The sequence below is a fragment of the Mirounga angustirostris genome, unplaced genomic scaffold (genome assembly GCF_029215605.1).
Source record: "Mirounga angustirostris isolate CCGP_5_RB_7025 unplaced genomic scaffold, mMirAng1.0.hap1 SCAF_6, whole genome shotgun sequence".
Classification (NCBI taxonomy): Eukaryota; Metazoa; Chordata; class Mammalia; order Carnivora; family Phocidae; genus Mirounga; species Mirounga angustirostris.
In genome coordinates this window covers 98,853,029-98,994,793 of record NW_026991714.1, presented here as the reverse complement: position 1 = coordinate 98,994,793, position 141,765 = coordinate 98,853,029, and the positions used below count along the sequence as shown (strand labels likewise).

The 141,765-nt window shown below is 40.7% G+C and overlaps 4 protein-coding genes and 1 long non-coding RNA gene across 11 annotated transcripts; 1 reads left to right on the top strand and 4 right to left on the bottom strand.

Annotated features, from left to right (window-relative positions):
* Nucleotides 1-12,758: 12,758 nt before the first annotated feature.
* Nucleotides 12,759-40,609, bottom strand: SUPV3L1 (Suv3 like RNA helicase). The gene is made up of 15 exons (XM_045877970.3): nt 40,265-40,609; nt 33,651-33,728; nt 33,150-33,257; nt 32,209-32,323; nt 30,476-30,644; nt 28,783-28,894; nt 24,826-24,903; nt 23,619-23,710; nt 22,238-22,418; nt 21,282-21,375; nt 19,922-20,141; nt 18,139-18,219; nt 17,585-17,761; nt 13,893-14,041; nt 12,759-13,236 (listed from the first exon to the last, which is right to left on the bottom strand). Exons 1-15 carry the CDS (start codon nt 40,542-40,544, stop codon nt 12,801-12,803), a joined length of 2,370 nt encoding a protein of 789 aa, XP_045733926.1. The 5' UTR covers nt 40,545-40,609; the 3' UTR covers nt 12,759-12,800.
* A 16,472-nt stretch (nt 40,610-57,081) lies between these two features.
* On the bottom strand, nt 57,082-115,914 carry VPS26A (VPS26 retromer complex component A). Of its 7 annotated transcripts, none has more exons than XM_064594734.1 (9): nt 115,778-115,914; nt 84,641-84,790; nt 71,713-71,788; nt 70,436-70,592; nt 69,429-69,593; nt 66,855-66,961; nt 64,245-64,313; nt 61,327-61,469; nt 57,082-58,961 (listed from the first exon to the last, which is right to left on the bottom strand). In XM_064594734.1, the coding sequence occupies exons 2-9, from the start codon at nt 84,716-84,718 to the stop codon at nt 58,848-58,850; spliced, it is 909 nt and encodes a 302-aa protein (XP_064450804.1). In that variant the 5' UTR covers nt 84,719-84,790; nt 115,778-115,914; the 3' UTR covers nt 57,082-58,847. The 7 variants fall into 7 exon arrangements, with proteins under 7 accessions (XP_064450804.1, XP_064450802.1, XP_045733925.1 ...); XM_064594732.1 differs by lacking the exon at nt 115,778-115,914 and adding an exon at nt 109,112-109,821; XM_045877969.3 differs by lacking the exon at nt 115,778-115,914 and adding an exon at nt 91,179-91,320.
* LOC123845472 (cytochrome c oxidase assembly protein COX16 homolog, mitochondrial) lies at nt 94,219-94,689 on the top strand. The gene has a single exon (XM_045876219.3). It carries the CDS (start codon nt 94,326-94,328, stop codon nt 94,644-94,646), a length of 321 nt encoding a protein of 106 aa, XP_045732175.1. The 5' UTR covers nt 94,219-94,325; the 3' UTR covers nt 94,647-94,689.
* Nucleotides 111,463-123,200, bottom strand: SRGN (serglycin). The gene is made up of 3 exons (XM_045877967.3): nt 123,045-123,200; nt 115,778-115,925; nt 111,463-112,354 (listed from the first exon to the last, which is right to left on the bottom strand). Exons 1-3 carry the CDS (start codon nt 123,118-123,120, stop codon nt 112,111-112,113), a joined length of 468 nt encoding a protein of 155 aa, XP_045733923.1. The 5' UTR covers nt 123,121-123,200; the 3' UTR covers nt 111,463-112,110.
* Nucleotides 123,201-133,722: 10,522 nt separating this feature from the next.
* Nucleotides 133,723-141,374, bottom strand: LOC123846498 (uncharacterized). Its single transcript, XR_010412461.1, has 5 exons — nt 139,949-141,374; nt 139,347-139,674; nt 136,210-136,512; nt 135,103-135,299; nt 133,723-134,547 (listed from the first exon to the last, which is right to left on the bottom strand). It is a non-coding gene; the product is annotated as an uncharacterized LOC123846498 (long non-coding RNA).
* Nucleotides 141,375-141,765: the final 391 nt, after the last annotated feature.

Genomic DNA, 141,765 nt, shown 5'->3' with positions numbered 1-141,765 from the left:
GGGCCCAGCTCTTAACCGATATATAATATTGCCTCTCTTCTTCCTCTGTGCAATAGATAATCAACTGACAATTACTAATAGCAGCAGCCTTCTGTTGGGGACTGTCAAGAATTCCAATTACTTGGATAGCTAAATACAGAGATACCATTCCAAGAGGGTCCTCCCAGTGAGGGGAAATAACAAATGAAGGCATCCCTGATCATAACTTCCCAAATATTAATCAACTGCTCCTAAAATTAGCAACTGACCAGATGTGAATGCAGGTCTGCTGGGCACCCCAATGTTTCTCGCTCCTTCATAGCACCTGTTCCTCAATACAAGGGAAGAAACGTGTGTTCCCCGCTGGCTTAGCAGCCTCAGCTTTGTTTGCTTCTCTACTACACAATCTCGTGAATCCAGTGATTACCAAGCACTTGCCTCGTCAGAGAACCTTCAACTGCAGCCTCTTCGGAAGCCACTGATTCTCCAGTCAGCGCCCTTTCCCCATCCACCATATGTATGAGGCACCGCAAGTCTAGCATAAGCACTGTGTTCGATTAAAATTACTCCAGATACTTCCCTCAGACTGCTATAAAACTGTCTCCCAGATTGAGAAACCCTATCCTTTCCAATCTGTTTACCCCTCAGACTATGAACTCTCTTTTAGCTCCTTTACTTTGTCTATTATACAAGCAAACAAAGGTTAACCTTCAGTTGCTAAAACTGTTCAGTTCCCCAAACCATGTGGAATTGTTGGTATCCTGAAACAGACGAGCTCTGCCCGTGTCCGTACAGGCTGCGGATAACATCCAGGGGCAGGTCACCTGCCCATAGGTGATAACAAGACCTGTCTTAATTCCTCCTTTTAAAAAGTAACCTCTGCAGTGCAGTGTGGCACCAACTGCCATTGACTTATTCACACTTGGGACAAGAGGGTACAATGGCCAGGGGACGAAAAGACCCAGAGCCATGACCAAAGGTCTCCACAATGTCATGGCCACTTGTGCACACCAGAGAGGCAGCCTTGGGAATCTTAATCAGGCAGAGGATACCAGAGGATGTTCATCTGTTACATCATTCCGTTTCTGATGTCAGCACATCAGCATCTCCGTTCCAGGTCTGAGGGAGCCAACAAGACTGAGAAGCTTCACAATATAAGGATCACATACATTTGGAGTCATCTGGCTCAGATTTCTAAAGACAAAATAATTTGCTTATTTTACCATTCCTCATCTGATTATTCCAGTCCAACCCTTGGAATTTTTCACTCTTATTAAATTTCTATGTAGCCATTCAAGGACATCTGGGTGCGAGTCTTATAAGCACTTAGATTTTATTTAAGAATACTCATTTGAGGGTTGGCACTGCTGAGTGAGATTTTGGTTAAAGGACAGTACCAGTCTGACTCAAATCTTCCATGGAAGAAGGCAAACTCTCTATACACACCTGTTTCCCTAGAACTCTCCCTTATGGCAAGGCCTAAAGATATTATCTGCTTTCTTTAAAGTACTGAGCATGGTAGGAGGACTAGAAGTATAATAGAATTTATCCACTTATTTAGTAAACACCTGTGTAATATATACTAAGTGTCTTCAATATTAATTTTCCCAGAGCAACTATCATTTCATTCTCTCCAATTTACAGATGGAGAAACTGAGGCATGAGGCCCAACTGGTACATGGTGGAATAAATATTTGAGTGCAGGTAGTATGGCTTCAGAGTCCACGTGTTATACTGGCTCTCACTAACCTGGAAGGAAAGTACAAGGGAACGTGGGACCTAAGCTGGGAAAAGCAGCCCAAAGCCCCAGGCAACACAGTGGAGAGTGCCCATGCCCTGGGATCCCACTTTGGCTCTGCCCTCACTGAAGACAAATGCTCCAGGCTCTTATATGTAAAGGGTTCATAGCTACCCCAGCGGTCATTTTGAGAATAAAAGTAAGTGAGATCACGTAAGAGAATCTATGTGGCCCACAGTGGGCGCATTAAAAGCATTTCTTTAATCTAAGCCTTCGCCTGGGGGGGATCCCTTCTTAAAATTGCTCTTTCATCTCATCCCATTTGGTCCCTTCAAATAAGAAAATGTATGCAGCCCTTTCAGTACATTCAGTAAAACAACTGCAAACCATTAGAAGGTACCAGTTCCATTTACTGGAATTACTGGAATAATTAGGAATTTTATAAATATTCTATTACTGTTACTAAAGAAAATAATCTTGAATTCTGTTCCATATTCTTTTTCATGATAAATCCAAAACTAAGTTGTCCAAAATATAAATCAGTCTAACCTGCTGGCATTCCGCTTGCTGCGAAAGAGTAAGAGAGTGTGTAAGAGAGCAAACTTCCATACAAGAAAGTCAATGTAGAAACTTCCAAACCCTGCCAACAGTTACAGTTACTATGGTGTCTCTATGGGAGCAACCACAAATGAAGCAGAAATGTTAACTTCAGCAAGTTTCAAAAGAATGCTACTGATCATTTTTTATATGTTTATTCCTGACCAAGAGAGGACTGGGAATGCTCATGAAGAAATTAATTGCACACAATTATTTTTATCACAGCTACATTAAGAGCTGTATTTGCAAAATACATATCAAGGAGAAACAAGTCATACAAAGAAATGCAATTCATGTGGCTTTAACATTTTTCACAGTAGTTACAATCTCAATTGCACAAAATAGCAAACTTCTAAAAGCAAACAGGACTCTAGTTAAACATGGGGTAAACCCCAAGGCAAAGAGAAATGAAACAGTGAGTAATAAGAGATCTTAACATAATTTTGGAAGACAGAAAGCTGACAGAGACTAGCTTAGCAGAGGAAACACTGAAACACTGCAGAGAGTGATTTTGCTGAGAAATGAGCAATGACATTTTTAACTTTAGAAATGCTCAGGAATGGGAGGCCCTGGTTCCTTGGAAGAGCAAGAGGCAAGACACAGAACCAAAAATGGGAGATTGGCCACAAGTGTATATAAAAAAAGCAGACACCAGGTGTGCTACTCCACCTAGAGTAATGGGTGACCGACCAACCACCAGCCTTACCAGAGAGCTGGGGCTTTTATTCTCTGGAGAGATTGAACCCCAAAGCCTCTGGACTTGGGACCACCAGGCACCATGAGCAGTGGGAGTGAGGCACAAGACTGAAAATATGGCCACCAAATGAAACCCTCAAACTGAGCAAGGAGACCCCAAACCACTTTTTTTTCTGTCCAGTTTCTGCCAGCAGACATCTATCTGTAAACATCCCTTTCTCCCTCACTGGGAGGAGTCGGGGGATTCAGCTTTTCCTCTGGTAACACTAAATGGCCTTAGATGTGGAAAAGGCAAAATTATAAAGACAGTGAGCAGATCAGTGGTTGTCAGGGGGTTGAAGAAGAGGATTAAGTAAGTGAAGCACAGGGGAGTTTTTAGGGCAAGGAAACTGTTCTGCATGATGCTGTAACAGTAAATACATAACACAAGATGTCTGCCAAAACCCACAGAACTTTATAGCACAAAGAATGAATTTAATGTATGTGAATTTAAGAAAATACTTAGGAGATCATGGGTGCAATGTAGACTGACAAAAGACTCTAACTGTATTAGAAAGGTGTGAGATAGCCTTACTGAAGGGAATGGGGAGAAAAGATGCTGACCTGACCAACAGCAAAAGGAACTATACCCAAGGAACTGGAGCCTGGGAAGAGTGAGATGTACTACACACACGGGAACTAAACTTGCTCCTTTTTTTACTCCAGGGCTCCTGAGACCTGCCCCTGAACCTATTGCTCATATTTGCTCAGCCCCAGAGGACAGAGAACTTCTCCAGCATCCCCAGTGTCATCCCTCCCGTAGAAGGATGGTTTTGAGGCCCTGCTCGGGTCATTTGCCAGGTACAGTTTAAGAGAGTCATTCAGAACTTTGGGTTCCTGCTCCTGCTGTTTCACTAAGTTAAAGTCATGACAGAAAGAATGTCTACCTAGCAAGTTTCTTGTTTATTCTCCGTACCTCCCACAGGCCCTAGTACAGTAGCTAGAGAAGTAAGGGTGCTGTGCTCTGGTTGCTAAAGCTGTTTCCCCTGGGAGCACGGCTGAACTATTCTGAAGCCACTATACATGGACACTGGAATCGGATCATTAAATGGAGGCAGGCTGGCAGGAGGTGGTTTTCTTACTGTTGTAGTGGGAGGTTACTGACAAGCAAGGGAGAAGGCTACTGTGATCCATGTTACTGGAGTACAATTGAAGAAATCAGTATAAACTCGTGATTAGCTTAATATAGATACATATGGATATATACATATGTGGATGTATAAGTAATTATAAATATATGTACCTGGGTTAGTGTACTCATCTGTTTCCTTGCTCTGTCAGCTGAAAGACCCTAGAAGCAATGATACTCAGTAGCAACAAGCACATCTGGTACCCAGATCTTAGTTTCTAATATCATTCTACACACACACACACAGGAACCTGGGATCCTTGGGAAAATGTCTGGTTCTAGAGCTGGGGCAAGGTATACACAAAATGAGCCTAGAGCATCTTGTGCCAGAAAATAAGTAAATGCTTAAAAAAAAAAGTTAGGGACATGTCAAAGGGATAAAGGACCAACTAAAAGACCTCAAAATAACCAAAGCTAGGACAATTTGAGCAATAAAAGTATTATTGGATTATAACTCAAAGTGTAAAATAAATATCCATGAATCCATACTGATACAGAGAATTGAATAAATAAATAAATGGGGGAGAAAAGACAAATCTCCCATGCAGAAGAATTCCAAATAATTTATGTAGATAATTCCCCCTCAAGGAAGTGGAGCATAACACCCCCCTTCCTAAGTGTGGGCTACGACACAGTGACTTCCTTCCAAAGAATACAATATGAAAGGGGGAGAGAAGGGACTAACTTTGCAAGAGAATCTGCTAAAACTCTACCGGTCAGATAATCAAGGTCAACATCATCAGGGATGTCATGTTGATAGTATGTACCTTTGATATGATATGATTAGAATAGCACTTTACCTTCACTTTACCCTCAAACAGCAAAACTCCAGTCTAATCATAAGAAAAATATCAGACAAATCCCAAATGAGAGACATTCTATAGAATATGTGACTAGTCCAGTTCAAAGCTGTTGAGGTCATCAAAAGCAAGAAAAGTCTGAGAAACTATCATGGCCAAGAGGAGCCCAAGGACACATGATAGCTAAATGTGAAAATGTATCCTGGATGGGATCCTGGTACAGAAAAAGGACATTAGGTTAAGAACTAAGGAACTCTAAACAATTTGTGGACTTTAGTTAATTACAACAAACGTAGCACACTGATGTAAGATGTTAACGACAGGCGGAACTGGGTATAGGCTATATGAGAGCTCTGTACGATCTCTGCAACTTCCTGCACATCTAAAACTATTCTAAATGTTTTAAGTTTATTTTTTTAAAACCCTATAAATCCTGATATTTGGGGAATACACTAAAAAAGCCAGCTAATAACCCAGTGGCCAAAGTAATCCTGAGAAAGAACAGGTATCATATCTGATTTCAAGCTATGTAACAAAGCTATACTCGGGTGCCTGGGTGGCTCAGTCAGTTAAGCGTCTGCCTTCGGCTCAGGTCATGATCCCAGGGTCCTGGTTTCAAGTCCTGCATTGGGTGCCCTGCTCCGTGGGGAGTCTGCTTCTCCCTCTACCCTTCCCCCCCTGCTCATGATCATTCTCTCTCTCAAATAAATAAATAAAATCTGAAAAAAAAAAGTATACTAAGCCAACTGTGGTATGGGCATTAAAAACAGGCTGACAGATCAGTAGAACAGTAGAGAGCCCACACATAAACCCCCACATATATAGTTAACTAATTTTTGACAAGGGTGCCAAGAACACACAATGGGAAAAGGATGGTCTCTTTTTAATAAATGGTGCTGGGAAAACTGGATGTCCACAAGCAGAAGAATAAAACTGGACCCTTAACCTTACACCCCTCACAAAAGTAACTCAAAAATGATCAAAGATTAAATGTAAGACCTGAAATCATAAAACTCCTAGAAGAAAACATAGGAAAAACAACCTTTGACATTTGTCTAGGCAATGACTTCTTAGATAAGTCATCAAAAGCACTGGCAACAGAAACAAAAATAAACAAGTGGGACTACATTAAACTAAAGAGCTTCTGCACAGCAAAGGAAACAATCAATAAGAGACAATCTACAGAATAGTAGAAAATATTTGCAAACCACGTCTGCTAAGGGACTAATATTTAAAATATATAAAGAACTCATATAATAGCAAAAAAGAAAACAATCCAATTTAAAAATGAATGAAGGACCTGAATAGACATTTTTCCAAAGAAGACATACAAATGGCCAAGAATATGAAAAGGTGTTCAACATCACTAATCATCAGGGAAATGCAAATCAAAACCACAATGAGATATCACCTCCCACCTGTTCGGATGGCTTTTATCAAAAAGACAAGAGATAGCAAATGTTGGCAAGAATGTGGAGAAAAGGGGACGCCTGGGTGGCTCAGTTGGTTAGGCGTCTGCCCTCAGCTCAGGTCATGATCCCAGGGTTCTGGGATCAAGCCCCACATCGGGCTCGCTGCTAGGCGGGATGCCTGCTTCTCCCACTCCCACTCCCCCTGCTTGTGTTCTTGCTCTCACTATCTCTGTCAAATAAATAAAATCTTTAAAAAAAAAAAAAGAATGTGGAGAAAAGGGAACCCCGATATACTGTTGGTGAGGGTGTAAATTGGTAGTTATTATGGAAAATAGTACGGCAGTTCCTCAAAAAATTAAAAACTGAACCACATGTTGCAGAAATCCCACTCCTGGGTATATATCCAAAGGAACTGAAATCAATATCACGAAGGGATATCTGCACACATATTTTCACTGCAGCACTATTCACAAATAACCAAAATATGGAAATAATCTGAGTGCCTGTCAATGGATGAATGGATAAAGAAGGAATATTGGGGTGCCAGTCAGTTAAGTATCTGACTCTTGATCTCAGGTCAGGTCTTTTTTTTTTAAGATTTTATTTATTTGACAGAGAGAGACACAGCAAGAGAGGGAACACAAGCAGGGGGAGTGGGAGAGGGAGAAGCAGGCTTCCCGCTGAGCAGGGAGCCTGACACGGGGCTCGATCTCAGGCCCTTGGGATCATGACCTGAGCCAAAAGCAGATGCCTAACGACTGAGCCACCCAGGCGCCCCTCAGGTCAGGTCTTGATCTCAGGGTCATGAGTTCAGGCCCCACATTGGACTCCACCCTGGGCATGGAGCCTACTTAAAAAAAAAAATTGGGGGGCGCCTGGGTGGCTCAGTTGGTTAAGCGACTGCCTTTGGCTCAGGACGTGATCCTGGAGTCCCGGGATCGAGTCCCGCATCGGGCTCCCTGCTCGGCAGGGAGTCTGCTTCTCCCTCTGACCCTCCCCCCTCTCATGCTCTATCTCATTCTCTCTCTCAAATAAATAAATAAAATCTTTAAAAAAAAAAAAAATTTTTTTTTAATTAACTTTGGGGCACCTGGGTGGCTCAGTCAGTTGGACATCCAACTCTTGATTTCAGCTCAGGTTATGGTCTCAGGGTCCTGAGATCAAGCCTTGTGTCAGGCTCCACACTCTACAGGGAGTCTCCTTGAGATTCTCTCTCTCCCTCTCCCTTTGCCCCTTCCCCCCATCTCACACACTCACTCTCTCTAAAATAAATACATAAATCTTAAAAAAGAAGATGGAATATCATTCAGCCATGAGAAACAAGGAAATCCTGCCATTTGTGACAACATAGTTGGGCTCTGAATACATTATGCTAAGTGAGATAAGTCAGACAGAAAAGAACAAATATTGTATGGTATCACTTATAGGTGGAATCTAAAAAGAAATTGAATTTGTAAAAACAGAAAGTAGAATGGCAGTTACCAGGGACTAGGGAATAAGGAATTTGGGGATATGTTGTTTAAGGGTGCAAACTTACAACAAGTAGATAAATAAGTTCTAGAGATCTCAGGTAGAACAAAGTGATTATAGTCAACAGTACTATATTATAAGCTTCAAAGTTACTAAGAGATGAAATCTCAACTGTTCTCAATACAAAAAAGAAATGATAAATATGTGACATGATAACGTATGTTAGCTAATGCTACTGTAGTAATCATAGTGCAATATATAAATGTATCAAACCAACACCTTGTACAGCTTAAACTTATACAATGTTATACGTCAATTATTTCTTAATTAAAAAAAAAAGCCAGCTTATGATCCAATCAACCTACATCAAAACCCTGAAGTTAATAAGCCCTATCCATGTCAACAGAGCTTAGCTTAATTCCTCACTTTTAAATATGAACATAGCGAAAGATTACTAGACACTCAAGAAAAGTTACCAAAAGTAAAGGCAGAAATCAAACCAGGGGCACCTGGGTGTCTCAGTCAGTTACGCATCTGACTTTTGGTTTCAGCTCAGGTCATGATCTTGCAGTCGTGGGACCAAACCCCACATCAGGCTCTGTGCTCAGTGTGGAGTCTGCTTCAGATTCTCTCTCCCTCTCCCCTTCCCTCCCCTCTCTCTCTCTCTCAAATAAATAAAACCTTTAAAAAAAAAGTCAAACCAAACAAGAAAAAAATATACGTATATAGAAAACAGAAGAAAAGTTTTAAAAAAAACCTGAAGTATCTTTAGGGAAACAAGATATTGCATCCATGAAAGAAGAATAAGGTTAACTAAAAAGAATGGAACTGAAGGGAGGGGGTGGAAGAGCTTTATGACACTCAAAAAAAATTCAGTACTTTCTTCCTAGCAGAAGTTTTAAGTTCAAAAAGAGAAATTTAACTTTGCGCTAATTAGGAAAAGTCATAATTGATAAAAAGCTTATATGAATCTCTAAGGAATTTCCTAATAAGACTTTCTGGGAGGGCGCCTGGGTGGCTCAGTTGGTTAAGCAACTGCCTTCAGCTCAGGTCATGATCCCAGGGTCCTGGGATCGAGTCCCACATCGGGCTCCCAGCTCAGTGGGGAGCCTGCTTCTCCCTCTGACCCTCTCCTCTCTCATGCTGTTTCTCGCTCGCTCGCTCTCTAATAAATAAATAAATAAAATCTTAAAAAAAAAAAAAAAAAAGACTTTCTGGGAATGATTTAAAGGTGTACTTTCTGACACATTTTCCAATATTTTTTATTTTGATAGTATTAAATGTTTATATTCTCTGATTACATTTTACTTTTTTTTTTTTAAGATTTTATTTATCTGACAGAGAGAGACACAGTGAGAGGGAACACAAGCAGGGGGAGTGGGAGAGGGAGAAACAGGCTTCCAGTGGTGCAGGGAGCCCGATGTGGGGCTCGATCCCAGGACCCCGGGATCATGACCTAAGCTGAAAGCAGACGCTTGACTGAGCCACCCAGGCGCCCCACATTTTACAACATTCTTTATTAGCTTCAGGCAGTTTAAATTCAGCTAAGAAGATGACCGCCTCTAAGAAATACTGTACCAGGACTGTCAGTAAATGAAGTAATGTATGCATATACATTGTAAACTTTGCTATAACAATACAAGATATGATGTATTACATTAGTAAGGGAAGAAGAGCATTAGCCTAGGAAAAGGGGCAAGATAAGCTTTAAGATCAGGGCAAGATTTAGTCAAAAAAACGTGAAAATACATGAATTCTAAAATTACTAAAAATTAAATAACAGCAGGCAGAATTGGTAATTCAGCTGGAAATCATTTATATGAATTTGTATAGATATCTGAGTAAAGTCACGGTATATGGACCAGGTGGTGATGAGATTAAATCACTGTGCAGAATTTAGAAGACCGAAGTCATGGGAAGTATTTCTTCCATCATCTCTCAAGGTAGAGATTCCTCTTCTAATGGACAAAAGTCTCCATAAGAAGCCCAGCACTGAACGCATCTATTTTCTTAGAGCTGGGGACTGTCAGCTATTAGAATGCCAATATTCTCGTGTGAAGCAACGAAACCCTTACCTTTTTTTTTTTTTTAAAGATTTTATTTATTTATTTGAGAGAGAGACTGAGATAGAGAGAGCATGAGAGGGGGGAGGGTCAGAGGGAGAAGCAGACTCCCCGCCGAGCAGGGAGCCCGATGTGGGACTCGATCCCAGGACTCCAGGATCATGACCCGAGCCGAAGGCAGTCGCCCAACCGAGCCACCCAGGCGCCCAAAACCCTTACCTTTTTTATCCCTCAACGCCATACTCCCCTTTATTCTTCTGAATGCCATGATTCAGATGTGTATCTAAATCTTTCTTTTCAAATGTATATCTAAAATCTTTTTTTTCTCAAGACATAGACATTATATTGTTACTCTTACTCTCAAAAGGAAAAAAGGAACTATCAAATAATAATAAAGAGCTCTAAGAAACACTATGATAAACTAAGATTTTAATAGGTTAGAAAATGAAGTTAGAGAAATGACCTATGAAGTAGTACAAAAGTCATAAGCATAATTTCTAAATACTGATTTAACAACCCCAAAAAAGTAAAAAAACAAAAAAAGGAGTAACAGCTGTATCAAAAGGGAAATGGAGGGGCACCTGGGTCAGTTGGTTAAGCATCTGCCTTGGGCTCAGGTCATGATCTCAGGGTCCTGGGATCGAGCCCCACGTCGGGCTCTCTACTCAGCAGGGAGTCTGCTTCTCCCTCTCCCTCTGCCCCTCCCCCTGCTCATGTGCACTCTCTCTCAAGTAACTAAATCTTTAAAAAAAAAAAGGGGGGGGGCGCCTGGGTGGCTCAGTTGGTTAAGCGACTGCCTTCGGCTCAGGTCATGATCCTGGAGTCCCAGGATCGAGTTCCGCATCAGGCTCCCTGCTCGGCGGGGAGTCTGCTTCTCCCTCTGACCCTCCTCCCTCTCATGCTCTCTGTCTCTCATTCTCTCTGTCTCAAATAAATAAATAAAATCTTTAAAAAAAAATTTTTTTTAATTAATTAATTATTTTTAAAAAAGGGTTAATGGAGAGAATGAGTAATTTAAGATTTAAGAAGCTAAAATCCTCACCTGATAGTAACAGGAAATCAGTAGCTAATGTCTTAACTCAGGAAATAGTAGGAGATGCATATTATGTAGCATCAATAAGGTAAATACTAAAGAGTCAAAAAGTCTTGTCTCTGGTTTTTAAGCTGTGTATACATTCCTTTGACAAAAAAAAAAAATTTTAATAGCTTAAGCTTATTTGGCTTATGTATACAGATTAGAGCTAAGTTAAAGTACAGAAGTGTGGCTTAGGGGAAAGTTCTTATTTCCAAGTAAGCTTTGTTTTGAATTTATATCATGAATTTGTTTTGAATTTATTATACTTCAAATACTTATATGCAAAGGGAATTTTATAGATACAATGTGATCAACATCCATCCATCAGGTTTGTTTTTTTGTTTTGGCTTTTGTTTTTGACAGAGAGAGAGAGCAAGGTGGGGTACAGAGGGAGAGGGAGGAATCTTAAGCAGATTCTGTGCTGAGCATGGAGCCCCACGGTGGGGCTCGATCTCACAACCCTGTGATCGTGACCTTAGCCAAAAATCAAGAGTCAAATGTTTAAAGGACTGAGCCACCTAGGTGCCCCTATTTACCAGTTTTAAAAGGATAACAATAAGTGATATACATGTTAAGAAAATGAAAATGTAGCTGTTAAGAGAAACAAGGAAATTTGTGAACATTACAAATTAAATTTAAAAATATATATGTACACACACACACACATACATACATACATACATGTCTCAGCCTGATTACAGGGACTTGAGAAAGACTTTCCGGCAGAGATTATCAATTTCACTGCAAATTATAGGTGTGTCAATTGGCAGTTCAAAGCAGTTACTAGACTTTCCCAAGCTTCTATAAGCACCAGGGACTTTTCAAAGGGCATTAAGTGGATAGCAAGCACATGATATCAAATTTTAGGGTAGACTATCAAAGTGTAGCCTTGAAGGCCCAAGTTCAAGAACACCTCCTCTACCCAAATTTACCAAAAGTAGCTTCTTGAATTGTCTTCTAAGCCCAATACTATTTCAAAAGTTTTTTGTTCTTCTCTGGCATTTTTGCCCATAAAGACAACTGTTATTTATCATCTCTGTCTGAAATTGTCCCCCTATGTTAAGTGACAGGCTTTTAGGTAACAGTGATTAACTCTGAAGTCTGTTTATAAACATTGCTATCTCTGCTCAAGTTTATGTACTTTATACGGCTTTGAAATAGAGGAGGGAAATAGCCTGATTCATTTATCCATTTGCTTGTCTCTTAACAAACCCTAACTTTTCATTATATGCTAATAGGTCTGAGTCGGACACACCTAGAATGACTGCATGGTAATTACAGACTCCTGGTTCTAAGCTGTATGAAACTTTGGTGTTTTATGATTGTTTTGTATGTTTGTGATTCACAGTTAAGTCATTTTTTCAAAGGACCCAATTCCATTCTGTAGATTTACACTAGTCCACAAACACAATGTACAAAGCATTACAAGCCACTGGTTATTATTCCTAACCAGTTATGTACTGTCCACATTTTATTAAATTACCTAGCTCTGGTCTGCTGGAACTGAGGTGGACATCTAAGCCTCATGTTGATGTACAGCTGAATCCACAATAATCCAAGGAGGGCTTTCAAGCAAGTACTTCAAAACCTGCTAGAAAACTGCAAGGGAAGACAAAACAGTTGTGTTTTAGAACATGACCTGAGTGGAAGGAAGACCAGGCTATTTTATTGGTGACAAATAAGCACTTGTTTAAAAAAAAACAAAACAGTAAGTGATAGCCACAATACCATAGCAGAGAGTAAACACATATGAGAAAAAAAAGGGTTTTAAAATATTTTTATTTGCAAAAATAAAAATAAAACTAATCTGAATCAGGTTCCTTCTTCTTCCTTCTTGTCCCTTTTGAGTGAGTCCCAGGCTCTGTTCTGTCTTTGTCATGCTCCATTTGTTGTGTCAACCATTCTTTTTCTAGCTGTTTCAGCATGTCTGCAGTGAGGAGGCCTTGCTGCACCAATCTGGAAGCAAGGGATTTCTCTCCCGCACTGGGGCTGGGTGGCTCGGCAGCTTTACTCCCTAACGTTTTGGTGCCACGCACCCTTCTAGCTTGGCCCTTTAAAGTTCCTGATGATCGCGGCTGGCTCTCTGCTGACGAGCTCTCCAAATTCAACAGCTTATGCGTCTCTGAAATTTTAATCAGTTTGGTGATGTTGTGTACACCGTCTTGGATAATGCCATCTAGGTCTTTCTGGAGGTCTCGAACAAGGCTGGCATCTGGAAACATATCTATAAACCGGTAGCTGGGAAAGAGACATATTATGTTATAACAACAGCTCTTCTCACAGTATTGGACTTATCTCACTGACATAACTCCATCTTGACACTGATGGGTCCCAAATACTCTGTTGTTGCAAATTCTGTCCAGTGCATTTGCTCAACCTTTATTTCAGCACCAGCACACCTGAGAAATATTGTCATTATGAGGGTAGGTCATCACGCATATCTTAAGTGATTCTGATATGCTCCCCGGTGGTACATGCCCAACCTTTGAAAATCACTGACCTAGCACAGTACTTTTCAAATATTAATATACAAGTGAGTCACCTGGATATTTTGTTAAAATGCAGTTTGATTAAGTCTGGGGTGGGCCTGATATTCTCTAGTTCTAACAAGCTCCCGGGTGATGCCAATGCTTTTGGTCCACGGACCACCATTTGTGTAGCAAGGATCTAGTAAACCTTCTCACCTACCTATCTTAACTAGAATCGTAAGTCCCTCAGTCATTTTTAGAATGGGTATAAACAAGGCTCAACAGCCAAAATGGACAACAAACATAACATAGAACAACACCCTGCAAAAATGTTTCTAACTTGAGATCAAAAGACCATATTCATAAAATCTTTGATTTCCTCTATTACTTAGAAAAACGAGAGTACATAAAGGAAAAATTTGATACCTTAGCCAGAGGTAAAGATCCAAGACATCATGGACAGCTTCTAGATCCATGAGGTCTTTAATATTCTTAGGTGAAAGTAATGGCCACTTAATATATCTGCGTAACCATGAGAAGGTCAGTGGTTGATTCCTGCTATACTGCCTGGCAAACTGAAAGAGAAGAAAAGAGTTTGGTAAAAGAATCAAAATTCACTTAAGTCTGCAATTAGAAAAAGAAAACACAACAAAACATTAACTGTGGTTATGTTTCAATAAGCAGGCTGGTATCTTTCCTTCTTTATACTTTTCTATATTTTTTAGAACATGTAATATTTTATAAAGATACTTTTAAGGAAAAAAAGGGGGAGAGGGTTTCCTTCACTTTCCAAAACCAGGGCAATAATATGTGCATCAGAAGTTGTACAAGAACGAACTTTCCAGAGCCTAAGTCTGTTAACTTTTATGAACATTAATGTTCTAAGTTCTGGATAGACATCGAAGACTCTCATTTCTATCCCTTCATCCAATAGTCCTGTAACTACAAATATGAGCTGTATCTTGTTAATGTCCTCTCTTATCATAAAGAAACCCTTTGGGGTGGCTTGGTGCAAGGCTGCATATGAGTCGAACTGGTAAAGAGACTCCGCCTCTTCACTCAGCTGTATTGTTTTGGCCAAGCCACCACTCTGTGCTTCAGTTTCCTCATCAATATCATAAGACCACCACACCTCCTTCTGGAACCACAGGACACTGTTGGAGAATGTGCTTGGAAAACCAGGCTGCTCCCACTCCCCAACAATGCTAGGCAGGATTATGCATCAGACCACAACCAAATATGGTCTGTCTATAGAAGACAGACCACAACCATATGAGACCTCTAGAACAAGAGTTTAAAATCTTTAGCTTCAAGAATAAGCTGATTTCAAATGGTTCATTTCATGGTTAGGGAAAATTCTCTCTAAATGTTTAACCTAAGCAAGGTCAATACTTCAGAGAGGCAAGGGAGTTTTAGAACAATTGTGGTTAAATAATGTTATGATTTGGGGCGCCTGGGTGGCTCAGTCGATTAAGCGTCTGCCTTCGGCTCAGGTCATGATCCCAGAGTCCTGGGATCGAGCCCCATGTCGGGCTCTCTGCTGAGCGGGAAGCCTGCTTCTCCCCCTCCCTCTCCCTCTGCCTGCCGTTCCACCTGCCTGTGCTCTCATTCTCTCTCTGTCAAATAAATAAATAAAATCTTAGAAAAAAATAATGTTATGATTTTATTAAATTCAGTTGTGCATTCTGCTAAGCTTAATAAATGCCAAACAGGATAGCCACAAAGGATGGAAATCTGACCATACTAACCTGCTAAAGCAGGAAAGCCAAACTCAATTTCTCTTACAAAGACAGTGGCTTTAATATTTGTGGCCACAAACTAGTGGAAACCCAGTATGTCAAAGAGCTAAGTATGGAGCTGCCCAGAGAAGAGAAGGGAGAGACACCTATCAGATACCTCCATCCAACAGCCAGCCCTAAAGGAGCTCCCCAGAACACTGATTCCAAACAACTATCCCGGGGGGCATCAGAGGCCATCAATGGGATTGAGCTATAGTTCAGTAATAATGGTGATCAAGAAAAAAGGAGGGGCGCCTGGGTGGCTCAGTTCATTTAAGCGACTGCCTTCGGCTCAGGTCATGATCCCAGGGTCCTGGGATCAAGTCCTACATAGGGCTCCCTGCTCCGAGGGAAGCCTGCTTCTCCCTCTCCCACTCCCCCTGCTTGTGTTCCCTTTCTCACTGTCTCTCTCTGTCAATTAAATATTTAAAAAAAAAAAAGAAAAAAGGAAAAATCTCTAAATTTCACATGCTAACCAATAACAGAACATATAAGCAACTGTTGGCCTGTACCGTTCCAGACTTCTTACTCCTTAGTAAAATGCTGCTGCTTCATTAGAATAGCTGTTTGAAGGATGGTATAAATGGGGTCAGGGCCATGAACTCGCGCTCCATCCAGGTCAGTTTATAGCATTTGAGACTTTGTTCCATAAACTTCAACTATGCTAACTAACTCTCCCATAAATGTCAGCTCTAAGAAACGTATTTTCTAGGTAAATACCTGGACTTGCAATACCTCTAAGACATATTAATGGGAAAAGAAAAAGGCTAGCTGCAGAATAATTCATCATAACATTTATGGGAAAACACACCCACGCAACAAAACTAGAATTTCTGTATGTACACATATGTAGGCAAACACAACGGAAGAGGTCTGCAGTGACACAAACTGTTAACTATAGCTCTGTCAAAGACTGGGATTGGGGGTGGTAACCCAATTTAACCTATCTATAGTGTTTTAATTTGTGCAGCGAGAAAGCATTTATGTATTATTTATGTGATTTCAAAGTAATTTAGAACATAATTTAGAAACAGATTTGGTAGGAACACAGCTAGTACGCAGAATGCTGAGTTCTATAGAGAAGACAGTGGTGAGACTATAAGTCCGAGGAGGATTCAGAGAGGAGGCCTGTGGGGGTTTAGTGGGATGGAACTCCAGGCAGAGGCAATAGGGGGAGAGGCAAGGGCACTGCAAGGTGAGAGGACATGGCAGGGGGCTAGAAGTTCAGCTTCCACTGCCCTTCCCTGCCCACCCTTGTCTGGGTGCATCCTGTGCTCCTCAGAAGGCAGAGGTTTGCAACCCTATGCAAATGAATGAAAAAAAAAGGGGCTGAAGCTTGGCACCAAACTCATAAAAGACAGCAATCCTTGGCTCAGTGCCTTATAATTAGGAAAACTGAATACTATTGCCACAGCTCACCCCTACTCCCCTTCTCCTTCCAAAAAATATTAACCAATGCCATTAAGAAAGAAGTGTATCAGAGCGCCTGGCTGGTTCAGTTGATAGAGCATGTGACTTTTTTTTTTTTTTTAAGATTTTATTTATTTATTTGTCACAAAGAGAGAGACAGAGAGCACACGAGAGCACGCGCACAAGTAGGGGGAGCAGCAGGCAGAAGGAGAAGCAAGCTCCCCACTGAGCAAGGAGCCCAATACGGGACTCAATCCCAGGACCCTGGGACCGTGACCTGAGCCAAAGGCAGGTACCCAACTGAGCCACCCAGACATCCCAGAGCATGTGACTCTTGATCTCAGGGCTGTGAGTTCACATCCCACGTTGGGCATGGAGTCTACTTAAAATAAATAAATAAACGAACAAATATTAAAAAGCAGACCAAAAAAAAAAAAGTGTATCATTAGGCAAAGAACCCCCCTTGAAAAAAAATTACAGTTGTTTTTGTTTTAGCTTCTTCACAAAGGCTACCATACAAACCCAAATACAAAGCAACAATTCCCCATTACCCCAAAAAATTGCCTGTAAGAAAAAAAGAGCCACTTTGTATTTAACTTCTTATATAGTATCCCATATCGAAAGATACTCTCCAGGGGCGCCTGGGTGGCTCAGTTACGGTTAAATGACTGCCTTCGGCCCAGGTCATGATCCCAGAGTCCCAGGATCGAGTCCTGCATCAGGCTCCCTGCTCAGCAAGGAGCCTGCTTCTCCCTCTGACCCTCACCCCCTTCATGGTCTCTCTCACTCTCTCTCTCAAATAAATAAGATCTTCAAAAAAAAAAGAAAGAAAGAAAGATACTCTCCAATTGTTTTAATTTGAATAACAAAATATTGTTTGGGGAAATGCACGGACTTGAAACAACTCAAAATATAAAGACAAAGGCTTACTTGTAACAGTGAAGAACAGACAAAGGGCTGCTTCTTGTTGATAGGAGCTGTGCAGAAAACATACCTCACTCGTAGACTTAATGGAATATGTTGGATCAACTCTGCAGAAAATTTAAAATCATCCATATTGCAGACAAAATACTGCCCATCAACTTGTGAAAAATCTACAAAAATATCCTGGGGGGGGGGGGAAATAAATTACTGGACTGCCTAAGCGGGCATGAATAAAGAACTCAAGTCTACAAACGACAATCTCTTTAAATCTGTAACTGTTTTCTAGAAAGGCCTGCTTAATCTGCCTTCCCAAGCTAAAAGACCTCCCCCATAGCCTTCCCAACCTGAAATACTCAGAAAATTCCTCAGGACAAAAGTCCCAGAGGATTTTCTGAGAACATTTTTTTCACTTTCAAGATAAACTTCACAAGTAGCAATGTCACAAAAACAGACTATCCACTGATGCCCAGGAGAATAACTAATAATTGTCTGACATATCAACATTTTTAGAAAAGAAATTTTAGATTTTAGAAGAGATTTAAAAATGAGTTCTTACTTACAATGAGATTAGAAAGTGTTGTATCAGGGAGATGGTAGGCAAACATCTCAATCTGCTCAGCAGTTGGATGAAGACCGGCTGCCTTTAGTAAAAAAAAAAAAAAAAAAAACATGGAACACTTCATCTAAAACTAATGATGTAATGTATGGGGATTAACATAAGAATAAAATTAAAAAAAAAACTGTAAGTTTTCTTCTTTTTATTTTTTAAGATGTTATTTATTTGACAGAGAGAGCCAGCAAGAGAGGGAACAGAAGCAGAGGGAGGAGTTGGAGAGGGAGAAGCAGGCTCCCCGCTGAACAGGGACCCTGATGCGGGGCTCGATCGACCCTGGGATCATGACCTGAGTCGAAGGCAGACACTTAATGACTGAGCCACCCAGGCATCCCAAGTTTTCTTCTTTTTAAAGGACAACTTTTCTTTAAGTTATTTCAAAATAAAGTCCTATATTCAGGCTAAGCTCTCGCCAAATGAGTTAAATGCCAAGAATTTGAGTAAAAAAGAAAAAAACAACATCACTTTCCCATCTATTACCAATTAAGAAAACTGATGAGATAAAACTAACCAATTATACCCAACTGAGTAATTAGTCAATCTTTCACATACATCTTAGTTACACGCCTAAAATCTATGATGATCTGATAGAGTACCAAAACTGCTTTCCACGGTCTCAATTATCTTCACTGAACAAAAATGAACAAGGAAAACCCAATTGCTTTAGCCAAGGCAATAAAACTGACAGACAAATCCAGGAAAGAATGTCTAAACTGGAGGCCAGTGATCTCTTCAACTGTATTCCAGTATTAATAAATGCCTACAGGTAAGTATATGCAGAGAGAAAGGGAATGGGAAAGAAAAAGAGCAAAGGATGAATGGAGGAAAGAAGAGATGAGTCACAGGAGGGAGAAAGAATAGGAGCACAGGAAATGAGGTGCACAGGAGAAAAGTGGGAGTGTGTCATTATCAACTGCACTTTTAACAAAAGCTGCAAGGCACCTGGGTGGCTCAGTTGGTTAAGCGACTGCTTTCGGCTCAGGTCATGATCCTGGAGTCCCTGGATGGAGTCCCGCATCGGGCTCCCTGCTCGGCAGGGAGCCTGCTTCTCCCTCTGACCCTCCCCCCTCTCATGTGCTCTCTCTCTCATTCTCTCTATCTCAAATAAATAAATAAAATCTTTAAAAAAAAAAAAAGTTGCAGAAATTAGTTCAACCACAGCTTTCCTCCAGGAATGTTTCCTTGCATCATTTCATTTCTATGCCCCTTCAGCAGAGCCACTGAAAAATGCGAAGAGCCACGTTAATTTGTAAGCGAATTTTCCAAGCAACTTAAATTGTAACAGTTTGTTTAAAATACATATGCTGCTGCCTCATTAACTGCACAAAACTGAATCTTGTCCTTACTGGCTCAAAGTTGTATTGCTTAGTACTGTTTTTGCCCCACACTCAAGGGTTTCTTCTACATTCAAGCTTCTTATAATTTTTCAGTCTGCTGACATAGCTGTGTGTCCACCTAAAGCAACTATACCCCCACCCCACCCATCATTAGACTATAGGAAGAACTAAAGGAAAATCAGGTTCATTAAACTTGTTCCATCTGGATCTTTCACTTGCACACCATTCTCTGATGAAGGGGTCCCTATACCACTCCAAAGCAGTAAAGTCGGGCTTCCTTAACATGATTTTCATGGCACAAAACTTTCTTTTGCTTATATTAGAGTCTAGAAGATAGGTGAAGAAAGGAATGACTGTCCTCCACAGAGAAGTAATTAACATGTTACACCGTACCTTTATAGGCTCCACATGCCTATTCAAAATTTCCTTTAATAAACTGAGGTCTTCTCGATTCATTGTTGTCACTTCTCCTTCTTTATATTTTGAACTGAACCTACCAGCTCTGCCAGCAATCTGCAAAGCCTGAGAGGTGGTAATTGGTTCTATTTCTTTCTCTCCCTTTTCATTGATAGTGGGCTTTATAAGGGAGTAAAAAATAATTCTTCTTATGCTCCTGAAATAGAAATAAAAGTACTCGCTCAGACTGCTGAATAAAAGACTCTCCATCATTTTGGGTCATTGTAGAAATGCTCACTGCAATTCTAGTTTAGGCCTGCTTACAATCTTGTCCACTGTTTACAAAATAAGGAAAAGAGGTTTGTTAGTAATTCTTTTTCTTCCCATTAAATAGTTATTTTTTAACAAATGTGTAAATTTACTAAAAATCATTAAGTTGTACATTTACAAGGGGTAAACTGTGGAGGATGTAAATTATCCTTCAATAAGGTACAGAAATAATTTTCTTTTTTAAGATTGATTGATTGATGTATGTTATGTATGTATGAGAGAGCAAGAGCACGAGCAGGGGGAGGAGCAGAGGGAGAGGCCAAGCAGATTCCATTCTGAGTACAGAGCCTGACTCAGGGCTCCATCCCAGGACCCTGAGATCATGACCTGAGTTGAAATCAAGAGTCAGACACCACCGACTGAGCCACCCAGGCGCCCTGAAAATAACTTTTTTTTTTTTAAACAAATAAACCACATAAAGTGCTCTCAGACTGCTTTTAAAAGTTGGCTGCTATCCCTGGGTGGCTCAGTGGGTTAAGTGTCAGACTCTTTGATTTCAGCTCAGGTCATGATCTCAGGGTTGTGAGATCGAGCCCCATGGAGATCTCTGTGCTCAGCAGAGAGTCAGCTTGAGAGTCTCTCTCCTTCTCCCTCTACCCCTCCCCTCTCACATGGTCTAACAAAAAAACAAAACAAAAACAAAAGTTGGCTGCTATTAATAGCTTTGAATAGTTCTTTAATTCATAAAGGTATAATTGCCTTGATTACCCAGAGAAGAATATTTAGGCATAAAACCTAATGCCTAGTTCCACATTCATAATGGGCACTCACACACTTGCTGAGAAACTGAAAATACAGTAAAATAACATAACGGGTTAGTGGTAGGGAGTTCACTCAAAACTCCTAGTACTGTGTGCTATTTTCTTTTTATTCCCTCAAAAGATGTAAACAAGATAAAACTCAGATCTGTATTATAATACCCATTCTCCTAAACCTAAATGTTTGGCCATTCTATTGCCAATTAGAAAATATTTAACTGCCATCAAACCCATTGAATATCCATGATTATTTAAAACAAATTACTTACAAATTAAGTCCCATGCCAATTGCATCTGTAGCAACCAGGATTTTGCATGGATCATCAGGATCATTAAACTTTTTTGCTTGAGCAAGTTTGGTCCCTAAAATAAGAAGAGTTTATGTTAGTTCAGCATTCTCAATCTGCCACATCACACCAAGTATATCTCACCCCTCACCTCTTACTCTCCAATCTGCCACATCACACCAAGTATATCTCACCCCTCACCTCTTACTCTCCATTTTTATCAATAAAACTCATTGTTTCTGGGTGCCTGGGTGGCTCAGTTAAGCGTCCAACTCTTGATTTCAACTCAGGTCATGATCTCAGGGTCCTGGGATCGAGCCCGCATTGGGCTCCACACTGAGCTTAGAGCCTGCTTGGGATTCTCTCTCTCCCTCTCCCTCTGCCCCCCCCACCCCACTCACACTTGCTCTCTCTCCCCCTAGGGAAAAAAAAGAGAGAGAGAGATTTCAGGACTACAACTTCAACATAATTACCAAGCTCATATTTCACATTTTAATATTTTTGTTTTGTTTTGTTTTTAGAGAGAGAGCCAGGAAGGGCAGAAGGAGAGGGAGAGAAAGAATCCTAAGCAGGCTCCACGCCCAGCACAGAGCCCAACATGGGGCTCGATCTCACAACCCTGAGATCATGACCTGAGCCAAAATCAAGTGCCAGATGCCTAACTGACTGAGACACCCAGGTGCCCCTTTAATGACTTTCTGTAAGAAAATCATCAACTCAACATTTAAAATACAGTCCAACAATAGCAGCAAGAACTATGAATTTAAAAACTTCTATCCCTACCAAGATGAACCAGAGAAATTTTATACAACCCACAATAAATTATTAATGTATCAAGTTAATTCAGTATCTTTTACTGCATCTTCTATACACAGCTCGACATAAATGGCAAAAATAAGAGACTTCATATCCCTGTCATGATGAAAGCCAATAATTACCAGGTGGGAGACTGCCATATATAACAGCTGATTCCAATCCCCGAATTTCAATCTGTCGACTCACAGAATAAATATCATTCTTGCTAAAACAGACAATGCAGTCCCCAGGCCGAAGGTTGTCTAACGATTCTAATGCATGATCCAGCACGGAAATGGGGGTAAGCCTCTTATAGTTTCGAACCTACAATAAAGACATGATATTGTAAAATAACACATTTAACTTCTTATGACTAATAACTAAGTGAAAAACTTGCAATGAAATGTAGCTAAGGGGCCCCTGGGTGGCTCAGTTAAGCATCTGCCTTTGGCTCAGGTCATGATCCCAGGATGCTGGGATCGAGCCCTGCATCAGGCTCCTTGCTCAACGGGGAATGTGGGGGTGGGGGGGGTGTCTGCTTTTCCCTCATCCTCTGCCCCTCCTCCCTGCTTGTGTTGTCTCTAAATAAATAAATAAATAAATAAATAAATAAATAAATAAAATCTTAACAAAAAAACATAACTGACAAGTTCCAACATTTTTCAAAGGAAAATACAGAAAAACATTTTCATATTATAAATGATACCATCAGTTCTCATTGGTATTTCTAAATCCATAAAATGTCATATAGCATTTCACAAATTTTCAAAGCACTTTCATATATATTCAATTTTCATGGCAACTTGGTAACTTCAGAATGCTTATTAACTATTAGTTCCATTTTATGAAAAGGTAAAATAGAGCCCATAGAAAAGATCAGGTCTGATAAGGATTCTTTCCGTTCTGGCCTTCTGTGATTTGCCTAAGAACGCAAAGCTAATAAAAGCAAAGCCTAGAACCCAGAATTTCTTCCACTACATTCCAGCCTCTCCCTGAAAGCTGAACACAAAACAAATGGGCCCATTTTTAAAAATGTCTTCATCTTACTCAAGAACTATAGTAAAAAACAAAACAAATGTAGGATTAAAAGGAAACCAGTTACTTTCTATTCTATGAATTTCAGAAAGGGATACAAACTATCTCTAGCAATTAGATGTATATCAAAAGTCCTAATACTGGACATCTGAGGCTCAGAAAACCATGAACTTTTGCTAAGCCTCAAACTTCGAACATTCCTGACTTAGTTAATTCTAAAGAGATCTGCTCAAACTCCAAAAGGTTTTGTCAAGAAAAGATGAAAAGTCTCCTGTACTTCTGGAAGGCTTAGGGTATGATGGACATTCTGCCAGGATTTCGGATCATGATATTCAACCAAGTATGTATGATCTAGTCAACTGTGAGAAAATGAAGCATTCTTTTTAGTTAAGTTCTGATTTTGCCACTATGTGGGACCTACGAAGCCACTGCTGGGGTACTCTAGGCTATTTGCTACGCCACCTTGAGACAAAGCATATAATCTAGTACCTCTACTTCCTCCCCAGTCGTGTACATAAGCTCAGTAACCAGGTCAATAGCAGCAGATTCTCCACACAAATGGACTTCTTCAGCACAGAGTCCTGTTAAATGCAAAATCAGTAGTTTTTTAAAGATATGAAATTAAATATTGTAATACCTTATATAGCAAAAGTACTTTAAGTTTGCTTACCTATTGCTTTACAACTTTACCAAGCGTTTTCATCAATATTATCTCTTTGATGCAAACCTCAAATTAACAACATTCTAGTGGGCAAAGATTCTATTTTTATGACTCTCAGAGTTTTTAAACTGCTTTGGCCAAGGTTTTGAGTCTATTAGAGGGTGAAACCAGCCAGGACTAGAGAACCTTGCATTCTGATGGTTAGCACTGAATCTTATACTTGCATTTTTCAAATTAGGCTCCATGGAATCACTAAGGTGCCTCAGAGGCTGAGGGCTGGAGGGTAAATGAAACTCCAAGCTCCTTATCGCTGAGCAGATCCACTCTCATCCATTTTAAATTACAGACTTTAATGTATACACTTTGTTTGAAGGAGTTCAGCTATTTGTTTTTAAATTTGAAAACACCTGCCCTACAACACGGGCTGATCAAAAATCCACTCCAATCAAGCAGTGGAAATGTTCATTCATGTCCATGGATCTCAAAAACTCCAATTCCAGGAGCCTATCCTAAAGAAATAACTAAATAAACAAATGAAAAGCTATGGCCACAAAAATTTTTACTGTAGCACTATCAGTAATAGGAAAAAATGTTCAACTCTGTGGAAAAAAAAAACAGTGCAGCTCTTCAACGGAGAATATATGATATTAATATGTGGGGTGAAAAAAAGTCTATGAAACAACAAACTGGAAAGAAAAAAAAAAAGCAAGATACAAAATAATTCACAAGACACCGTATTCCCAAGGAAAAAGACTGGCATGAAAACACCAAAATGTTAATCCTGGTTGTGTAAAGATGGCAAGATTTGAATTTTAACTTTAATTAACTGGTTATGCTAACTTTAGAGTAGGAAAACTGGACTTTCCATTATTCAAATAATGTTTAGGAAATAAGAACTCACACTAGGCTGACTCTTTTGTTTGATTTGTGTCAAAGAGAGAGGATCCTAATGACTCTATCTGGCACTGTCAAGCAGAGAAATGCATCTCCATGCAGATGACACAAAGCACAGGTCTTAGCATTCAGACCACCAACCTAGAAGCGCTCTGGTCCAGGCCCATCCTCTGGCTGGATCTTTGATCATTTGAATTTCATCAATCACGGCCACTTCATCTACAATAAGAAGTTCTCATGAGCAACACAATCTACTTAAATAGCGTCATGAACAAATTATAGCACCACAACTCAAGTTTTTGTCACCACCATCATCACAATCGTCACTCACTAAGCACTTCTTTTCTGGCAGGCTTGTTCTAAGTGCTTTATTTACAATTATATATCTCATTTAATCCCGACAACGAGCCTATACAATAAGTATCATCATTCTAGCTATTGTACAGAAGAATTAACTAAAGCCCAGAGAAGTCACTGGCCCAAGGTTACACAGCATGTGCAGTTAGTAAGTGTTAAGATCTAAAAACATGAAATTCAAACCCAGGCCATCTAGCATGTAGTAGGTCCCTTTGTCCTATTTTCTGCAATCTCAGAGGCAGCCTGGAGAATCTGCTTAATAAGAACTAACACACCCAGGGGCGCCTGGGTAGCTCTGTCGGTTGAGTGTCCGACTCTCGATTTCAGCTCAGAGTCATGATCTCGGGGTCATGGAATCAAGCCCTGCATAGGGCTCCACACTCAGCGGGTAGTCTGCTTCAGATTCTCTCTCTCCCTCTGCCCCTCCCCCTGCTTGTGCATGCATGCACACACTCTCTAAAATAAATAAACCTTTAAAAAAAAAAAATAACACACCCACGGGGTAGTAAAAAAGAGAAAGTATCTATACTTCCAGGAACAAGGAGTAGACAGCCCCACTATAAATGAAGCCTCTCTATCACAGGAACCCAGACAGATGCCAGGAGCAGAAAGTGGAAGAGCAAGAGTCATTCCCTGAGCTCCAGCTATGCTCATTCTTAGGGGCTTTAAGCTCATCACTATGGCAAAAATTAGTACCTCATTTTATTTTCTAATGCCAAAATGCTTTTGACCATATTATTTTATTAAGTCAAATAAATTATATTTTAATTTTCTTCCTCAAATACCAAGGAGTTGAGAAAAGCACATTTAAAAAAAATTAATATGCCCACAGTAACATTTAGGAAACAAAAGAAAGCACATTTTATACTGAAAAACCATCAGATTAAAAATCACTTATTGCAATTGGGTACATACAAACAAGATTAGAAAAAAGGGGACAGGAGGGAATTTTGATTTATAAACTTCTGTGCTATCTAAATTTTTTTTTTAAAAGATTTTATTTATTCATTTGAGACACAGAGATACAGAGAGAGAGAGAGCATGAGCAGGGGGCGAGACAGAGGGAGAGGGAGAAGCAGGCTCCCCGCTGAGCCAGGAGCCTGATATGGGGCTCAATCCCAGAACCCTGGGATCGGGACTTGAGTCAAAGGCAAACGCTTAACAACTGAGCCATTCAGGCGCCCCTGCGCTATCTAAATTTTTACAGTGTATTACTTTTATAATAAACTCATCTTTTAAAAACTAACCATTTACTCAGAAAAATTATTAAAATGAAAAAAGCTAACTAAAGTACATAATATATACCTATTTAACTATACACACCCACAATGCACACATAAGTATATGCATACACAACACAAACACAGAAGAAATCTGGAAAATACACACCACAGGGTTAACACTTGTTGATTCTAGATGGGTAGAATTGAGAGGTTGTAGGTTTTCTCTCTTTGCATTTATTTTTATATTTTCTATAATGAAGATATGATTGCTTACTGGTAAGAAGAAGTTAATTTTTATTTAAAATATTTTCAAAACTACTTAAATAGAAGTTCACTGAAGTGTTACATATAATGGTGAAAAACTTTATTTTTTTTAAGATTTGATTTATTCATTTGAAAGAGAGAGAGAGAACACGAGCAGAGGGGAGGGGCAGAGGGAGAGGGAGAAGCAGGCTCCCCGCTGAGCAGGGAGCCGGGACACGGGCTCAATCCCAGGACTCCAATATCATGACCCAAGCCGAAGGCAAGTGCTTAATGGACTGAGCCATCCAGGCACCCATTAGTAAAAAACTTTAAACAACCTAAATATTCTTTAGTAGGGGAGGGAATGAATTTTAGTCATAAGATGGAATTTTAGTCATAAGTTTAAATGAATAAACTTGATATATATATTTATGATATATACGATATACATGCGATATGATACACCTAAAACAAGACTAGATCTAAAAACATGCTGTGTAGAATAAAAAGCAAGTTGTGATGTCCACAATAGCCAAACTGTAGAAAGAGCCAAGATGTCCATCGACAGATGAATGCATAAAGATGTGGTGTATATATACAATGGAATATTATGCAGCCATCAAAAGGAATGAGATCTTGCCATTTGCAACGACATAGATGGAACTGGACGGTGTTATGCTGAGTGAAATAAGTCAATGAGAGAAAGACACGTATCATATGACCTCACTGATATGGGAATCTCAGGAAACAAACTGAGGATTGCTGGAGTGGGGGGTGGGGTGGGAGGGATGGGGTGGCTGGGTGATAGACATTGGGGAGGGTATGTGCTAAGGTGAGCGCTGTGAATTGTGCAAGACTGTTGAATCACAGATCTGTACCTCTGAAACAAATAATGCAATATATGTTAAGAAAAAAAAAAGAAGGAAAGAAGAAGATAGTAGGAGGAGAAAGAAGGCGGGGAAATCGGAGGGGGAGACGAACCATGAGAGACGATGGACTCTGAAAAACAAACTGAGGGTTCTAGAGGGGAGGGGGGTGGGAGGATGGGTTAGCCTGGTGATGGGTATTAAAGAGGGCACGTTCTGCATGGAGCACTGGGTGTTATGCACAAATAATGAATCATGGAACACTACATCAAAAACTTTAATATAACAATTAAAAAAGTCCAAAAAAAAAAAAAAAAGCAAGTTGTGGAACAATAACACAATATGGTAATCATGTCAATGTTTTAAAATACACAATCTAGGGGCGCCTGGCTGGCTCAGTTGGAAGAGCCACGACTCTTGATCTTGGGGTGGTAAGTTCAAGCCCCACGCTGAGTGTAAATAAACTTCATTTTTTTTTTTTAAGATTTTATTTATTTACTTTAAAGAGAGCAAGAGAGAGCACAAGGCGGGGGTGGAGGAGAAGCAGACTCCCCGCTGAGCAGGGAACCCAACATGGGCTCTATCCCAGGACCCTGAGATCATGACCTGAGCTGAAGGGAGCCACTTGACTGACTGAGCCACCCAGATGCCCCATAATAAATAAACTTTAAAAAAATTCTTGGGGCACCTGCGTGGCTCAGTTGGTTAAGCATCTGACTCTTGATTTTGGCTCAGGTCATGATCTCAGGGTCCGTGCTCAGTGGGGAGTCTGTTTCCCCTCTCCCTCCCCCTGCTCACACACACTCTCTCTCTCAAATAAACAAATCTTTTTAAAAAATTCTTTAGGGGCACCTGGGTGGCTCAGTCGTTAAGCGGCTGCCTTCGGCTCAGGTCATGATCCCAGAGTCCTGGGATCGAGCCCCGCATCGGGCTCCCTGCTCAGAGGGAAGCCTGCTTCTCCCTCTCCTATTCCCCCTGCTTGTGTTCCTTCTCTCACTGTGTCTCTGTCAAATAAATAAATAAAATCTTTAAAAAAAAAAAATTCTTTAAAATAAATAAATCTTATTTATTTATTTTATACGTATCGGTGATATGAAAAAAGACAGGAAAGATATATACCAAATACTTGACAGCAGTTGGATCAAAAGAGGAATTGAATCGGGGAGTGGTACAAAGGAAACATCATACTTGTTAACATTTTAGTTCCTTGGAGAGAAAAAGGGAAAGGAACATTCAAAAGCAAACACCATAGAGTTTGGCATTTATCAGCGGTGGTGAGCACTGGCTATCTGTTGTCCTATTCATCTCAATTAAAAAAATTTTTTACAATAAAAACAATTTCGTATGTTCATCTGTCTTTTCAAATAAAAAATTACTAAACCATAGTGTTTTAAATGGCATGTACATACAAGGAGTTGTAACACTGCACATCTCAACGGTACAAGCAACGTGGGCAGCCTGTTTCCCATCTGGCTCTATGGTCACACGCTCTTCCCCTGTTACCAAGTCACACGGAACACCCTAGGATGACAAAAAGAAATCCGGAGTTATCACCACCTTTAAAATAACAGAAAAAGAAGTTTTGGATGTTTGAGTATTTTCGCCATTACCATCAAATTTATTCCCAATCCTGTAAAGAAAATTTTTATGAAAAATAAAAGTGGCTCGCTTACATAACCTACATAAACTTGGAAACATCTCAAATCAGCTTAATTCTCAGGTAACACAAACATGAGAAATCATAGCAGTTTCACTTTTTAACTTTGTATGTTTCTGTACTATTTTGGTTTATTAAAATGAACATGGATTGTTTCTATATTCAAGAAGAATATTATAAATAATATTTAAGAACGTAAAGACCCCCTAATAGAATTCCTTGAGAAGGAGCAGCATTAATAGTATGGTATAATAGTTTGCCCAGGACTGAGGGGCTCCTCAGGACGAAGGGCTTTAGGTGCTAAATCTGGGAAAGTTCAGGCAATCCGGGACAGCTAGTCTCCCTAGAGGCCTGAACTAATCATGAAGAAACATCTGATATATCCAAACTGAGTGACAGTTTACAACACAAATGACTGGTAGTTTTCCAAATGTAAAGGTTTTGAAAGATAAAAGAAGGTTCCTGAGGAGTTGTCCCAGATTAATGGAAACTAGAGACATGATAACAAAATACAGCGTTGAGACTGTGGACAGAATCCTAAGGGGTTGGAAGACAGTGGTGGTGGTGTTATCGACAACTGGCAATTTAAATATAGACTGTGGATTAAATAATAGTATTCTATCAATATTAAATACCCTGCTTTCGAGAAATACCACGTGGTTATGTCAAAGAAAGTCTCTGTTCTGAGGAAATACTTTCTTATTTATGGATAAGGAGGCAGGATGTATGTCAAATTACACAAGTCATCCAGAACAAAAAACAGAGAATACAAATTATCTTCCCAAACCTGTTCATCTCACATTATAAAGTCATAAGACAATGAACCAGAACGTGGCCCGTTTAGTGAAACGATGCCTCAGACAACAGGGCGTTCAGTCCTTTGCAGGTCTAAACAAGTGGCTTCAGTCTTTATCATTAGTTCTAGTTCATAGCATCAGAGGTCTAATTGAAAAAAAGGTAAGTTAAATACAATAACAGAGTAGGTTAACTCTGAGGAAGCAAAAGAGGGCCTCAGAGGGAGTTTCAACTGTATCAATAGTTTACTTCTTAAAAAAATAAATAAAACAAGAAGTATGGTGAAATGTTAGAATCCGATGGGAGTTGGGTAGTGTGGATTCAAGTTATTTGCATGTAATTCTCTGCATTTCTCTGTAGTGGTGAAATATTCTGTGATACTGTATTTCATTCATTCCAATACACTTTTCACATTTTAGTATCTCTGAAATCAGGAGGTAGCCTAATGGCAGGTCAGAGTTCAGTTGGCAGCTTCTTTTTCTTTCTCAGTTGTACATAAAATAATCGTACATCTTACAAAGTACAATGAACTACAGCAACTTTTATTAGTGGTAAATTACTACATATGCCCTTCCCCACCTTCCACCTTTACCCTGCCCAGCCCTCCCAAATTAACAAGAAAAAGAGCAAATATTTGGTAATATACTGACAGCAGCATTACTCTTTTCGAAGATCTCATGTGCCAGTAATTTTAAAGGGCCACAATACACTCCAGATTTTGCTGACAAGTATTTCTGGATTGCATGATAAGTCTTTCCACTGTTTGTGGGGCCTGAATGGAATATTATCTTCCGCTGTATGGCTCTGGCTTCTGGGTACCTAAAACATAAGTAGGTAAACAGCTTATTCCCATTAACCTGAAAATCCATCCTGGTAAAAGTTATCAACCGAAAATGATTCCAATGAAACATCCTGTTAATATTCACTTGACAGGATCTTTTGGGAAACTAAATAAAATGATGAGTTTCAGATCCACACTAAAATAATGACTTTTGGGGCACCTGGGTGGCTTGGTCAGTTAAGCTTCTGCCTTTGGCTCAGGTCATAATCCCAGGATCCTGGGATCAAGCCCGTCGGGCTCTCTGCTCAGTGGGGAGCCTGCTTCTCCCTCTCCCTCTACCTGCCGCTCCCCCCGCTTGTGCTCACTTGCTCTTGCACACTCTCTCTGCCAAATAAATAAAAAAATTAAAAAATATTGACTGTTTTTGTTTGCCTTTGGCTCAGGTCATGATTCCAGGGTCCTGGGATCAGGCCTCGCATCAGGCTCCCTGCTCAGTGGAGAGTCTGCTGCTCCTTCTGTCCCTCTCCCCCTCGTTTGTGTTCTGTCTCTCTCAAATAAATAAATAAAATCTTAAACCCCCCCCCCCAAAAAAAAATATTGACTGTTTTCCAAGATTGGCACTTACTAACTAAAGGACAGAAAAATCTAAATGCAAATTAATTTCTTGGATATTTTTGCCATTGTCCAAGTCCCTTCTCTTCAGGAGTTTAACTTAAAGTAAGTTTAAACTGCTATCAGCTCCACAGACATGCTGATTTCATTTCCACAGCTCTAAATACATGACCCTATAAGTAAATATTCCTAGGCTTCTGAATTTCAACATATATAATGTAATGACTGAGTCTTCTGTCTCCAGCCATGATGAATGGTACGGGACTTGCCCGCCCACCACAAACAAGTACAAAACTGGACAAAATACATGCCACAGCTGCTTGGGGACATAAACAACAGGCAGTGGAGGACTACAGCCCTGAAACAAAGGAACACTTGAGATGAGCCCTACTGCACTCCAGCAGGGCACAGGGAGGTGGAACCCAAGCAAAGTATGACAGTCCCAATGAGCTGAGCAGTAGAGATCAAAGTCAGAGATGCTAAAGCAGGTGGGATTTGAAGGGCATAGTGTGGAAGAGAAGAAAGGGTTCAGTGGAGGAAGTGCCTTCAAGTCTATGTGAGGCTTCCCTTGGGTGTCTGGCCAAGGGCTGGGCTGCACATGTGCAGGGTCTAGCAGAAAGCAGCTTGCTAAGGGTTTTAGCAGAAAGTCTCAAAGAGGTGGCAAAGCGCTAGATGTTGCGAGCTCCAGCCACAATGGCGGTAGTGATGAGAGCTCGTTAACACCCAGGCATTTAGCTGACACTAGGCCACACTTTAATTGTAAGGCCGAAACCCTAAAGTAAGGGCTACTCTAGATTTGTCCTAGTAAAACCTACTACCTAGCTTGATCAGAATCAAGGGGAGACACCAGAATTAATTGCCTGTTTTTCAAGGGAAAACAACTCCTAGACTCCTTATGATTTATCATCCACCCTACAATAAAAAAATGTAATGATCACCAATCTCCCAAGATTAGACACTAGTATCAAACCCACAAGTAAAGAAACTAACCAGTTTGGTGGTATTCTTAAGTCACTGATTTTACGAAGGTCATCCTTACATTCCAACACAGGAAATATCTGTTTTGCGTGTCTCAAGAAAAATGGAAATAAATCATCCACATGAGCTGAAAAATAAAACACTGCATTAACAGGTGCAATCTACATGTTATCCATAACCAGACTTAGCGAAACTTTCCTTCTTAGCGAGGTAGTCAAGGGGAGGATACCAGGATAAAAAGAAAAATTCTGGAGCAAGGAACTCTATCCTTTTCTCAGATCCTGCTTCGTCTTGTGTTTTCTTTTTAATTTCACTTACGTTTTCTAGGAAAATAGCAAATTGGCTGTCAACCACCATGTTCTACTCTTCTGATAAAAACAGGTAAAGATCAGCATTGGTGAAAGTTAAATTAAAAAACCTGGAAATATACATTAGCAAGAAGACCTATGGTTACTGAAGAGAAATGCAGGTACAAACACTTTACATTTAAAAAACATAACCAAAGCCAAACTGTCGATGGGAACACAACAGTGATGTTCTTACATTTTTTCTTTTCTCGCAAAAACTCTGTCCTGATATGAGGGAGAAAAAAAGTCAGTGGCAGAAACAGATGGAATCTGCCACATATTGATTCTATCTTCTATGAGAGTTCACTTCACTGTTGCCTATACATAACACATAGCCGAGAGCAGAAGGTGATAGATCAAGACCCCAGTCTTCCTCTAGTCTAAGATATATGGTGGATTTAATGACCAGCTCAGAGATCCACTATAGAAGCAAAATGACCTAGAAGGCCTCCTATGAAAGCACACAATTATTTACAGACGGTGTGAATGGGCCCACTCTATAACAAACAAGCTCTGACCAGAGAAATAGACATGAAGCACAAGAAGAAATACAAAGTATGCTCAACACATTTTAAAAGAGATTTTTAAAAATCTCTAAACACTTACCTGCACTGAAGCAAATATCATTCAAAATAATGTGAATGTCCACATCCAGAGAATGAGACTGCATGATATAATTTCTAAAGCTAACGAAAGCTTGATGGAAGAGACGAGCTGTGGGAAACACAAAACCAAAATAGGTAAGGCTTAGTTTTCATTTCATTTCTCATTTAAAAGGTACATATACACGTTACACCTAACTCATCAAAGTGTCCTCTTTCTTTGGGGTCAGAGGAGGGTCCTACAGCTGGTTTATTATGATCTGGCCTACAGTGAAATCCTAGCACCACATGAAGGAAAAATTAACACACAGCTCCTTTGCCGTGTGTCCAGCTCACCGGGTGCATCTTGCCAAACTCCTGTCAAGACAGAAGCAAAGGTCAGGGACATCCTCCAGACAACACGTATGTACTTGTTTCCTGGGTACGCGAGGTCTCACACAAGAATGACAAAGCTGTAATCTATGAAGTAATAAAATATCTCTAATGGAAATGCTATTAGCCTTACCATCGAGTCCATAATCAGCACCCAGTTTCTGAATTTCTTTCCTCTTGTAAAACTTGTCTAAGATCTTCTTTACTTCATCTGAAAGAAAGATGTGCTTAACATTGGATTTCTAGATGGAGAAACGCCCAAAGAACAAAAGAAACTTGAAGTCATAACACTCATGGCAGCAGCTTACTGAGAGTTCCAAGTATTTAAAGGTTTTAGTTGACCACATGCTTTTTATGGTTTAATAGTGCAACCGAGTGTCTAGAAAAATTATAAATTCAAATAATAGAATATTCCTGTTATACTGCAGAGGAATAAGCAAGGTGCCATAGGATTAGACATTGCCCTTAGCCTCCATCAGGGCACTCTTAGATGACCATATTCTGTTTCATTTACTTACATCCTTTCTAAACATCTAATAGTGAGCAGTTAAAAGGTATCTAGAAAGACAACCAGAACTGCAAGGAGCAGATCACCATGCTTTTACTCAAATGACTAAAGAGGTCAGGGATGATCTGTAGTTTGAAGATGATGATTTTAAGAACAGACTACGCTTATTTTGTTCTAGATGGCATAACTACAGTCAGTGGGAAGTGAGGGATGCAGATTTCAGTGGAATTTATACAAGAACTTAGAACAGTGGAAAGGGGCTGCCTCAAAAAAGTGCCAGCTCCTTGTCACTGTAAGTGTCAAGCAAGGCTGAGAAGACTGTATTTCAAGGGTGATGGAGGGGAGGGCGAGTCAGATGTCTGATGAAGCAACAGGCCAGTATGAATCAATAATTTCATAAATGAAAATATTTTAGTCAATCAAGCTGCAAATGTATTAACATTGTACATTTTAAATACCACTGCATTATTCCAGAGATAAACGTTCTACTGATCCAGCCACACACACTGTATTTCTGGGAAGACAGGCCAAAATGGAGGATAGTCTTTGCCCACGAAACACTGAAAGGCCAAGTGGCCTGTATTTTTACCTCCTGCCCAAGTACCAACCGCATTTTCATGCAATGACAATACACACAATACTTAAGAAATTAAGCCTGAATAAAGCATCCCACTAATAAAAATTTGTTTTCCATAATGAGGAATTTTAAAATCAGTGGCTTAGGCACTAGATTTGCCCACAATGAAATGTGAGATACATACATATATATCACTTATCACGGGCAGCTATCCTGATATTTCTGGGTATCTGTGACTTTGTACCCAGTGGGGGCGATCATCTCTTTCCATCAATAGTGGAAAAATCAGTGACAAATAAAAGACTGGAAAAAAGCACATGCAACTGCTTGGGGAAATTCTGCAGAACTACAGACTCCATACAAACTGAAGACATCACATTTGTTTAGAATTAACCCACTTTCCATAACTAACACTCGAGTGTTATGCAAGAATCAAGATACTCAAGGATACTTTACTCAAGCATAAGGTTTCTTGTGCTAAGTGAATGACGCTAGTCAAGAAAGACCATATCCTGTGTGATATTATTTATATGAAATATCGTAATGTGAATTAGTGGTTGCCATGGGCTGGGTGAAGGGAAGTGGGGCTAGCGGAATGTAGAGTGACTACTACTAGGTATGGGATTTCTTTTGGGGGTCATGAAAATGTTCTAAAATTAAGATTATGGTGATAGTCTACAACCCTGCAAACATACCATTACACTTTAAATGGATGAATTTTATGGCATATATGTTATTTTTTAAAGCTGTTGTAAAAAAAGAATATTACCTACACAAAAATCTCTGTATCAACACTTTATCTAAAGCATGCTCCAAATCCACTCCCAACTTTTTAAAAAAAAACTGCAAAAAAAATTAATGGAAATAGCACTAAATATTTTTTAATTTACTACAAAAGTATATGAAAACATGTTTTGCTTTTCATAAAAATTAAGCTTTAGATAATTAAGCTTTACATAATTAACATTATGTACAATGTTAATACATTTGCAGCTTGATTGACTAAAATATTTTCATTTATGAAATTATTGATTCATACTGGCCTGTTGCTTCATCAGACATCTGACTCGCCCTCCCCTCCATCACCCTTGAAATACAGTCTTCTCAGCCTTGCTTGACACTTACAGTGACAAGGAGCTGGCACTTTTTTGAGGCAGCCCCTTTCCACTGTTCTAAGTTCTTGTATAAATTCCACTGAAATCTGCATCCCTCACTTCCCACTGACTGTAGTTATGCCATCTAGAACAAAATAAGCGTAGTCTGTTCTTAAAATCATCATCTTCAAACTACAGATCATCCCTGACCTCTTTAGTCATTTGAGTAAAAGCATGGTGATCTGCTCCTTGCAGTACTCAATCAGTTAAGCATCTTCCTTCGGCTCAGGTCACCTGGCTCCCTGCTCAGTGGGAAACCTGCTTCTCCCTCTCCCACTCCCCCTGCTTGTGTTCCCTCTCTCGCTGTGTCTCTCTCTGTCAAATAAATAAATAAAATCTTTTTTAAAAAAATTAAGCTGTAACAGTTTCACTATTCTTAACAGAATGATCTGATTTTTTATCATAATTACTTCTCATTAAAATTAACAGTGATTAAAGGAGACACCCTCTGGATTTCAGCCACAGTAGAAATGACTCAGTCACTACAACTTTCACCAGGTAACAACACATAGCTTTCTTCTAGCCTCCTGCAACGGAGCCTGGGACTTAATACAGCTACACTGGGACTCAGTTACATTTGCTAAAATTAAGAGGCCCACTACAAACTCTAAGCCAGCTGCATCCTTTTAAATGGTTACATTTTCTTTTGAAGAGAAAACAAAATGTTCAAGATAGTCCATCAGGACTTCCAAAATGTGAATCTACCTCACCGGGAGTGTTACACAAAATAACAGTCCACTTTACTCCACCTACATTGTGATGAAGAACAAAGTAGCCGTTACCAACTGGGGTTGCTTAAACCATATGATTTATCCATTTTGTTAAAATGTTTTAATTCCCTCGTTTCACTGTAAGCATCCATCATTAAAGAGAATCCCACTTCAGGACACCAAAGCTACAGCTCATTCGAGCGCTGGAGAAGCAGATGGAAAAGTATACAACTCAACCTCTCTTCATAACAGAGTTGGGAAGGCCAAAGCCACAGTGGAAATGCAGGTGGAGAGAAGTGATCAGAATAGGTTAGAAAATCTCTAGGATCCATAAAGGAAAGGCAGCATCATTCCTCAGTGGTGGCATTTAGCTCCTTTCCCTCTAATATTACAACTAGTATTACTACCACTGTCATTGAATATGAAGATGTGCTGGAATATTGTTCTAGTAGTGGCCAGAACTCATGCTGAACCTTTTTTTTTTTTCCCCTTTCCAAGTTTTTATTTAAATTCCAGTTAGGCAACATACAGTATAAAATAAATTTCAGATGTAGAACATGCCGAACCTTTCATATCATCACAAAGGGAATGAAAAACCCTAGATCTGCTCCAAGGGTAACTACTGCAGCAGACAGGTGCATCAGACCAAATGCCTCAGACCCTTCTGCCTCACTCTCAGGTGACAGGTGTGACATCAGCACTGAAACGGAGAAGGCTCAGCTATCCTCTACATGCCCAAACGTGTCTGTGCCTGATATCCTGCATCAAATTACAATGACTTTATTAAGCCTCTCCTCCTTCATAAGGTCCCTCCTGCAACCATGATTCTCATCCCGAAAGCTAGATGTGCTCTGAAAAGTGTCACCTAACGTCTATACAGGGACTGTCTCCATAATCTTGACCCCCTTAGTATCATACCTGAATTCCCTACTTCATAAGTGGTATGCCAGAACAAATCCATCCAGGTGTTTTGACAAGCTTCCCCCAAACTCTGACTCCAGTTCACTCTACTAATAGGGAGGCGAGGGGCTTCAACGCTCTTGCAACAGCTCTACAAATCCAAGTTCCAATGTGCATCTACTGGCTCCCTGCTCAGTGGGAAACTTCCACTACTAGGATCTCTAAGGAAACTACCACACAACCTGCCTCAATTAATCTGATACTCTCCCCGGGAGTGACAACTGCTAATAAAATCCACCAAGAATATTATTTTTGCTGCCACCTCCTGTAAACAAGCCAGTGATTAATCAAAAATCAAAAGGAGGGGCGCCTGGGTGGCTCAGTCGTTAAGCGTCTGCCTTTGGCTCAAGTCATGATCCCGGGGTCCTGGGATCGAGTTCCACATCGGGCTCCCTGCTCTGCGGGAAGCCTGCTTCTCCCTCTCCCACTCCCCCTGCTTGTGTTCCCGCTCTCGCTGTGTCTCTCTCTGTCAAATAAATAAATAAGCAAAATCTTTAAAAAACAAAAATTAAAAGGAGATCATGCTCTGCAGGTACATCTGCCACCCGTGGTCAGCCAGGGCTCACGTAGCTATGTCAATGTCTGGATGCTACTACTTTCCTCCTTCGCTGCTCCACTTGAGACTGCCCAAAGCTTCCAGCCTAGTCACCTTTCCCAGAAAGAGGAGGGCTACTCTGCCATCAAAGGTAGTTGTACTTCATTGCTAGAACTTCTAAACACTTAAAAATTCATAGTAGTGCCCAAAGTTCTTAAAAATACTACTCTGGTGGAACCAGCTGATTCTAAGTAGAAATATGTATAAGGAATTTTACACCAGCTATTATAGCCTAAAGGGAAAAAGCTAAGGAAAAAAGCCCTTGTTGATACACTAACCTAAAAATACATTATTTTATTAAATCCTCACATCAACCTAGATTTATAGGTAGATTATGTGGGCTTCTAGGGGAATAGTATTCCCAGTTTCCATGTATCAGATTCTTACTGCAGGGTGTCATCCCAACTTTTATTGTTTTTTGTTGTTTTTTTTTTTAATTTGACAGAGAGAGAGAGAGGGCGCGCGCACAAGTAGGCAGAGTGGCAGGCAGAGGGAGAAGGAGAAGCAGGCTCCCCATCGAGCAGAGAGCCCAATGCAGGGCTCGATCCCAGGACCCTGGGATTATGACCCATGCCGAAGGCAGATGCTTAGCCGAATGAGCCACCCAGGCTCCCCGGCAACCCAACTTTTAATTCCATTTCTCAAATAGCAAATGTTTAGTACAAATAATGTTAGTTTACATTTGTTCATCCCTTTACGTTTTCCAAAGTGCTTTTCCTAACACGATCTGATGATTTTCACAATCCAGAGATGCAGGCAGAGAAAATATTATGCTCATGTTACCAACTAGGAAATGGACAAAAGGTAAGTAAATTGTAAATCAGACGGGTAACTTAAGTGCTGCGTGACTATCACAAATATGCACCATCTTTCTACACGCAGTCAATCTATATTCACATGGCTAAATTCGTTATAATCAACCAAGAAATATAGACAGGTAGATATTCAGCACCTACCGTGTGACTACAACAGTGCTTGGCACATAGTAGACATACAAGTAGGTTTTGGGGGGGATAAAAACACTAACTCATAAGGGTTCTTAGGAAAATTGAGTCACATGCTTACAATGGTACCTGTTCTCTAGCAAACACTCAATATTAGCCACTGTTTAAAAAAAAAAAAAAAAAGGAGCTCGGCAGGAAGCCTCCTTCTCTCTCTCCCACTGCTTGTGTTCCTGCTCTCGCCTGCTCTCGCTATCTCTCTCTCTGTCAAATAAATAAAATCTTTTTAAAAAAAAAGAAAGAAAGAAAGGAATCACAGGGGCATTCAGGCAGTGAAAGTATTGTACTTCTACCCCAAAAAACAAGATTTGGCCCATAATATGTGGTAGTTCTGTATTTTTAAATTACAATAGGAGTCATCAATGTTGCTCGTTGAAGTGAACTGCCTCAGGTAACTCCTGGAGAGCTAGTGCCCTGTGGAGCTATACCATTCCCTCACCCTGCCAGAGCTTCATTTGGTCAGAGGAAATCCCCTGCCTCCCTAATCATCCAGAAACTAAAGAGGTGCAGCCCTATAATCTGAAATTCCCCTTAAGACCATTTGCACGCCTAGCTGTCAAACCCATTCAAAGTTAGTTGCTGCCACTTGCTGATACTGAGCGATTCCTTTCTCTCTGGAGTCCTGGATGATCAAGGATACACACCACCTTTGCCAAAGAACCCGTATCATGTTCTAACTTGTATTAGAGTTGGTTATCCATACATCCTTCCTCCCCGCGAGACTGTAAGTTTCTGGAGCGCAAGAGATCTGAATCTGAGTCTGGTTCCTCTTGGCAACTACCATACAATGCCTAGCCGTGCCAGGTTTGCATAGATGCCAAAAAATGAGAAAGAATCCTGAAAGAAATCCTCCTCTGGCTTTTCACTGACCATCCCCTTGCCCCTTTTCAAGGACAATAGTTCTAGGCAGCGGAGGAGAAACAAAGGATGCTCGAAAAAGCGGTCGTCCACGTAACGACGCAAGAAAGGTGAATCGTGCCACCAGAAGAGGGTTTAAACCATTCCGAGAGGAGCGCAGTGAAAGGGAAAAGACCACTTCTGGGGCGGCATATTAAAGATTGAGTAAGACGCAGTCCCAAGCCTTGAGGGCCTCACAAACCAGCGCGATACGCAGACACTGACAGGCACGATGACAACACTCGAGGGGACCGCGGGTCTCCAGGGGAACAGGGTGCAGCGTCCTCGCGGCCACGCATCAAGCCCGCAGACACCCCCGCCGCCCTCGCTAGCTCCCGCACTCACTCTTATCCAGAGGGCGGGTTAGCTCGGCCCCGACGTCGCCATCCGCGCTGGGGCCCTGAGGTCTCACAGTCAGAGGCACGAACAAGGATGTGTTCGGGGCTTTAGAACCTCCTGAGGCAGAAGAGGAGGAGGAGGCGGAGGCAGCGGTAGACACGCGCCCCAGAGCCCCAGGCAGGGGTTCACCGCGGGCGCGAAGGACAGAGCAGACCGCTGCCCGGTGGCCAGCCCAGCGCCCCGCCGGGAGCCGAGCCCACAAAAGGGCACACCGGGGGAAGGACATCGAGGCCACAAGCCTTAAAGGAGGCTGGCTGGAGCTGCCTGGGACTTGGCGGTGGACAATGACGCATCCTGCCAGCGCCTACTGTTCAGAAAGCCCCAGTCCGAGCAGGGGAGCTGCCCAGGATAACGCCCGATCAAAAAACAAAGGTAGTGTGGTGAGATTGCTCATAAAGAAGAGGATAAGCTTAGAAATAAAAACCAGAAAAATGTTATTTCTTGTTCTCTTTCTCTTTTTCATTATTTATTGGGCTAGCTTTCTCTAAAGATAAGAAACTAATCAGGCACCGTTGCAGATGTCACTAGATGGGGAGGGGGGCCCTGCGAGTTGTGTCACGTGACGCGAGCTAGCATGGTAGGTGCGCGCGAGCTCAGAAGCACGTGGGCAGCGCGGTCAGCGGTGCCGGGCAAGACTCGGGGACGGGCGCGCGAGTATCTATCTCTGTTGTGGACACCAGCGAGGCTTGCTGACTCTCTAAAGAGCGTTTCTCAAGTTTATTGGATTATTAACTTCCGTTTTCTGATAGAGTAGCGTTAGAGAACATAACTTGATCTGGCCTTCAGAACGTAGCTAAGGAATTTTTTTCTGCAAGTTCTTAGGTAAACCCCCTGTGTGACACTTGTGTAAGTACTTGTTCTTTAACGTGAGCAGTTTGTGTACATCATCTAAGCAGCTGAGATGTCACAACCGCATAACAAAAATAAGTCCTCTGTATCCCAGCCAAGTTTAGTTTCATTTGCATAAGTTGAATACTGTCATAGGAGCTTGCAACATGTTAATTCAAAATACGCTGTTATATTTTCCACATCTCTTTCATTATATCTAAAACATTAATATCTTGCAACTTGAAAGGACGTGTCACGTAATAGGTAATATCGCGTGTCAAATAGTATACCAGTAACCATTTGCTAATAGGCAGTGTGCCTTTCATTCACAGGCAATGTGCCTTTCTATATATGTATATATTTTTTTAAGTAAAGGTAATATATAGATATATAGATTTTTTAATTTTTTTAAAGGCTTTATTTATTTATTTGTCAGAGAGAGACACAAGCAGGGGGAGGGGAGAGGGCTTCCCGCGGAGCAGGGAGCCCGATGTGGGGCTCAATCCCAGGACCCTGGGATCATGACCTGAGCCGAAGGCAGACGCTTAATGACTGAGCCACCCAGGCGCCCTATAGATATATTTTTTAAGTAAATTCTACCCCCAAGCTAAGGCTGGAACTTAGGACCCCTAAATCAAGTGTTTGCGTGCTCCACGACTGAGCCAGCCAGGCACTCCCACAGAATATATTTCAAACATCAGAATATAAGTAGATAACCCCTTATTCTCCAAAAGTTTCGGATCTGGTTTTGGTGATACTAACTGTACAAGTTAAGTAATGCAAATACATGTTAATCTTAGGCTAATGAGAGTTCAAAGAAAGGAGCAATTTCAGATCCTTAAGGAAGTTTCTGCCAGACTTACAAGCAAACAAACAAGACAAATAGGGAAGTTGTAAGGAAATTCTAGTCAGAGGAAAGCGTATAAGCAGAGGCTTAACTATGGAAAAGGCATACTGAAAAAGTTTAAATACCAGAATTAAGGCAGGCTTCTTTCTGTGTTTGGCAAATAGTTTAAATGTTTGAGCAATCAATTAGTGTCTAGGATAGACTGGAACAACCCCCCCCACACACACACACAAAAAAAAACAGGGAGGAAAACCAATTATAACTATAGCAAAATTTCTAGCTGAAGCTGGTGGATTAGTGTGTCTGAATTATGGTAGACCCCATGTATATGGAATGGAGAGACTTAACAAAGAAATCCTTAGATAATTTAAATATGACAGAAAATGCCATGAAACTGGGAGAATGAATGAGCCAAATACTTAATATGCAATGAGGCTGATGTTATTCCTTTTGTTAATATGCCTGACAACCGTTTATAATTATTGGGCCAGAATCAGCAGTTGTTAATAATCTTAGGGATGTAGTAATGTACTCTAATACAGTTTTACAGGAAAAAAAATCTTAAAACAGTTTTAAATGGGGGCCCCTGGGTGTCTCAGTCGTTGGGCTCAGGTCATGATCCCAGCGTCCTGGGATCGAGCCCCAGGTCGGGCTCCCTGCTCAGCGGGGGAGCCTGCTTCTCCCTCTCCAGCTCCCCCTGCTTGTGTTCCCTCTCTGTCTCTCTCTGTCAAATAAATAAAATCTTTTAAAAAAATTTTTTAAGTTTATCAGCACCTAGTACGTATTAAAGCCTCCATAAGTGTTTTGTTTGCGTGAATGAATGTGATAACCATAACTGGTATCCTTGCCTGCTCTCAAGCCTCCATCCATACTTTGCACAGTCACCATAAGGATCTTTCGAAAACACAAATCTGGGGGTGCCTGGGTGGCTCAGTCGCTTAAACATCTGACTCTTGATTTTGGCTCAGGTCTTGATCTCAGGGTCATGAGATGGAGCCCTAAGTCAGGCTCCACGTTCAGTGTGAGCTTGGGATTCTCTCTCTCCCTCTGCTTCTCCCCCTCCTCATGTGCATGCATGCGCACACACACTCTCTTTCAAATTAAATTTAATTTAAATTTTAAAAAAACACAAATCTGATTAATTCCTGCTTAAAATCTTTTAGTGTATTCTGAGTAAGTGTTGAGATAAAGCCCATACTCCATTCATTTGTATGGCGTCCAAGGCCCTTCAAAATTTGCCCTCCTTATATCATCTCTGTTCCCCATATCTATTATTCTATTCATGCCAGAACTACACACCACTTATTATGTCCTCACTTCTCACCTCCGTACCTCTGAACACATTGGGTGCCTCTCTTGTGTGCCATGGGACCTAGGACAACTGCTATCTAGCACTAGAATTGTGTCATAACTGTGTCTCTAGTACAGTTGAACAACACAGGTTTGAACTTTGTGGGTCTACTAATACATGGATTTTTTTGATAAGTACGATATTGTACATGTATTTTCTCATGATTTTCCTAACACTTTCTCTAGCTTACTTTATTGTACAAATACAGTAATACATATAACATGCAAAATATGTGTTAATCTACTGTTTATGTTATCAGTAAGGCTTCCCAGTCATTAGTTTTGGGGAAGTCAGAAGTTACAGATTTTCTACTCCACAGGGATCAGTGCCCCTAACTCCTGCTTTGTTCAAGGGTGAAGTGTAGTTTTCTTTTTTTTTTTTTCAAGATTTTATTTATTTATTTGGCAGAGAGAGAGAGAGAGAGAGACGGAACACAAGCAGTGGGAGAGGGAGAAGCAGGCTTCCCTCTGAGCAGGGAGCCCAATGTGGGACTCAATTCCAGAACCCTGGGATCATGACCTGAGCCAAAGGCAGACACTTCAAGACTGAGCCACCCAGGCGCCCTGAAGTGTAGTTTTCAAACCTTGGGTGCATCAGAATCATCTGGAAAGCTTGTTAAAAACAAAATTGTTGGGGGGTACCTGGGTGGCTCAGTCAGTTGAGCGTCTGACTTGATTTCTGCTCAGATCATGATCTCAGGGTCCTGGGATTGAGCCCCACATTGGGCTCAATGGGGAGTCCTTGAGATTCTCTCTTCCTCTCCCTCAGTCCCTCCCTTGCTCTCTCTCTCTCTCAGATAAATAAATCTTTAAAAAAACAAAATGAAACTGTTGGGGTCCTACCCCCAGAGTTTGATTCAGTAGGTCTGGGGGGGCCCAAGAGTTTTCATTTCTAACTTGTTTCCAGGTGATGTTGACCCTGCTGGTGTGGGAGCCACACTCTGAGAAGTACCCTGGATTATAGTTCCATCAGGGTAGGGCCAATGAAAAGGCACATACGTTCAGAAAACATGCTGAATATATGCATAAATAACAAAATAAATGGGGAGAGGGAAAGAAGTGGAGGAAGTAAAAATAACCCAGGTGATAGGGAATAAGTAAGCAAGTTCTTCTCTCTACTTTGCCTTTGCTATTAAAACCTGGTATAGAGGGTTTCACAAAAGCACATCCTTGTATATTTCTCCCCTCACATCTTGCCTACCAAATTCTGTAGTTCCTAGTATTTTTCCAAAACAAGGTTATCGTGACCTAAATACTAAATTGTTTATCCTAAGTGAATTTTTTAAGATGCATTTGTGGGACTTGTAAATAGCACCATCATGGTCCTGCTCTGCTCTTTCTTGTTTTCCCTCCCAGGCCATTAAAACTCCTAGAGAACCTAGTCTGTTTCTTTATTCTAATGCTGAGGTGCATAATAATTCTTATCCATAATTTTATTACATTTGGACTTGCTGCAGGATTGTTGAACATGATGGTCAAAAAAGAGTTCTTGAGATGTTTTACAGTACAACTTTGTAAATTTATTTTAGTGCGGGGGCAGGACCCCTGGGCAGAAAGTGCTGCACTTTTGCTGTATGAAGCTGGTGGTGGTTAGATGCTTAGTGTTCAAGGGGGATGGGACGAGCAGGGAGCATTAGATCGTAAGTGTTTTCTTCAAATTTCGACTTGTAAAACTACTGGAGATTTCTCTGGTGCTTATCATTCAGCTTGATATTAACTACTGGTGAGATATACCGGTAGTCATGAGACCCTTTAAAAATGTAGCAACCATTTGATCCTTATCAACACTGCAGACTATAGGTCAGGCTTCTGGACTAAAGGTGAACATTTTTCTGTTTCTGTCCGTCATCATTTCCCTCCTGATGAATTTTCAGTACTTAAATCTTTAAGGTTGTTGAAGGACAAAGGGCTTATCTTCTGTAACTTCTTCAAGCTGACAGGGGTCATAGAGATGTCCCTATCCACGGATCGAAATTGATCACTGTCTGTGTCTACAAGTAACTATTACAGAAGGCAATTGTTGTAGAGTCCAGAGGTGACACTGGGTAAATTTGTTTCAATTAGTAAGGATCATCTGTCAGCTGGGCGAAGGAGTCAGGAACTGCTTGTATGTATCTCAACAATAGGAGAGAACAAAGTGAAAGACAACATATTAAGATTAATATAATAAAAATAAGAAGTGTGATAAGAAGATCCTTTAAAGTAGACCTTAGTCCACCTCCTGACCAGGAATTTAAAATGACATTGTAGAGTCTTTAAGAGCACCAATTTGATTTAGTAGTAGGAATATCCCTATTGGGGTGATGTATCATATCGGCTATGTATTGATGTAAATAATGCCAATCTGTACCTTACGATGGAGAAACCCACCAAGGGAGGCCTGAAGTGCTTGATATGGGCAGTAAGCCACAAATCCAAGGCAAAGCTTGGTTTTGTAGCTCAGTGTAATGTTGTGCCCATTGTAAAAAAAAAAAAATTAACATTTAGGTACAGTGTGCATGTCTGCTAAAACTTTGGATACATTAGCAGAGTTATCTGGGATATACACAAAACATTTAGTCTCAATATTAGCAATAATAACTTTTTCTTTGACTTGCGGTCATCAAGGGCCATTAGGTTTTGGAGGGTCACGTTTCAAATTTGTGGGTGACTTCGTGTTGGGTTTAGTTAAAGGTGGAAGCTTTATGCTTGGCTAAAGCCTCGTTGGTAATTTTACATCGATAGAGGTGGCTCCCAGGACAAATATGGCTAAGGGATACACCATTAAGAAGCCTTCTTTGGGACACCTGGGTGGCTCAGTCGGTTAAGTGTCTGCCTTTGGCTCAGGTCATGATCCCAGGGTCCTGGGATTGAATCCTGCATTGGGCTCCTTGCTCAGCAGGGAGCTTGCTTCTCCTTCTGCCCCTCTTGCCCCTGCTTGTGCTTGCTTGCTCTCTCTCTGACAAATCAATAAACAAACAAACAAACAAAAAAAGGGACGCCTGGGTGGCTCAGTCAGTTAAGCAGCTGCCTTCGGCTCAGGTCATGATCCCAGGGTCCTGGGATCAAGTCCCATATTGGGCTCCTTGCTTGGCGGGGAGCCTGCTTCTCCCTCTGCCTGCCTCTCCCTCTGCTTGTGTTCTGTCTGTCTGACAAATAAATAAAATCTTAAAAAAAAAAAAAAAAAAGAAGAATCCTTCTTTGCCTGATGTTTAGCCTTAACAATATCCTAACTATGAGGAAATGCTAGAAAGTGAGAGATGACCTGTCTGAGGAAATAAGGGCATCCCAAGTATAGTCTCCGATCCAGTTATAAGGAAGGTGGGGCCATCCATTATCTCTAAATTCACCCTTATTTCCAGAGATAGCCAAATCAAGACTAATTCATTTGTAAAACAAGTCCAGTTTTATTTACATAAGCTCCTCAAGGAGAGTGATTGATCGTGTAGATCCTTTAAATCTGCTTTGCTGGAACTTTTCATAAGGAATCTCTAGACTGAACTTTTAATAGCCTCTCAAACCAAAGCCAAGCCAAATACTTGTCATCAGACTTGCCTGTAATACCTGTAGATTAGGATATATTCCTCTTCTCGAGGTCCCCAGAATATCCTGAAGTTCCCGCACCTACCAGGAAGTGACATTTTTTACTCACCTGGTAAGGCTGCTGGGAACTCTAAGCAAGATATCAAGCCAGTATTTCCAAGGGGCTCCATGGGCTCCATAAAGTCTACCTTAATTCCTTAAAGCTCTCTGGTCATATCTGAGTCTATGCATATCTCTCTCTAATATGACATTCCAGTCAAAGTCTTAGTAATATAACCAATGTTTCCAATGGTGTCCTGTTAGAAGGGGAACAGATTCTTACTGAACTTATGCAAATAACTGTAGTTGCCATGAAAGAAAGAATACTCACTGAGAATTTCTAAATTCTAGAGGGTTCAGGTAGGGAGAAAAGTTAAATGCTTCAATTTGTTCACAAAGAAATACTTTTTCACATTTCTGTAAGTCATGGGTATCTTAAGAGAAAATTTCCTTAAATCTGGAAGAGCAAATGTTAGAGAATCAGCAATGTTTCAAACAAGAGTCACATGCTCAGGGTGCCTGGGTGGTTCAATTGGTTAAGCATCCGACTTGATTTCGGCTCAGGTCATGATCTCAGGGTCCTGGATGAAGCCCCATGTCGGGCTCCATGCTCAGCAGGAAGTCTGCTTGAGATTTCCTCTCTCCCTCTCCCTTTGCCCCTCCCCCCTCAAATAAAGAAATAAATCTTTAAAAAAGCAAGAGTCACAAAAACTATAATCATCTTCCTCAATTCATTTAGTCCCATATTACTAATTCTAGTTGTTTGGATGCAGCTTTTTTTGGTTAGTTCTGGAAATTCTTACCCAGTTTAGTTTTATTTTTTTATTTTTTTCCCAGTTAAGTTTTATCATTTTAAAGATATCAAAAACCTGCATTTTTTTAAAGATTTTTTATTTAATCCTTTGAGAGACAGAGACAGAGAGAACACAAGCATGGAGAGTGGGAGAGGGAGAAGCAGACTCCCTGCTGAGCTGGGAGCCAGATGCAGGGCTCAATACCAGGACCTGGAGATCATGACCTGAGCTGAAGGCAGATGCTTAACCATCTGAGCCACCCAGGCGCCTCAAAAACCTGCATTTGTTAAAAGTCCTTTTTATGAATCTAGTTGAAGATAAAACATACTTGCAAGAGCATCAGAACAATAACTATAAATAACCAAAAAAAACCCTTCAGAAAGATCCAATATAAGAATTAATCATAATGCAATTGACAAGGAAATCCACTTATTTCTATGACACACAACATTTCAATAGTTGAAGTAATGACCTTATCCCAGGACATATTAAAACTAAAAGAATTTTATATATATTTTATTTTTTATTTTATTTAGATTTTATTTATTTGTCAGAGAGAGAGAGAGCACACATGCAGGGGAAGCAGCAGAGGGAGAGGAGAAGCAGGCTCCCCGCTGAGCAGGGAGCCCAATGCGGGGCTCGATCCCAGGACCCTGCGATCATGACCTGAGCCAAAGGCAGATGCTTAACCATCTGAGCCACCCAGGCGTCCCAAAGAATTTTATATATATTTTAAAATGGTTATAGCATTTACCTGTAGAACACAACCTAAGGCTTATCATCACTGGTTCGACAATGCATCCCATGTAATTTAACATACCAAATGAACAAGCCTTAATAAGTCAAAAGATGTCATTTACCATTTAAATCTCGAGAAGTTTGTTAAAAACCTTAGAAAGTTCTAAAGCACATACTTAGGGGTGCCTGGGTGGCTCAGTCGGTTAAATATCTGCCCTCAGCTCAGGTCATGAGGTCCTGGGAACCAGCCCTGCATCAGGTTCCCTGCTCAGCAGGGAGTCTGCTTTTCCCTCACTCTCTGTCCTACGCCCTGCTTGTGATCTCTCTCTCTCAAATAAATAAAATCTTTAAAAAAAAATAAAGCACATACTTAAATAGGATTACAGATCATTATAAATTTAATATTTATATTTAACCAAGGTGACGATAAGGGATTCTATGGGAAGTTATATAGTTGTTAGCAAAACTTAGGTCCTTTAATATTGAAAAGTTTTAACTTTAAGTAATCAAAGACCTCATACAGACAAAACATCGAAGCTTTGGTTTTCTGGGCAGATAAAGAAAAACTTCACTTACATTTTCTTATCAAAAACAGACCAACAATCCAAGAAAACTTTGTCTTCTTAACATACAGAAAAGGAGAATTTCAGTTTTATACCAGTGTACTTTTAAAATCCATTCATTTTGAGGGGCGCCTGGGTGGCTCAGTCGTTAAGCGGCTCAGGTCATGATCCCAGGGTCCTGGGATTGAGCCCCGCATTGGGCTCCCTGCTCAGCGGGAGGCCTGCTTCTCCCTCTCCCACTCCTCCTGCTTGTGTTCCCTCTCTCGCTGTGTCTCTCTCTGTCAAAGAAATAAATAAAATCTTTAAAAAATAAATAAATAAAACCCATTCATTTCGAGGTGCCTGGCTGGCTCAGTCGGTGGAGGATGTGACTTCTGATCTTGAGGTTGTGAGTTCAAGCCCCATGTTGGTGTGGGGCCTCCTTAAAAATAAAATAAATAAATAAAATCAATTCTTTTTTTTTTAAGATTTTATTTATTCATTTGACAGAAAGAGAGAGCACAAACAGGGGCAGCAGCAGAGGGAGAGGGAGAAGCGGGTTTCCCGCTGAGCAGGGAGCCCAACACGGGGCTCGATCCCAGGACTCTGGGATCATGATCCGAGCCAAAGGCAGACACTTAACTGACTGAGCCACCCAGGCGCCCCTTGACTTTAATTCTGACCACACATAAAATTCTTTTCCAAAGATTTCCCTTCACAAACCTTCTACAATTTTCTTTTTTATTTATATTTTGTCCTAAGCCTTTTTTCTCTAAACAACCCATCTCATTTTAGGACAAAATTACTTTATTTTTCCCTCAACAAAAGGTAGTCCCATCCCTTATAACTTTCTCATGTATCTCCTACTTTCTTATAAGTAAAGTTGATTTCCTTATTTCCACCAGTCTTACTTACATTTAGCAGAATTTTAACTTTTAGAAACCTTTGCCCCCAATGAAAATTGAGTAGTAACCAATTGTGAACTGTCTGTTACACCAGGATTCTTTTAAAGCTGAAATTCATGAATACATTTCATAATTTCTAAAAACACAGGTTTTCCCATAGTACATTTACTACTAAAGCATGAAGCAATTTACTACAGACCCAAGTATCCTCAGTTTCTCTGCAATAAGAAGCCAAAAGCAGAAAAACCTATGTTTAGTAACCAATGCTTTAGTATTTTATCTTTTTTTTTTTCTTTAGTATTTTATCTTATCTGGAAAAGACTTAGATATCCAATGAATTCGATTTCTCATTTAACTTGGCAAAACTTCAAAATTTTAGGTTACCAAAGATTTTGAAAGCTATTTAGAAGTTTTACCTATAAACCATTTTATTTAGCCTACTTGGTTTTTAATAATTACCCATAAAACTCTGATGAGATGAACACAATTAACCCTCATGTTAAGTCATTTTTTGCTGACAACTGGCAGCAGAGGTAACATGAGCTTATTTGACCTTTAGTAAACCTTGGTAGAATACAAGTTTTATATTTAATGCTGATAATTCTAAAGACATGTCTACCTTAATTATTATTATTATTTTTTAAAGATTTTATTTATTTGACAGAGAGAGACAGCGAGAGAGGGAACACAAGCAGGGGGTAGTGGGAGAGGGAGAAGCAGGCTTCCCACGGAGCAGGGAGCCCAATGTGGGGCTTGATCCCAGGACCCTGGGATCATGACCTGAGCTGAAGGCAGACGCTTAACGACGGAGCCACCCAGGCGCCCCATGTCTACCTTAATTAAACTAACAAATTTAAATTAGCTTAAATACCGAATATGTTACACTGGGTCCACTAAAAGTCAATCAATTTGTTCCCCACTGTCAATTTTTACCTGGGGCTCCCGTGGGGAAATCTGAAGGGGGCAGAAGTGGGGCGCTCTTGGCTCCTTGATGGGGAGGGTAGGAGGAGCAGGGACCAGTAACGCCAGGAGCCCGGGGGATGGTACAGGAGCTGCTTATGTAAGGCGGCTCCCGGTGGTGCAGGAACAGGAGGGAGAGAGGGGCACAGAGTAGGTGAGGTGCTGCCAGGAAGCCTGGAAGCGGATAAAAGCCCAGAGGGCAGAGAAAGAGGACTCCTGGTCAGAAAGATCTTCAGCTCTGACAGATGAGCAGACGGACATTTTCTTTTTTCCACCCACAAAAAGTGAGGGGCGCCTGGGTGATTCAGTTGGTTAAGCGTCTGCCTTCGGCTCAGGTCATGATCCCGGGGTCCTGGGATCGAGCCCCACTCAACGGGGAGCCTGCTTCTCCCTCCCCACCCCACCCCTGCTCTCTCTCTCTCTCTCTCTTTCTCAAATAAATAAATAAAATATTTCTTTTAAAAAAGTGAAAATGGGCAGTCCATGTTGGACCAGAGAAGACAAGGAACCTCCCCAAAACAAAGGGGGTTTTGGCAGCTGTTTGGGTATTCCTTAAAGTCCCTGTCCCAAGGTGAACTAACCAGATAATTGGTTCCAATTATCCTAACCATTAACCTGGGAAACGAATGATGGAGAAAACCCCACATACAACAAGAGTCAGACAACATTCATTCAGTCCTCTCAAGAGTATATTCCAGATCTGACACACAAAAGAAGAAGCAAACAAAGAGGAGGCTAGTGACTTAGGAAAAACAGGCAGGCATGTAAGGATCTTGACAGCAACCTGTTTACAAAAGAGTTGCACATCTTGGGGGTTAGATTTATTTTATAGCCCAACAGCATGGGGTGCTTTTTTTAAAATCCAAATTGACTCTAATATGCTAGGAAACAGCCCAAGAGGGAATCCTTTAGGATCGAGAAAGCTGATGTCCTAGTCCATTCCTATAAAACGAAGAGAGTACTTTACCCCAAATCCCCTTTGGCTTCTGAATGGCATCCCATCAGGAATATTGCCAAAGGTTCCTGAGGTTCAGGGTGGTGGGAGGCATCCCTCTTCTCAACCGCTCTCACACCTTGGTACTACCTGAGAAGTGATGTTGACCTCCCTTCCCTTCCCCATTGCACCCTAGACCACAAAGGCTGGTGAATGGACTAAAACATGCAGAGACTGGGGCTGCCTCTTTCCATTCTGGGGAAGCCAATATATTTGGCCACCAATATTAATACCCTTTGAAAGCCTCTGGATCTAGTATTAATGGATGGGGTAGAGGTCCTGGCCTTTGTTAAGAAGGGACAGCTATTTTATATCATATTGTCATGTATCTAAGCTAGAAGTACTTTCATTCTAAGAGCAGGACTGTTGCCCATGGGTAAGGACAAATGAGAGACATGAAGAAATGAAAGTGTGGAACCCCTGTCTAATCCAGGCAACTTTCTCGTGAGCTTTATCCATGATCCAGTCCCAAGGGAGTGGTCCCCCATTGGGTGAGTGCCCCAACTGGGTAATAGCTCCGGTCCCTTTCAGGAAGAAAACGGTCAGACATGTCTTAGACTTTATGCTCATTGAGGGATCACACTGGGTTATTTAGGAAGAAACCTTACACAGGAGTCTTAAGATTGGCAGCCATCCAAATGCCATGAATGGCTGTCCCATGCCTGAGAAGAATACAAGTATTAACAGGTAAAACAGGAAGAGCCTGATTTCTGAGCCCAACACCATTACGATCAAGGTACTGATGTCCATCCAGCCAGGTGGCAGGAGTTTGTCCCTCCCTGTAGTTTGGGCATGGGCAGAAGGTTCTCTCCTGAGCACTCAGCAAGACCTGTTCCAAAGGGTTGTACTATTCAGGACATCTCTGAAAAGGAACAAGTTAAAAACAAAGACCGGGGATAAAGAAGACTTACCAAGCCACATCAGGGCTCTTGGATTCATTCATAATTCCTGTACAGACCACCAAAATTGTGGCATCGCTGAGCTTGCCAGTCAAGAAGTAATTCTGGAGACATTTTATGGTGCAACTTAGTAAGTTTCAGTAGCACAGGGACAGGACCCCTGGGCAGAAAGTGCTGCACTTTTGCTGTATGAAGCTGGTGGTGGTTACATGCTTGGTGTTCAAGGGGGACGGGACGAGCAGGGGGCATTAGATCATAAGGGTTTTCTTCAAATTTCTTCTCATAAAACTACTTCCATAAGATTTCTCTGGTGCTTATCATTCAGCTCGATATTAACTCAGTGAGATGTACAGGCACTCACGAGACTTTTAAGATTTATTTATTGGGGCACCTGGGTGGCTCAGATGGTTAAGCATCTGCTTTCAGCTCAAATCATGATCCCGGGGTCCTGCGATTGAGCCCCACCCACATGGGGCTCCCTGCTCGGCGGGGAGCCTGCTTCTCCCTCTCCTTCTACTGCTCCCCCTGCTTGTGCTCTCTCACTCGCTCTGTCAAATAAATAAATATTTTTTAAAAATAAAGATTTATTTATTAATTCAAAGAGAGAGAGTGAGCAGGGGGAGTGGGAGAGGGGGAAGCAGGCTCCCTGCCAAGCAGGGAGCCCAACACTAGGCTCCATCCCAGGACCCTGAGATCATGACCTGAGCCGAAATCCAGGGTCGGTTGCTTAACCAACTGAGCCACCAAGGTGCCCCTGTCATGAGACCTTTTAAGAATGTAGCAACCAGTGCATATTTGACCCTTATTGAAACTGTGCAGGCTATAGGGCATGCTTCTGGGCTAACAGTGAACATTTTTCTGTTTCTGTCCCTCATCAGACTTTTTTCTAGAGGAGAACACCTAATTTTATAATCACTAGGAAAATAAGGTTCACTAATTTATTCAGATATTGAAAGTATATTATGTCATAAGCACAAAGTACACTAAAACAAGACTGAGCCAAGAGGCTTAAAATCCATAAAATCAAAGTCTTTTATAAAAGTGTGGTGAGCAGAGTCCCGGAGGTGTGCACAGCAGGCCTTGACAGCACGAGAGAGAACATCTAGCTCTTTGACTTGGAGATGGAAATGGTGTCTGGCAAGACCGGCCAGCAGAGCTTGCAAAAAGCTAGCTGGAGTGCAGACGGGAGAGCGGTCATCCTCCAAGGGGCTTAGAAAAACGGGAGCGGTTATGTAGTATGGAGTTTAAGCTTTCTCCTGGAATGGAGTCACTAAAGATTTTGGATAGGGGAGTGACTAGGAATTATGCTCATGGAAGGCCCGAAGCCTTAAAAAGGATCTATTAAAAGGTGCACAGTTTCCTCATTATGCCTTTGATTTGAAACTTAAAATATGTTATATTCCAATTCAGGCTAGTAGAAGCCCCTGGTGCCTTTATGTCTGTTCAACAGATTCCGTTGAACACAAAAGGAATGAAATTAAGATGTTACTGACTCACCCAGTACTTAGGATTGAGTATTCCAATTACTTGATCCATACTGATGAAGGAGTCTGCAATATGCCACTGTGGCATAAGAATTTTGAGGAGAAGGCATTTGAGTTCCTGAAATCCTCTGCCTCAAAGCCAAGCCTCCCAAAGGAACTCAATTATCATAAATCCCCTCTCAGGGAGCAACCAGGGAAGATGATCTCATCACCAGGTACAGTGAAAGTTGGCACCACGCCTAAACAGACTTTGTCACAAAACTATTTTATCTTCCGTCAATTCTCCTAAGGGCCCATTTATCTTTCTTAAGTCATTTGTTTTCCCATAAGTGCCCTTTCTACCCCCAACTTCCCCTATGAAGAAGTCATGTATAAGTGTCCTTCACCCCCTTTCCCCTATCAAGATGATATATAAGGTCCCAAATTCTAACTACCCCTTTAAGTTTCATTTTTGTGAACTCCCTCATACTCATTCAGTCAGTCTTTTCTCTTGCTTGTCTTTTGTCAGTTTAATCAGCACGCTCCCAAACACAGAATCTAAGAAAGTAGAGGAAAAGTTCTTCCTCCCCAACAATTCAAAACAGTGCCTGCCAGCCACTTATTTCTAATTATGTACTTTCCCCCTTTTATGATTTCAAAATAATAAAACTCCTTTGGGAGCTGCTTCTCAAATTTAATAGAGCCTAACGTAGAATCGGCTAAGTGTTCTAGTTTTTAATCTGATGATTACATTTAAAAGGAACTGTGATTCTTGATTTCTGTAATTTGTCACTGTGGTTTCTTTAAAAGCCCAGGGTGCTGGATTTACAAACTCTAAAAACCTTCATTTAGGTGCTTGTTTAGAATTAACATCTTTTAGATGTTAACCTCCATGTTTACGTATAACTGAAAAACCATAAGTATGACAAATTAATGCTTTTTGGTCTTTAGAATTGAGAATTGAAAGGTAAAGTAGATAGGAAATGTGTGAGTAGGGAAAGTAGTTGATAATTTACCAATCATTCTTGAAAGAAAACTTAAGAGGGTGTAAACTGACCAGGACTGCCTGATCGGAAGGGTTAAGAATTGCTAAAATTCTAGTTTTTCTAAAAACTGATTTGATTGTTCCTGGTTTGTTTTTCTTTTTTAAGATTTTGAGAGAGAGTGCACAAGTGGGGCAGGGGGAGGTAGGGGCAGAGGGAGAGGGAGAAGCAAAGTCCCCACTGAGCAGGGAGCCTGACGTGCGGCTGGATCCCAGGACCCTGAGATCATGACCTGAGCTGAAGGCAGACGCTTAACTGACTGAGCTACCCAGGCACCCTGTTGATGTTTTTAAAAAGATTTTTAATTTTTTTCAATTTTTAAAAATATTTTTGAGAGAGAGCCATGAGCAGGGAGGAGGGGCAGGGAGAACCAGACTCCCCACTGAGCAGGGAGCCCGATGTGGGACTCGATCCCAGGACCCTGGGATCATGACCCGAGCTGGACAGATGCTTAACCAACTGAACCACCCACCTGCCTGTAAGATTTATTTTTAGAGAGGAGCATGGGGGGAGGGGGTTTGCAGAGGGGCAGAGGGAGATGGCCCCCCCCCGACTCTTCATTTTATTTCATGAGGTTCTTGCTATCAGCTTCTGCTAACAGAAATTCAGAATGATTAAACTGTGTCCCTCTTGTATTTTTTTTAGTTCTGCTTCAAAAAATAAAGTTCAGGGGGCGCCTGGGCTCAGTTAAACATCCGACTCTTGATTTTGGCTCAGGTCATTATCTCAGGGTCGTGAGATGGAGCCCTGCATCCGGCTCCCAGTTCAGCATGGAGTCTGCTTGAGATTCTCTCTCCTTCTCCCCCTGCTTGCATGTTCTCTAAAGTAAATAATTTTTTTTTTTTTAAAGTTCAAAACTACAAAAAAACCCCAAAAAAACAACAACAAAAAAACCTCTTCGCTAGTGACGGAAACAACCATTTACATGGTTTAGACAGTGGTTCTCAACCCTGGATGTTTTTTTTAACACTGAGACCCTGACCCCTGAAATTCTGATTTTATGGTCTGGGTAGGACCCAACATGGTTATTTTAGATTTTTTTTTATTTATTTGTGAGAGAGAGAATGAGAGACAGCATGAGAGGGAGGAGGGTCAGAGAAAGAAGCAGGGAGCCCGATGTGGGACTCGATCCCGGAACTCCAGGATCATGACCTGAGCCGAAGGCAGTCGCTTAACCAACTGAGCCACCCAGGCGCCCCAACATGGTTATTTTAAAAAGCTAAACTGATTTGAACACGCAGCCAGGGTTGAGAACCACTGGATATTGCATTTTAAAAAATTAATTTAAGTAATCTCTGCACCCAACATGGGGCTTGAACTCACTACCCTGAGATCAAGAGTCACATGCTCAGGGTGCCTGGGTGGCTCAGTCAGTTGAGCGGCTGACTCTTGATTTTGGCTCCGGTCATGATCTCAGGGTTCCTAGGTTGGGCTCCATGGTCGGCGGGGAGTCTGCTTGAGGATTCTCTTTCCCTCTACCCCTCACCCTGCTCACTCACGCTCTCTCTCAAATAAATGATTAAAAAAAGTCACACGCTCTACTAACTGAGCCTCTGTACTTACTAAAAGCACAAATTTTTTTCAGTTTATTTCTAGTTAACTGGCCAAATTTTTACCCAATTCACCAAATATTGATTTCAAATTTTTATTCTTCAAATTGGTTATGCAACAATTAAGTGAATAAGCATCCTATTTATGTGTTTGTTTTAAGCCACCTAATTAAAAGCATTATATAACTATTTGAAATTAAAACTAATATTTATAAAAACTTCTTGTAACAAATATAGCTTCCTAAACTATGAGCAATCCTGTCCTCAATGAATAAATATGACAGTGAGATTTGAGAATAGAACATTTTAATCATTCAAATAGCAAGCTCAGTATCATTTCAAATTCTTTATTATACATCATGGTTGCACAATTTGAGGCTGGTTAAATATAATTGTTTTCAAAATTTCTTCGAATATTTTCTAGATTACTACATGCAAGTGACCATGAAAATATCTGGCATCTTTAAATTTTGAAACTCTGAACAGGCACTTACATGAAGGAAAACATTACCATTCACAGATAGCCACATTTAAAATAGATGCTCCAGCACATGGTACATGGAACCTTTTGCCAGTAAAGAAGTTGGTTACTGACCATTTTATCAAAGTGCCATAGTAGTAAACAGGTTTAGAGAAATGTAATTTGGGTTACTTAGCTTACTCATAAAGTAAGGTTAACTGACAAGACTTGCGCTGAAGTGTATAAAAAAATATTGGTACAAAAACCAGTGAACCCTAAGTGAAAGTAGTTTCACACAGCAGGCTTCATTTTAGTTCCTACACTCCACATTTAGTGTATCTGAGATCAGACCCCATGCATATGAACAGATGACTAAAACCTTCTTTTTACAACTTTGAACAAATGGCTTGAATTTAGTGTTAACAAAATTTAAACAGAGTGGGTGAAATTACATTTGAGTTTGAACTACCCAAAGTTCCAGTTTAACAAACATGAAATTGTCCAGATCTAGATAACTACATGCTTCACAGGTCCTCCTGAGTTCCCCATCCTCAAACTTTCCCCTGGAAAGGGAAGAGAGTATTTGTGAAGGCAACAAAATTATAATTTCATGTATGTGGTAAAAAGATGTCTTAAATTAAAAAAAAAAAAAATTCAAAGTAGTTACAGAAAAATGATATAGTTTTAACAAATTCGAAAATGCCAACAGAGTCAACTCTACATTGCAGAAAACATACAGTGGTACCTGCTGAATAGTAATAGCAAAATAGTTACTTAATATGGCAAAAAAGAAAGAAAGAAAAGAATGAATGAAAGAAAGAGAAAAGGAAGAGAAGGAGGGAGGGAGGGAGGAAGGCAAGGAGGAAGGAAGGAAAGAAGAAAGGAAGGGGCAAGCAAGCAGGCCACGGTGACATGCCACATAATCTCGGGGAAAAATTTTAACATTCACAAAACAGAAGACTTCAAAGAGGATACAATTCAGGAAGCCATGGAATGGTGGAATCAAAAGCACCTACAGTGAAACACTCCATAGGTATTTCTCAAACACACATGTAGAAACAGTATGTATTCCTCAAAAATATTGAGATGCCATGTTTTAAATCTTTGTAGGATTTAAGGCCCATTCAATTTTTCTTTTTTTATTTGAACACGAAATACTTAATTTTTTGCATGTAGAGAATAAGAGGCAATTAGCATGAAAAAGGAGAAAAGTATTTATAATCAACATTACTAAGAAAAGCAAAATTACAAATACCAGCCTACTCACATGAAAATCTTTAATGTTTATGTTTATGCATATCTGAGTGCTTATTATCAGGTCAAAGTGTGCAGTAAAAAAAAAAAATACAAGAAAGAAAAAACGGCAGCTTAAGAAAGTTCCAGTGTTTCAAAGAAAGCGCTTTTTTTAATGTATATACATGAAGAACATTTAGTTGTATCATAAAATAAATGCAGCACTGTAAGATAAAGGAAGACTATTATAAATGGAGTTTTGGCCTTTTCCCCCACTACAAGCTGCAACCATCTTTAACCTGCTGAACTTAATCTCAATGGATATAGGAGTTTTTTGTTTTTCTTTTTTTCTCCTATTCAGTTCACATTTCAGGCTGTTCAGCAGATGCCTGTGATTCTGGTGATTCAAATCGCTGGTGAAAGTTTGTTCTCTGTTTCCTCAATTTTTCAGGAGCTTTTCTCCATAAAATGATCTCCTGGTAAAACATATGCAAGACATCAACAAATTAACATTCTCATATTATGCCTTAAATCTTCACCATGGAAATAATGCCACTTCAATTTTAACTATAACAAAATTAGATTCTTCCCAACAAAAGCTGTTCTCTTTGCTGAGTGACCTACTTTCTTCCAGTTCTAATCTTGGACCACCCCTTCTGCCAGCCCTGCTTCCCTCTCATAAGCACCTATGTACACCACCACTGCCAATCCAATGTGGCACAAGATTCTAGCTATTACTGATTTCAAGAATTCCTAAAATCTGTCCTTGGTTTGCTATTTTGCCCTTAGCCAAGTTCAAACCTCTGTAACTTCAACCTCCGACACTAAGAGCTTCTTGGTAGACAGCTTGGCCTCCAGTGCCTGAGGCTCCTTTCTAACCCACCCTTCCAATCACTACCCGATTTGGCTAAAACACTGCTTCAACCGCACTTCGGTAGTTCTCAGTGCCTCTAGGATAAATCTCAGACCAGGCATTCAAGGTCCTTCATAACCTTTATCCAATTTACCAACATCACTCTGTTCCCCCACCAGCCAAACAGTTAACGCTCTCCTCCCAATGCACTCCAAATAAACCCACCCTACAATTTCTCCTATATATTTTTTTCAAATACTTATTCCTCTACCTATCCAAATCTTGTTCCAACCAATCCATCCTGAGATCTTTTAAATTCCTAAAATTTAAAAAAAAAAAAAAAATCCTAAATTTGCTCTGTAAAGTCATGACAGGCTGTTTATGTTGGTTACCAAACAGCCAAATGAATGCCGTGGGAAGCAACGTATTCATTCAATAGGCTACAATATGTAACTGATTTGGAAACTGTAAAGTTTATATAATCTTTTTTTTTAAGAGGGGGGAGGGGCCGAGGGAGAGGAAGAGAGAGAATCCCAAGCAGGCTCTACACCCAGAGCAGAGCCCAATGTGGGGTTCGATCTCACGACCCTGAGATCATGACCTGAGCTGAAATCAAGAGTCAAGACACTTAACGGAGCCACCCAGGTGCCCCTATATAATCTATCTTGAGTTACAAATTACCTTTTTTTTTTTTTTTAAGATTTTATTTATTTATTTGACAGAGAGAGACATAGCCAGAGAGGGATCACAAGCAGAGGGAGTGGGAGAGGGAGAAGCAGGCTTCCTGCTGAGCAGGGAGCCCGATGTGGGGCTTGATCCCAGGACCCTGGGATCATGACCTGAGCCGAAGGCAGACGCTTAACGAATGAGCCACCCAGGTGCCCACAAATTACCTATTTTTAATCTTACAGCATTATGGCAATATCAAAAGAAAAGGTTTTCTCTCTTCTAAATTATGGTCGAACTAGAATTTAAGTTTTCTGTTAATTAGCTTTTTATAATTTTTCTCTTTCCACACATATGCAATGTGAGAACCTTGAAGACAAGCTATGTTTATAAAAGGTAGATTTTATATTCTTCACAATACTTAGTGCAGAATAATTTCTAATTTAGTTTTGAGTACTCAACTGACATTCAAATATTTATTAATCTGGTTCATAATATAAAAGACCATTCCAATCACAATCTTCACTGAAAATTCACCAAAGGCTTTTGATTTTCAAATGAGAACTAGTTTTATGATAAACATTTTATATAAAAAAAAGTATTAGGGCGCCTGGGTGGCTCAGTTGGTTAAGCAACTGCCTTCGGCTCAGGTCATGATCCCGGGGTCCTGGGATCGAGTCCCGCATCGGGCTCCCGGCTCGGCGGGAGGCCTGCTTCTCCCTCTCCCACTCCCCCTGCTTGTGTTCCTGCTCTCGCTGTCTCTGTCTCTGTCAAATAAATAAATAAAATCTTAAAAAAAAAAAAAAATTTTAGATTTGGGTCATCTCAGGTAAATTTACAACAGAATGGAAAACCAGAATCCATCAAATTAATGAAATCATTCAAAGTGATAACGAAAATCTACATCTGTTGATAAAGGAAAGATATTCAAGACACTACTGAATGAAAAAGCAAATTAAAGAACAACACACATATGATCTAAATACACATATACAAGTTTGTCTGGAAAACTACTCACAATGATGGTGGAATTTTTGTTAACTTGTTCTTTATTGCCTAATTTTTTTTAACAAACAGTAGGTATTATTTTTATTAAAAAAACCCAAAACTTTCAAAAGAAAAATAAAAGCTCTGCCAAATTACAGCCCATTCTGGGGTCCTGCTTCTGAAGAGATCTATCACGACACTATTCCATTCACACCTAAATTCCTTATCATAGAAACTCCCACTTGCTCAGTACTGTAAAGCTTAGAAAAGTGAGTGCTTTCCAGGTGTTTTTAGAACTGCCATAGAACAAAACATCAGCCTTGGTGGCACCATACCTGCTGCTTGAAGTACCTTCTGTCTTCCTCATCAACAAGGACTAGATTCAAAAAGTACCTTACTGAAAATTTTTTGTTCACATCTCTCATTGTTGGAGTTGGGTCATATCCCGCTAAAAACAGTCTTATTGGAATTGATTCACCTGAAAGAAAAACAATTTCCATTTAATTCTAAAGATGAAAATATGGTCACATAACACCTAGAACTAAGCATTATAGAGAAGACACTAACAGTTTAGTTCTTCATGAGATGGCAGCCTAACAAAAACCTTATTTAAAAAAAAAATTTTTTTTTTAGAGCTTTTATTTATTTGTCAGAGAAAGAGAGAGAGAGTGAGCACAAGCAAGGGGAGCTGCAGGCAGAGGGAGAAGCAGGTTCCCCGCTGAGCAATAAGCCAGATAGATGCGTGGCTCCATCCCGGAACCTTGGGATCGTGACCTGAGCCGAACGTGGACACTTAACCAACTGAGCCACCCAGGCGCCCCATAACGAAAACTTTAGACCAGGGTTTCTTAGCCTTAGCACTACTGCCATTTGGGGCCCGATAATTCTTCGTTGTGGTTAAGTTCTGTTCACTAGATATCAGCAGCATTCCCCAAGTGTGGCAACCAAAAATAACTCCAAGCCACAACAAATGTCCAGGGGGTGGTGGTGGAGCAAAACGGCCCCTAGATGAGAACCACTGCTCTACAGTCAGAATGCCTGGATTCAGATGCCAACTCTACAACTTACTGGCCATGTGACCTTGGCCAAATCACTTAACCATTCTGTTTCAAGTTCCTTATCTGTGCAATGGAAAATAGCTATAATATCCATCTTGTAGAGATTTGTAAGGACTATATGAGTCAATATATGTAAAAAGCTTAGAATAGTGCCAGCAGGTAAGTGCTGTTTTAGTAGTTCTGTTATTCTTTCCATGAAGTTTACCATAATTTCTAATCATGTGTATAAGTTCTTCAATACTTATTAACTAATTCATCCAAAGCAACAAACATGTTTCTAATGATGATTATTCCTTCGTTACCAAAAAGATTCTCGTGGTTTCTTTCCTAAGGGTAACGATTTGCATATTCTGTTTTGAATCTTTTATATGTAATACTTTTCTTGTGCACATCCATTTCCTAAAAGATATATGATCCATTACTTTACATAAAACTTTGTGGCTGCTGAAATTTTACAAAGTAATGTTGCCTAACGGGAGTGTGTACACACACACACACGTCTTGAATTTAGAAAGACCTGGGCTCAAATCCAATTCTGCAATGATTAGCTATTAAAGGAAACCAGATTATGTCACCACAAATCTGCCTCTTTGACATAAAAATTATTTTGAGCTGAAGGCAATTACGAAGCAGCAAAGAGCAGAAAAGCCTCCCCATTTTCTGCCTAAAGGCAGGCTGTAACTTCTCCCTTTAATGAAGACAGTCTCAGCCCAGGGATGGCTGATCAGGAATCAGCAAACAAACCTTACTCCATTTGTTTCCTCCCTTAGATTTATTTACCTTCACACAGCTTGCCACACCCCTGGAGAAGCCTGCAGCTACTTTCCTTTGTCCAGTTAGATCTTGAAATTTATTGTTCTTTTGAAGATGCTATATATGCTGAAATTCTAAGCCACTGTTTTGAGTTATTTTTTGTTGAGGTTTTTCCTGCATGATGTGCACTGCACACATTAATAAACTTTTTTTCCTTTATTAATCTGTCCTTTTGAGAGTCCCAGCTGAAAATCTAAGATGGGTAAAGTTCTGCCTCCCCTACACTTTACCTTTAACAAGTTTTTTAACCTCTTTGTATCTCAGTTTAATCTGTAGAATAAGATACCATCACCTAACTCAAAGGAAACATTGGAGCACCTCAGAGTACAATGCCTCATCTATAGTTGGCACTCAGTAAATGATAGCTACTTTTTGAAATAATTACTAACCGAATGAGAAAAAGCCAAAGATGTAGATGTAAAATGATAAATACTGAGGCACTGGCTGGCTCAGTAAGCAGAACATGTGACTTTTTTTTTTTTTTTTTAAGATTTTATTTATTTATTTGACGAGGGAGACAGAGAACACAAACAGGGAGAGTGGCAGGCAGAGAGAGAGGAAGCAGGCTCCCCACTGAGCAGAGAGCCTGACGTCAGTCTGGATCCTGGAACCCTGGGATCATGACTTGAGCCGAAGGCAGACACTAACTGACTGAGCCACCCAGGAGTCCTGAGCATGTGACTCTTGATCTCAGGGTTGTAAATTCGAGACCCTTGTTGGGTATAGAGATTACTCAAAAAAAATTAAAAATCTTTAAAAAAGTAAAATTAAAAATACTGGCTTTATTATCTTGGATACGGAAGATAATAATGGAACTGCTTGTTTTCTTGGGGGCTATAAGGATTACAGAATCCCACAGACATTAATGCTTAGCTATACAGCACCTTATATTCAGCATGAGTAAAAAAGACTTACCGAGATAAACTATCATAACAGAAGACAATCAAAATATTACAAATTCAGAACTAGGTAAGAGATAATATATAAATGTCTCTTCTAAATACTAAATTAAAGTTTTTCTTTTTTTTTTTAAGTAGGCTCCACACCCAGCATGGAGCCCAGCGCCAGCCTTGAACTCACAACCCTGAGATCAAGACCTGAGCTGAGATCAAGAGACAGAGGCTTAACCAACTGAGCCACCCATGCACCCCTAAATACTAAAATTTAAACTGCATAAAAAATTAAACTTTACTTCAGACTAGGAAGTACTATTACAGTCTTTCACTATCTATACAAAGACGATCTTAAAAACATCATTATCAGAATCACTTAAGAATTCACAAATACTTTTACACTGCATAAATACTTTCAAACTAAACTGCCATGAACACTGCTGTTTGTACTACCTATCACACAAAAGAAGTAAATGAAAAGTATGTTACCTTTTACTGGTGCACCATCCATTATTTCATATTTAGCAATTGTTTCTGTTTCTGTGGTGGTACTGGGTCCTAGCACAATAATGTAAACGACATTAAAAAAATAATGTAAGTGACATTAAGTTAAATATTTCCAGAATATAATTTCCAACCTTGTATCTTATTTTCCAACTACATTATTTTAGTACTAATTTATCTTCCCATTTTGTGAAAATCATTCTTTTCTATTTCTTGATCTACACTTAACATACTTATCACTTCACTGAATGTTTCACTCTCTTCTTACCATATATATAGTTCAGAAAGAATCTTCTCCATAGAGTTCCTTCTATCATTTCTAGTATCTACTAAAATGGAAACTAGACACATAAGAAATAACCACTGTCATGCTAGTTTTCTCTGCAACATCCAAACTGTCTTCTTTCAGAGTTAGTTAACTCTAACTTGGAGAAAACATCAAACTGAGTACTTGATTGACATAGTTCTTTTAAGTTTGGGTGTTCATCTTCTAAGAGATTATTTGACCCCAGACATCTGTAAAAAGTCAATAATATGATAAATGAAAAAAGTGTATCAAAACATACATTAATGATCCCAATGCTGTATAACATATAATATGCAAAGACAACTAAACTCTGTTCTGAATGATGAGTACAGATTATTTTTTATTTAAACTTTTCTAGAATCAGCCAATTTTTAACCAGAAAAAATGTTTAATTTCTTTTAAACAAGAAAAAGGAACCTGACGTTTGATTTTAATATCTTTAAATCCCTTAAAACTTTTATTAGCAGGTGAAAATGGAGATTAAGAAATCACAGATGATTGTAATTATGATTCCAATTATAAATTCTTAAAGAGTGTTGCCTAAAATTATTTTCAGCAAAAATCCAACAAATGGGACAAATTAAATCTATACACTAATTAAAATTAAAAAGTAATTATAAATAATTCTGGAGCAACTGGTCAGCCATCTGGAAAAAACTAAAGTTGAATCCATATCAAGACAAATTCCAAAGAAATTAAAAATTTAAACAAAATCCCCAGATTATATTATTTTAGGAGAATCAAGCACAGAAAATTACTTTTAGAACATCAGTGTGAAAAAGGCCTTTCTCTGGCACAAAACCTAGAGTCTATAAAAGGAAAAACTGGTAAATTTGACTACACAAAAAGAACTACATGGCAAAAGCCATCATTAGCAAGACAAACTAGGGAAATTTTTGCTGCATTCATTCATTCATTCATTTATAAAGATTTTATTTATTTATTTGACAGAGAAAGCGAGCAAGAGAGCATAAGCAGGGGGAGCAGCAGAGGGAGAGGGAAAAGCAGGCTCCCTGCTGAGCAGGGAGCCCAACACAGGGCTCAATCCCAGGACCCCTGGATCATGACCTGAGCTGAAGGCAGATGCTTAATCAACTGAGTCACCCAGGTGCCCCTTTTGCTGCTTTTAATTCAGAAAAAGGAATTGATTTCCCTAATATATAAAGAGTTTCTACAAATCAGTAAGAAAAGACTAATAATCCAAAAGAGATGGAACACAGGATATAGATATGCAGTATATATAGAAAAGAAATACAAATAGCTTTTATACACATGAAAAGATGCTTACCCTCATTCAGAACGAAAAAACTAAAACTACAGCGAGGAACTTTCTCTCCCTACTCATCAGATCAGCTAAAAATTTTCTAATGTTGTATCGGTAAGAATAGGAGGAAAAGGGGCAACTGGGTATCTCAGTCAGTTAAGCCTCTGCCTTCGGCTCAGGTCATGATCCCAGGGTCCCTGTCAGGCTCTCTGCTCAGTGGGGAGTCTGCTTCTCCCTCTCCCTCTGCCCCATTCCCCTCCTCATACTCTCTCTCTAGCTCACTCAAATAAATAAATAAAATCTTAAAAAAAAAAAAAAAGAATAAGAGGAAAAAGGCATTCTTCTACATTCCTTGATGGTAATAATACAAATTGATACAACCCCTAAAGAGGATAAACTGATATGTATCAAAATTACAAATGAATATACTCTTTGAAATAACAATTCTACTTTTAAGATTTTTATCTCCCACACATACCTGCACACATGCAAAATGACATTATTAAGTTTAGCACTGTTTGGAATAGCAAGTGACTGGAAACAACCTGGACCAGACTGGTTAAATTCTAGTATATCCATAGAAAGGAATACTATAAAAAAGATGAGGAAGTACTCTACACATTGATATGGAAAGATCTCTAAGATATATTAAGTGAAAAAGCAAAATATATATTGTACATAAACATTTAACTTAAAAGCAGGGCAAAGGGTATAATATAAAAGTAGTTACTGTATATGTATAAATATCAAGAAGCATTTTAAAACTTATAAACATATGACCTATGAGTAGCTGGAGTACACAAATAGGACACTTTTTACCATATAGTCTTTTACACTTTGTTTTTGAACCATGTGAATGTATAACCTATTCAAAGATTAATTTTTAAAAAAGCACAAACATTAAGCAATATTAAGTATCAAAGTTAGTATCCAATATGTATATTATTGTATATCTAAACAGTATTTTAAGATTTAAAAATTTTTTAAAACAGGAATTTTAATTCAAATACTCTTTTTAACTTACCAATTCCTGTGATCTCTTTTTTGATCAGTTGCAACTCCATATGTTGGATTTTTATTCTTACTAATAAAAAGTAAATTTTTCCAACAATCACATCCTTTAGATGATACCTTTGGGGAAAGAACATACCTCATTTACCAAGTATCAGTTTAAAAAAACAATCAAAAAGGGGCACCTGAGAGGTGCAGCTGGTTAAGTGTCTGACTTGGATTCGACTCAGGTCTCAATCTCTGTTGTGAGACTGAGCCCCATGTCAGGCTCTATGCTCAGTGTGGAGTCTGCTTTGGATTCTCTCTTCCTCTCCCTCTGCCCCTCCCACTCATTCTCACTCTCTCTCTCTCTCATCTGTCTCTAAAATAAATAAATAAATATTTTTTAAAAAAGAGTGAAATATGTCCTGAAAGGCTTTAGTAGACATCTTTATGTCAGACATCCTTATGACAGTAACTATTTAAGAATACCATTTTGGGGGCACTGGGTGGCTCAGTTGGTTAAGCATCTGCCTTCAGCTCAGGTTATGATCTCAGGGTCCTGGGATCGAGCCCTGTGTCTGGCTCCCCATTCAGCGGGGAGTCTGCTCCTCTCCCTCTGTCCCTCCCTCCACTTGTGCTCTCTGTCTCTCAAATAAATAAATAAAATCTTTTTTAAAAATACCATTTTGGCTATTCAGATTATTTAATGTTCTTTTTTTTTCAAAAAAGTACTCACCATTTTGCTATAAAAATAGGAATCAAGCTTTAACTTGACCATCAATACACCTTAAAGGGAAGAATTAGCCTGATTAACTGTGGGTCCTTTACTTAGAGGTTAGATTCCGAAGAACTTAAGCAGAGAAAATTAAGATTGTTATGCTTGCAATATTTATTTGGTGTATAAAGATGTTTCTAAACATTAAAACTCTACACAAGAGTTTAGTGTCCTTATTACTCTAAGTGCTAGAGTAGTGCAGCTAACAAAGCACTTACCCACAAAGACACATTCCACAGGCTGAGTTTGTTGCTATGATATCTAGTCATCAAAGTCCTTTCCCAATTACTCTGGAATGACGTGCTAATAAATCTGGAAATTACTACAATCCCCGGAGGGCTTTTCAACCTTCTCCTAGGTTTGAATCTCAAAATAATATCCCAGGAGTTGATCAATGTAATTATGCTGGCCTGAAGGGAGGCTTCCAGTGACAAGGTTATAGGTCCTAAACAATTTGATAATTTTATTAACAATATAATTTAAGACTCTGAAGGCATGTTTATATCACATTTTTAGTAACATAAATTGGTGAGTGACAACTAATAAAAGTCATGTAACAGAAGAATACACAGGAAGGGGATAAAAGAATAATATACATCCATTTCTTCAACAAATAAACTTTAGTGGGGAAAAAAATAGGGGGGAAACTTACAATAAATTAAAAGAAATTTAAGAGTCAAACAACCAAATGCAGTGTGTCCAGATGCCCCGGATTTGAACAAATCTTGTTTGGATACTGATGTGAATAAACCATGTAGGGGAAAAAAGACATTTTATGAGATAATCAGGGAAATGTGAACATTGACTGGATATGTACAGATATTAAGAAATTATTAATATTTTTAGATATAACAGTATTATATTTAATACAATACACAATTTTTATGGATGAAATTCTGTGTCTGGAATTGGCTTCAGTATAATCTGTTGGGAGTGTGGGGGCTGGATCCAGATAAAACAGATCTGACCGTATACTGACAAGTACTGGAGCTGGGCGCTGGCTACTTGAGGATTCACTGTACTGCTCGTACACTTTGGTCTATGCTTGAATTCTTCCATAATAAAGTTTAAAAAGGTATTAAACAATAAACAAAACAGGAGCCTGTTTCTGTAAAAATACAACATATATAAACATAATATATACCTTTCCCTCTCTTGTGAAAAGATATGCAAGAGCTATTGTGATAAAGTGGTAAAATTAATAAAAAATAATAAAATTAAAAATGTGATCTTTTACATTGCCAAAATTTTTTTTATTTTTTTAAGATTTTATTTATTTATTTGAGAGAGAGAGAGAGACAGAGATAAAACACAAGTGGAAAGGAGAGGGAGAAGCAGGCTCCCTGCTGATCAGGGAGCTGGACACGGGGCTCGATACCAGGACTCTGGGATCATGACGTGAGCTGAAGGCAGACGCTTAACCAACTGAGCCACCCAGGCGCCCCTACACTGCCAAAATTTTCAATAATGAAAATGTACTGCTTATGTAGGCAGGAAAAAGCATTTTTGTTTAGTTTTAAAGAAATGACTAGGCTAAAATTATACCAACCCAGTAAAGAAAATTTTTACAGACAGAAGGGATTAGTTGCCTTCTGAGATGGTAAGATCCTCTACAAAAAATGACCAAGAAGAGACTTAATAGGAACTGAATATGAAAGACACCTACGCTGAGTCAAGAAGATAGTCCTTCCGCTCAGAGATTTTGTTGGGCTGTTTACATCAAATTAATGTCAATTCTATCCCTACTGTGACCAATTTACAAAGACCCGAAAAGCTTATTTCTTAAATTTTCCCTGAACATTTAAGTTATCTGTTGTTAAAGGTACTTACTTTGATTTATTATATTCAAATTCTATGTGTAGACAATCTTCAATGCCCACTTCCATCTTAATGGAGTTGTTAACATCAGGATATGTGGCAAGCTGGTGAACAATAAGATCATATTCTTTTATCAAATCTGTCAGTCTTCTTACTATTGTCACTTTAAGAAAATACCTACAAAGCCAACAGAGAGATAAGTTAAATCTCCTATGATAAATTATAGTGTTTTAAATAAGCAAACATTGACTGCAACTCAGCTTTCTCCTTACTGATCCTTTGGGATCAACTTACTTCATGAAAGAGTTCTAATCTTTAAATGCCCCCACCACCAAAAAAAAAAAAAAATACAAAGTGTAATTTTAAGAAGAGTGTACATACTTTTTAGATGCATTTGAAGTGCTATGGCCATGCCTTCCTGAGGAAATCTCTATCACTTTTTTTTTAAATTTTATTATGTTATGTTAATCGCCATATATTACATCATTAGTTTTTGATGTAGTATTCCATGATTCATTGTTTGCGTATAACACCCAGTGCTCCATTCAATACATGCCCTCTTTAATACCCATCACCAGGCTAACCCATCCCCCCACCCCTCCTCCCCTCTAGAACCCTCAGTTTGCTTCTCAGAGTCCATAGTCTCTCATGGTTCGTCTCCCCCTCCGATTTCCCTCCCAATCTCTATCACTTCTTACCATATACCAAATGAGATTTGCTGGGAAACTAATGGATTTTGAGGTAATTCTGTTTACAAGACAAAAGGAAGTACCTAGGGGATGATTCATACAAAGGAATTATATGAATAAAACTTTTCATGATGGCAGTCTCTAAATCTACGATAGAAGGCTCTTATTACCTCAGGTGAACATTAGCTAGACAAAATATTTGGCAGAATTCTTAAAAATCTGAAGTCTATCAGTCCAGAATTATAATCAGAAATTCTAATAAGACATTCGAAAGTAGCCATTACTTTCTGGTTTTGACACCACCTACAGGTTGTTAATATATATTCATACCTCAAGCGGACATTGGCACCGATGTAAGATTCATACGGCTTTTCAACTTGCATAAATTCAAAATCATAACTTCTGCTCTGAGTTAATTCTCCAGGCAAGGCTAGTTCTTTCACTAGGTTTACAAATTCATGAGTATTACTCTTGTCATTGAAAAGTTCTACAAAATTTTAAAAAGCAAAAAAGACCAATTACATTTAATATCTATTTCATTAAAACCCAAACTTCTACCTCCAAAGCAAATAATTTTTACCAAAAGAATTAGTTGGATTTGTCTTTAATATACTAGAGCTATGATACAAATTCCATTATCCTCATTATGCTCCATTTCACTGCACAGCACAGTGAAAATTTCTATTATAAAAGATGTATTCATTCCTTTAATGTAGTTAGGGCTTGCCCAAAATGAAGCTGCTTTAACAGACACATTTCCAGGAATTATTTGAACTTCCTCCCTTCAAGGCAAAAAGCATTTATTGTTTTGCTTTAGCTAGGCAAATATATTACTTTGATAAAACCATAATATACAAAAGACTTACCAACTATCAGTGAATTACTATAACTTGCCCCTCAAGTATAATCTCATCTGGAATAGATATCTATCTACCAATTCCAATTTTGATACTTTAAACATGTATAGTACCTCTTAGAAAGCTAGATTTAAAACCTAGCTATGTATACTGTAATAGAAAGATCCATTTTCTTTTCTCTTTTTCAATCTGCCATACCAAAAGATTTATACAGTTTAACTCCTACTAAACCAAGAATGCCTCTGAAATACATGTGTGGAAATGTACACAAGCTGATCTACATCAAGAAGAAATTACACCTTTCCTTTTCCCATGGAATTTTCTGACAGGTGAGTCTGGCTACAGGCACACACTAGGTTAGGAAGACAAATGGTATGGGTAATTAGAAAGTGAAGGATGAAGGTGACACTGGTAATTGTAAAGCTGGTGAAAAATGTAGGCAGATGGAAATTTCAGTGAGTCAACTAATTTACTCGAATTATTTTTCAAGGCTGGTAACTTATATAACTCCTCTCATTTTTAGTAATTAAGTTTAATAACAAAGGCAGGATGAGTCAAGTATTTAACACAATTCAAAGAAACATGATTTAGTGTTTATAAAATAAATCCTCTCCTTTATTATGCAAAATCAATTCCTTCCTTCCACAAAACTAATTTGTAATTCAAGAATTTAAGTGCCAAATCCAACCCTCTTCAAACTCAGTTATCATTTAAAAAAAAAAAAAAAAGTAATACTATTTTAAAACTCACCAATTTGACCTACAAATTCAATTCTAATTCCTTGGTGCTCTAGCCTCTTTCCAGGTTGCTTAAAGGCTAGGTTTACCTGCCAAAACATGAAATTATAGAAGATGTTAACAATCCTTTGAGTGGGCCTACTAATAGATTCCTTCCAGATGAATGCAATATATAAGTATTTCAGGTATTCATTTCTGAAGTTTGAGACACCACCACATACCTAGATCATTATGACTTTACAGCACCAGAGAAGGTATAACTTACTCAATATACAATCACTTATACATACACTTAAAAGCACCTGCTTTGTTCCAGTTGTCTCCAACTTTCTAAGTTGGAGAACTATAAAGACTCAAATCAAAAAAAGGGAAAATTTGCAACTAATCAAATGTGTTTTCTGGTCAAATAGTTAAACAATTCTACACAATAGCATTTTAATGTAAGGTAATCACTAATTTCAAGAATTTACCTAAAAGATCACTTTAGCTCTTTGTAACCAAAAATATATTATTATAATTCCTAACTTTAAAAGCAATGTTTATTCCCCTGAATCTGCTACTCACTCTAAAAACAGAATGTCTAAAGACTGAAATTTTGTATTTGTATGATTTATCTTACATATTTTTGAAGTAAAATATATAACCTTGAAATCCTAAATTTACATCTGCCAAATGGAAGCCTTAATTTTATCAATTTTTTAATTTGACAAAATATCTATAAAGTACATACATATTAAAAAAACTTTTCCAAATGTTTAAGGATTAGCTAACATACAAAAAAGCATACTTTCAGATTTATTCTTTACTATAAAAAAATATTGTTAACATGACTCTTAAAAGCTTTTTTAACTAATGCTTCTCAAAAGATAACAGTGATCAAGGGCCAATAAAAACAGATCCAATTACTTCTGTTTGTAAACTGTATTACCTAAAATATTCACTTTTCTTTATCTTCCATACTGTAACCAGAATGAGTTAGTTACTTGCCTTCCAAATTAGTATCTCAAAGAAAGAAGCAAATAATTAAATAAATTGTGGTACATCATATGATGGAATATTATTAACGTTTAAACATAATAAGATCAAAGAATTTTTAATGATGTGGGAAGATGTGCATGACATGTTACATGAAGGAAGCATGGTCAAATTGTATACAAGCATAATGCCAATTATATATTTTTTAAATTACACAAAAGAAATACTCTTAAAGCAGTTACTTCTGGAATGTATAATTATGAGTAATTTTGTTTTCTTCTTTGTACAAAGTTTTCAAGGTTTTGTTTTTTTACAATGGGCAAATAATACTTTCTAAGTCAGAAAAATACTTATTTTAAAGGAAAAAAGTATATTAGAGGCTTCACATACACTAACAAGTTGAATTTTAGGTTTGAACCACAAATAATACAAGCCTAACTCCCAGCTATTTCACGAGCCAGGCAGTAATTAGAGCTATTCTCTAATTCACACTAATAAAGCACATAAAAACAGAATACTTCTTAAAATGTCTATCTGGCAACAGATTTGGGGAATGTCTTCATCGAAACATGGCTGTGTCTGATATTTTTAAATTTACAGTTCTTCAAAAAACACTTTGAAACCATACTATTAAGGTAGAAATTTAAAGTTATTCCATTTTTCTACCAAATTGCCTAAACTCTGAAATTGTCCTTGGTGTCCCACTGATGTCAAAACACAACTGCTTTTGGGGCGCTTGGGTGGCTCAGTTGGTTAAGCAACTGCCTTCGGCTCAGGCCATGATCCTGGAGTCCCGGGATCGAGTCCCACATCGGGCTCCCTGCTCAGCTGGGGGTCTGCTTCTCCCTCTGACCCTCTTCCCTTTCATGCTCTCTGTCTCTCATTCTCTCTCTCTCTCAAATAAATAAATAAAATCTTAAAAAAAAAACAAAAAAACAACTGCTTTTAAGCCTAATGCAAGATATTCTGGAATCTGAAGGATCCCAGGGTTGGAAGGCATAATTAAGCATTTTTATTTAAAAGCTGTTCTGCAAGGGAGCATAGAAACATAAATGAAACTATGTGAACTGAGTTAAAGAATTTTAATACTAACTCTTACACTTTTGTAACTTTTATTATAATTTCAAACATAAAATAGTTCCAAGAACAGCACAAGGAAATCCCACATAACCTTTATTCAGATTCATCATGTTTATATTTTGTCCCATATGATTTATCATCTTCTCTCTCTATATATATAGAAGTCTATGCATACACATACAATTTTTTTTTCACAGTTGAGAATAATTTGGAGACATCATTCTCCTCTACCCATAAACACTTCATGTGTACCTAAGAAAATAATCTTTTAATCACAGTGCAAATATCAAAATCAGGAAACTTATAACTCCATATATTATATTCATATTCCAACAACTGTCCCAATAATGTACTTTACACCCTTTTTTCCTCCTATCCAGGCTCCAATCCAGGATCACATTACATTTAGTTATGTCTCTTTAGTCTCCTTTAATCTCAAAATTCCTCAGTCATTGCCTTTTTTTTTTTTGAGAGCACATGCGCAAGCAGGTGGGGAGGGGCAGAGGAAGAGAATCTCCAGGCTCAGCACCGAGCCCAACATGGGACTGAATCCTGAATCTCAGGACCCAGAGATCATGACCTGAGCCACAATCAAGAATTGGACGCTTAACCAACTGAGCCACCCATGTGCCCCAGTCATTGCCTTTCTTGACCTTGATGTTTTTTAATACAGGTCACTTATTTTGTAGAACAGCCCTCAATTTGGGTCTGTTTGATGTTTTATCACAGTTAGACTCAGCTTATGCATTTTTGGCAAGAATACCACAGAAATTAAGTTGTGTCCTTCTCAGTGTATCTTATTACAAAGTACATGATGCCAAGTGGTGATTTTAACTTTGATCACTTAATCAAGGTGATCTACCAGGTTTCTCCAATTTAAAGTTACTATTTTTTCCCTTTACTATTAATGTGAGAAATGTGAGACAATGTATACACCTCTTTAAAAGGCCATGAAAACAAAACATAGGGAAACTGTATATAAACATATTCACTGCTCTAACAAGCCAATCTCAAACTCATTCTTCAGCATCTAATATTCTGTGGATGTCTCAAATAATGCTGTCTTCAGGACCTGTGTAAGGAGTAAAATTCATCTACACTGTGTTTAAGACATACATCCATCAATGTACTACACACCATTTATAGTATCACTTAGTGAATTACTGAGATATCTGCACTTTATTGTTGCTGAATACTGTGGTTATCCAAAATTAATTTCCAACTGCTACCAGAAGAATGTGGCCCATATTCATATTGATGAAAGATACTGTGATAATATTCTTTTTTTAAAGAATTAAACTATAAAGCCCTACAATCTCAGAATAAACATATACCTTTGTTCACTTTTGTAACAAGGCATAGAGGGTTCATTATAGGTAGCTTGGCATTGGCAACACCACTTCAAGATAATTTACTTATCACTGACCAATCTTAAAGAATCTTAAGGAATTATACCTTATGAACCCACCAAAAATATACCCAATGACTATCAAATTTTTCACAACTATTGTGCCTCAATAATTAAACATGCAATCAGTAAGACTCTCTCAAAACTATTCAGAAGGTAAATAGTGATACAAGCTATATTTCAAAAAGAGGAAACCTAGCTCAAATATGTATCATAAAAAATTTAGGATACAGTCCAATGTTCCAGACTTAAGGAAGAATTGTCACTTGAACATGAACCAAAGCAGTAAATATTCTACCCAAGGATTAAAAAGATCTGAGTAAGTACATTTTAAGAATTTCTCTATTTATCTTGTAATAATCTACATAGTCCCACTTGTCTTAAGAAATGCTTCAAAAATGGGGCACCTGGGTGGCTCAGCTGGTTAAGTGTCTGCCTTTGGCTCAGGTCATGATCCCAGGGTCCTGGGATCAAGCCCTGCGTCAGGCTCCCTGTTCAGGGGGTGAGTCTGCTTCTCCCTCTCCCTTGGCCCCTCCTCCTGCTCATGCTCTCTCCCTCTCTCTCTCAAATGAATAAATAAAATCTAAAAAAAAAAAAAAAAAATGCCTCAAAAACTCTCCAAAAAACTTTTAGCACATAGCAATTAATTTTAACTTTAAAATGTATATGCTACAAGAGTCCCCAAACAATCCAATGGGGAATGAATATTCTTTTTAACAACAGTGCTGAAACAACTGAATATCAACATACAAAAGAATGAAGTTGGATCCCTACCTCACGCCATATACAAACTTGAAATGGATCAAAGACTTAAATGTAAGAGGCACAATTACAAAATTCTCAGAAGAAAACAGAGGTGTAAATCTTCACTGCTTTGGACGGACAATGGTTTCTTAAATAACACCAATGCATGAGCAACCAAACAAAAAAATAGATAAATTGGGACTTCATCAAAATTTAAACCTTTAGTGCTTCAAAGACACCATCAAGAAAGTGAAGACCAAAAAAAAAAAAAAAAACCAGAAAAGAAAGAAAAGTGAAGGCAATTCAGAGAACAGGAGAAAATGTTTGTGAAATATAACTGATAATGGACTTGTATCCAGCATATATAAAGAACTCTTGCAACTCACAATAAAAAGACAACCAAATAAAAAAAGGTCAAAGGATATGAACAGACTTTTCTCCAAAGATTTCTCTAGCAATAAGCACGTGAAAAGGTGCTCAGTATTAGTCGTTAGGGAAATGCAAACCAAAACCATAATGAGATACCACTTCACACCCACTAAAATGGCCATAATAAAAAATATGTATTTTTATTATATATATTATATATATATTTATAATAAAAATATATATATTAAGTGCTGCCAAGAAACTAAAGAAACTGGAACCCGCATACATTGCTGGAAAGAATGTAAAATAGTGCAGCTGCTTTAGATAAGATTGGCGGTTCCTCTAAAAGTTAAACACAAAGTTAACATATGACCCAGCAATTCCACTCCTACATATACACCCAAGAGAAATGAAAACATATATTCACACAAAAACATTTTAAAATGTTTTTAAAATGTGTTTTTTTTTTTTTTTAATTTTATTTATTTATTTGAGAGAGAGAGAGAGAATGAGAGACAGAGAGCATGAGAGGGAGGAGGGTCAGAGGGAGAAGCAGACTCCCTACTGAGCAGGGAGCCCGATGCGGGACTCGATCCAGGGACTCCAGGATCATGACCTGAGCCGAAGGCAGTCGCTTAACCAACTGAGCCACCCAGGCGCCCAAAATGTTTTGTGTTTTAAACACAAGTGTACAGCATTATTAATAATAGTCAAAAGTAGAAACCCAACCGTCTGCAACTGATGAACAGATAAAGGAAATGTGGTATATCCATATTCCACATGGATATATATTGGAATATTAGTTAATCATAAGAAAAGATGGTTTGATACATACTATATGAACAAACCTTGAAAACATTATGCTAAAGGAAATAAGTCAGCCACAAAAGGACAAATCTTATATGACCACCTTTTCTTTCTTTCTTTTTTTTTTTTTTAAGATTTTATTTATTTATTTGACAGAGACACAGTGAGAGAGGGAACACAAGCAGGGGGAGTAGGAGAGGGAGAAGCAGGCTTCCCGAGGAGCAGGGAGCCCGATGCGGGGCTCCATCCCAGGACCCCGGGATCATGACCTGAGCCAAAGGCAGACGCTTAACGACTAAGCCACCCAGGCGCCCCTTATATGACCACCTTTAAGAAATAACTAGAACAGTCAAATTTACAGAAAAACAAAGTGGACCAGAGGTACCCAGGGACTGGGAGAAAAAGGAAATGGGTAGTTACTGTTTAACGGGGACAAAGTTTCTGTGTGGCGTGATGCATAAATTTTGGAAATAGTGGTGATGGTTGTACAACCTTGTGAATGTAATTAATGCCACTGAACTGTACACTTAAAAATGGTTAAAATGGCAAATTTTATTATATATATTTTTTACCAATTTTTTTGAAAGGAATGAACCTTTAAAGCATCCGCTAAGTGAAAGGAGCCAGACAGAAAAGGCTATATATTGTATGATTCCATTTATATAAAATGTCCAGAATAGGCCAATCCATACAGAAAGAAATCAGATTTGTAGATTAGTGGTTGCTAGGTGTCTCAGTTCATTCAGGTTACTGTCACAAAATACTGTATACAGGGTGGCTTATAAACAACAGAAATTTACTGCTCACAGTTCAGGAGGCTGGGAAGTTGAAGATCAGTGTGCCAGCAGATGTGGTGAGAGCTCTCTTTCTGGTTCACAGATGGCTATGTTCACTGTGTTCTTACATGGCTGAAGGTAAGGGAGATAAGAGCACTAATCCCATTCTTGAGGGCTCTGTCCTCATGACCTAATCATGTCCCAAAGGTCCCAATCTCCAAATACCATCACACTGAGGATTAGGTTTCAACACACAAATTTTATGAAGGCACAAATATTCAGTCTATGGCACTAAGGAAGCAAATGCTAATGGTATGGTGTTTCTTTTGGGGTGATGAAATGTTATGGGATTAGTGGTGATGGCTGCACAAAGTAAAAACACTGACTTGTACATTTTAATAGGGTGAATTTCTTGGTATATGAATTATACTCAATAGGCTTTTTTTTTTTTTGAAAAGAAAGTAAATATTGCAAATAAACTAATGGAACAGAACACACAACCTCTGTTTATGACAAAGGTGATACTGCAGTGCAGTGAAAGAAAGGATAAATGTTCTGGGTTCATGAGATATCCACACAGGGCAGTATAAAAAAAAAAAAAAAAAAAAAAACTAGCCTTAACTCCTAGGTCGCAAACACAAAAGCAACTCCAAGCAAACTGAGGATCTAAATGTGAAGTGTAAAATAAAAAAAATTACAGGAGAAAGATAACAGGAGAATATCTTCATGCCCATAAGGTAGGCAAAGATTTCTTAAATAGGATACAAAACACACTAACAGAAAGGAAACATAACATTTACCCTGTATTAAAATTAAGAACTTTTTTTTTTTTTAAAGATTTTATTTATTTATTTCACAGAGAGAGACACAGCGAGAGAGGGAACACAAGCAGGGGGAGTGGGAGAGGGAGAAGCAGGCTTCCCGCCAAGCAGGGAGCCCGATGCGGGGCTCGATCCCAGGACTCTGGGATCATGACCTGAGCTGAAGGCAGACGCTTAACCGACTGAGCCACCCAGTTCAGAATTAAGAACTATTCATCAAGACACCAGTAAGACAGTGCAAAGTCACACCAGAAAGTGAGAGAAAATATTTACAACACATATACAAAGGACCCTACACTGAGAAGCATAAAAGCCTCTTATCAAGAACACACAAAAAACTATTATACACCAATAAGAAAAAAAGTCAACTGAGTAGAAAAACGAGCTCTCCTCACCCCCCAAAAACTTGAATAGGCACTTCATAAAAGATATAAAATGGCCAATAAGTCTATGAAAGGTTGCTCAACTTCAACGGATGTCAGGGAAATCAAAATTAATACCATGTAACAACCAAGAGAATGATACCATGAGAAGAAAAGCCATAGACTAAGAAAAAATATTTGCAGAAGACACATCTGGTAAAGGACTGTTACCCAAAACATACAAAGAGCTCTTAAAACTCAACAAGAAAACAAACAATCCAATTAAAAAGTAGGCAGAAATCCCAATCAAAATACCATCAACTTTTTTCAAAGAAATGGAACAAATAATCCTAAAATTTGTATGGAACCAGAAAAGACCCCAAATAGCCAGAGGAACATTGAAAAAGAAAAGCAAAGCTGGTGGCATCACAATTCCGGACTTCAAGCTCTATTACAAAGCTGTCATCATCAAGACAGCATGGTACTGGCACAAAAACAGACACATAGATCAATGGAACAGAATAGAGGGCCCAGCAATGGACCCTCAACTCTATGGTCAACTCATCTTCGACAAAGCAGGAAAGAATGTCCAATGGAAAAAAGACAGTCTCTTCAACAAACGGTGTTGGGAAAATTTGACAACCACATGCAGAAAAATGAAACTGGACCATTTCCTTACACCACACACAAAAATAGATTGAAAATGGATGAAAGACCTAAATGTGAGACAGGAATCCATCAAAATCCTAAAGGAGAATGCAGGCAGCAACCTCTTCGACCTCAGCCGCAGCAACTTCTTCCTAGAAACATCGCCAAAGGCAAGGAAAGCAAGGGCAAAAATGAACTACTGGGACTTCATCAAGATAAAAAGCTTTTGCACAGCAAAGGAAACAATCAACACAACCAAAAGACAACTGACAGAATGGGAGAAGATATTTGCAAATGACATATCAGATAAAGGGCTAGTATCCAAAATCTATAAAGAACTTATCAAACTCAACACCCAAGGAACAAATAATCCAATCAAGAAATGGGCAGAAGACATGAACAGACATTTCTGCAAAGAAGACAGCCAAATGGCCAACAGACACGTGAAAAAGTGCTCAACATCACTCGGCATTAGGGAAATACAAATCAAAATCTCAATGAGATACCACCTCACACCAGTCAGGATGGCTAAAATTAACAAGTCAGGAAATGACAGATGTTGGCGAGGATGTGGAGAAAGGGGAACCCTCCTACATTGTTGGTGGGAATGAAGCTGGTGCAGCCACTCTGGAAAACAGTATGGAGGTTCCTCAAAAAGTCGAAAACAGTGGGCGCCTGGGTGGCTCAGTCAGTTAAGCGTCTGCCTTTGGCTCAGGTCATGAACCCAGGCTCCTGGGATCAAGTCCCACATCGGGCTTCTTGCTCAGCGGGGAGCCTGCTTCTTCCTTTGCCCCTGCCTACCACTCCCCCTGCTCTCGCTCTCTCTCTGACAAATAAATAAATAAAATCTTAAAAAAAAAAAGTTGAAAATAGAGCTACCCTACGACCCAGCAATTGCAGTACTGGGTATTTACCCCAAAGATACAAATGTAGTGATCCAAAGGGGTACGTGCACCCCGATGTTTATAGCAGCAATGTCCACAATAGCCAAACTATGGAAAGAGCCTAGCTGTCCATCAACAGATGAATGGATAAAGAAGAGGTGGTATATATATACAATGGAACACTATGCAGCCATCAAAAAAATGAAATCCTGCCATTTGCAATGACGTGGATAGAACTAGAGGGTATTATGCTAAGCGAAATAAGTCAATCAGAGAAAGACAATTATCATATGATCTCACTGATATGTGGAATTTGAGAAACAAGACAGAGGATCATAGGGGAAAGGAGGGAAAAATGAATCAAGACGAAACCAGAGAGGGAGATAAACCATAAGAGACTTTTAAACTCAGAAAACAAACTGAGGGTTGCTGGAGTGAAGGGGGGCGGGAGGGATGGGGTGGCTGGGTGACGGACACTGGGGAGGGTATGTGCTATGGTGAGTGCTGTGAATTGTGGAAAAAATAAATAAAATTAAAAAAATAAAAAGTAGGCAGAAGATCTGAACAGGCACCTCACTAAAGAAGATATACACTTGGCAAATAAACATAGAAAAGATGTTCAACAGGGCGCCTGGGTGGCTCAGTTGGTTAAGCGACTGCCTTCGGCTCAGGTCATGATCCTGGAGTCCCGGGATCGAGTCCCGCATCGGGCTCCCTGCTCGGCAGGGAGTCTGCTTCTCCCTCTGGCCCTCCCCCCTCTCATGTGCTCTCTCTCATTCTCTCTGTCTCAAATAAATAAATAAATAAAATCTTTAAAAAAAAAAAAAGAAAGAAAGAAAAGATGTTCAACATCGTATTACCAACTACACACCTATTAAAATGGACCAAATCCGGAATGCTAACAACACCAAATGTTGGCAAGGATGTGGATCAACAGGAACTCTCAGTCACTGCTGAAGGAATGCAAAATAGTAGCATTACACTGGAAGACAGTTTGGCAGTTTCTTACAGAGCTAAAGATAGGCTTACCATACAATCCAGCAAGCACACTGCTAGGTATTCATCCAAACGGGTTGAAAACTTATGCCTATACAAAAACCTACACACAGATGTTTACAGCAGCTTCATTCATAGTTGCCAAAACTTGGAAGCAACCAAGATGTCCTTCAGCAGGTAAACGGATATATAAACTGTGGTACATCTTGATAATGGAATATTATTCAACACTAAAGAGAAATGAGCTATAAAGCTGTAAAGACACAGAGGAACCTTAAATGTGTATTATTAAGTGAAAGAAGCCAGTATGAAGAGGCTAGATACTGTATGATTCCAACTACATGACATTCTGCAAAAAGCAAAACTATGGAAACAATATAAAGGTCAGTGGTTTGGCAGGCAAGACAGGAAAGATGAACAGGCAGAACAAAGAGGATTTTTAGGGCAATGAAAATACTTTGTACGATATTATAATGATGAACATATGTCATTATACATTTGTCCAAACCCACGGAATAACAACACCAAGAGTGAACCCTCAGGTAAACTACGGACTGGGTGATTATGATGTGTCGATGTAAGTTCACCCTTGGTGAAAACTGTGCCTTCTGGTGAATGAGATCGATAATGGGAGAGGCTATGCATGTGTAGGGGCAGGAGGCATATAGGAAATACCTGTACTTCCCTCTCTATTTTGTTATAAACCTAAAACTGCTCTAAAAAAATAATCCTTTAAAAAAAAAAGGTCTGGAAAAAAAAGTGTGCAGACAGAAATTCACATGTCAAGAATATCATAAAAGGGGGGCGCCTGGGTGGCTCAGTCGTTAAGCGTCTGCCTTCGGCTCAGGTCATGATCCCAGGGTCCTGGGATCGAGTCCCACATCAGGCTCCCTGCTCGGCAGGAAGCCTGCTTCTCCCTCTCCCACTCCCCTGCTTGTGTTCCTGCTCTCGCTCTCTCTCTGTCAAATAAATTAAAAAAAAAAAAAGAATATCATAAAAGGAATTTATCCTTGCTGTGGTTGGGATGTCAGACTCTCAGAACTTCAAAATTATATCTAAGGTATGAAGGATTTTTATGCAAAGACACTATAATGTGAAACCAAATTTGGAAACCAATTATTCAGTCCAACTTCCCTAATTTTAAAGTGAGATCCACAAAGTTAAATGACTGCCCAGAGTTACCTACCAAGTCAGGGGTAAAGTCAAGACTAGATCTTCCAACTCTAACCCAATGATCTTTTTATTATACTCAGATATTTCAGAAAGCCTAGACTTGTTCTTAGAGAACATGCTGGGTCACAGGTAACCAATGCTTGTTTTCCTCTCTTTCTTTAAAGCTTTCTTTTCAAAGTACTCATAAGTCACCTATTTAATAACCTATTCTAAAGGTATGCCAGGAATCAATATTAATAGCAGTTACAACACTTGCAAAAAAGAGAAAACCAAACATCATATACCCCCCTGATAAAAAGAACACACCACCACATATACTCTTGCCAAAAGAATTGAACTTGACTCTGATCAAGCTTCTAGAAACAGCTACCAATTTACAGGCAACAACTGTATCATGAGTATGCAATAACAGAGAACTCTATATTTGAGTGTCTCAGGTTCTTCAAAGTATAGGAAAAGAAAAGCATGAAGAGGGAATGTGAGATTAAAAGAGATTTAAAAGCCATATTAATCTGCTTAAGGGAGCAAGACTAAACAATTAAGAAACACAAGGAACTTTATTATTATAAAAGTCAGCATAGTGATTTCTTTTGTGAGGAAGAGGCTATGTTTGGGATCAGACACAGGGGTAGTTGGCAAAGTTCTCCTTGAATAGTGATTACAAGAAAACATGCCTTATGATTATTTATTTGTTTTGTGGTTTTCGATATGTGTTTTATTTTACAATAAAAGGTTAAAAATGAAAAAAATTTCAGGTCAATAAATAATCAGATTCCAGATACAGTATCTTTTGAGCAACAGAAAATATTTATCTATAAATTATCATTTTTTAAAATGTAATCTATAGTTATTGATTAGGACTACATATGACGTCTAGCAATTCCAAAAATGTAATCTGAAGGTGCACTATTTTCTATAAACCACACTGAAGTAGCTTTTATTCCCCTTATTCCCCTTCTATTTCCCATCTTCCTTTATTTGTCCTAAAAACATCAGCCACAAACTCCTAACTAGACCAGATGATATAAGATCACTTTAAACCAGACAGTAATTGTTCCCTACTAGACTTAAAAACAAACAAAAAAGGGGCGCCTGGCTGGCTCAGTCAGTAGAGCACGTGACTTTTTTTTTTTTTTTTAAGTGGGCTCCACACCTGGCCCAATGCAGGACTTGAATTCACCACACCTAGATCAAGACCTGAGCTGGGGTCAAGAGTCGGATGCCCAACTGACTGAGCCACCCAGGCACCCCTAGAGCACTGGACTCTTAATCTCAGTCAGGGTCGTGAGTTCAAGCCCCACGTTTGGCTTGGAGCCTCTTAAAAAAAAATTATGATTAATGAGTATTAATCATATTCGCTAAGGTATAAGATTACTTTCATACATCACTTGATAAGGAAAAGGGGGAAAAGTGAAACCTTACAGAAGGGATCACAGATGTACCTGACCATGCACATATACATTCCAAACGTACATTAAGTCCTCCACAGAGTACCAAGGAATGAAATCAACAGACACAATGGTAGTAGTGCAGAGAGATAAGCTATAAAGAATGAAACATTTAAAGGTATACTAAAGAGTTATCGCCAATCTAACTCAATGTATAAAAGGAGAAACAAACTCTGAGTGGATCACAGCCCCATTGGAGAAAGTGAAGCAAAACAGATGCATAGTCACAAACACAAAATTCTGCTTGCAATTTTAGACTCTGCCCCTGTAACCCTTCCGGTTTAAGAATCTTTCCTGTAAATGCTCTAATGAATCAAGGATTTTAGCTGACCTTCTAAAAAAACTTTCCATCTCTAACAAAATTATTGATATTTAGAAAGAGTACAGACAACTTTGATGACTAATTCTAATATCCTACAACTAGGTACTTCTCACAAAGAAAAGATTTACCTTTCCTGAAACAGATTCTCCGTCATAAAAAAGATAGTGTTTTTCTACTTTGCCATCTTCAGTTTTCATTTCAGCCATTTTCCTGGTTTCTCCATCATTAAGGACAACATCGATCTCACAGATGGGTCCAAAAAAGCCTCCAAGAAAACTCTGAAATAAAAGGAAAATGCTCATAATTATGTTTTGTCAGTCACTCCATTTTGTAATTCAAATCTAATTATCTCTGACCTACAGTTAAACAGACTGCAAATCTGTAAGTACAACATGGAAATAAGAACTTATATCAAATTCTACATCAAAACTAAACAAATTTAGTATAACAATGTACATACAGCTAATACTGTACTGTACATTAAAATTTGTTAAGAGGACAAATTCATATTGTATGTTTTTTACCACAGTTTTTTAAAAGACAAAAAGAAAATTTAAATTTAAACATGCTATAATTTTTTTTTAAGATTTTTTTATTTATTTGACAGAGAGACACAGCAAGAGAGGGAACACAAGCAGGGGGAGTGGGAGAAGGAGAAGCAGGCTTCCCGCGGAGCAGGGAGCCCGATGCGGGGCTCGATCCCAGGACGCTGGGATCATGACCTGAGCCGAAGGCAGATGCTTAACATCACCGCCACCCAGGCACCCCTAAACATGCTATAATTTCAATCATTTCCATAGGTAACCACTCTAAATAATCAATTACTACCATATACCAGAAATCTAAAAAATTAATTCTTAACATCTGGATTTGAAAAGTTACCTTTAGTTATACTTCTATGCTGTTATTTCATATGCAGAACTCATACAATCCAAATTATGTGTACAAATCCAAATGAATTATTACAATGTACTATTTACTATAAAACGTACTGCTATATAGGTCTGAACAGGATGTGTTACGTTGTATAAACCCTTGAAATAAAACTGGCTCTAGGGCGCCTGGGTGGCTCAGTTGGTTAAGCAACTGCCTTCGGCTCAGGTCATGATCCCGGAGTCCCGGGATCCAGTCCCACATCAGGCTCCCTGCTCAGCAGGGAGTCTGCTTCTCCCTCTGACCCTCCTCCCTCTCATGCTCTCACGCTCTCTGTCTCTCATTCTCTCTCGCAAATAAATAAAATCTTACAAAAAAAAAAAAAAAAAAAAAAAAAAAACTGGCTCTAAAGGAGGAGACTAAATTTCTGTGAATTCTTCCAAAGAAAATGTGTAAGCCTTGTTATGTAAATCCTGAATATGACAGAAATATAAGGGAACAAAGACCAACTGCTTGTGAATGCCAAAACACATTAGCTGGTAATAATATGGAATCCATTAGCAATTCCAGTATCAGATACAGTTGTGGATCATTTTTGTCACTAAAGAAAGCTAGTCTTCTAGTCTTTTTTAAAATTTACATCAACAGTCTTCTATACTGTCATCCTACATCCCTTCTTAGTCTGCCCTACACAACCATAGTAATCTCTTAAAAACATAAATCTGATCATTTTGTTTAAAATTCTTCAGTGGGCTGGTAAGAGTATAAATTGGAACAACTACTTTAGAAAACAGTTGGTATTACCTGGTAAAGCTGAAGATATACATATCCCATGACCCAGCAATTATACCCTTAGATACCTACCCTAAAGAGAAACTCTTACATACATGAACCAGGAAACAAATGTAAGAATGTTAATATCATTGTTCATAAAGCCCCAAATAGGAAACAATCCAAACATTCATCAACAAGAGAATGGATACATAAAGTTTATTCTATATTCATACAATAGGCAAAGGAATGAGACACAACTATACACAAGGATAACTTTCACACATACTATATAATTCCATTTATTAAAAAGCCAAAAACATGTAGCATACATTATAGCATCAGAAGTCAGGAAGTGGTTAGAAGAAAGCATAGAGGGAGTTTCTGGGGTGCTAATTATGTTGTTTGTTTCTATCTGAGCACTTCACACACAGGTTTGTTCACTTTGTGAAAAAATCATCAAGCTATATACTTATTTGCACTTTTTTGTACTTCAATGAAATGTTATTTTAAACATGTGCACGCGTGTGCCCAAGCGCGTGCACACACACACACACACACACACACACTGTAGTCCCTAACGTGGCCTACATATATCTGGCTCTATCCATCTCTCCAGCCACACCAGCCTCAAATTATCCAAGTTAATCAAATTTGCCAGGTTCCTTCTTGTCCTAGACCAAGTATCCTTAACCTAACTAATTCAGCCTCTTAGTCTCAGTCTGACTCATTTCCATAAAGAGGCCTCCCATACCTTCCTAAACTGAAACCAGAGTCTCCAAATTTAGGCCTCACAACACCATGTAGTTTTATTACTTCATCATTTGTTATAACGTGATTATTCAATACCTGAATCCCTGACTGAACTGTAAACTCCATGAGGACAGATACTTTATCCTTTGCTCATCACTGAAGAGAGTAGCTAGGGGTAGTGTGTGGCATTTAGTAGAAAGCATTCAAATACCTATTGAGTGTTAAATTAATTTTGAATAAAACACATACTGTCCTGATAATAAAAAATAAATGGATACACAAAAGAAATGAGTTAAATCCAGAATATCTGGAAAGACGAGACCTCCCCGAGGAAGTTAGCTTTGGCGCAGTAGCTAAGTCTAGAGCAAGAACTTGCATCAAGCCTCAGTTCTGTCCTCAGGTAGCAGAGTAACAGCAAGCAAGCTAATGATCCTCTTAAAACTCTGCAGGGCACAGGGTGATACTATGATCAAAGTAGACAGTGTTTCCTTAAATTCTGAGCTTGCTTTTTTGTTATTATTAATCCTTTATTAACAAAAAGATTGTAATTTCAAGAAATCAACTCAAAGAATTGCCAGATTTGTACTTCTGACATACTACAAAGACACAGCATTTTTTCCTTTCAACAATGTTTTAATCTTCCCTGGCAACATTACAAATAACAAAGTCAATTTTAACCAGAAAATTAATTTTAATCAGAAAACTATTCTGAACTTAGAATGAAAAACATCAATGATAGGTCACATGCAATGCCCCTTCCCAGTTAGCTTTCATACTCCAAGTTTTATACTCAAAACTTGCGCAAAATGGTGTATTTTTTCCTAAGGGCTACAGATATGAGAATGTACAGCAGCTCAAAATCAGGCTGCTGATATTTACTAATTCTCAACTATATGCAAACTACAGAGCCAGCCAGGGTAGGGGGAAGCTACTATGGGAAGAGCAATTCTGAAAGGGTAGAAGACAACAGCCTCATTTAAGATAAAAATAGAAGCAGGAAAATAAAATTTAATTTTCTCATTCCCCCTTAAAACATCCCAGAGATGCTTCTGGGAAAAATGAGATTTGAAAACTATAAAAATTGTTTTATGGATAAAAGAAAATATTATGGTAACTTTTTCCACATATGGATACTTAACACACAGTGCTGAACTTGGGATTTGAAAGCTGATATTAAAAGATCAAGTAATCAGGGACGCCTGGGTGGCTCAGGTCATGATCCCGGGGTCCTGGAATGGAGCCCCACATCAGGCTCCCTGCTCCACGGGAAGCCTGCTTCTCCCTCTCCCACTCCCCCTGCTTGTGTTCCCTCTCTCGCTGTGTCTCTCTCTGTCAAATAAATAAAATCTTTAAAAAAAATAAAAATAAAAATAAAAGATCAAGTAATCAAAAATAATAAAATCAAAATTGCCACTAATTAAAGTGGTGTAAAAGAGACTGAAGTCTTATAAAACTTCACAATTAACCAATAACATAATTGTAATTAAAGTCTTATTTTGACACCATAGATAAAAATGAAAAATTCCTAGGCATTAAAAATATGTGAAAGCTATGTGTTATCCTCTATTACTTTCTGTATGCACGAAGTTACGAAGTATTTCGTAACTAAAAATTTAAAAAGCAGACTTACTTTTCAACACAATCAAAACACTAAGATGGGGAGAGATCAGAAGGTATTTTTTAAAAGCTTAGTTACAACACATGCCTAATAGGTTGAGTAATAAGCTACAGTACCTTAAAAGGTTAACAGAGAATTTAGCACCAGGTTAACATCCAGTTTTTCACACTAGGACACATCAAAAATGAACTAGTCTTACTAAAAGTCCCAAGAAAACTGTTGATGTCTTACATTTAACAAGTAGACGACAAAGAGAGAAAATATCTGAGAAAAAAGTTTGTCTTTTTTGTTTTCCTTCTAAAAGGAGTTGAAAGAAAAAGATTCCTTTTTTCAAAAGTCTTGCTTTTGAAGTTTTTATTGCAAGATGTGCATCTTTTGTCATTTAAAAGAAAATGTAAAACTTAAAATCTTTTTAAAAATTATTCACAAATTATAATAATTCTCCTGATATGTAAAGAGGAAACAAAATACGTAATTGACAGGATGGTGAAGACTAGGAGGTGGAAAGGGAATGAAAACTGTAAAGAAGGTTAGGAAACATTAACACAGACTTTTGCTGAAATTACAGAAGAGATATTTTAAAGCGAAAGACTACTCAGTTCTGGCGAAGATAGCTTCAAGTGAGCACTCAGAATATGAGATTTTCAGGAGCAGTATTAGTAATATACAAGTCAAAACTCAGGTAGCCTTTAAATAACTAGACTGCTGCAATACACATGACTATTAAAAGATTATAGCATTGTTTTTACAGTTTTCTACTTGTGGCCTAACCTTCATTATCACCTGTAGGTTAATTTAAGATTTTTCATATAATTCATAAACCCCTACTGAGCATTACCATCCAGCAAAATTGCATGTGGATATGTTAAAAGTCAACAAATTTTCTAGCCCTCACTGAAGAAATTTCACTCCTTCCAGTGGATATAAAGAAATGCAACTCAAGGTGAGTGGAAAGGGACTCTCAAAATTTACACAGGCAATGAAACAGCAAATTTTCATGCATAGATTGCATTTATGCCCATTTCAGTGTTATAAAGCTTTACAATTTAGTTTATGTTTGACGAGTAACTTGAAAATAAATTGCTCTTAAACTAATTCTAAAGCTTATTAAAAGTAATTTTTAAAATAAGCAAAAAACTTTTAATTCTTGGCAAAGTATATTCAATTAAAGACTTCCCTAACTCCCTGACTAGGCAAGGTCTCCCAATACTTGTTAGATTTATCACAACTGTTATTTCCACGTTAAACAAATAATTACACAAATAGATGTTTACCTCCCTCTAGATTGTAAGCTACAAGAGAGCAAGGGCTATTTCAGTTTTGCTAGTGGCCCTTGGGTACGCCTAAATAATTATTTGTTGCATGAAAAAAAAAAAAAAAGGCCCCAAGTTTAAGAATGAATATGCCTGGGTGTGAGGACGGGTTAGCCTGGTGATGGGTATTAAAGAGGGCACATTCTGCATGGAGCACTGGGTATTATGCACAAACAATAAATCATGGAACACTACATCAAAAACTAATGACGTAATGTATGGTGATTAACATAACAATAAAAAATTTTAAAAAAAGAATGAATATGCCTGTCTTTACTTTTCTAATTTTAATCAAATCAACACGCCTTCTGAGTTTAAAATGCATTTATTCAAAACAACTTTTTTTTTTTTTTTTAAGTAAACCTAGCTTCGTCTTAAGCCAAAAGTCTCAGGCAGTTTACTGAACTGGTGAGTTTTGGGAAAGCTGATGGTATCAGGAGAGCACACAGCAGGCGCTCAACGTATGCTTGCTAAATGAAACGAATAGCATAAAGTGAGCCAAATGAGATCCAATCTAGAGGAGATGGCCAACACAAAGTTAAACGCATCGTGCCCACGCCTGTGCTTCCCACGAACTGGTTAGAGTACTCTGACTTCCCTCCCTTCTCTGCTCCCTAGGCCATTTCAACATCCCAAAGCGTTAAGTTTCGAGAAAATGGCTTGGGGAAGGAAATGAGAGCCAGAGCTTAAACTAGCGGGCACAAAACCAGTGTGTTTTGAATTAAAGACGTCCCCACTTCAATGTCCTTTTCTCTCCCGTTCTACAAGTGTCAACATCAAGGCTGAACTGGGGTCAAGATATCGCCGAATGTCACCACATCGAGATAAAAACAAAAGAAAAACGCGGAGTTTATCAATCCCGTGACACACTGGAAGAGAGTGACCCAGTCCCTCCCCCCCACCCCAGCCCGGAACTGGGGGACTCCCGGGTCACTCCACCTGCAGGGAAGCAAGGCTGTCCGGAAGGAGCAGAGGAACTGGCTACCTTGGAAGGGGAGGCGGCGCTGAGCCCCCGCACAGGGGGGGTCCGAGTACCCAGCCAGGGCCCCCAGAGCCGGTCGAGGAAGGCGGGCAGAGGCTCCGACATGGCCAGGAGAGCGCGCCGCCGCCCGCAGGTGCCCGGGCCTCTGCGAGACCGGGAAGAGGCGGCGCTGCCGCCCGCCCTTCCCCGATCCCGCGGCGGCCAGACAGGCCCAACCCCGCTCCCCGCCCTGCTGGCTGCCCCCCTCCTGCCGTTGCCCTCCGCCCCACCCGCGACACCAAGCCCGCCGTTGGCCGTCCCGCCGCGCGCTCTGACGCCAGAGCTGGAGGCGAGCGCGCGGGCAGCCGCGCACTCACCATTGTCAGCGCCGCCGCCGCGTCCCCGCCACCTCACTCCGCTTCCCTCAGAACTCCCAGTCCAGATTCCCTCCGCCCCAGCGCCCGTCACGTGACCTCTAGCCGCTGGCCGCACGTGACCCCTCCCTTCCTTTCCTCTCCTCCCCCTGCTCCAGTCCTCTCCCGGCCTCTTGCCCCGCCCCACTGGCCAGCCTGGCCCTCGAGGAGAGGCAGTTTGGAGGCGGGGCCTCGTGCTCCACCCTATACTCGAGGGGGCGGGGCCACCGAATGCCGTAAAGTGGGAGGGGCCTGAGTGGACGCAGGCTCCTCAGGCCCTCCTCGCCCTCTCTTCGGTCACGTGGGGGGCGGTTCGCTGACGGGCTTCTTTGCCACGCCCAGTTCTTCTTCCCTGTGGAAGTTTGAGTAGCTGGGGAAGAAGGCGGGAGGGTTTGTTCTGCGCTGCAGGCGCTCTCCCCGGGTGGGTTACTGGGCAGCCGAGGCGAAGGGGAGCTGTTACCCGAGGCGCTGCTTCCTTAGGCCTTGCAAGGTACATGTTCTCTTCATCCAGGGAGGAGGCATTCTTCTTTCATCTTTCTGGAACTCTATCCAGCTCCCTCTCCCATGAGAGCTGCTGGGTTTTGAGAATTGTTAGCACTATAGCCTCTGAAGAGCCGGCCAGTGGGATAAATGTGAGAGTGCTACATCCGTTGCTTTGTAAAGTACACGGATATCTGAGTTGTGCTGTCCTGCCGGTACGTGAGGGGGGTGGGGGGCTTCCTAAAACAGGTGATGCAGCTAGCCAGTACTCTGGCTTTGACTGCATCCAGACACTGTGGTGTGAGCCTAGAGGCCCTCCAGATGAATGGGATGCTGTTTTAGTTTTTAAAAGCAGTGTTGAACCACCACAATGTATACATGACCAAAGCAGAAAAAAATGATCATCTGAACACACCATCCTTATCCCATCATAACAAAACAAAATCAGGTTTGTGAGGCAGGGCCATAAAGCACGTATAAAATTTTAAAAGGCTTGAAATTAGAGCATGGTCTCTAACCACAATAAAATTCACCTAGAGATAACAAAAAGATAGAAAATCCACAAATATATGGTAACTAAGCAACATAGTTCTAAACCTCTATGTCAAAGAAGACAGTGGAAACTTAAAAAGAGTTTGAACTAGAAGAAAATTATAGTAGAATTTATGGGATACAGCTGAAGTAGTATTTACAGGGACATCTGTAGCTTTCAATGCATATATTTGAAAAGAAGAGTTTTAAAATCAGCAGTGTAAGTTCACATCAGGAAATAAAATCATACTACCATGTGGAGGGGAGCAGGGGGCATATGGGAACTGTACTTCCTACTCAACTTTGCTGTGAACTTAAAACTCTAAAATAATAAAAAAAATTAAAAGCCCTCACGTAGGTGGTTACATTATCTTCAAACAAAGGTGCCATGACAAATCAATGGGGAAAGGACAGTCTTCTCAACAAATGGTGTTGGGAAAACAATATCCACTTGCAGAAGAATGAAGTTGGACCCTTATGTTACACCATATACAAAAGTTCACTCAAAATGGGTTTAAGACCTAAAACTATAAAACTTGTAGGAGAAAACATAGGGGGAAAATCTTTGGACTTGGCAATGATTTCAACAAAAATGACAGACATAGCACAGGCAACAAGAGCAAAGATAGACAAATGGAACTGTGTCAAACTTAAAAACTTTTCTTCATTGGGGCACCTGGGTGGCTCAGATGGTTAAGCGTCTGCCTTCAGCTCAGGTCATGATCCCAGGGTCCTGGGATCGAGCCCCACATCGGGCTCCTGGCTCAGCGAGGAGCCTGCTTCTCCCTCTCCCTCTGCCTCTCTCCCCTGCTCATGCTTTCTCTCTCTCTCTGTATCTCTGTGTCTCAAATGAATAAATAAAATCTTTAAAAAAAAAAAAAACTTTTCTTCATCAAAGAACACAACAGAGTGGAAGGGAAACCTATGGAAAGGGAGAAAATATTTGCAAATCATGTATCTGATAAGATATCCAGAATATATGTTACTCCTTCAACTCAATATATATTCTTAATATCTAGAATATATGAAGAATGACTACAACAATAACAAAAAATCAAATAACCCAGTTAAACAGTGGGAAAAGGACTTGTACAAACATTTCTCCAAAGATGATATACAAATGCCCAATAAGCATATGAAAAGATACTCAACATTCGGATAAATGCAAATCAAAACCACAAGGTAGCATCTCACACCTATTAGGATGGTTACTATTAACAACAACAACAAAAAATAATAACAAGTGTGAGTGAGGATGTGGAGAAATTGGAACCTTTGTGCACTGTTGGTGGGATTGCAAGATGGTGAGCCCCCTATGGAAAACAGTATGGAGGTTCTTCAAAAAATTGAGAATAGAACTGTCATGACCCAACAATCTCACTTCTGGCTATATATCCAAAAGAATTGAAAGTAGGGTCTCAGAAATATTTGCATATTCACATTCATAGCCCATATGAACACTCATATTCATTCATAACAGCCAAGAGGTAGAAGGAACCCAAATGTGCACGGACAGATAAATGGAATATTAATCCATCTTCAAAAGGAAAGAAATCCTGTCACACACTAGAACATAAATGAACCTTGAGGACACTGTGCTAAGTGAAATAGGCCAGTCACAAAAAGACAAATACCATATGATTCCACTTATATGAGGTATCTAAGTCAAATTCATAGACACAGAAAATAGAATGGTGGTTACCAGAAGCTGGAGGAAAGGGGAAAGAGAAATTACTATTTAATGGATATAGAGTTTCAGATTTGCCAGATGGAAATGTTCTGGAGATCTGTCTCACAGCAATGTGAATATACTTAACCGCTACCGAACTGTACACTTAAAAATGGTTAAGATGGTAAATTTTATGTGTTCTTTACCACAATAAAAAAAATTAAATGCAGAGTAGAAAGAAGGAAGACAAAGATAAGAACAGAAGTCAATGGAATAGAAATAGGCAAGCAATAGAGAAGATCAAGAAATGCAATAGTTGGAGGCCAAGGAAAGGAGGCGAGTCAAGGACTTCCTCCTGGGGAGAGAGCTTGGATTCGGGAGGCCGCGCTAGGCCTGTTGGACTAGGCGTCCACGCGTGGGAGAGTTCAGTCATGTCTGTACATATGGTGATGCGCGCCTTGTGCAAGAACAAGACGCTTTGCTACGGAGTCCCCATGCTGTTGCTGATTGTTGGAGGTTCTTTTGGTCTTTGTGAATTTTCACAAATCCACTCTGATGCTGTGAAAATTAAGATTGATCCTGAATTAGAAAAAAAACTGAAAATGAATAAAGTATCATTGGAATCAGAGTATGAGAAAATAAAGGACTCTGCTTTTGATGACTGGAAGAATATTCAACGACCCAGACCTTGGGAAGATCCTGACCTCCTCCAAGGACGAAATCCAGAAATTCTTAAGACTAAGACAACTTGACTCAGTTGATTCTTTTCTTTCTTTCTTTCTTTCTTTCTTTCTTTCTTTCTTTCTTTCTTTCTTTCTTTCTTTCTTAACAAAAATGTTATCAACTGGGGCGCCTGGGTGACTCAGTTGGTTAAGCGACTGCCTTTGGCTCAGGTCATGATCCTGGAGTCCCTGGATCAAGTCCCGCATCGGGCTCCCTGCTCGGCAGGGAGTCTGCTTCTCCCTCTGACCCTCCCCCCTCTCATGTGCTCTCTCTCTCTCTCATTCTCTCTCTCAAATAAATTTTTTAAAAAAATTTTTAAAAAATGTTATCAACTGGAATTCCCACTACATATTCAGTGGGAAGAAAATTTCAGACCTGCAGAAGCTTGGATGTGAGTAACGTGATGACATAATCTTGATAAAAAGTCACAGTAACATCAGGCAGTGATTTTATGTCAAACCTATGTAGGAAAGTAATATCGTTCACAGGCGGATGAGAGTTTTGGTTTTACTTATAATACCTCACATGACATACTAATCAGTCTCCAAAGTGTCACCTGATGATTGTATTGATATGATTAAAACATGTTAAGAAAAAAAAAAAAAAGAAATGCAATAGTTGGTTCTTTAAAAAGATTAATAATGTTGATAAGCCCCTGGCAATACTAATCAAGAAAATAAGAGAAAATGTAAATTAACAATATTAGGAATGGGAAAGAAGACATCACTTCAAATCCTACAGACATCAAAAGGATAATAGAGAAATATATGAACAACTTTCATGCCAGTAAGTTTGACAACTTAGGGGAAATGGACACCTTCCATTAAAACAACTTTCTGAGGGGTGCCTGGGTGGGTCAGTCGGTTAAGCATCTGGCTCTTGGTTTCTGCTCAGGTCGTGATCTCATGGATTGTGGGATCAATCCCCATATCGGGCTCCACGCTCAGCAGGCTGCTTGAAGAGTCTCTCCTCTGCCCCTCCCCCCACTTGTGTGCATTCTCTCTCTCTCAAATAAATAAATGGATCTTTAAAAAAAAACTTTCTGAAATGAACATAAGAGGAAATACAAAATCTGAACATCTTACATCAATGAAATTGAACAGAAAATTTAAAATCTTCCCACCCCAAAACTCCTGTAGGCTACAGAATTCACTGGTAAGTTCTACCAAAATGTAAGGAAGAAATAATACCAACGCTGAGCAAGGAGCCCCATATGGGGCTCAATCCCAGGACTCTGGAATCATGACCTGAGCTGAAGGCAAACGCTTAACCAACTGAGCCACCCAGGCGCCCCAATCTACACAAACTTTTTAAGAGAATATAGGAGGAGAGAACACTTGCCAACTCCTTTTCTGAGGCCAGCGTAACCCTGTACAAAATCTGACAAGGACATTACAGGAAAGAAAACTGCATATCAATATCCTTCATTAACTTAGCTGCAAAAATCCTAAACCAAGTTTATAAGGCAGAAATTTCTATAAAATCCGTGATCTGTGGGTTGGCCCCACACTAGTTAAATGTGTTGGTTTGTGTACCTATAAAATTCCTATTTAGTGGAGTGGGACAACACCTTTATATATGTTTTAAAGTTCATCTCTGGGGGCACCTGGGTGGCTCAGTCCATTAAATGTCTGCCTTCGGCTCAGGTCGTGATCCCAGGGTCCTGGGATGGAGCCCCACACTGGGCTCCCTGCTCAGCAGGGAGCCTTCTCCATTTCCCTTTCCCTCTCCCTCCACCACAACCCCTCATTGTGCTTCCTCTCTTTCTCTCTCCCTCTCTCTCTGTCAAATAAAATCGTTAAAAAAATAAAAAAATAAAGTTCATCCCTGTTACTGTTGATGCTCAAATCAGCATTAAAATATAGATAAAGTGAAATGAAATGAAAATAAATGAAACTTTTAGTCTAAGGCTGCAAAGAAAGCAGGGATAAATCTAAGAAGGAATGTGTTTTATGTTTTCCCCTTCTAAGTAGTGTATCTATAGATAGATGATAGATAGATGATAGATAGATAGATAGATAGATAGATAGATAGATAGATAGATGATAGATAGATCAATCAAATAATTGAGAGTATTTCCTGGAGCCAGATATTTGGATTCTGGGATCCAAACAGGGATCCAAATATTTGTTCACTAAACATATACTTATTGAGTGCTCACTAAATGGCAGGTGTTGTTTTAAGCTGTGGAGATAGAGTCCATTAGAAAAGAAGAAGAAGAGGAAGAGGAGGAGGAAGAGAGAGGAGGAGGAGGAAGTTGTTCTTGTCCGCAAGGAGCTTATATTGTAGTGTAGAAAAAGTAATTAAATATAATATTTTCAATTAGAAGAAAGCACTAATGAGTGGAAAAGTAATTAAATATAATATTTTCAATTAGAAGAAAGCACTAATGAGTGCAAAAGAGCTATTTTTAGATAGGGCGGTGGGAAAGTGACATTTAAACTGAAATCTGAAAGGAGGAGTCACCTATTAGAAGAACTGAAGGAAGAGGTCCATCCCAGGCAGAACAGTGAATGCTAAGGTTCTGAGCCAGGAAAAAGCTTAGTTCTTTCCAGGAATGGGAAGGCAGTGTAGCCGAAACCTAATAAATGACAGGGACAATAATACAGGAAGAAGAGCAGTTAGAGAACAGTTGGGTATAAGAAGGAGATCTACAGATGTTGCTCTCCTCTGTAGATCCAAGGAGGATTGTAGGGTCAGAATTTTAAAGCAGCATTTTCTGATTTAGCCTGTGTACCTTCACAACCTTGAGGAGAACTGTTGTCTTCCATCTTCATTCCAACAGAGGACTCTGTTTATTCCCTTTGAATAGTCTCTCTTCCTTACCAGATTTAGGGAAGGAACCAAAAGCTACAACTTCATCCCATGCCTCTGACCAACTGCAACACCTAAAATCCAGTAAACCCACAATACATATTTTTTTAAAGATTTTATTTATTTGTCAGAGAGAGAGAGAGCACAAGCAGGGGGATCAGCAGAGGGAGAGGGAGAAACAGGCTCTCTGCTGATCCGGGAGCCCAACACGGGGCTCGATTCCAGGACCCTGGGATCATGACCTGAGCCGAAGGCAGGCGCTTAAGCGACTGAGCCACCCAGGCGCCCCTGACTTAATTTTTAATTAGAGCTGTAGATCTACTTGGAGATCAACTAGTCCAACTCTTATTAGCAACTATACAACTTATTAATGGAGAAGAGCTGGTGTCCTGACTCGCACTCCAGTTCTAGACTCCCCACTTGACATTAGTAAGAGTATAGTCAAAGTACATTTAATAAATCAGATAGAACCTGGATGGGGTCCAGTGATTTCTAAATTTCTAAAAGCTATTTTAAAGCCATATTAGGTATTATTCATAACTGTACTGACACTGGTATTGTCATTTGAACTGTGAGAAGAAAATCATAACAATCCAAGTCTTCATGAAATAAGACATTATTAATGAAAGAGGAAGATGATTTTTTTTTTTTTTTTACTTAAATTCGCCTGTTATCTTGACTGTTCTTCTGGTTCCCACCTACTCCTGTCTGGGAGCCTAAATATCAACACATCAAAGGGAATAAATGAAAGAAAAGTAGCAGCAGCAAAGAAATACTGGTGAAGCCAAGTATAAATAAGAGCTGGCAAAAGAAAACAAAAACAAAACAAAACAAAAAGCTGGCAACAAAGGTCACACCAGAGGTCAGTTTATACTAATGACTTGTTCTACTGATCAAAACCCAGTAGCTGTGCTATTATAATAAATACAAGGAGCAATGGAACTGTTGAGCAAGTTATTTATTTATTTATCTATCTCCCTATCTACTTATTTGGCAAGCCAGAATAGTAAAGCTAGATGGTAAGAAGTACAGTGTTTTGCCAGGCAAGGACGATGACATCTCTAAATTTGCCCTTTGCAAGAAAAAAAAGACGTGGGGAAAATGTGAGTAACTTACAAGCATTGACTTTCATAAACAAAAGTACCAGGTTTAGGTAAAAAAGTACTAGGTAAGAAGATAATTTAAGTTTTTATCTACCTATCAGGAACCACTTAGGAGAAAAATAGCTCTTTATTGAAATTTATGAAGACTAAAAAGTCATAGTAATAACTGTGACAGTGTAAAGGAGCAACTCTTTGCAGAGTTGATAGCCAAAGCTAAGTAAAGAGAATCAAGTACAAAGACACTAGAAGAATGAAAAAAATTAAAATTAAATTATGCTGGGTATAAAAAACTTTTTTTCTCAACTTAGAAGATAGATATATATTCAAATGGAATATATTTAAATATATTTATAGGATATATATGTAGAAAATACATATAGAATATATAAATATATTCTCTTTAACTTTAGCCAGTACAGCTGTAATCATGGTAAATACTCTTTTTTTCCTTTTTTGAGTTGCCATTGTCAATGGCAAGTGTTTCTCTCAAAATATATAGTTCTTTTCTTGAATGTATTCACACTTAATGTTTTATCTCACTGTTCCCTTTTCTTGTTTTATTGAGATATAATTTATATACAATGAAATGTGCAAGTCTCAAAATAAATAAATCTTCAATATTAGCCATTGTTATAAATGTGTGGTTATCTCACTGTAGTTTTAGTTTGCATTTTCCTGATGATTAATGTCAAGCACTTTTTCATGTGTTTATGGGCCATATGTATACCTCCTTTTGTGAAGTGTCAAGACTTTGCCAATCTTTTATTGGAATGTTTATCTTATGGGGTTCTAGTTTATTAAATATTTTGGATACATGTCCCATATCAGATATATTAATTGCAAATATTTTCTCCCAGTCTGTAGCTTGCCTACTTATTTTCTTAATGTTTTTGAATGATTTGAGAATTTTGGCTTTTACATTTAGGTATGTGATCCATCTCAAAGTTTGCAAATAACATGAGGTAGGATTTGAGGGATTATTATTTTTTTTTTTTAAGATTTTTTATTTATTTGACAGAGAGAGACGCAGCGAGAGAGGGAACACAAGCAGGGGGAGCAGGAGAGGGAGAAGCAGGCTTCCCATGGAGCAGGGAGCCCAATGTGGGACTCGATCCCAGGACCCTGGGATCATGACCTGAGCCGAAGGCAGACGCTTAATGACTGAGCCACCCAGGCGCCCCTTGAGGGATTATTTATGTCCACATGGTTCTAGCACCATATGTTGAAGATAATTTTTTTGCCTCATTAAATTGCTTTGGTGTCTTTGTCAAAAATCTATTAACTATAGAATTATGGATCTATTTCTCAAGTTTTTATTCTGTTTCATTGACTATTATTCTATCTTTATACAATACTACATTGTCTGGATTACTATAGCTTTATAGTAAGCCTTGAAGTGAGGAAGTGTAGTTACTCCAACTTAGTTCTTTTTCTAGAATGTTTTGGTTAAGTTCTTTGTATTTCCTCATAAATTTTTGAATTGTTAACCCACTTCTCCAAAAAAACCTATGATTTTTATTGAGATTGATAACTCAGTTTGAGGGAAACTGACATCTTAACAATATTGAGCTTTCCAATCCATGAACATGGTATATTTCTCTATTTATTTAGGTCTTCTCCAATTTCTCTCAGCCATGTTTTATAGTTTCCTGTATAGAGGTCTTACACCTCTTTTGTTAAAGTTAGCCCTAAGCATTTATATTTTTGATACTATTTTCAGTGGAATTTAAAGATTTTATTTATTTGACAGAGAGAGACAACGAGAGAGGGAACACAAGCAGGGGGATGAAAGAGGAAGAAACAGGCTCCAGTGGAGCAGGGAGCCGGATGCAGAGTTTGATCCCAGGACTCTGGGATCATGACCTAGGCCAAAGGCAGACGTTTAATGGCTGAGCCACCCAGTCACCCCTTAATTGAAATTTTTAAATTTCATTTTCTAATTCTTTAATGCTTGTGTGTGTATATGGTTTTCTTTGTGTGTGTGTGTGTGTGTGTGTGTATGGTTTTCTATATTGACTTGTATCTTGCAACCTTGCTAAATTTCTTTGATGATTTCCTCTCATCTCTTTTCTGTCCCCACTCTTCCTGGATCTTCTATTAGTCATATATTGGGCTTAGTGGACTGACTGTTTCATTTTCATATTTTTTCTTTCCTATTTTCCACCTATCTGGTTTTGTTGTTCTTGTTCTCTTTTCTAGGGGATTTCCCCCCAGTTTTATGTTCCAACACCTATAGTTTTTTTATTGCTGTGTTATGGTAGCCAGCTTCTAAGATGCCCCCCAAAGATCCATACCTCTATGTAGTCTCTTCTCAAATTCTTCAAGGTTGTTCTATATGCCCAACATACAAAGGTGGAAGTGGTAGTGTGTGACTTGCAAGGCTGCTTCTGACTTGTGCTCTCTTAGATCATTCACTCTGAGAGAAGTCAGCAGCCATGTCATGTAGCCCAATGGGGAGGTCCACATAGTGAGGGATTGAGGCCTCCTGTGAACAGCTAGCACTAACTTTCAAGCCATGTGAGTGAGCCATCTTGGAAAGCTGATCCTCCACCCCAGTCAAATCTTCAGATGACTGCCACCCAAGCTAACATCCTAACTGCAATCTTATGAAAAGACAACACCACCCCCACCACCACGGGGTTTAGACCAGAACTACCTAGGTAATCCACTCCCAGATTTCTAATCCACAAAAACTATGAAATAATTAAAGTTTATTGTTTTAAACCAATAAGTTTTGAGGTAATTTATTAACAGCAATAATTAACTAAAAGATACTTTTTGTTTTTAATTCCCAAGAGCTCTTTCTTATTCTCTGAAAGTTTCATTTTATTAGCGTTTTGTCCTTGTGAAGATAAAAAAATAAAACATCCAGTAATCAACATATAAACATTTAAAATGTAGATTTGTGCATAAATCACTGAGGTAATTTCCTCTGTAACAAATCACATATCAACTAGCAGCATGATTGTGATAGTAAAGTTCCAAGTTTCTATGGACCAATGATAAATGATAAATCATACTATACCATTATAAGCTGAAAACATAACTGATAAGACTTAAGTCCGAAAATAATCATTGGTTTAATGCAGTGGTTCTCAAAAAGAGGGGTTATTTCTCCCTAATGGGCATTTGCCAATATCTGGAGACATTTTTTTTTTTTTAAGATTTTATTTATTTATTTGACAGAGAGAGGCACAGCGAGAGAGGGAACACAAGCAGGGGGAGTGAGAGAGAGAGAGAAGCAGGCTTCCCGTGGAGCCGGGAGCCCGATGCGGGGCTTGATCCCAGGACCCTGGGATCATGACCTGAGCTGAAGGCAGACACTTAACAACTGAGCCACCCAGGCGCCCCTGGAGACATTTTTGATTGTCAGGTCTGTAGGAGTGCTACTGAGATCAGAAATGCTGCTAAACATCTTACAAGCACAGGGCAGCTCCCTACAACAAAGAGGTATCCTGTCCAAAATGTCAATAATGCTAAAGCTAAGAAACCCTGGGTTAGTATAAACCTAAGAAGACAAATAGAGTTCTGAAAGATCAATTGTATTAATATTTTAAGCGGTGACTCAAATGATAAAACAGACTACTTGCTGAGGGAATAGAGACAAAAAGCTTTTGCAAAATCAATCATTCTCTTCTCTTTGCTACCTTAGCTTTCTGTTTGTAATTATTATAGATTTGAAAAAATATCTATAATGTAAAATGTATTATAGCTATTTATGTGTTTCCCCCTCTACACTGTGAATACTCGTTTTTAAAAGATTTTATTTATTTGTTTGTTTATTTATTTATTTAGAGAGGGGGGAGGTGGGGCAGAGAGGGAGAGGGAGAGAGAGAATTCAAGCAGTCTCCATGCTGAGCCCAGAGCCTGATGAGGGGCTCAATCTCATGACCCTGAGATCATGACCTGGGCCAAAATCAAGAGTCAGATGTTTAACCAGCTGAGCCACCCAGGCACCCCCATTGTGAGTACTCTTAACTGTTCATTCCTGGTGCCTTGATCCTTTGTAGGTTTTTGTTGATTGTATAATATGAGAAAAAGTGACCATGAACTAATAACTCAAAAGTACAAATTAGAAGAAATCCGAAGTCCTCCCCCTCCAAAAAGCCCCATAATTATGGCAAATTATTGACAAGTAGAACCAAAAAGGTAAAAGAGTGAGAATTAGAAAAAAACCTACATGGGTCCTACTTCTCTATGTGCCTGAGAATATCTACTTCCACCTATCTACTTTCCTTTGTACCAGGCAAGACCAACACATTCATTCTCATTCAATCTCTGTGAGACTCTAAGCTCAAGGACAAAGGTTATCTTGTATGTCTTTGTTTCCCTCTGTATCCCCAGCCCCTAGCACAGTACCTGGCACATAGATAGAATCTTTAAAATAATCTTATGAAGTAGCTGTAACACACGTTTTCATGATTATAATTGTTCTAAGGGCTTACTATGCGCCAGGCACTGAACTAATCATATCTCATATGTGCCTCATTTGATCTTTACCACTACCCTATGGGCAAATATTGTTAACCTATAGTATAGATAAGGATGATAACCTATGTTTATTGACCACTCACTCAATGACATTGTCCTGAGCACTTTACATACATCAATTTATTTAATCTTCTCAATAAAACTGTAAGGTAGGCACTATCATTATCTTCATTTTAAAGAGGAAACTGAGGTACAGAGTTTAGCAAAATTAAGTAACTCGTCTTGAGTTACAAATCTAGTAAAGGGTGAAATTGGTATTTAAGCCAGGACTTTGAAGTTCTAAAGCTTACAGTTTTTCATGTGGTCTAATTACCTCTCCAAAGACAGAAATAATCTACATTTCCTTTGTGACAAGTTTAAGATTTTTCTCAATAAAAGTGTCATTTTTTAAAATAAAAATCAACCTGGGGAATGGGTTAAATGGGTGATGAGTATGAAGGAGGGCACTTGTTGTGATGAGCACTGGGTGTTGTATGTAAGTGATGAATCACTGAATTCTATTCCTGAAACCAATATTACACTGTATGTTAACTAACTGGAATTTATAACTCTTTAAAAGATTTTATTTTATTTGTCAGAGAGAGAGAGAACACAAGCAGGGGGAGTGGCAGGCAGAGGGAGAAGCAGGCTCCCCGCTGAGCAAGGAGACCGATGCAGGAGCCGACTGAGCCGACTGAGCCACCCAGGCATCCCAATTAGCTGGAATTTAAATAAAAACTTGAAACTACAAAAAAATTAACCTAGACTATATTCTTTCTTCAAATGTGTAAAATGTAACATTTAAATAGGAAACACAAAGCACAGGCGCCTGGGTGGCTCAGTCGTTAAGTGTCTGCCTTCGGCTCAGGTCATGATCCCAGGGTCCTGGGATCGAGCCCCGCATCGGGCTCTCTGCTCAGCGGGAGGCCTGCTTCTCCCTCTCCCACTCCCCTTGCTTGTGTTCCCTCTCTCACTGTGTCTCTCTGTGTCAAATAAATAAATAAAATCTAAAAAAAAAAAGAAAACACAAAGCAATATGTGTATTTTCTAAAACATGCCTTTTCCCCCCTCTGCTACACTAGTTATGGGAGCCAAAAAATAGGTCTCATGACAGTAACACCCTACAGAACATAAAAACTCATGAAGTTCCTGTTAAATAATCACAGGTAGGTTTATTAATGGAAAGATCAGGGTATAACTTAACAACTGCCACAAAAAGTAAAGTGCTATAAAGATAATTTCTATGAGTCGGATTCTATAAGAAGCAAACCCACAGGAGCACCTGGGTGGCTCAGTCATTGAGCGTCTGCCTTTGGCTCAGGTCATGATCCCGGGATCCTGGGATCGAGCCCCGCGTCGGGCTCCCTGCTCAGCGGGGAGCCTGCTTCTCCCTCTCCCTCTGCCTGCCTCTCTGCCTACTTGTTCTCTCTCTCTGTCAAAGGAGCAAACCCATAGAGCAAGTTTACCCAGGGGGTGTTCTTAGAATCAACACCTGTGCAGAACTGGAAGGTACTTGAATGATGACAGCCATAGCTTAAAGTTCAGTAGGATTCTTATTATGTCCCCTGGTGAAGAAGTTTCCCCTAAGGAACTGTACCATCTAAATCTGCAAAACACAGTGTTACAGGGATAAGAAGCACGAATTCCCCAAGCGGGTTTGATGTTAATTATGTCTTATCCAGGGGCGCCTGGGTGCCTCAGTTGGTTAAGCGTCTGCCTTGGGCTCAGGTCATGATCCCAGGGTCCTGGGATCGAGTCCCGCATCGGGCTCCCTGCTCGGCGGGGAGCCTGCTTCTCCCTCTCCAACTCCCCCTGCTTGTGTTCCCTCTCTCGCTGTGTATGTGTCTCTCTGTCAATTAAATAAATAAAATCTTTAAAAAAAAAATTATGTCCTATCCTACTTCCACTTCTTGGTTCCTGGAACCATGTATTCTACATGTTATGGACCCAGCACCATATGAAGTTTATTGACTTAACGTGTATACTGCATCCTGGAAGTTAGCACCCCGACCTCAGTGTATTGTATGGAAGCTGGTATCTTGGCCGTACCTTCAACAGGCTATCATTCTATCGCGTTGGTGGCATCTAGGGGATGTGATAGAACCATTGGATCCCATGGTCATGTACCACTGCTAAATTCTTTGTTGTGAAGTGGGTCCTTTGGTTTGATGCAATCATGTTTGTGGATCAAACATTCTGTAAGCCCTTAGGTATTGATGTTGTTGGAGGCCTTGTAGGTAAGAAAGGCAAATCCATACCTAGAATACATGTCTGTTCCTTTTTTTTTTTTTAAAGATTTTTTATTTATTTATTTGAGACAGAGAGAATGAGAGAGCGAGAGCACATGAGAGGGGGGAGGGTCAGAGGGAGAAGCAGGCTCCCTGCCGAGCAGGGAGCCCGATGCGGGACTCGATCCAGGGACTCCAGGATCATGACCTGAGCCGAAGGCAGTTGCTTAACCAACTGAGCCACCCAGGCGCCCTGTCTGTTCCTATTAGAACAAATCCCTGGCCCTTCTAGGATGGAAGGGGCCTAATATAGTCAACCTGCCACAAAGGTCTCCTTGAAGAAGGGTGCCATATCAGTGGCTCAGCAATGAGCTCTGTTGGTCGCATGTGGGACACCTGGCAGCATCAGTATTTAGATCAGCCTTGGTTGGTGTGGCCATGCACAGCCTCCATCCCAGCCATTGTGGCTCCTCCTTCATGGATTTATTGTGCTAGCATTAGGGTGGCTGATGACAGAAGCTGACTGACATCTGCCCGAGTCATTTAGCTACCTGGTTGTTTAATGCTTCCTCTGTGATGGATGCTTTCTGATGGGCACTACCATGTGATACAAAGATTTTCACACTCTGCATGTTATCTTAAGCCATTCACATGCTTTACCCCAGACTTCTTAGTCCCCAGTATACAACATTTCTATTTTATTTTTTTTTAAAGATTTTATTTATTTATTTGAGAGAGAGAATGAGAGAGAGAGAGCACATGAGAGGGGGGAGGGTCAGAGGGAGAAGCAGACTCCCCGCTAAGCAGAGAGCCCGATGCGGGACTCGATCCTGGGACTCCAGGATCATGACCTGAGCCGAAGGCAGTCGCTTAACCAACTGAGCCACCCAGGCGCCCACAACATTTCTATTTTAGGCCCCTGACCAAAACACTCACCACTACCCATGAAACTGTAAATATTCTAATCTTAGGCTACTTCTCTTGCCACACAGAGTAAATAACCAGGTACAGCACCTGAAGCTCTGCCCACAGGGAGCATTTCCTCTCACAACTATTTTCTTTTTTTTTCTTTTATTATATCATAACTACTTTCAATACATATATATTTTTTAAGATTTTATTTATTTATTTATTAAAGATTTTATTTATTTGACACAGACACACAGCGCACAAGCAGGGGGAGTGGCAGGTAGAGGGAGAGGGAGAAGTAGACTCCCCGCTGAGCAAGGACCCCCCCCCCGCCCGGCGACTTAGGGCTCCATCCCAGGACCCCAGGATCATGACCTGAGCTGAAGGCAGACGTTCAACCAACTGAGCCACCCAGGGGCCCCTAAGATTTTATTTTTAAGTAATCTCTTCACCCAATGTTGGGCTCCAACTTACAACCCCGAGATCAAGAGATCATGCTCTACCAACTGAGCCAGCCAAACACCCCAACAATACATATATTTTTAATTGAAGTACAGTTTACATACAATATTATATTAGTTTCAAGTGTACAACATACCAATTCAACATTTGTATATATTATGAAATCCTCACTACAATAAATGTAGTTATCATCTGTCACCTTACAAAGTTATTACAATATTATTGATTATATTCCCTACACTGTGCTTTATATCCACGTGAATTATTTGTTTTATAACTAGAAGTTTGTACTTCCTAATCCCCTTCACCTATTTCACCATCCTTTTACCCACTTCCCTTTGGCAACCACCAGTTTGTTTTCCTCGTTTGTAAGTCTGTTTCTGTTTTGTTTTGTTTTTAGATTCCACATACAAGTGAAATCATACAGTTTTTGTCTTTCTCTAACATTTCACTTAGCATAATACCCTTTAGATCCATCCATGTTGTTGCAAATGGCAAGATTTCTTCTTCTTTTTTTTTTTTAAGATTTATTTATTTTAGGGGCACCTGGATAGCTCAGTCAGTTAAATGTCTGCCTTCAGCTCAAGTCATGATCCCAGGGTCCTGGGATGGAGTCCCATGTTAGGCTCCCTACTCAGCAGGGAGTCTGCTTCTCCCTCTCCCTCTGCCCCTGCTCATGCTCATCTCAAATAAATAAATCCTTTTAAAAAAAGATTTATTTGAGAGAGAGAGAGGGCACGCACAAGTGGGGAAGGGGCAGAGGGAGAGGGAGAGAAAGAGAATTCCAAGCAGACTCCTCACTGAGCATGGAGCCCGACATGGGGCTTGATCCGACAACCCTGAGATCACGACCTGAGGCTGAAACCAAGAGTCAGACGCTCAACTGACTGAGCTACCCAGGAGCCCCAAGATTTCCTTCTTTTTTATAACTGAGTAATGTGCTAGTGTGTGCATATGTGTGTGTGTGACTTGCCACTCCACTTGAGAAGGGTTGTCACTTTCTTCAAGCTTTTAAGAGCCTTTTTAGCAGTGCATCAACACCTTCTCCTGGAGTTCTTGCCAGGGTGTTAAAACTTGTATCCCAGAATAGTACTTCTATAATAGTAAACACTACTTGATCCTACTTTATGTTTTACTTCTATCCCTTATTCTAGCACTCTTAGAATTAAGTTCCATAGACACTCTCTCAGCTGCTGAGGTACATGATGGCTGGGTTCTGCAGAACCTTCAGAGTGTATTACTTTTCTTTCTTAGCAGGCCCGATGTTTCCCTGTTCATTTTTATTGTAACCTTAATTATTGATCTCATGGCTAGGAGGGATGTTCAGGATAGACCCTGAGGGACCATCCATGTGGTATTGAGGGCACACGCCTCTTCATCATCTTCAAGTCAGAGGAAAGCACTGGTTCTTAAGGAATGGGCCTCTTCTTAAGTTCAGAGGGCTTGAGGGAACCTGGGGCATCGAGATCTGAATGTATCAATCTAGATGTCCTCTCTCAGGGTCCCATTTTTTCCTAATCAGGACCCTGACTTTACGGGGAACAGACTTGGCTAGGTTGACAATTTAATGTTCTTGAACTCTGCTAGTCTTCAGATTACATCATGGGCCTGGTCCTCAGCTATTTCTACCCTTCTACTGCAGAAGAGAGCCTCTTAATACAAGCATAACCATCTTAATTGTGCTTCACTTTCTTGCAATTTGCAGGTATTGTGTTTTTTAGAAATTGGTTTGTGGCAACCTTGCATTGAACACATCTATTGGCACCATTTTTTCAACAGTGTTTGCTCACTTCATATCTCTGTGTCACATTTTAGTAATTTTCACGGTATTTCTAACTTTTTCATTATTATATATTTGTTATGGTGATCTGGAAAAAGATGCCATCTAGGACTTCCATAGCTAGAGGAAAGTCAATGGCTGGCTTCAGAGCTTCACAGCACCGACTGATTCTCTTGCTAGGGGCTAATGCAGCTGGTGGCTTTAGGTTGAGGCCAGGGCTCATTCACCATTCCAGAAGTCCTAGGGCCCTTAAGAATTATGTTAAACCTGCTCTGCCTGTGCTCTATAAATGGAACAAAGCTTAGATGATAGCACATCTGTTTACAACATGGTTTACTAAATATTTTAAGCTCACTGTTGAGACCTACTTGCTTAGAAAAAAAGATTTCAAAATGTTACTGCTCATTGACAATGCACCGGGTCACCCAAGAGCTCTAATGGAATGAATATACAAAGAGGTTAATGTTATTTTCATGCATCACACAACATCCATCCTGCAGACCTGGATCAAGGAGTCATTTAGACTTGAAAGTCGTATTATTTAAACAACTATATTTCTTAAGCTATAGCTGCAATAGATAGTGATCCTCTGATGAATTTGCACAAAGTAAATGGAACACCTTCTGGAAAGGATTCGCCATTCTAAATGCTATTAAGAACATTCATGATTCATGGGAAGTGGTCAAAATATCAACATGAAAAGGGATGTGGAAGAAGTTAGTTCTGACCCTCATGGATGATTTCGTGGGGTTGGAGACTTCAGTGGAGGAAGTAACTGCAGATGTGGTGGACACAGCAAGAGAACTAGAAGTGGAGCCTGGAGCTGGGGCTGCATGGCTGCAATCTCCTGACCAAACTTGAACAGATGAGGAGTTGCTTCTTATGGATCAGCAAAGAAAGTGGTTTCTGGAAATGGAAACTAGTCCTGGTGAAGATGCTGTGAAGATGGTTGAAATGACAACAAAGGATTTAGAATATTACATCTACTCAGTTAAAGCAGGGGCAGGGCTTGAGAGGATGGACTCCAGTTTTGAAAGAAGTGGGTAAAATGCTATCAAACAGCATCACATGCTACAGAGACATCAACCATGAAAGGAAGAATCAATCAATGTGGCAAAATTGTCTTATTTTAAGAAATTGCTGCAGCCACGCCAACCTTGAGCAAGCCGGTCAGTCAGCAGGCATCAACATCAGGGCAAGACACTTCACTAGCTAAAAGATTATAATTCTCTGAAAGAGGATGGTTAGCATTTTTTAGCAATGAAGCATTTTTATTTAAGATTTTATTTATTCATTTAACAGAGAGACACAGCCAGAGAGGGAACACAAGCAGGGGGAGCAGGAGAGGGAGAAGCAGGCTTCCCGCAGAGCAGGGAGCCTGATGCGGGGCTCGATTCCAGGATCCTGGGATCACGACCAGAGCCGAAGCCAGACGCTTAACGACTGAACCACCCTGGTGCCCCAGCAATAAAGTATTTTTAAATTAAGGTATGTACACTGTTTTTGTAGACACAATGCTATAGCATCCTTAATAGACTATGGTATAGGGGTGCCTGGGTGGCTCAGTCGTTAAGCGTCTGCCTTCGGCTCAGGTCATGATCCCAGGGTCCTGGGATCGAGCCCCACATCGGGCTCCCTGCTCTGCGGGAAGCCTGCTTCTCCCTCTCCCACTCCCCCTGCTTGTGTTCCCTCTCTCGCTGTGTCTCTCTCTGTCAAAAAATAAATAAAATCTTAAAAAAAAAAAATAGACTATGGTATAGTTGAACATAACTCTTATATGAAATGGGAAACCAAAAAATTCATTCGACTCACTTTATTGCACTGTTCACTTTATGGTGGTGGTCTGGAACTGACCTGCAGGGTCTCTGAGGCGTGCCTAAAAGCTGTGGGGGCGGGGGTGGGGGGAAGCCCATTTGTTTTCACAGTTAGCCTTTAATTCATCATCCTTGATTTTTCATTGTCTCTTTTAAAAGTATTTATTGCTTCCAGCAATAGCCATCCAATACTATTGTCTTTATAATTACTACTTTCTCACATTTCTCAATGCCTCATACACTGCACCCTGGTGCCCTTCCTCACACTGGTATACCATCCCAGTCCATCATCTGAAAATGTCAACAACTGTAATCCTGTCTTGTGACTGTGCTGCATCTACGGCCAGAGATGGGGTCCTCATTGCCAGCTAGGAAGCAGGGGATCTAGCTCCATATTTATTTGACAGAGAGAGAGAGCGAGAGAGCAAGCGCACTCGCGTGCACAAGAAGGGAGAGTGGCAGCAGGAGAGGGAGAAGCAGACTCCCCACTGAGCAGAGAGCCCAAAGTGAGGCTCAATCCCAGGACCCCGAGATCATGACCTGAGCTGAAGGCAAACACTTAACTGACTGAGCCACCCCAGTGCCCCCCAAATTCCATTATCGCATCTGCTTTCTGCCCCTCCTAGCACCAACTGTCACAGGGTGGATTCTCCATGGAGCCATGCAGAAAGTTCTAAGGGAGCTCTCTCAGGATAGATATCTGGAAGGGGAATGGAAGGAAGCAAGACTAAGTAAAGGAAGAAACTGCACTGCAAAGCAGTCCCAACGAGGTGTTGGCTGACCTCCCAGGGAGCTCAAAATCTGCGATGGCCCTTCTGAATTACCCCAAGTTCAGGGGAAACGTCCGGCATTCATATGTCCACACCAACCAGTCATTAGATGCAGGCTGCCCTGGGAAAGGGTGTAGCCTTGGACAAGGTGGCTCTTTTCAGCAGAGATTGATTTGAATAAGTCCTCAGTGCTGAAGAGGTGATCTGGACCATGCAAAACAGGATTCATGACAATGATGCTGACAAGCTTTTCAGAACTCAGGGGAACCGAGATGGGAAAAGCCCTCAAGAAGAGGAAGTGCTTGGGCCAGAATAAGCTTCTTGCTCTACTATAATTGTTTTCTTGATTTGCTAGTGAATAGGATTTGATTCTAGCTACAAAATTTGCTCTGTAAAATAATCTTACAGATATTGTTGATAAGACTTCTAGAAAAATCCGAACAAAAATAATTATTTCCTGAGTTTAGAACAAGAGATCCCAGACAGCATAACACATTGATTATAGTTCTCCTTTAATAGGGTAAGACTTGAAAATACACAGATATCCAGGAAAAAAAGTAAAGCAGTAGGAAGTATTGAGAGCACAATTGGGCTTTAATTTGGGTCTTCAGTTTCTAATTGTAACAGCAATCATACTTCTCAACAAACAATGTCCACCAGCTCTGCAAACACATCCAATGGTAATATTAGAGCAATACACTTTACACCCACTCTAAATTCACCATGTGTTTCATCTGGGTTTTTCATAAGAAAAGAGGCATATCTATAATTCACAATCAGAGTCAGGTTTCTGAAGACTTAGATATGAAATATTGCCTGTCAATTTGCTTCTCAAACTGAATTTAAAAAAAAAAACAGTATAATTTATTCTTTAAAGCAATTTTATAGACATGGGTGGTCCAATTAATTTCATAGTGACGTTGGTTGAATATGATACAAAGGAAATACAGGTATCTTCCAGGACAACAGGATAAAGGAAGCTTTCAGAATTCATGAGGAAAAAAAAGGTGATAAAACCTAAACTTCTTTTTCAGATGTTTTAAAATTTCTATAAAACCTTTTGTTCCAAAATTAATCACTTAACTATGATACATAAAATATATTGAATGCGTTGCCTGACATCAAGATGGGAAACCCTCTCTTTCACATAATAAAATCCCCTTCCGGTCCATCTTGGACCAAGTCCTGGTTGTCTGATGGCAGATTTATCTTGAGAGGCCTAAATTTGTAATAAAACGCACTGCTTTCATCTACTGGTTGGTATTCCTGTTCAATTTCAGTTAAGAAGCCACTTCCAGAGCCACTTCCAGATCCTGATCCCGAGTCAGATCCAAAATAGTCCTCCGAAAGAGGGAAGACATCATTCAAGTTCTGGGATCTTGTCATTCTGAAGTAAGACAGAAAAATGAAAGGAAAAAAAAAAAAACCAGTAAAGTTTGAGACATAAGGAAAATAATCATAATAAATTTTTTAAGATAGAAAATTAATGCAGCTACCCGTTGCTCAAATTAAAAGTTAGAAGTTTCCCAGTTATTCAATGCTTTAAAACAAAAAACAAATCAGACCTTTCTACATGTTTCCCTATACTTGTTGTACTTCACTCATTGCATTTATCAGTCAACATCTATGCATTGCAGATTCACAATAAATAGTGCTACTTTTCTTATCACTAGCATAGTAATCCTATACTTGGTAAATTTACTTAAGGGGTAATTTTTTTTTTAAGATGCCTTTCCCATTTTCTTTTTTTTTTTTTTAAGATTTTATTTATTTATTTGAGACAGAGTGAATGAGAGACAGAAAGCATGAGAGGGAGGAGGGTCAGAGGGAGAAGCAGACTCCCCGCCGAGCAGGGAGCCCGATGCGGGACTCGATCCCGATCCCGGGACTCCAGGATCATGACCTGAGCCGAAGGCAGTCGCTTAACCAACTGAGCCACCCAGGCGCCCGCCTTTCCCATTTTCTTCCATTAAAGAAAGGACAAACAAGTGTAAGTTAGCCTAGATAGATGACATTTTTTTCTAATTTAAAATTTCTGCAAAACTTCTGATAATTCAGTGCTTCAACAAAACTCATTCTTAAGAAATTCTTTGTAACAAGTTAAGCATTATGTTTACCACAATTAACTAATTCAATTTCCTCTCAGAAAGTAAGTGCATTCATTCAGCTGGGTTCAGTTTGGTGGTTAGAAGTCCATTCAGCACCAAAGACCAGAGCAGTGGTGCTGAATGGACAAAAATTTAGTTTCATAGTCTATGGGTCATTTTTTTCCATGAAAATAATGAACCACAGACCATATAACAGATTAGAGCTTCATTCATGTGTGCATTCAGTAAATATTTAACATCTGATCCCTGTTCTAAGTGCGTGGGATAGAATGGGATCTGCCAGATGAGGTCCCTGCTCAAGAAATTTATAACTTGTTGGGGAAGACAGACAATGAAAAGTGAATAAATCAGAAAAACATGAGGCGGTGCTAAATGCCATGCAGAGAAGTAAAATAGACTAATGTAATAGAGGGTGACCAGGGGGTTAGTTTAGACTGTGAGGTCAGGGAAAAGGGATCAGAGCTGGAAACACAGATTGGTAGTTCCATATGCACGCACACACAATAGAAGCCATAAAAAGGATGAGGTCACCTAAAAAAAGCATGCAGATAGAGAATAGGCCCTAGACAGAACCAGGGCCTCACCAACATATTAAATATTGAACGGAGGAGAAAGAACAATCAGGGAAGTAGAAGAAAACTCAAGATAAGGTGGGACTATGGAAGACCAGAGAAGAAAGCATTTCAAAGCGGGGGGGTAGGGGGGGCAACTGTTTTTGAAGGTAATTAAGAAGTTGAGTAAGGAGAGAAGCAGAGAAGTAAACAGTGGATGTGTTAAGCAGGAGTGACTGTGACCTTAACAAGGACTCTGAGTGGAAGGTGGAAACGGAAGTTCAAACAGAAGGGATAGAGGGGTGGGGAAGACAGGAAGCATCCCTTTCAGTAAGTGTTCCTGTGAAGAGGAGCAGAGAACAGGGCAAGGGCTGGAAAGGATGCAGAGTCAAAGAAGAGATTTTACCCAACGGTACAAGATGGTAGAGAATGTCTGCACACCAATGGGAAGAAGATACTGGGCTCAGAGGAGTAATTGCAGAACTGATGTCTAGAGAATTAAAGCCAACTAGAGGAGAGCGAGGACCCCAGAGATGAGTGACAGTAAGGAAATACCTCTCTCTCTGGGCTAGAGGGGCAATGGAAGAAGGTGGTGTTACCTGAGCCCAGCATCTGGAGGGAGCTGAAGCCATGGATGAGAGACGGCCCTGCCAGAGATGCCACCCAAGGCAGGACTTGACAAGAAACATCCTGGTCTCTCCCTGCCTCCCATGCTCCCCCCCGCCTCCCTCCTGTGCCTTCCATTGGCCAAACTCAGCCACAGACCTGGGAGCCTGAGAAAGGTAGACCATGGGATGAGCCCAATACAGAGCAAGAACAGAAAAGAAAGATGGATAGGAGGGCAAATGGGTCCAGGACCGATACAAGAGCAGGGACTGTTCATTCATAAAGGACAGGAGTGTGACAGTAAGAAGAAAACTTTCCTGCCTGAGGAAAGGGGAAGATCAAAGAGATTTAAGAGAAGAAATGGTATAAAATAGTTGTTTTGGAGAACTTGGGTTATTCCTCTAACATTTTAGATTTAAATGAATTACTATGGAAACCCATGAGTTAAAATCATGGAGGATGCTATAAAATCCGTTTCAGGCTAGAAGCAGAAGACAGGAGCAGGATGGCAGAGTGGCATTTTGAAGGTGGTGATGACATCATCTCATGCAGTGAATGCCAGGGATGAAGAGAGTCGCCGGGACCCTCAGAGGGATGCTGGTCTTACCTGGTGTGGGCATGATGATTTACCCTGGCTTCGAGGAGAGTGATTTGCTAGGTTTAATCTTCTAAGTCTAAGGATTAATCCTTTGAAGATAATCCTTTACATAATACAGTTTTGCTGCATGTTATATAACTTTGATATTCATTGAAATAATTGATTCTAAGACAATTCCATTTTGGTTACTTATGAATTCCTGTTGGATCTTTTTTGCAAGGTTAAAGCAGGTTTGATTTGATCAAGAAGAGGTTTGGCTTTCTCTTTGACAAGTCATGGCCATTTATTCTTCCTTTCCCTAATTTCTTCTTTTTTAATCACTACCATCTAATCTCAGAACATTTTTATCACCCCTCAAAAATCCCATACCTGTACTCCCCACTCTATTCCTCTCTCTCCTCCATCCCCCAGTGACCACTCCTCTATTTCCCACCTCTGTGGACATTTCATATCAATACAATCTTGCAATATATGTGGCTTTTTGTGTCTGGTTTCTTTCGCTTTGCATAATGTTCTCGGGATTCATCCATGTGATAGCATGTATCAGTACTTTGTCCTTTCTTTTGGCCAAATAATAGTCCACTTTAGGGAAACACTATGTTTTGTTTATCCATTCAGTTGACAGACTCCTATTGGATTTCAATGTATAATATGCTCTACTTACATAAGTAGAATGATGTCCAATCATTTCCAATACTTGTTGGTGAAAAGTACTCAATTTTTGTCTCTGCCCCCACAAAAAGACCTTGCAAAAGTATAGATGAATCATGCATTCTTGCACACCTCCTATGCCAGTAAACACAGTACTGCTTTACCATGTCCTGTGTAGTGAAAACCAAACCATCAAAGCAAGATACTGAAGAAACACGCTCTGGACAACACTCCCATTTCCAAGCCAAGATCTCAACAGAGGTTGGTGAAAGTAAAATCAGAGAAAGTTCACTTACGAAGAAGGATCGGTCTTCGGAGGAAGGATTCTGTTGGATTCCCCTGGAAGTAGGTTGAACATCGGTCCCTTTTCATCAATGCAGTTTGCAGAATTACTATCAGGACTGCAGCGTACCCACTGGTACCTGGCTTTCCGCACAGGAAAACCTGCCCAAACAAGGAACCCACATGGTTAATACGTATCTCTTACACTGCTTCTAATCACCCTGTCCCTAAGAAATTTTTGATCCAATTGATTCTAAATTTGGCAGAAGGTAAGGTGTGGGCAGGTTTTATGACCATAAATATAACAGGAGTACCCACTGTGTGCCAGCCTTTTATATACATTGTCTTCACAATAACCCTAAAAAGTAGCCCAGAGTTGAAGGTTAGAATAGGCTTTGGCAATCAGCTGCCTGGAGTAACGTCCCAGCTCTGCCACTGGTGAGCTGTGAAACCTTCACTTCTCTAAAAAAAATAAGTAAATAAATCTAAAAAAAAAAAAAAAATGAGGCAGCTCTCTGGATACTGATATAGATTCTCCAGGGTTGATTATTAAGTTAAGAAAAGTAAGGAACAGGGGCGCCTGGGTGGCTCAGTCGTTAGGCGTCTGCCTTCAGCTCAGGTCATGATCCCCGGGCCCTGGGATCGAGCCCCGCATCGGGCTCCCTGCTCAGCGGGAAACCTGCTTCTCCCTCTCCCACTCCCTCTGCTTGGGTTCCCTCTCTCGCTGTGTCTCTCTCTGTCAAATAAATAAATAAAATCTTAAAAAAAAAAAGTAAGGAACACTGTGCATTGTGTTAACATGTGTGTTTGTGTTTTTAAGACTATATTTACATATATGTTTACATATATGTACCTTGAACCTCTGAACAGATATAAAACAAACTGCCTCTGTGAGGGAATTGGTAGGCAGAAGACACTGGAAGGAAGGACATATCCTTTGAAGCTTTATTTATTTATTTTTGCGAGAGAAAGAAAGAGAGAGGGAAAATGAGTGGGGGAGGGGCAGAGGGAGAAGCAGACTCCCCGCTGGTCTGGGACAGCCAATCGTCCAAAATGGGTTAGTTCTGTCACTGCCTGGAGACTGGAGGTAAGGTAGCAAGATAATATCCGATGTTTGCCCCTTATCAGCTGTGTGTCCTTGACCAACTTACTTAATCTCCCTGTACCTCAATTTCTTTACTCATAAAATGGTGACAGTAATAGAACTAATAATGAGATATAAATGCTAGGTTCTTAGAATAATACCTGGCACCATGGTTGGAGCTCTTTAAATGCTAGTTTCTGTGATGAGCAGGAAGACCACAATGACCAATCTCTGCTGGTGGACAGCTTATAGAGATCAGAATTTAAATACTCATTCTACCATTTAGTACCTGATTCTCAATTTCTCATCTTTCAAAGTTGAATAATAGTGTCCCAAAGAGTTCCCGTTCAAATGAGATAAAAGTATGTAAAACATCTAGCACAAATCTTTGCGCAGGGTATTTAATATGTTTTATTTTTCTTTCTCCTTCTCTGATTCTTTCCTGAAGCAGCCTAAGTTTGCCATCTGGTTGCTACTTAGAAACCCTGTATTGTAGGTGCGATAGAAATCCAGCATCTCCAGCAGAGGGCGACAGCTTCACGCTCTGTGCTGGCCAGAACAGTGCAGTCCAATAGCGTAAGACAACCACACAGGGAATTTTCAGTAAAGTAAAAAGAGACAAGTGAAATTAATGCCATCAAATTTTACTTAGCCAATGTATTCAGATATTGCCACTTAACATATAAACAATATAAAAGTTACTAATGAATATTTTACATTTTTCTTTTCATGCAAGTCTCCAAATCTGGTGTATATTTTGCACTTACAGCACATGTCAGTTTGGACTTGCCACATTTCAAGTGCTCAGTGGCTGTCGTTTTGGACAGAGGAGGTCTAAGCATTCTCCTTTACATGCAACTGATGTGCTGAATATCAAACTGAGGTAATGTTTGCAAGGATAGGAAGTTAAACAGAAAAGTAAAACTAAAACTTTATGAGGAAGCATCCAGGTGAAAGACCATATCTTTTCACCCGCGTAACAAATACAACTTTGGCAAATTAGTGAAAACAAAATACAAAATGCCCCTCTAGAATTCAGAATCTCAGCTTTTGAAATTTATTATAGAGGGACTTTTTGGGGAGCCTGGCTGGCTCAGTTGGGGCAGCATGCGACTCTTGATCTCAGGGTTGTAAGTTCAAGCTCCATGTTGGGTATAGAGATGACTTAAAAATAAAATCTTTTTTTTTTTTAAAGAGGGGCTTCTTTGGGGGGGGGATTGACTATGGTGATAGTTGCATATATCTGTGAATATACTTTAAAAAAACACTGAACTGTACACTTATTTGTTTAAAGAATTTATGTATTTATTTGAGAGGAAGAGAGAGTGAGTGAGCAAGAGAGAAAGAGAGCACAAGCCAGGGGAAGAGGCAGAGGAAGAAGCAGACTCCCACTGACCAACGAGCCTGATGCGGGGCTCGATCCCAGGACTCTGGGATCATGACCTGAGCCGAAGGCAGACGCTTAACTGACTGAGCCACCCAGGTGCCCCTGAACTGTACATTTTAAATGGATGAAATGTATGGTTTGCGAAGGCTATTTCAATAAAGCTGTTTAAAAACTTGTAGAAGTCCCCCCCCAAAAAAAAAGTTTATCTAATTTGGGTCTGATCATTTTCAGTCGGCTTTAAAATAAAGAGCATGGTTACAGACACTAAGTTCCTGACATATCTGTTGAAGGGTGTTGGCAGGATGTGAATTCAACAGTCTCACCCCTGCTGTTGTGGGACTACCTTGACTCTATCTTGCTTGAGAGAAAGGTCTTATGATTACTGTAATTGAAAAAAAAAAGAAAAGGGAGAATGCTAGTGGACACAAAGGTTATCTTCCTCAAAAGCCCCACCTGCTGGATCAGCTGGCTAACTTTGTGTTGGATTCCAGGGAAAATAATGGTTTTTATTTAGAATCCTTTTCCTCACTGTCCCCCACCACATAGAGTCGCTAGTCCTGCTTTACCAAAATGTTCTTTCTATGAATGAACATTACTCCTATCATCCGTCTGCATCTTTTTAAAAAAATATTTTCACTTTTTATTTTATTAAAGTAGGCTCCATGGCCAACACGGAGCTCGAACTCACAGCCGTGAGATCAAGAGTCACATGCTCTACCAACTGAGCCAGTCAGGTGCTCCTATCTGCATCTTTTTACATTGTAATACCAAATTTTCCCCAACAGCATCACAATTTACCAATCTGCTATTCTTTTGGAGATTTGCTACAGGTGTGTTACAGAAACTTAACCAGAAAATTCCATGAAGGGGGGGGGGAGATTAAAAAAAAGACCATTTTATTCATTGTTTTGGTAGCATTGAAACAGACATCACTAAGTTGGAGTTGCTTCCTACTGGACAATCAATTCCACAAGATAGACAACCCTTGCATGGTTTGACAAGCTATATATGTTCCAAGTTTACTTTCAATTTCTCCCTCTCTATCCCTCAATTCAGTGGTAAACTTTATAGCAAGTTTACTACAGTCAAAGCAAGGTTTTTTGTTTTAAATAAAGAAAATCTCGGGGTGCATGGCAGTCAGTAGAGCATGTGACTCTTGATATTGAGGCCATAAGTTCAAGTCCCACATTGGGTGTAGTGATTACTTAAAAATAAAATCCTTAAAGGGGCGCCTGGGTGGCTCAGTTGGTTAAGTCTCGACCCTTGTTCTCAGCTCAGGTCTTGATCTTAGTCATGAGTTCAAGCCCCTTTGGGGCTCCCAGTGGGCATGGAGCCTACTTAAGAAAAAAATATTTAAAAAGAGAGGGAGGAAGGAAGGAAGAAAGAAAAAATCTCTAATCCACTTAGAAGACAGCCGAGCTGCAACAGAAAGTTAACTCTGACCTTGAAATCAGATGACCACGTGTGGCATTAATTAGTTGTCACAGGCCTAAAGCAAGTCTCAAATATTTTTTTTTTTTAAAGATTTTATTTATTTATTTGACAGAGACACAGTGAGAGAGGGAACACAAGCAGGGGGAGTGGGAGAGGGAGAAGCAGGCTTCCCACTGAGCCGGGAGCCCGACGCGGGACTCGATCCCGGGACTCCAGGATCATGACCTGAGCTGAAGGCAGACGCTTAACGACTGAGCCACCCAGGCGCCCGCAAGTCTCAAATATTTTGCAAGAGGTTGATCTAAAGAGCAAATGAGATGGCGAATACAAGATCAGTTTTCTCCTCTTTAAATTGGTGTTAATTCCTCCTCACAGGGAATGTGATGATCATTTATGAGAGCATGGAAATGAAATCACTTTACAATCAAACAGCAGTACACATGGCTGGAATCAATATCTACCCTCATCTAGGGAGTGTGGGGTGAACACACATCTGGCCACACCTGCTCATGGATCTTCCATTTTCTCTCTTTATGGAAGTCTTTAAAAAAAGAGAGGTAATAAAAGAGTTTAGGATTCACAGACCTTATCAATAATCAATAATCCCCTGGAGGTCTACATTAAATCGAAAGCCACCTGTGCTCTCCAGGATCTCCCACGCATTGCCAAATTTCCCATCCTTTGCCCCTCATAGACATGATTTTACATCATGTTTTTCCTTGGGTTTGACTTAATGTAACTGATAAGGGCTGAATTGCGTCCCCTCAATTCATATGTTGAAGTCCTAACTCTCAATATCTCAGAATGGGATTGTATTTGGAGACAGAGCCTTCAAAGAGGTAATTAAGGTAAAATGAGTTCATATGGACGAGCCCGAATCCAATATGGCTGGTGTCCTTAGAAGAAGAAGAGATCGAGACACAGACACACACACACACAGAGGAAGGACCGTGTGAAGACAGAGGGAAGATGGGCTTCTCCAAGCCAAGGAGAGAGGCTTCGGAATGAAACCAGCCCCACTGACATCTTGATCTTGGACTTCCAGCCTCCAGAACTGTGAGAAAATATATTTCTGTTAAGCCACACCTGTCTGGGTACTGTGCAGCCTCAGTAAACTAACACAGTGACCTAAGATGTTTTGAATACGTTCAGTAAGGACAAGCCAAAAGCCTGGTTTGAACAGTTCGGTCAAACCAATGGTTTAAGTAAACGTTTTTTAAAAGACAGGGAAAGAGTGCTATCGAGTCATATTGGCATCCCATGGAGGTGTGGGAACCAGCGCCACGGCTCTGGCAGGGCTCCTGGAGAGGCTGTTACACACGCCGTGGGTGGGTATCCGTTTCCCTTCTCAGTCAGATGTGGGCGCAAACCCTTAATTCCAACACCAAGGGCACTTCTCCTTTGGAAATACCCTTGTTTTTCAGTTTGTTCATTCTATCTTTTTTGGTTCCTTTTCCAACAAAGAGCTAAACCTACCAGGTAATGATATAAATGCTAGTACTTTATGTGATTTCATAATGGTTTCTTCACTTCTTTCTGATGAATACCTACTATGTAAGGAATGTTTTTGTTTTTTTAAGGATTTATTTATTTATTTGAGAGAGAGAGAGAGCATGAGCAGGGGCAGACGGAGAGGGAGAAGCAGACTCCCCGCTGAGCAGGGAGCCCGATGTGGGGCTCGATCCCAGGTCCCTGGAGATCAAGACCTGAGCCACCCAGGCGCCCAGGAACGTTTCTGTTTCACTTCTAGTTTTACCTACTGAATCTTAGTGGGGAATGTGATATTTCGGGGAAATCCTGAATATGTAAAGACTGACTTAGCTCTGGCAGGGGTGGACCCCCCACCAACTTGTCACTCAAGTTTGTGCTACAAATATAGACCTCATTACTCTGGATCTTGTCAAAACACATTAGGGAATTATTTCATCAAGCTCAAGATTTTCCCTAAAAGATCCAGGACAGTTTCTTAAAATCAATACAGTTTTATACTTTAAAAAATACATAGGGGGCGCCTGGGTGGCTCAGACGGTTAAGCGTCTGCCTTCGGCTCAGGTCATGATCCCAGAGTCCTGGGATCGAGTCCCGCATCGGGCTCCCTGCTCGACGGGAAGCCTGCTTCTCCCTCTCCCACTCCCCTGCTTGTGTTCCCTCTCTCGCTGTGTCTCTCTCTGTCAAATAAATAAAACATTAAAAAAAAAATACACAGATTATTAAAAAATTTAAAAATACATAGATTAGTAAAAAGTTTCAGCAACATTATTTGCTGTTATTTTCTTCAATAATCGCATAACAAGAAGGAAATTATTTTATAAATTTCCAGTACATAATGAATGTATCTGAGATTATCTGTACGATTTCATTTCCACCAGAAGTAAAAACAAGGCTAGAAGTCACTTCGAAGAAACAAATCCAGGACATGTGTGTCACTGTAAGTCAATGTTTCCTGTACAAATTGGGGGAACTTAAATAATTTTCTACTATAAATTCTCCTGTCTATTTATCAGGCCATAACCTTCTGCCTTACTTAGACATGATCCCTTATTTACCAAAGGAGAAAAATTGTATTTTTCTTACAAACTGATCATTTCTGTTGTCTTAGTCATAAGGATTTTAAGTTGTTTCAGTCTGACTAACCAACCCTAAATGATAGAGAAATCTAAGAAGAAATTTCCAAATGTAATGTGACCCTGAGCAACAGCACAAATACTAAAATTCCCTGGTCTGTCTTTAAACTGAGAGGGTTTGTACTATGTCTAACCATAATTGAATTTTCACTAAGAACGAAATTTTTTTTAAAAAAGGAAAAATACACAGATTTACTCTGATTTTTAAAATATATCATTTTCCACTGTTAGAATAATTACAATACTACCATAATATATTAAAACTTGGGACTGATACAAACCCTGGGACCTCCAAAACTCAACGGTGCCATCTCCTCCAACAGACACATGGGTTATGTTCTATATTCCTTTCTGGAGTTTTTTGGGTTTTTTAAAATTTTTTTAAATTTAAAATTCAATTTAACCTACAGTGTATTATTAGTTTCAGAGGTAGAATTTAGGGACTCATCAGTTGACCTTTCTTGAGTTTTTAGAAGTTTATAAACTATACCTTTTCATCCAAAAATAAAATAGCATGTTTCAATCAGGGTGTTCATGAGGCCACACCTGCCTCAGAGTTTCATTTTTCTTGATACCAAACTTAATCAAACTCACATTAAAGAGTCCAGCACCCCCAAATCCTTTCTCTCTGCCTCCTGTCCCACAATATAATACATTCTGTACCTTAAAGTGAATATAATCATTTGTGTGGACCCCAGGGCTTGCAAAGATTATGGAGGGGTGAGGGGGGAGATGAGATTCCTGGGTCTTACCTTGAACTGAAGAATCCAAAACCAGGAGGAGGGCAAGAGCCAGGACAAGCCTACTGCCCTGTTGGAGTAGCTGCATGGTGACCAGCTCCCTTCAGTTCTGCTGCCTGTACACCGACCTCACGATTAGGAAATGTAGCAGGGTGCACTCTGTCCCTTTTAGAAAAAGTTCCAAAACCTCAAACCCTGCCCAGAACCCACGTCACAATTTCCTGAACAAATAGAAAGAGATCCACATCAAAACCCAGAAAGATAAAAAAAAAGAAGAAGAAGACAGCAAAAACACTATTCATACCCATTATGAAACTGCACTGGACTCTCCCCGGGTCTGCTTTTTCAAAAGTTTTGTTGTTTGCCACTTGCCTGTTCGTAATTTTTTCCCACTAAAACAGTAGCATCAGCATTCAGGACAGTCTGTTTTTCCTTTCTTCACTGAACAACCTAAACACAAGACGGTTAACCTAAAGCGGCCACTGCACTGGGGGTGAGTGGGCACTCTGGGGGCTGCCTTTCCATCGCTGAGGACCTTCAACCTAAAATACAAGTTTTCTCTTTCATCAGGAGTAGCATAGCTCACTGAGTCCAAGCTCCAGAAGTGAAAGTTCAAAGCGGAGTTCTCCTCTGTAAATAAGTGTTCTCCGATCCCAGATAACCCGTTTTTCTCATCGGCCTCGCTTGCTTGCCCTGGATCACGGGCTCTCCCTCTACCTCCAAAATGGATTGAGGACTTCCAGTTGCCAAGAACTGGTTAAGACAGAAAAATGATCTTGCCTTCCTCTGCTCCTTCACACCAAGTATCTCTTGTCATTTCATTCCATTTACACTTTCCATCTTTTTTCCTGGTAAAATTGTTTGACTTGATTTGGGAGGTCCCCTGGCCTTGGAGAAGCAGGGGAATCAGAAACAAGGTATGTGGTCCTCTCAGCCGTCTGCTGGAGCTCAGAAAACCCACTCGCCACAGCCCCAGTTCCCAGGTCCTGGGGATCGTGCCGAGACTTTGGGAGGACCGAGGAACACCGGGTCCAAACAGTAAACACCAGAGTTTATGGTGTGTTCTGGCCCTGGGGGCGTGCACTGTTTCCTTCTATTCAAGGCTCAGCCCCTCTCCATCTCAATGCACCTCTCCCTCCAGCCCCCCTTTCCATTTGCATCCTCACGCTCGCCAGGCCTTTGACAGGAGGGAGGAGTTTCCCTTCTCTTGTCTTCGGCTTCCTGCTGATTCCTTTACCATTTCCTGCTAAGGACAGGCCTCAGAATCTAATCGCTGGGTAGCTGTGGTGCGAGTCCACAAGGGTCATGGAGAACGCCCATCTTGACCGTCCTCAGAACCAGCTGGAAGTGCGTCCAGGGACTCCTCTCCAGCTCTAACCCAAAAAGTCAAAAACGCGGTGGGTGCCCCACTATGGAATAGTGGGTCGGCCTGACATAATGGCCCTCGTCTTCGGTCCCTTTTAACCCTACCCCCCAATTTAAAACCCTGGCACCAAAACAATAATCCCCATCGGTAGCTTCAGTAAAGCCCTGCAAAGCCCCCAAACCGCTCAGAGCTCGTGCTTTAATGGTAATTTGGGTGGCCTTTTTCATTTGGGTCCTTCATTTTTTTCTTTCTCTGGATCATGGTGATTCTTCAAAAAAAAAAAAAAAAAATTGGCACAGCACTCTCAAACATGGTCTTCTCCCACCACCCTGACCACCAGCAGTTTCTCTTCCCAAATAGCCCTCCTCCAGCTTCATGTCCCTAGTCCTCTTCAAGCTATAGCAGAGCTTGACCCATGCTTGTGGCAGCCGGAAGTCCTGGGTCCGAGCTTGTCCCCTCACTTTGCAGCCAAAAGATACTGAGGGCAGTGCAACACTGCCTGGAGGGATGGCTCCCAGACTCATTTCTTTTTGAAAGCTCCAAGTTAAAGATCCTGCCACTCAGCAGCCTCTAGGACCTCCTTGGCTCTTCAGTGAGGAGGTCTTGACTCTGAACTGGGCACTGCACCAAAAAAACCAACAGCAAATAGACCCTGTACCAAATCTATGTCTCTAGAGTCTTAAAAGTGACCCTTGAACGAATATTTGATTTCTAGCATGGGAAGAGACCTTAGAAATCACCTCCTTTGCAAAATCAGGTGGGAAAAGTGCAAGTTCAGAAGGGTACATGACTTGTTGCTGGTGATTGACAAAAGCAGGTCTAGGACTTAGGGCTCCTAATTCAAAGTAAGTGACAGGTGAAGATTAAGATTTGTAAATCATCAGACGTCTTCCTTTTAGTCTTTTTCTTTTTTCTTTTTTTTTAGAGGTACATACGGAAGTACTTCTATTTGGAATGAGAAAATGCTTGTGGTTTGCTTCCAAAAAATCCAGTTTCAGGAGAGGGATGAGAGAGGGATAGCAGTGGATGGCTGAAGCTGAGCAATGAGAAAATCAAGGTTCATTACACTAGTCTCCCCATTTTATTTTTTAGAATTTTCATAACAAAATGCTTTTTTTTAAAAAAATCAACCTTTTAAAAAAGTATCTCTATTGGGTGCCTGGGTGGCTCGGTGAGTGAAGAATCTGCCTTCGCCTCCGGTCATGATCCTGGGGTCCTGGGATCCAGTCCCACATCGGGCTCCTTGTGCAGCAGGAAGTCTGCTTCTCCCTCTGCCTGCCGCTCCCCCTGCTTCTTCTTCTTCTCTCTCTCTCTCTGACAAATAAATAAAATCTTTTTTAAAATAAAAAGCAGCTTCTTTATTCATGGATACCAGGCACCTTGGAGTTTCCCATTCTTTCAGTTCTGTTCTCATTCCATCTCAACCCCTTTCATGGATGGGAGTCTGTAGCCAGAACAGTCTTGGTCCCAAGGGAGCAGCGACTGTTGTGTTCTTAATCCCCTTATAGAGCATCAGTGGAGGGGTGGCTGCAGGCTGGTGCTCTGAGAGAGGGCACAGGCTCCCTGCATCCCCAGCTGGGCTCCTTTGCAAGCTCTTCTTCCCTTCTTATCACTAAAGCCACACACCCAGTTTACTAGAGCCGAGTCCCTCCTTGTTGAAGAGCTCCATGGTCCTAATCCAGAAGCCTCCCTAGGTGTTGCTAAGTATCTAAAAATTTGGTAACTTCACGGTTTTCATCTTGGACTGGAAAAGGGGGAGGGGCAGAGCTCCCCCATCACAGTTCGGGTCTATAATTTGACAAGAAAAACAAGGGGCAGTGGGTATATAGGAAATCCCTGTACCTTCTGCTCAATTTTGCTGGGAATCTAAAACTGCTCTAAAAAATAAATTAGATTTCTATTTTAAAAAGGCATAAAAGAACTTCTCAGATGCCACCTGAGTCTAGTAGAATGACATTCCAATTCTAAAAATTAGAGGGCTTGAAAGAACCAAAAGTTGCAATAAAAGAGCCATGTGTAGACTACTATTAATAATAACTGGAAATAGTGGGATGTGTTACTTCTCTTGGAAATGTTTTCACAGGGTTCAAAAATATTGGAAACACATCTTTCAGGGAAAATTTCAAACATAAGGGAACAGGAGTATACATGTGGGTTAGGGGGAACTGGGCCCTTTGAAAATGATCAAGAAAGGAGGTCCTTATTTGACTTATCTTTTTCCCAAGACATCCTATCTATCAATACTATGCTAAGTTATTTTTGTATATCTTTAGTAAATTATATTTTCTAATTAAAAATTCATACATGCTTACTATGGAAAAGCAGGCAGTTGGGGAGTAGCAATGGGGGGACTCAAAAGAAAGGACAAATCCCTTGTCACCTTCCATCCAGAGATTACCACTGTCACGTCCTGCCTTTGGTAATTCAAAGTGGCACACACCTGTCACTAGAATGCTGGGGTCCCGCTCATCTCCCCTTATTTTGCCATTATTTTATACCCTTCTCTATGGCACTACCTAGCCCTATAGGTGTCCCCAAAATTAACTTAACCGTCAATTCTCTCCAGTCCCATAACCCACCCATCAATTTACCACCTCAGGGCTCTGAGCTTCCTCTGCACAGAAGCAAACTATCCAAGTTCCCAAACCCAGTGACAATATTTCCTAAGCTTCACAGCCCAACCTCACTCCTACTTCCCCAAACACACACACTGAAATTCCAGCCACATACCTGTAATTATATTTAACGTTATTGGTCACTAAGGAAGAGGGAAGTCTTTGTCCCTTAATTTGTAACCGCAGAATATTAACCAGATCTTCAACGGCTTCTTGGTATCAATCCTGAGGCTGACCACATTTACCAATTAAATTACAACATTTGAGTTCATTCTTATTTTTTGCCAGACTCCATTAAATTTTTTTTTTTTTTGGTCTTGGTCACAAACATGAAAAATGAATAGAATCACTTAGTGAAGTGCTGTTTCATGGCTTAGTCATGGTTATTACACTGAGACAGTAAAAATTTTTCTTATGGCCAATCTTAATGTTTAACCCCTCCTAAAGAATGAAGGGATACTGCTCACCCTCCAAAAAGACAGTATCTACTGCTGGAATAAGTTGTTCTTCCGGCATCAGTGATATGCTCTACATTTGATGACCTTTATTTGATGATACCCCCAAATGGACTAAACTTCTAGATTAGTTCCACATGTTCCTGTACATCACCCCAAGGCACTGAATGAATGAGTAAATGAATTAATTCTGTATCAAATAATTCTTCCTTTTTTGCATGTGCTAGTCTTGTCTTCTCATCTAGATTATCCCAGGGATATAGTTTTGACTGGAATAGAATATAGGGGGGCTCAAAAAACTGTCGATTAACAAAAAGCTAATAGTGGTGTTTTCTAGACAGCAGGATAATGTTTCTTCTTCATCTTTTCCAGAGTATGCCAAATTTTGTATTCTAAAATTGTGTATCATGTTAGTAATCAAGGAAAAAAACACTCAAAAATATTTTGATTGTTGACATAAATTGAATTAAAAAAATTATTAATGGAGAACATTCTTTGGATAACCTCTCTTGGGGCACAATGAGACTAAAGAAGTTGAGTCAGAGATCAGCATTCAGGAACTGCCTGATAAAAGTAATTTGCCTTGAGGCAATGTGGCTGGGAATACTAAAGACTGGTAAGAAGTAGTAGTCAGGAAGGCTGAAGGAAAAGAACATCTGTGGATTAAGTAGACAGTGCAATCTCATCACAAATGAAACAAGAACAGAGTTTCTTTCTTTTTTTTTTTTTTAAGATTTTATTTATTTATTTGAGAGAGAGAATGAGAGACAGAGAGCACAAGAGGGGATAGGGTCAGAGGACGAAGCAGACTCCCTGCCGAGCAGGGAGCCCGATGCGGGACTCGATCCTGGGACTCGATCCTGGGACTCCAGGATCATGACCTGAACCGAAGGCAGTCGCTTAACCAACTGAGCCACCCAGGCGCCCCAAGAACAGAGTTTCTTTTCAGATTTTAAGGGCATTCATGGAGGTAATAATACTCCTGGCTCATGGAGGTGAGAGTGAGGTCCCTTCCACTCTTCCCAAAAACTTGGAAAATAAGGACTTGAGACCCCCCCCCCCCAAACAACCTTGTAATAACAAACTGGAGGAAAGACATGCAAATTCATGTCTGAAGAGGTGACAAGGTCTTGTCCTCAAAATCAAGTCAGCCTTCCCCAAGGCACATCCTATTTTAAAGACCAAACTGAAATCTCCTTGAATCGGACCAAAGGGCACTTTCCCAAGGGGAGATGGGGTGGTCTCTCCTTCCTGGCTGGTGGGAATGTAAGCAGAACAATTCAGCAAAATTCCTACCTCCAGGGACTCCTGATGTAGTTTTCAGACAGGATGGGGCTGGTGGGGAGAAAGGAAAAGACCGTTATGGGCAAGCAAGAGTTTGCTCAATAGATCACAATCTAAAACCACACTCTTGAACTTGCAGGGCTTGCATCAAGATCCTCCTCATTCCATATGACCAGAAGACCCCCAACCCAGAGGCCTTTCTGGATTTCATGGTGGTGATTGGGAGGGACTCAGGGCCCAGCCTGAGTAACCCACCCCAGCTCACTGCCAAGAACCATCCTCCCATCACTTAGAATTGCACTGTTCAACATGGTAACCACATTTGTCTAGTAAGCACTTGGCTAATCTGAATTGAGATATGCTATATTTGTAAAATATACATTGGATTTCAAAGATACAATAAGGGAAAATGTAAAATCTTATTAATTTTTATATTGACTATATGTTGAAATATTTTGGATATATTGGGTTAAAAATATATTATTAAAATGAATGTCACCTGTCTTGTTTTACTTTTTAAAATGTGGCTACTAGAAAATTTGAAATCACATATAGTGATGTACATTTTGTGGCTGTGTAGGGGAGAAAAAATGTCCCAATACCCTTCAAGATTCTTCTACCTGGTCTAAGAATTAAATTGACATGAGAGATTAATGGGAGGAAAAAATCCCAAAGTTTAATTATGTGCACATGGAGGTCCAATAATGAAATTGAGACCCAAAGAAATGACCAAGGCAGGCAGTTTTTATACTTTTTAGACAGAGAGACAATAAATCTGTGAGGAATTGACAATACAAAGAAAACTTAACTTTGGGAGCTTCAATTAGTAAGGAATACTAATTGGAATTTGGGCTGGGATAGCAAATTAGCAGAAAGTAATTAGACCCAAAGACTTCTTGGGTCTAAATTTCCACTCTCTGGTGATAAGGATGTATCTTTACCTCTTGGAACAGGGAGGGAACCTTTCACAGGGGAGATTTACTTCTTGCTTTCCGGAAACAAAGGTGGTGGTCAGAGTATTCTTTTTTTTTTTTTTCTTCAGAGTATTCTTTTTGCATTGACTCGCTCTTAAGTGTGTTTTATTTAAAACAATCGATATGTCAAAGTGGCACATTTTGGGGTAACCTGCCCTTGGCCCCTACACTTGGGTTATATTCCTACAGCATTGGCTTAAAAAATGATGATTCACGATTAAGGAAAATCTGGGTTAGAAAGAAGAAAGATACATAACCTGAAAGTATGCTTGCATGAAAAACATTCCTTGAATAGGCAGGCCTCAATGAAAAACACTCAAACATTGCTTAGAAATAACTCATACAGGGATGCCTGAGTGGCTCAGTCAGTTAAGCATCTGCCTTCAGCTTGGGTCATGATCCCAGGGTTCTGGGATTGAGTCCTGCATCAGGCTCCTTGCTCAGCAGGGAGTCTGCTTCTCCCTCTGCCTGCCACTCTCCTTGATTGTGCTCCTCTCTCTCTGACAAATAAATAAATACATCTGAAGAAGAAAAAAAAAAAAAGAAGAAGAAGAACTCATACTACCCAAAGCATCCACTGTTGGCTATTTTATTAGGACATAGGTACTATACCAAGGACTTCATGTGTATTAATTCATTTGCTTATTCCAATTGCCCTGTGAAGTAGGCATCATTGTGTATCTATTATACAGATGAGGAAACTGAGGCACAGAGGTGGGACTGGGCTTTTGGCAATCTGACTTCAGACCCTGACTCTTATTTCATACTCTATACCCCAGCCCACTTCCTGTGACCCCTCATATGAGCTCTCCTTTCTGGATGTGCTTTCTGCGGGGGATCTTCTCTTTGTTAGTCCTATGTCCCCGGCAAGCCCATCCCACCTCTGCCCTGGCATTAAAACACCAAACACTCCCGTCTGTCATGAGTAGGAAGAGCCCTTCCCTAGAATCACAGGGCCCCAAGTCCTGGAGTTTGGGGCAAAACCAAGTGTCTGACAATACGGTGCTCTCAAATCCCTCCTTTTAGCAACTCAGTGGATGGTGAGAACACAGTTTTATGTCTCTGGCCCCTACAGCCTAAAGGCTAGGAAACTTCGGCAGGTTGTCTTTTTTTTTTTTTTTTTTAAGATTTTATTTATTTATTTGAGGCAGAGAGAATGAGAGACAGAGAGCATGAGAGGGAGGAGGGTCAGAGGGAGAAGCAGACTCCCCGCCGAGCAGGGAGCCCGATGCGGGACTCGATCCTGGGACTCCAGGATCATGGCCTGAGCCGAAGGCAGTCGCCCAACCGACTGAGCCACCCAGGCGCCCCTGGCAGGTTGTCTTTTTAACGTTTGTCAAAGACCGTTTCTTTTACCTTTTGCATAATACTTCCCAAACCTTCCCAAACTGACAGTTGGCTGCTTGCAGATGTTCTGAACCTCAGCTAAGGAAATACCCTCAGGAGCAGCCAAGAGGGGCCCTCTTGGAACACAGTTCCCACAAAAAGGGAAGACGGTTAAATGCTGGTCCCACAAAGCCTTTTGCCTTTTTCACTTCATTTTTTTTTCCTGACTAAAGGCCAGGCTCTTGCCCCTCTTTTCCTCAGAAACCACGGAAGTTAAATGGTTTTGCTTTTGGTTTTTAAAAGTCTCAGTCGTAAAAAAAAAAAAAAAAAAAAAAGTCTCAGTCGTAAGAACAATTAACTTGGGGCGCCTGGGTGGCTCAGTTGGTTGAGCGACTGCCTTCGGCTCAGGTCATGGTCCCGGGGTCCTGGGATCGAGCCCCGCATCGGGCTCCCTGCTCTGCGGGGAGCCTGCTTCTCCCTCTCCCACTCCCCCTGCTTGTGTTCCCTCTCTCGCTGTGTCTCTCTCTGTCAAATAAATAAGTAAAATCTTAAAAAAAAAAAAAAAAAAAGAACAATTAACTTATTCATCCCAGAAAGATGCTGCAATCATCATCTTATTTGTGACATTATTATAATTATTACTATTAGTACTACAAAGAGCACTCAGGGGGCAAGGAGGCAGGACACCGGAGAGTGGTCCGATGGTAGCTGTCTTCTTTTACAGCTGAGGCCACTAAGGCCCAGGGAGTATACGGCTCACGCAAGGCCGTGTCCCAGTTGTGAAAGAGCCTGGGTCAGAGCTGATTTCCATTGGCCTAGAGCTTTGGGCAGAGCCTCGTCCCCAGGGTCGGATAAATCACCCCACCCAACGGAGCCACCACCATGTGATTAGCATAGGCATGCAAGCCCTCCTTCCTCCCCTTGGCCCTTTCTCAGACTTATCTTTCTGGTGGCCCCTTCCTGATGTTTGTGTTGTATTTTGTTTCTTTGAGATTTTAGCTATTCCTCCCACCTGAAACACTCCATTCCCAGATACCCACATGGCTAAATCTCTCATCTTTTTCAAGTCTTGACTCAACTCTGACTTTTTTATTTTTTTAACTAAACCCTACACCCAATGTGGGGCTTGAACTCATGACCCCAAGATCAAGAGTTGCATGCTCTTACTGACTGAGCCAGCCAGGCGCCCCAAATATGACCTTAGGAAGGCTAACCCTGACCCCCATTTCATACTGCAGCCTCCTCCCACGCACCCCATACCCCAGCCCACTTCCTCTTCTTTTTTTCTTTAGCATGTATCAACTCATGGTCTGCCTTCCCCACTAGAATGTAAGCTCCACGAGGATAGGGATCTTTTGTTTGCTGATGTACACCAAGCATGCAGAAGAATCCCTGTGGATGCTCAGTAAATCACAGTGGATGCTCAGTAAATACTGGTTAAAATGGAAAATGTTGAAAGCTGTTCTCTGCATTCGCCAGCTCAGACGGTAAGAATCTCAGGGCAAGGATTGTGTCCCTGTCACAGGCCCTTGCCGTGCCAAGCATACAGGCAGGCCCTCCCTCAGGTTCAAAGTCAAGTCTAGCCCGTATAAAAAGGTCAGGAGAGGAGATCTTAGGGATTATTTTATTTCCCTACTTCTTTAGACTTTTATTTCATTTCTAACTGTTCTAGAATATGAAAATAGCAAATTAAGGTAAAATAAAATTCTCAGGAAGGAGAGAGGCTGGAAAACTCTGACTGGAAACCAGTCTAGTGGCAAGGGGCCAGGTCCCTCTTGCTTCAGAGAAAAACAGGCTCAAAGAGGTTTTGAGACCTTGTAAGACTATTTTCCAGCAAGTGGAAGAACTGGCTGATCAGCGGTCTCCCATTTCTATAGGTGACAGAGCAAGAGAAAATGTGCCTCTTTCTGAGTAGAAGAGCGTTCAGTGAAATTTCAAAAGAACGCCTTCCTTAGAAGGAGATGCAACACAAGAACAGAACCAGAGGAAATTTGAGACGTCCAACTTTAAAGTCATCTTTTGATTAAAAAGAAAAAAAAGCAAACAAATAAAGCTCCAACATTCATTGGACAAAGCTGGTGTTCCTTTTCCCAATTCCTGTGAATTCTAAACATTAGGGTCATACAGTGGCAAGAAAAATGGAGTGGTTGGGGGTCAGGCTTGGCCTGAGACCTCGGGGGTTCCAACCTGTCACTTCCTAGCTGTGATGTTAGGTGTGTGGGTTAACCATGCGTGCCTCAGTTTTTCCATCATTAAATGGGGTGATGATTGCAAACTCCTAGGAACACTGGGGATCAAACAAGTGTATCCGTGTGAAGACTGGGCACATGATAATAAAGAACAAAGTCAGCACCCAGTAAATGGGCGCTCTTACCATTTGGGTGTGGTATAGTTGGAAGTCCTTAAAAGTACGCGTGATTTCCCAGAGGCAGAGGGCTGGAATAGGGACCGAAAGGGTTATCTTAGCAGAGACAGAGGCTACAAGGAGACACACTAGATCTGGAAACTGAAGACAGTTTGAGGCCTGTACTGATGAGGAAGCTGAGGACAGAATTTGGTCAGCTGAGGTGCAATTCCTTCCCAGCAGAAACGTAATCCTGGTCTCAAAATCTCCTTGTGGGGAGCTTCTCTGATACGATCCACTGGCAGCTTCTCTTCTTCTGCGGTGTGTATGTGAAACAGAGATAGGGAAAACCCCCACAATGGGCATGTGAAGAGCCCACGGAGGTTGAAGGCCCGGAGATGATGGGGCTCTCGAGACACCTGACCTCTTGCCTCAGTCCCCCAAAGAGGATAATCATTACCTGAGGGTGGCCACAAAGGATGAGGTTAAGGCCACTCAATGGCCATCCCCAGGCAGGGGCAACTGAAGGCAGGGCTGCTCCCCACCTGGGCCCTGCATCCTCTGGAAGTTCTACCCCTGGCTGTCCCAACCCTTTTTCCACTCCGGCCCGTCTCCACACCGTCCTGGTGCGGTGAAGCCAACAAGGATGCTCCACGAGGGCAGTGACTGGGTCTGATCACCAGGGCAGCTGGATGTTCCTGGCACACAGCCAGTTCTCAGTACATGCCTGTGGACCAGGAAGAGCTGGAGCCAACCCTCACCATATACGGCGAGGGCGTTAAGATAACCTTCTTGTACTCCAGATTCCACACTTGTTCAAATGGGCTGATGTCACCTCCTTCACAAGGATGTTATGAGGACTGAGTGGGTTCAAACCAGAAGCCCTCTTAGTAAGTGCTCAGTGATTGTTAGCTATTCATTACCATTACTCTAGTTAGCTGCATGATCCTGGGCAAATCACATCTCTGAGCCTTGGCTTTTGTTCCTGTAAAGTAGGAATGTTCCCTACCTCACAGAGTGGTTGAAAGACTGAGGGAAGATTGTGTGCAGGGCCCTTAGTGCACGGCTTGGAAAACGATGGGTAAGAAGTCAACCATCCAGTATGCTGGATTCCATTCTTTTGGGGTCTTGCTAGTTGAGGGACCAACTGGCTGGATATAGAACTTAATATTAGTAGTCCAAGGAGACTCTCTAGAAAAAAAATAGAATCGCTCTCGGCATCCCTTGCTAGGGGCACATCATGAGTATCTTCTTTGTTCTGCCTTGGGTGAATTCTTTCACTGCCCGCACCCCCAGCCCCCACCCAATAGGAACGCCCCATGGCTCCCAGGTACAATATCCCCCAATGTGATCTGGTGGTTAATTTTCCCAGAGCTGAGTCACCTTGTCGTTCTTTTTCCCCTGGAGAAATGGCTCAGAGAACCTCCCTTTCCAGATCTGTGCCTGACTGGGAGCTTTTAAAACCTTACCCTCAAGGAGGAACTAGTGGTTTTATTTTAGACAGGGGGTGGTTAGTGAGGGAATATTCTGAGGCAGGACCTTTACCAGTTAGCAAATGCCAAACGAAACCAAAAACACCCTACTTGTTCTTTGTCTACAGGTCAAATCCTGCCATGTGCTGACGAAAAGGCCTCGGTGACAATGGCCGAGTCATGACCCTAGGCACCCAGGACCCCGGGAAGGGAAAGGTGGTAGCGAATGCCTACCTCCCAGCTCCACAGAGGCTTCTACTTGGATCAAGAGGGAGGTCAAATGGAAGACCAAAGGGGGAAGTCAATTAGGCAGCCACTCCTCCCTGAAGGCAAGCCTTTATCACCCTCACAGGACTCTGAACCTAGAATGGGATCCCCATGTGGACAAGGATTTTCTCTCTTTTTGCGATTTTATTCACATCCATGAAAAGCTAAAGATAAAAAAAAAAAAAAGTGAAATTTGGGCGCCTGGGTGGCTCTGTCGCTGGGCGTCTGCCTTCAGCTCGGGTCGTGATCCCAGAGTCCCAGGATCGAATCCCACATCGGGCTCCCTGCTCGGCGGGAAGCCTGCTTCTCCCTCTCCCACTCCCCCTGCTTGTGGTCCTGCTCTCGCTATCTCTCTCTCTGTCAAATAAATAAAATATTTTTTTAAAAAAAGTGAAATTTTTTTATTATGCATTTACTTAAACCGCTTTAACTGAAAGGAATGAACTTACATGAAATCAAGGCAAGAGGTCATGGTATTTATTTATTTATTTATTTATTTATTAGATTTTTTAATTTCTTTATTCAGCTAAGTATTTATTGGGCACCTACTATGTGCTTGGTGTGGGGCCCTGCAGTGAGGCATGAACAAATGGAATCTGGCCCTTGGGAAGCTCTGTGTAGCCAGGACAAGTAAAGGACTTTCAGCCACCCGTAACCCCGATTATGCCTATCATGAACGCTGCCGCAGAGGTTTGGTTTTTATATTATAATGATGTTGCAACAATTAAATTTTAAGAAAAACCTTCACCGGTCACTGCCCCTAATCTCACTGTCTTAGCACAACCCTTTCCATCTGTCTTTCCTTCCAGCTCCTTACTACAACCTACACATCATATTTTTTTTTAAAGATTTTATTTATTTATTTGAGAGAGAGAGTGAGAGAGAGAAAGAGCACAAGAGGGGGGAGCGGGAGAGGGAAGAGCAGACTCCCTGCTGAGCAGGGAGCCCGATGCGGGACTCGATCCAGGGACTCCAGGATCATGACCTGAGCCGAAGGCAGTCGCTTAACCAACTGAGCCACCCAGGTGCCCTACACATCATATTTTATAGCAGAAGCAACCACAACATACTTACCGGATAATATTTCTGCACCATTTATATTTTTCTATCTTCCTTCCTCGTCTTCATGATTAGCCTTTCCAAAGGGCTACGTGCTCTTCTCTCCTGATGCCCTACGGCTGGACTTGCATGTTTTTGTGGGGTTTGGGGACTTGCAGAGAACAGTGCCAGGTTCGCTGACTTAGCAATGCCTGTGGAGTATCCGAGGTCCTGTGCCAACAGCATCCGGGCCCATGGAGCCGCCGGCCAGCCACGGTCCTCACAGAGCTAGCTCAAGGGCCCACTCGCCCTTCAAGCCCTTAAAGGAACACCAGCCAACTGTTTCAAGAAAATGCAAAGACCCCTTGGAGGACAGACAAAGGGCATCATGCTAAAAAAGCCCCACCAGAAGGGACCAGAACCTGAGGGGCTCTACATTTTCACAATGACCGAAGTGTTTGTGGAAGTCCCAGCTCCCGAGGTTTGGTCCCCAGCGGAGCTGAAAGCACCTCCACACAAAGCTCTGTTTCTAAGTGGCGACTTTTCTGATTTCACCGGCAACTGAGGGAAATCCCACCTGTATTTCAGAAGGAACTCCCTAACCCTGAGGACTGGCCAGGAAACCCCAGATCCCCTCCTACAGACGGGAGAGGGAGTTCAGGCCCGAGTCCAGCATGGGGGGCTTACTGCAAGGGCTGACCTGTCTACAGACCTTTCTTTCTCTTCTCCACTTCTCACTCCACATGGGGTGGGGAAGGAAACTGGAAGGAGATCCATGGCTTGGTTTCCCCACCAACTGATTTCGCTACTCTTTTCTTAGAAATAAACTTCCTAAGAACTTTCACTTTCACTTATTCTACCCCACCAAGACTGCCTGTCCCATAAATTCCCATTCTCTGGTCCCCACCCTGCCCTAGCTGCCAGAAACCGATGCAGAAGAAAAACCAGGGGTGTGCAGGCAAGCTGGAAACCCCAGGCCTCAGGCAACCTAGGGTTCAGTTCATGTGCTTGTGGGTTCTCCCTTTTCTCAAGACCACTATGGAGTGGCGTGGGAGGAGGGATGGTTACTGGTCAGCTTCTAGGAAGCTTCAGCACAGCAGAACTCCTTATGTTCTCCCCCACCAGGGTCAGCTCCAAAGGCTATCCCAGTGCTTGGCAAATGTCAGGGGATTGGGCGGAGCACTTATCACATGGGATCAGGCAGTATTGTGAAGGGCAGTCCCCTTGCCCCTACAAAGCCTTGCAGGCAGATACAGATCCCTCAGTGACAGCTTGGTGTCAGTATCCTGGAATAGTGAATAAGGAGTCCTCTCTGGAAGCTTCATCCCCTCCCAGTCTGTGAGATAGGGGATCCAGGACAAGTCACATCCAGATCCAGTCAGGTCCCACTGATGGAAAGACAGTAGGACCCTCCCCACCAGTAGAGGGCCACATATCAAGTACACTAGGCTCCTTGGTCTGGATTCCAGAACCAGCCTCAGACCCCCTGAATTAGGCTCCAGGACTCTGTAGTCTTTTTTTTTTTTTTTTTTTAAAGTAGGTTCGACACCCAGCATGGAGCCCAACCCGGGGCTTGAATTCATGACCCTGAGATTATGACCTGAGATGACATCAAGAGTCTGATGCCTAACTGACTGAGCCCCCCAACCCTCTGGAGCTCCTGGAGTCTTTTTTTTTTTTTTTAAGATTTTATTTATTTATTTATTTGAGAGAAAGAGAGAGAGACAGAGAAACAGCATGAGAGGGGAGAGGGTCAGAGGGAGAAGCAGGCTCCCCGCTGAGCCGGGAGCCCGATGTGGGACTCCATCCCAGGACTCCGGGATCATGACCTGAGCCGAAGGCAGTTGCTTAACCAACTGAGCCACCCAGGCGCCCCTGGAGTCTTTTTTATAAGCACCCCAGTGATTCTGATCTTAACCAAGGCTTGGACCCAAGCCCCTCCTCGTGCCAGCCTGAAGCTAAGGCCCCGGGAGGGCTGTGTATTGGCCAGAGCAGCTGGGTGTCCCAGAGGAGGAGTAGGATTAGGACCAGAGCTCTTGGCTCTGGGCCCCCTGCTCCACAGCTCTCCCACATGCCACCTCCCGTATATTACCCGTTATTTACGCCAGTCAGCTGTTTGTGTGGGAGCCCAGGCTTCCAAGCTCCCTTCCTCGAGCCTCCTGGTGCTCAAGCTTTGCTGCATATTGGAATCACCTGGGAGCTTTAAATGATCCAGAAAGCCTTCAGTGGGGTACAAGAAACGTCTTCTGGTATCATTCCATCTGTACCGTAAGCCCCTTTCTCCAGGCCTGCACCCAGCCTCTGGCAGGTGGGTGAGAAGCTCATTTTGCTCCATCCACTTTATGAACCAGCTGCATTTGTGGAATCTAAGCTTGAGAAGGACCAAAGACTCCAGGGGAGGGAAGATAACAACAGAATAAGCACTTCACTCTCCTAGGCCCTGAGCCAGGACAGGAGGCCTCGAGGTTAGACCAAGAAACAGTAGGCTGCCTGATCCAGAAGGAGTCTGGGGTATGCACTGCCCTCGGGGCGATCCATTGCAACATGGGACATTCCCTCCTCCCGAGCATGTCGCCAAATACCAGGGCAAGGAGCTAACAGGGTGGTGGGGATCAAAATGGATCAGGCTCCCACTCTTCGAGACGAGGAAACGGAGGCTCAAAAATGAAGCCGCTTGCCCTAGGCGGCAAAGGGAGAGCCAGAGTTTGAACCCTGTTCTGTCTCCCAAGACCAGGCCCTTTCAGCTTCTAGGAAGTCAAGCTAAGACTCAGATCCAAGCTTCCAGATTCCACGTACGGTGCTCTTCCCCAGCAGCTGCTGTTGGATAATGCACGAAGGTCTCAGAGCTCCTCATGAGAGTCCCACCAAGCTCTCCTCAGAATAGGGGTGGTGACAGCAACACCTCCAAGTTGACAGCCCCTGGGCCCACCCCCACGCACTCTCCACCTCTCAGTCTCCCCAGCCCTGGGTCCAACTCTTCCTTTCTCAGTTGTCCCAGAACCCTGGTCTGGGTGTTTCTGGGCCACTGTGACTGAGGTCTAAAACACAACGTACTTGGTGATTTTTTTTTTTAAGAAATAGACCTTATTGTGTCCCAAACCAAACCACCCCCAAGGAGAATCACTAGTCCATGCCCAGAAAAGGCAGGAAAGTTTGGACTTCTAGCTACTCACCCCTCTCTGGCTCCTGTCCCTGTCTGTGTCCAGCCCCGACCTGCGTTGCCAAGGACTGGAGCTGAGCAAGAGATTGTCTTGCAGTCAGACCAGGAAAGTTTGAGTCTTTTACATACAATAGGATTATCTTCAGGTCAGCTGACAGCCTGGTCCAACAGAGGGCTCAGAGATTGCTTCTCAAGGTCTGTCCAACCCAGAAAGCACTTATGCGCAGCCGGTCTGAGAGACCATCTTGGAGGGGCGGGGCAGTCAGGTGAGGGATCCAACGGCCTTGGTCCTTGTTGGGCTAGGGCTAACTTCTTGCATTTGTGACTTGGTCAAAAGAGCACTGGAATTAAATGGAGGAGATGGGTTCATTTATCAGTCCGTTAATCTATTCACTCCTTACCCATTTCATTCATTCATTCACTCATTCAATAGCCAGTTTGGGGACATCTGCTATGAGTCTGGCACAGCTATTTACTAGGAGGACAGTAACAAGACACCCCAAGGAGTTCAGTTATGGTTTTCTCAAAGGAGTCCATGCCCCTTAAAGTGTTCTTAACTTCTAAGGTATCAAACCCCTTAAGACATTGATGAACCTTCTCAGAAAAATGACTAACCATAACATTATTTGTGTAATTTTAGGAGTGCCTGGGTGGCTCAGTCGGTGAAGTATCTGGCTTCGGCTCAGGTCATGATCCCAGGGTCCTGGGATGGAGCCTGATGCTCAGTGGGCAGCCTGCTTCTCCCTCTCCCTCTGCTGCTCCCCCTGCTTGTGCTCTCTCTCTCTCAAATAAAATCTTTAAACAATATTATTTATGTAATTTTAGGGGTCTCAATGAACCCCCAGGGTTATATCTCCCAGTCTGATGACTTCTCCCTGTGATCTGCCACCAATTCTCCTGGACACATTCTTTCCCTGCTGTAGGCTTCAGTTTCCCCATCTGTCACATGTCTCTCTGTCACATGACTCCTTTGGCCAAACGGTCCCTGAGGACCTCTCAAATCTCAGAAATCACTGATTTTAGTAGTGCCCCTCCCCTCCTCCAGTTCTGAGAGAGCTGGCCAGCCGAAATGAGATTAGGAGGAGGAAAGCATGTATGACCTTGGAAGTACCGGAGAATGAATAGAAGGTGGAGGGCACAAAGCACTGTCCATAAGACAGACAGAAGGAAAGAATGCTTCTGTCCCAGCCTTAGTCTTCCCCTAGGCCAAAGGTCGTCTGGATGGGGTAATAGTTAAGGCCCGCTGGAAAGCTTAGGTGCTAAGATGACACCCAGAACCCACCCCTTTAATCAGAGGAATTCCCAGGAGGATGAGGTCACCAAATCCCTCATCCATTCAACAAGTAACTATTGAGGAATGCTCCAGGGAGACCAAGGTGAACAAGCCAGAGGAGGCCCTCGACCTCGTGGGGTTTCCTTTGGGGAGGACTAGACAGACCACTCACATGTAAACCAAGCGAGATCATTCTAAGTAGTCCTAAATGCATAGAGAATAGAGATTACTGGGATAATCAAGGAGTGGGGGCTACTTGACATAGGGTCCACCCAAAAAGTGATGTTTGAGATTAGATCAGAAGGGTAAGAACAAGCCAGCCAGGAGAAGATGGGGGAGGGGCTTTCTGGGCAGAGGATGCCGCAAGGGAAAGGGTCTCGAGGTGGGAATGAGCTTGGCAAAGCAGTGAGGGGGAGAGGGGAGGCACTGGTGTCTAAGAGCAGGGGGGCCTGAGAGGCCAGGAGCTGGAAGCCACTGGAAGGTTTTAGAGAGGAGAGAACGGATGTCTTTAAGTGTCCTCTTCCCCTTCCCCCTCTGACCTCACTGCGTCCCTCCCCCCACTCCTCCCCCAGCCATATTGGCCTCCTTGCTTTTCTCTGCACAGGACCACTCCAGGCCACTCTTCCCTTAAGTTTTTCTGCAGTGGCCGTTCCTCCCCCTGGAACACCTCTCCCCCAGATAGCCACACCGCTCGCTCCCTCACCTGTGCCTAACTGCGCAGACAGACCATAGCCTCTCAATGAAGCTTCCTCACCTCCGAACTTAAAACCGTACCTCCTGGGGCGCCTGGGTGGCTCAGTTGGTTAAGCGACTGCCTTCGGCTCAGGTCATGATCCTGGAGTCCCTGGATCGAGTCCCTGGATCGAGTCCCTGGATCGAGTCCCGCATCGGGCTCCCTGCTCGGCAGGGAGTCTGCTTCTCCCTCTGACCCTCCTCCCTCTCATGCTCTCTGTCTCTCATTCTCTGTCTCAAATAAATAAATAAAATCTTTAAAAAAAAAAAAAACCGTACCTCCTGGGGCGCCTGGGTGGCTCGGTCAGTTAAGCGTCTGCCTTCGGCTCAGGTCATGATCCCGGGATCCTGGGATCAGTCCCGCGTTGGGCTCCCTGCTCGGCGGGGAGCCTGCTTCTCCCTCTGCCTCTGCCCCTCCCCCCTCCGC

Bases quoted from the DNA above. Each gene is read 5' to 3' on its own strand.
- SUPV3L1 (XM_045877970.3), bottom strand. From the start codon at position 40,544: ATGTCCTTCCCCCGGTGTGCCCTTTTGTGGGCTCGGCTCCCGGCGGGG. The intron at 33,729-40,264 runs GTGAGTGCGGGA...TCTTTCTTTCAG, and splicing joins AACCCGCCCTCTGGATAAGA to ATGAAGTAAAGAAGATCTTA. The intron at 20,142-21,281 runs GTAAGTAATTTG...TTTCTATTTCAG, and splicing joins ATTGGCATGGGACTTAATTT to GAGCATAAGAAGAATTATTT.
- VPS26A (XM_045877968.3), bottom strand. From the start codon at position 90,927: ATGTCGGAGCCTCTGCCCGCCTTCCTCGACCGGCTCTGGGGGCCCTGG. The intron at 69,594-70,435 runs GTATGAATATAT...TTGGCTTTGTAG, and splicing joins GGTGCCAATGTCCGCTTGAG to GTATTTTCTTAAAGTGACAA. The intron at 66,962-69,428 runs GTAAGTACCTTT...CTTTCCCCAAAG, and splicing joins TTTGAATATAATAAATCAAA to GTATCATCTAAAGGATGTGA.
- LOC123845472 (XM_045876219.3), top strand. From the start codon at position 94,326: ATGTCTGTACATATGGTGATGCGCGCCTTGTGCAAGAACAAGACGCTT.
- SRGN (XM_045877967.3), bottom strand. From the start codon at position 123,120: ATGCAGCTACTCCAACAGGGCAGTAGGCTTGTCCTGGCTCTTGCCCTC. The intron at 115,926-123,044 runs GTAAGACCCAGG...TTGTTTGGGCAG, and splicing joins TTTGGATTCTTCAGTTCAAG to GTTTTCCTGTGCGGAAAGCC. The intron at 112,355-115,777 runs GTAAGTGAACTT...GTCTTACTTCAG, and splicing joins CCGAAGACCGATCCTTCTTC to AATGACAAGATCCCAGAACT.